At 45.3% G+C, this 135,466-nt stretch overlaps 8 protein-coding genes, 1 long non-coding RNA gene and 1 pseudogene across 21 annotated transcripts; 8 read left to right on the plus strand and 2 right to left on the minus strand.

The window, feature by feature from the left end:
* Nucleotides 1-1,123: 1,123 nt before the first annotated feature.
* On the plus strand, nucleotides 1,124-25,428 carry Gripap1 (GRIP1 associated protein 1). Of its 5 annotated transcripts, XM_027952254.2 has the most exons (26): nucleotides 1,124-1,178; nucleotides 3,588-3,654; nucleotides 3,794-3,855; nucleotides 4,882-4,908; nucleotides 5,714-5,821; nucleotides 10,136-10,286; nucleotides 11,034-11,218; nucleotides 11,419-11,466; nucleotides 12,104-12,135; nucleotides 12,224-12,271; nucleotides 12,403-12,502; nucleotides 13,878-13,955; nucleotides 14,173-14,265; nucleotides 14,969-15,103; nucleotides 16,841-16,936; nucleotides 17,204-17,416; nucleotides 17,546-17,659; nucleotides 18,551-18,628; nucleotides 18,732-18,827; nucleotides 18,932-18,988; nucleotides 19,097-19,196; nucleotides 20,929-21,059; nucleotides 22,844-22,966; nucleotides 23,109-23,202; nucleotides 24,018-24,172; nucleotides 24,856-25,428. In XM_027952254.2, exons 1-26 carry the CDS (start codon nucleotides 1,137-1,139, stop codon nucleotides 24,946-24,948), a joined length of 2,526 nt encoding a protein of 841 aa, XP_027808055.1. In that variant the 5' UTR covers nucleotides 1,124-1,136; the 3' UTR covers nucleotides 24,949-25,428. The 5 variants fall into 5 exon arrangements, with proteins under 5 accessions (XP_027808055.1, XP_027808059.1, XP_027808056.1 ...); XM_027952258.2 differs by lacking the exon at nucleotides 24,018-24,172; XM_027952255.2 differs by lacking the exon at nucleotides 14,173-14,265.
* A 2,160-nt stretch (nucleotides 25,429-27,588) lies between these two features.
* Nucleotides 27,589-37,185, plus strand: Kcnd1 (potassium voltage-gated channel subfamily D member 1). Its single transcript, XM_027952310.2, has 6 exons — nucleotides 27,589-29,876; nucleotides 32,889-33,051; nucleotides 33,154-33,237; nucleotides 33,326-33,424; nucleotides 33,668-33,918; nucleotides 35,785-37,185. The coding sequence occupies exons 1-6, from the start codon at nucleotides 28,756-28,758 to the stop codon at nucleotides 36,011-36,013; spliced, it is 1,947 nt and encodes a 648-aa protein (XP_027808111.2). The 5' UTR covers nucleotides 27,589-28,755; the 3' UTR covers nucleotides 36,014-37,185.
* LOC114105738 (uncharacterized) lies at nucleotides 29,942-36,815 on the minus strand. Its single transcript, XR_003585078.3, has 3 exons — nucleotides 36,724-36,815; nucleotides 33,124-33,207; nucleotides 29,942-30,231 (listed from the first exon to the last, which is right to left on the minus strand). It is a non-coding gene; the product is annotated as an uncharacterized lncRNA (long non-coding RNA).
* Nucleotides 37,186-40,395: 3,210 nt separating the features above from the next.
* Nucleotides 40,396-71,314, plus strand: Otud5 (OTU deubiquitinase 5). 5 transcript variants are annotated; one of them, XM_071606704.1, is made up of 9 exons: nucleotides 40,396-41,755; nucleotides 51,065-51,155; nucleotides 60,908-60,972; nucleotides 61,060-61,231; nucleotides 61,315-61,463; nucleotides 66,999-67,202; nucleotides 69,309-69,510; nucleotides 69,599-69,712; nucleotides 70,232-71,314. In XM_071606704.1, exons 1-9 carry the CDS (start codon nucleotides 41,162-41,164, stop codon nucleotides 70,354-70,356), a joined length of 1,716 nt encoding a protein of 571 aa, XP_071462805.1. In that variant the 5' UTR covers nucleotides 40,396-41,161; the 3' UTR covers nucleotides 70,357-71,314. The 5 variants fall into 5 exon arrangements, with proteins under 5 accessions (XP_071462805.1, XP_071462803.1, XP_071462804.1 ...); XM_071606702.1 differs by having other exon boundaries at nucleotides 40,397-41,755; nucleotides 51,062-51,155; XM_071606703.1 differs by having other exon boundaries at nucleotides 40,397-41,755; nucleotides 51,062-51,155; nucleotides 70,235-71,314.
* On the plus strand, nucleotides 54,172-54,606 carry LOC114105696 (transmembrane protein 126A pseudogene; annotated as a pseudogene).
* Nucleotides 71,315-74,291: 2,977 nt separating the features above from the next.
* Pim2 (Pim-2 proto-oncogene, serine/threonine kinase) lies at nucleotides 74,292-78,901 on the plus strand. 2 transcript variants are annotated; one of them, XM_027952274.2, is made up of 6 exons: nucleotides 74,292-74,555; nucleotides 74,685-74,794; nucleotides 75,586-75,636; nucleotides 76,535-76,907; nucleotides 77,516-77,692; nucleotides 77,791-78,901. In XM_027952274.2, exons 1-6 carry the CDS (start codon nucleotides 74,495-74,497, stop codon nucleotides 77,952-77,954), a joined length of 936 nt encoding a protein of 311 aa, XP_027808075.1. In that variant the 5' UTR covers nucleotides 74,292-74,494; the 3' UTR covers nucleotides 77,955-78,901. The 2 variants fall into 2 exon arrangements, with proteins under 2 accessions (XP_027808075.1, XP_071462655.1); XM_071606554.1 differs by lacking the exon at nucleotides 75,586-75,636 and having other exon boundaries at nucleotides 74,398-74,555; nucleotides 74,685-74,788; nucleotides 76,529-76,907.
* Nucleotides 78,902-80,035: 1,134 nt separating this feature from the next.
* Nucleotides 80,036-88,560, plus strand: Slc35a2 (solute carrier family 35 member A2). Of its 2 annotated transcripts, none has more exons than XM_027952241.2 (5): nucleotides 80,036-80,178; nucleotides 81,627-81,809; nucleotides 85,288-85,439; nucleotides 86,351-87,087; nucleotides 88,435-88,560. In XM_027952241.2, exons 1-5 carry the CDS (start codon nucleotides 80,088-80,090, stop codon nucleotides 88,460-88,462), a joined length of 1,191 nt encoding a protein of 396 aa, XP_027808042.1. In that variant the 5' UTR covers nucleotides 80,036-80,087; the 3' UTR covers nucleotides 88,463-88,560. The 2 variants fall into 2 exon arrangements, with proteins under 2 accessions (XP_027808042.1, XP_027808043.1); XM_027952242.3 differs by lacking the exon at nucleotides 80,036-80,178 and adding an exon at nucleotides 80,386-80,515.
* A 212-nt stretch (nucleotides 88,561-88,772) lies between these two features.
* On the minus strand, nucleotides 88,773-92,960 carry Pqbp1 (polyglutamine binding protein 1). 3 transcript variants are annotated; one of them, XM_027952244.3, is made up of 7 exons: nucleotides 92,799-92,960; nucleotides 92,308-92,391; nucleotides 90,333-90,444; nucleotides 90,014-90,126; nucleotides 89,539-89,823; nucleotides 89,256-89,319; nucleotides 88,773-89,092 (listed from the first exon to the last, which is right to left on the minus strand). In XM_027952244.3, exons 2-7 carry the CDS (start codon nucleotides 92,372-92,374, stop codon nucleotides 88,936-88,938), a joined length of 798 nt encoding a protein of 265 aa, XP_027808045.1. In that variant the 5' UTR covers nucleotides 92,375-92,391; nucleotides 92,799-92,960; the 3' UTR covers nucleotides 88,773-88,935. The 3 variants fall into 3 exon arrangements, with proteins under 3 accessions (XP_027808045.1, XP_027808048.1, XP_027808047.1); XM_027952247.3 differs by lacking the exon at nucleotides 92,799-92,960 and adding an exon at nucleotides 92,587-92,667; XM_027952246.3 differs by lacking the exon at nucleotides 92,799-92,960 and adding an exon at nucleotides 92,502-92,586.
* A 155-nt stretch (nucleotides 92,961-93,115) lies between these two features.
* Timm17b (translocase of inner mitochondrial membrane 17B) lies at nucleotides 93,116-105,324 on the plus strand. The gene is made up of 6 exons (XM_027952302.2): nucleotides 93,116-93,154; nucleotides 94,542-94,641; nucleotides 97,172-97,235; nucleotides 100,309-100,437; nucleotides 100,519-100,629; nucleotides 100,722-105,324. The coding sequence occupies exons 1-6, from the start codon at nucleotides 93,141-93,143 to the stop codon at nucleotides 100,808-100,810; spliced, it is 507 nt and encodes a 168-aa protein (XP_027808103.2). The 5' UTR covers nucleotides 93,116-93,140; the 3' UTR covers nucleotides 100,811-105,324.
* A 21,060-nt stretch (nucleotides 105,325-126,384) lies between these two features.
* LOC114105723 (NFATC2-interacting protein-like) lies at nucleotides 126,385-127,757 on the plus strand. The gene is made up of 4 exons (XM_071606063.1): nucleotides 126,385-126,409; nucleotides 126,586-126,770; nucleotides 127,165-127,313; nucleotides 127,442-127,757. Exons 1-4 carry the CDS (start codon nucleotides 126,385-126,387, stop codon nucleotides 127,755-127,757), a joined length of 675 nt encoding a protein of 224 aa, XP_071462164.1.
* The last annotated feature ends 7,709 nt before the right edge of the window (nucleotides 127,758-135,466 follow it).

Genomic DNA, 135,466 nt, shown 5'->3' on the forward strand with positions numbered 1-135,466 from the left:
GGTTTGACTCTCAGCACCACATAAAAATAAGGTCCCTTTTGTAATTCCAGCGACTGGGGTACTGAGGCAAGGTCGAGCTTCAGCAATTTAGTGCCATCCTACCTCAAAATAAAAAGGGTTGGGGTCGTAGCTCCTTAATAAAGATTCCCTTTCCCCCCCCCCCCCACTGAGTCACATCCCAAGCCCTTTTTATTTTTTATTTTGAGACAGAATAGCGAGACAGGATCTTGTTGAATTGCTTAGGACCCTCCCTAAATTGCTGAGGCTGACTTTGAACTTGCGCTCCTCCAGACTCAGCTTTCAGGGCCACTGGGTTTACTGGAGTGCACCACCATGCCTGGCAAATGGGTGCTTTAATGTAGTGAGATAAACAATGTATCTCAATAAAGTTCATTGAATCAAAGAAAAAAAAGAGCTCTGGCATTTTAGTATTAATTTGAATGTTTCATCATTCAGGTCCCCTCCTCCACCCTTCAGGTGCCAGAACACAGGATTCTACCTTTGGAATACACCCTCAGCCCTTGCTTTTGTTTTTGTTGTTTTAATAGAGCGCCCCTCCCCCCCACCTAGTTCACTGCCATTCTTTCCTCTCAGGTATTTTTAATTTTTTGGTAGCTAGGGTCCTTTACCTAAAATGATGTACAGCATCATGTTAATAAAATCATTGTCAAATCTTAGAAAAAAGGGGGTTCACCAGAGGCGGGATTCCCCTCAGGGGTCACTGGAAGGAGGGCGGGAACCAGAACAGAGGAAAGCTTCCGCTTTCATTTATACGGTTATTAAGTCAACCATTCTTATTAAAGGAGTAGCGCAGAAGGGTCATTTTCTGTCGGCAAACACTTCCCTAGCGAAGAGTTCACTCATGAGACAGGGATGCCATAATGTCTCACAACAACTGGTAACCCATAGAAGTTTAAAGGGCAGATAGGATGATTTTGAAATCTAGTAAAACATTATACTAAAATCCATCTGACCTGTCAGTTTTGTTCTCTTTTCTCCGTTTCCCAAAATCTGAACTTCTGAATTAGGTTCCTCCCCCTCTATTCCTGGCCATTGGTTCGGTCCGAACTTAATACTGACAGGAGGCACGAGCTGCGTCTGCGCATAAAGCTGAAGGGGGGGTGGGGGGGAGGAACATGGCGCAAGCTCTGTCTGAGGAGGAGTTTCAGCGGATGCAGGTGCCGCTCGCTGTGGGAAAGACCACCGGGCTAGGCGACGAGGGGGAGGGGTATAGAGCGGTTGTGCCACCGGCTCTGAGAATGAGTTGGCTGGAACCGACATTGAGCCTAAGGGATTGATCTGGAGAAGGGAAACTGAGGCTGTGATCGGCGATACTCTTTGATTCTGAGATATCTGGGCTCTGAAGATTAGATTCTGTTAGGCTTGTGGGCAGGGGAGAGTGTCCTTTACTAGGCAATACCTTACTCAGAACTGGGGGGACGAGATCTTTGTGTCTGTGTGTGGGGGATACCATTGGTGGGTGATGATAATTTGGGGCTTTGAAAGAAGGAGATCCTGAGGGCGAAACCATTTTGTCTGGAGAGGAAGGAAGCTGGCGTTGGGCCGTTTGCGTCACGGTGGGGGGAGCCCTTGAGAGGGCAATACCATTACCCTGTGGGAGGTGAGAAGTTTGTGGGAGATACTACTATGCCAGGGGATTGGGAAAAGACCCCAGGTGTGTTCCTGGGAAGTGGAGATACTGTGCCTTTGGTGGTAGGGGATCCTCAAAGGGGCGGTACCATTGGATTATTAGGGGTGATCCTTTAGGCCTGGGGTAAAGAAGGCCCTGAATGGGTAATACCATCAGTCCCTACGGGTGTGGGGGGGACCAGAGAAGGTAAAAAAGTGGTATCTTGGACTACATGGAGAAAGGATCACTGCACTTTTTGGAGGTATCCTGAATTGGTACTATGATTACTTGATTCTTTTAGGGTGGGAACTCTTGAGAATGGATGAAAGGCCATAGCATTGCTTCAGGAGTGGGCTCTTCTCTAGAGAGTTCCTTGCTGAGAGAGTGTCTGAAAGGAGAAAATCCTGAGAAGTGTCCTGTGGGTGAAGAGCAGGAACTCTGAGAGAGGACAAAAAATTATTTTGGTCCTTGAATGAGGGAAAACAGTTGTTCCTCACTGGGACTCTGGGGGATGAAAGGGCGAGATCTTTGAACCATTAATTGGAAAGACTTCCCTAACCTTCGCAAGGGATCTGAGTAATCCAACTGTCCCACCCAAGGCTTTGTACTTGAGAGAACTCGAAGTGTGTAGAGTCATCCCATTCTACCCCAACTGGGGAGATCTTGTTGGGAGGTGGGAATCCTTGGGTGAGGAAGGTTGATCCCACTGTGCAGTGAGTGAGAGAAAACCATTTCACTCTGTTGAGGAGGAAATCTAAGGGAGTGAAAAGAAGTGTTCCAGTTGGACCAGGACGTGGAGAGGGATCACTGAGTCCTGGTGAAGACAGGGGCAGGAAAAGTTTTATAGAGACCAAACCCTCTGACTTTGAGCAGGGGAAGAGAGGTAGATGTTAATGTGTTTTGAGGGAGGAAAAAGGTCCTGGTGGGGTAGGGGATAGTGAATGAGTCTGGGACGAACCAGCTTCAGAGCCCTACAGGGTTTGTAGAAAGGACTGTGCTGTTTAGAATGGCCCAAACTTCACTTTTTCTTAATTCTTTTATTTCTTTTTCTCTCCTTTTCGGTAATAAGGATTAAACCCAGTGAGCTGCATTCCCATTCCTTATTAATTTTTATTTTGAAACAGCGTTCTCACTAAATTGCTGCTGGTTTTACTAAGTTGCTGAGAATGGCCTCAAACTTGTGATCTCCTGAGTCACTGGGATAACAGGCTTGTGCCACTGCACCTGGCCCTTTCCCCCTTTTTTTTTTGGTCCTGGGAATTGAACCCAGATAGCCTAAACACTGAGCTACATCCCCGTCCCTTTTTATTTTTATTTTTTAGACAGGGTCTTGCTAAGTTGCTTAGTGCCTCCCTAACTTGCTGAGACTGGCTCTGAACTTGTGATCCTCCTGCCTCAGCCTCCTGAGTCACTGGGAGTACAGGCATGGATCATTGGCATGCCCAGCCCTTTCCTTAAATTTTGAAGGGGGCCTGGAGATGTTTTGAGAACCTTTGTAGTTACAGGATCCTGGGAATGCTCTTGACTCAATGAAGGTTGGGAAGGAAAATACCAGACCCTCTTCCCTTGGGAAAGAGGTGGGAAGGCAAGCCCTTGTTCCTTGCCCTCAGGGACCTCCCGGTTTGGTAAGATAGTGTTCAGTGTGTGAAGGAGTTGGCCAAGATGAGAAAGAGAAATTTTATCGCATGTGTATGGGCCAGCACTCACTGATGGCTGGAGTGCAGAGTGGATTGGAGGGGTGAGATTGGTTGGAGTTATAAGTGGACCTGGAGGAGGTGGGACAAGGGCTCAGAGCCTGGCAGCTCATTTTAGGATGCAGTATGTTTAAGTAATAAGGAGTGGCTGAGGAAGCACTTGGAGGGTACTAGTCCAATCCATAGGGTTTAGGAGCTCGGTTCCCTTGTGGTGGGGGTGAGAGCACTTTTCCTAAGTTTTTTCCCTTCTTTTTTCCCCAAAGGCTCAGCTCCTAGAACTCCGGACAAACAACTACCAGCTTTCAGATGAACTACGCAAGAATGGCGTTGGTGAGCCAAGAGGGTCTCATTAGGTGGGGGTGAATTTGGGAGCCAGAGGCTGAGATTTTTACCTCAGAGGTCTGGCAGGAGGAGCCTTCAGCTCCTTGCCACTGCCTGAGGTTGCAATTACCTGCTTTCCTCACACCAGAGCTTGCCAGTCTTCGACAGAAGGTTGCCTATCTGGATAAGGAGTTCAGTAAAGCTCAAAAGGTACCTTTCTCCACCCACCCAACCACCCACTCTCTGCTACCCTTTATTTGTCTGACTCATTCATGTAGCCAATGAACACCTACAGTGAACTAGACCTAATATTAAATGCTGTTTTCATGTAGTCATTTAAATAATTCTCATGGAGATCTCTTTATTTGGATAGTTTTACCTAATCCTGCTTAATTTATTGATTAACTTAATTTATTCTTATTTCATTCTATGTTCAGTTACTTATTCATTCTTAGTCACTAACTTTTGATTGAATAGTCTAAGTTAATCTGCCTTCAATCTGCATCCCAACTTCTACCCACATTCCCCACTTTGTCCCCCTATCTTCCATCCCTATACTGGTCCTGTTGGTAATATAAGACCCAAACCACCTCTTAGATCCCATAAAGATGAGATAGAATATAACCTATTAAAGCTTCTCAAGACATTCAAGATTCTCCTTTGTTTTCTTCACTGCTCTGTCCCCCTTATTACAATGTTATATGTAGTACATGCTGGATAAATATTTGTTGGATGAACACTAATACAGATTGCAGAAAATCTCACTGTCAGGAGGCTGGGCTTCTCTTTTTTAGGGTACTAATTCTTCAAACCTGACCATGCCCTTGGCTGCTGAGAAGCACTTTCCATGTTCTATGGGAGGGATCCATATAGACATGTTTGGATGATGTAGCAATAAAGCCACAATTTCTGAGCTTGGAGATCCAGCCTGTAAAGGGTTAAATACTAAGTCACACCTCGACCTCAAGAACATAGAGAAAAGGAAGATTCTTATGTGCTGTAGCACCAAAGCAGTATTCTCGTTTGTTCAGTCTCTTATTTACTCACTCATTCATTTTGTTATTCCTATGGGCTCCAAATTGTCAAGAAAGTTCTGAGGTTGAAGACAATCTCACCCTATGACCCATGTCATCATTGTCCTCCATTAACACTAGTCATAGTAGTCTCCATACCCTACTGAGTGTAGGATATATTCATCGCTGTTCACTTTAGCTGTCTTTCCACCCCTTACTTTAGGCACTGAGCAAGAGCAAGAAAGCTCAGGTAAGGGGGCTCATGGTGGGTGAATGTGTCTGAGAGACTCTAAGTGGGAATATATCTCTGTGTGCTGGGATCTCCTCATACTGGCCTGCCTTTCTCTGTGTGTGCCCTTGCATCTACCATTTCCTCACTGTCATGTATTTCTGTGTCTTTGTTTTCCTGTATTTGTCTTATATTCTGCCTCTCTGTGTTTTTCTTTCTTTCTCCATTTCTCTCTTTATTCTAATTCTGTCTATTTCTGGCTCTGTCTTCCTGTTTCCTTCTCTTTGACTCTTGTTTCTCTCCTCAACCCTCTCTTTGTCTTTCCCCAACCTGTTCTTATCTCTGTCATTATGTGTCTTTTATGTTTTTTTTTGTTTATTTCTCTCTGACTCCTTGTTTCTCTTGCTTTTTCTTTTTTCCCCTTTGTTCCTTTATCTCATCCTGACTCATTTCTTACCCTGACTTTCTCACTTCTCTCTCTGATCTGTTCTTTCCCTGGTGATTTCTCCCTGTTCCTGTCTTTTCTTTTTCTTTCTCTCTGATCCTTCTTTCCTTTCCTGTTATTACCTTTCCTTTTCTTTTCCTGTACTCCCCCTTCTTTGTCTGTCTCTCCCTCCCTGTTTTCCTTTCTTTCTACTTCCCCATGACTCTCTATCCATCTTTCTCTCTCTCATTTTATCCCTCCCTGTATGTTTCTCTCCTGTATCACCCCTTTCTCTGTACCTTATGCTCTTCCCCTACATCATCTTCTTCTGTCTCTTTCTTTGCCATACCTCCTCATCTTTTCTGCCTCTATTGGAGTCCTGGCCCATGTCTGCCACTGCAGGAAGTCGAGGGACTGCTGAGTGAAAATGAGATGCTGCAGGCAAAGCTGCACAGCCAGGAGGAGGACTTCCGTTTGCAGAACAGCACACTTATGGCCGAGTTCAGCAAGGTGCTGGTGCCTGGGATAAATGAGGGAACAGGAATGCTATGTGCGTGCTTGTGTGCATAACTGTGTGCAGGGGCTACCCAGGCTGAGACCTGACAACAACTGGTGGTTGGACAGGGTCTGACCTTGGATCACTGTCCATGGTGCTGAAACAAGTCCTGAAATACCGTTGAGGGGGCAATGATTTGACAGATGGTGCCTTTCACTGTGGTGCAATCAGATGGCTTCAAGCCCTGAGGTCAGCTGGTTCCTGGCCCAGGCACTCCTTTTCTTTGAACTTCAAGTCTCCATAAAATTGGGGCTGACGTATGGAGCATCAGGGTGTTGGGGAATTTTTAGCTAAAATTATTATGCTTAATATGGGTTGGAAAGGTATTTGAAGTGCTTCCCTTTTGTCTTCCTTCCCTTTGTCTGACATAAGCCTGGGGTTCCACTTCTTCCAGATAATTCATCCTGGATCAGTTAATTCTATATCCTCACTGATTTTAGTGTCCTAGCTGCTTTTGAAACTACTGGGCAGTTGGAGACTTTTTCTTTTTGTTCTCTTATGTATCTTCTGTTTCCATGGCTAATTACTTTGTAAATTTTTAGCATATTTTCAGGAAAAAAGGTCCTTGGTAGCAAAAATGGTATTTATAAGGCTCCATCTGATAAAATACTTCTTAAAACCTTAAAAAACAGGCTGGGGATGTGGCTCAAGCGGTAGCGCGCTCACCTGGCATGCGTGCGGCCCAGGTTCGATCCTCAGCACCACGTACAAAGAAAGATGTTGTGTCTGCCGATAATTAAAAAATAAACATTAAAATTCTCTCTCTTTAAAAAAAAAAAAAAACCTTAAAAAACAAAGCAAAAATAAACCTTTAAGCAAGTACAGTGCCAGGAGAGGCAGTTCAGTGAGCAGTTGTTTCAAACATGTAGTCTGGTACCGGAAGACCCAGATTAAAATCTTTTTTTCCCCCTCAGCACTGAAGATTGAACCTAGGGATACTTTACCACTAGGCTACATCCCTAGCACTTTTAAAATTTTATTATTTTTTTAAAATTTTGAGTCACGGTCTTGCTGAGTTGCTGAGGCTAACCTCAAACTTGTGAACTTCCTGCCTCAGCTTCCCTAGTTAGTGGTATTGTAAGCGTGAGCCACCACTCAAAGCTAGGCCTAGATTAAAATCTTGGCTAACTGTGACCATGGTAAAGTCAATTCTCATTTGCAAATGTTTAAATGATGGAAATGATGGTGGTCATGGTGGCTCACGCCTGTAATCCCAGCAGCTAGAGAAGCTGAGGCAGGAGGATCGCAAGTTCAAAGCCAGTCTCAGTAAAAGTGAGGCACTAAGCAACTCAGTGAGACCCTGTCTCTAAATAAAATACAAAATACAGATGGGGATGTGGCTCAGTGATCAAGTACCCCTGAGTTCAATCCCTGGAATAAAAAAAAATGGAAATGATACTGATAACAGTATTTGTCTTGCAGGGCTTTGTGAGGATTAAATGGATAAATGTATGTAAGTCACTTACAACAGAGCCTTGGATGTAATATCAGCTATGGAAATGTTAGCTGATGATATTATCCTTCTATTGATTCAGTCTTACTCTAAAATATATTTTATTTTGGCAATGTTGGGGATTGAACTCAGGGCTTTGCATATGCGAGGCAGTTGCTCTGCCACTGAGTCACATCCCTAGACCTCTAAAATATTTCTTGATATTTTGGGAAATCCTAGAGATTGAACCTAGGGACTCATGCGTACTAAACACATACTGTATACAATTGAGCTACATCACCAGCTCTTTCTTGACTTTTTAAGTTTTGATATTCTGGGGTTGGGGATATAGCTTAGTGACAGAACACTTATCTAGCCTGGGTTTGATCCTTAGTGTCACACACAAAAGCCATCAAGTAGATGACTGGGGATATGGCTCAGTAATAAAGCACCTGCTTAGCATGCATGAGGCCCTGGGTTCAATCACCATTACTGAAAAAAAAGTTTTATATCCATCCTATGGCCCTCGCCTGCCTCAGCCCTTACTACCTCTCATTTGATATATATATATATATTTGTGGGCCGGTACTGGGAATTGAACTCAAGGGCACTCAACCACTGAGCCACATCCCCGGCCCTATTTTGTATTTTATTTAGAGATAAGGTCTTACCGATTTGCTTAGCGCCTCACTGTTGCTGAGGCTGGCTTTGAACTTATGATCTTCCTATCTCATCCTTCCTAACTGCTGGGATTACAGGCATGTGCCACCATGCCCAGCTTTACTTGCTACATTTTCACAGTCCTCTCTCTGGTTTTCTCACTTCAAGTTTTTTTTGGGGGCGGGGTACCAGGGATTGAACTCGTGGGCACTTGACCACTGAGCCACATCCCCAGCCCTCTTTTGTATTTTATTTAGAGACGGGATCTCACTGAATTGCTTAGTGCCTCACTTTTGCTGAGGCTGGCTTTGAACTCATGATCCTCTTGCCTCAGCCTCCCAAGCTGCTGGGATTATAGGCCTGCACCACTGCACCTGGCTTCAAGTTTTTTTATTTATTTATTTTTATGTGGTGGTGAGGATCAAACCTAGTGACTCATTTGTGCTAGGTAAGCACTCTACCACTGAGCCACAACCCCAGCCCTTGAGTTTTTTTTTTAATTGGTCCATTCCACATAAGTTGTTTTGACCTGAAGGTCTGCCTCATCACTACTTTAAACATTAACTTCTGGTGCTCCCCACCCCCTAGTTCCATGCCCCTGGTGCTCACATAACCACTGGTCTCACAGCCTTACTTGTCTATGCTTTTTGCCTCCATGGTATCTTGGTTCTAATGGGGTGAGGTAGGTCAGGCATTTTTCCATAAATCTAGCTCATGTTTCCCTGTACTACCCAGGGCTGGGTACTGGACCAGGTATGGAGACTTCCTTCATAGTCACCTTCCTACTCCTCCCAGGCACTGGAAGTGCTCACAGGGAGGCATTGGGATCAAAGCCTGTATCCACCCCTTGTTTGCCAAGATATTTCAGCTCAATTGTTTCTTCAACAAATAGTTATTGAATGCTTGCTATGTTCTGGAAATACAATTGTGAGCAGCACAGAATGTTCTCCACTCTTGCATAACTTACATTCTGGGGATGGGATTAGGAGAAAGACATAACATAATAATCAAATAAAATTAGTAGGTAGTAATAACTGACATTTATATGGCATTTCCTATGTACCAGTTCCTATTTGAAGTGCTCTACATTATTTATTCATTTTAATCCTAGCAATAGCCTATGAGATATTTTTAGGATCCCTATTTAACAGATGTGGAAAACTGAGCCCCAGGGAGATAAAGTAATTTGTCCCAAGATCACCTGGTTAGTAAATGGCAGAGTATAAATTCATATCCAAGCAGTCTCGTTTCAGAATCTGTGCTTGTGACTGTTAAAAAATAAAATTTAATTGTGATTAAAACCAGATAAGAAAGAAGTGAATGCAGTGCTTTGATAGAGTAGAATTTCGATGTTGAGGGATAACAATTTTTTTTCTTTTTGATTCTATGGATGGAGCTCAGGGCCCTAAGGCTATGCAAGTGGTCTCTCACTGAGCTACATCTCTAGCTCATGGGATACTATGTTAAAGGTGACATCTGAGCAGAACACTAAAGGATGCACAGAAGCCAATCATGTGAAGAACTAGGTGAAAGAAATAGTGTTTGGGATAGAAAATATCCCAGTCAATAAAAATAAAAATTTTCCTGGGCCTCAATGTTATCCCCTGAAAATGGGGACAAGGTATCATCTTGGAACTTCTGTGAGAAGTGTACTTCAGTCAGGAAGTGAACAGGGGGCTGGCTTAGTTTTATTTTTATTGTTTACTCTCCAAGGCCAGGAGCTAACAAGGCAGGAACTATAAGCAGTGCTGGCCCTGGAAATACTCTTAAAGTTTTCTATGGTGCCTGAGCTGAGAAGGAACTATCCCTGGGTGTAAGACCCAGGACACAGAGCTGTTTATAGAAGTCATGGCATTGGGACTATCCATGGTGTTGACAATTTCCAGAGGAGTGTGAGGTCTTAGAGTTTAATCTGAGATGTTGGGAACAGGCAAAGGGGAAATTGTTCTCACCATTCTCAACCTTTTTGATTCTGCTAAACAGATGTGTGAATATGAAGTTGTTTAACATCTCTGTGCTTCAGTGTCCTTATTTGTAAAGTGTGAGAGCACCTATGTCATAGGTTCTTTATGGGAATTAAATGAATTATTAACTGCGTGGTCAAGTGCTATATATGTTTCGGTGAATAGTGTTCTGATTTGCTGCTTCTGTGCTTCCTTACTCTTCCCCTGCTCAGCTCTGCAGCCAGATGGAACAGTTGGAACGGGAGAACCAGCAACTAAAGGAAGGGGCTACTGGAACAGGCACTATCCAAGCTGGACCCCATGTGGATGGGGAGCTGCTAAGATTGCAGGCAGAGAACACAGCCTTGCAGAAGAATGTGGCAGGTATGTAGAGGCTCTCCTGGGTATATAGGGATCTCAAAACTTGAGTGAAACATAGAAGAATGTCTGCCTCTCAGGGGAAGGAAAAGGGCTTTAGGGCCAGGCTTGGCCTTGCTAAGAACTGCTGTGTGGCTTTGGACAGGCCAGTTTACCTTTCTGAGCCAAAGGGTCCTTATCTGCACAGTATACACAGTGATGGCTGCTACCTGAAAGATGGAAGTAGAAAGAGTTGGTATCAATCTGCATTTGGTTCAGGGCCTGGTCCCTAGCAAATGTTAGAGAGCAGCAGCATGAAGGTTGAAAGGGATCTATTTACTAAGTGAAGAAAGTGAATGAAGGAGCTCAGATCATAGGTGGGGTTTGGGATAAGAGCTGAAAGACAGTTTGGTATATTGTGGGAAGGTCCTAATGCATGGACTCTTGGTGAACAGCTGGGGCTTGTTTGGTGGTGGGTGCTAGTTCCATGATCAGGAGGGAGACTTGCTAGAATGTGGATGGGTATTCTGAGTTTATAGTAAGGATTTAGCTATAAGTAGGGGAATGGAGCATGGCAGACAGGATCTCAGAGGTTGGTAGGATTTGTAAAGGCATGAATGGTGCTTGTGGGCATTTGGAGCAGGGTTTCTGTGACCTGAAGGATTGAAGGCCAGTTTTCCCTCTATTTGAAGCATGGCAAGAAACTTCAGAGACTACCTCATCCATCATAAACATACATAGCACTTCATCATATATTCTTATTCAACCCACTAGCCCTGCAGGAGCGCTATGGGAAAGAGGCTGTGAAGTCCTCAGCTGTCAGTGAAGGCCAAGGGGATCCCCCAGTGGGCGTCACTCCCACTATCTTGGCCCCCATGCCATTGGCAGAGGTGGAGCTGAAATGGGAAATGGAGAAAGAGGAAAAGAGATTGCTCTGGGAGCAGCTGCAAGGCTTGGAGGTAAACCTGGGTCTGTTGTGGCTGGGATGTCTGGAGGCAGGCAGATGCCCTGGCTCTGCCTGTGGTCCCACGGAGATGTCTGTGACATCACCATCTTGTGGGCAGAAGGGAAGGGGTGAGGGAAGCAGGAGGACAAGGTGAAGCAGAGGCCTTCCCCTGTCCTTACTAACAACAAGCCCATCCCTCATCTTTCCTTGCAGAGCTCAAAGCAGGCTGAAACATCCAGGCTGCAGGAAGAACTCGCTAAGGTGGGGCTGCCCAGCTTATTCCTGGCATAGCATAAAGGAGCATTGTGCCTCCCTCAGAGCCTCAGTTTCATCATGGGGGAAGTGGAGAGATTCACACTTATCTTTCAGAGTTACTTGGAATGGGCTAATGTGGCCCCACTTTATTTTGTGCATGTCAGGCCCCATCCCTTTTGTCTCCTCCCAACTTTGCCCATTCATTCATTTATCCAAGCATTTACAGATTCCTTATTCTTATTTTAGAACCTATCGGTCCAGCATTAAGATAACCAGTTAGGATCCTGATTTCTAGGCCTCCCAGACTAGCCATTTTAGGATGTGGCTATTGGCCACTATTTAGAGGACATAAGTGCTGGCCTTTGGAGCCCAAGGGATCTAAATGGAGATAATGCTTTTGCTGCTGACCAGCCAGGCAACTAAATTACTTATGCCTTCTGAGACTTAGTTTCCCAGTTTGTAAGACTGGTCATAGTCACTTCTAAGGGATATTTTGAGGATTCCATAGGATAACATAAGTAAATCATGTCTTTCAGAAAGGGTGCAGTGAAAATTATGTGAAAAGATTAAGTTAATTTTTGTCTTTGTTAATGTAATTATCATTTTCATCACTTGTCTACTCCCCTTTGTCCCTCCCATCCAGCTCTCTGAGAAACTAAAAAAGAAACAAGAAAGGTATACTTCATTTTATATGGTTTTTAGGAGCCTATAGAGACATTGACTTATAAAACTGACCCATCTATGTCTGTCTTTCTGTGCCCAGCTTTTGCCGTCTACAGACAGAGAAGGAAACACTATTTAATGACAGCAGGTAACTTCCAGGGTTGGGAGCACTGGTAGACAGAGACTGTTCCATGCAGAATTACCTGAAGCTCACAGGGGCAAAACTAGGAGTCTGAATCTTGAGCCACATCCAGTGTGCCCTATCCCTGTCACCCCCAGGAACAAGATTGAGGAGTTACAACAGCGGAAGGAAGCTGATCTAAAGGCTCAGTTGGCTCGCACCCAGAAACTGCAGCAGGAACTTGAGGCTGCCAATCAAGTGAGAAGCTCAGTCCTGAGATCCCTGGGGTGGGGAACTCTTGTTTGGGGAGGTCTGTGGCTCATGGAGACTGGCTGGGCAGTCTGTAGTATTTCCTGTGTTGGGAATTCAGAGATTGGATGGGCCTAGGCCTTCCCCAGGAGGTAGAAAAATAGGACCTTAGGAGCCCCAAGAGTTCTAAGATTTGGGATAAGGGTCTGTGTGGATCAGAGGTCCTGGGGCTGAGGACTTGGGGGATTGTGTATCACAAGTTCATATCAGTCTAAAACTACCACTGGGGTTTAGGACCAGCAATAGGTGTGAGTCTGAACTTCCTGGAGACTGGGTCATGTTGAGACCTTGAAGAGTAGGGGTGTCAGTAAATTTGGGATCTCCAGAGGCCTAGGGCATGTGGGACAGTTGGTACTAGAGGTGTAGTGCATTTGAGACTCTCAGGGTCTGGAGGTTAGTTTGGGTCTAAGATGTTTAGGAAGTGGAATTGCATGGGCTAGGTGGTCCTGAGACCCCTGGGGAAAGTGAACAAAAAGCTGGTTAGTCTGAGACCTTCAGGGGCTGGTATAAAAGTCTAGGTGGTTCTGTGGCTCTTGATCGTTGGGGGCTGGCTGACTTTAAAGCCTCTAGGTTTTCCTCTAGAAGGGGTAAGTCATAAGTCCATTGGAGAAGGGAATATGGTGGCTCATGGTACTAAGGCCCCTAGAAACTGGGAATATGGGAGCTGTAACAGGAGTCTAAGTAAGGCTGAGATGCCCCAGGACCTGGTAGTGATCTGTCTCTGAAGATCCTCAGAGAGTGGGGACCAGAGTAATAGGTGGTGGGATTAAGTCTGAGACTCCTCTAGGAGCTGGAAACTAGGAGATTGTATGAACTTGAGACCTCTAGGGTCTGGAACTAGGAGTTTGTGTGGATCTAAAACCCTTGGAAACTTGAGACATGGGGGTTTTAGTGTTTCTGAAACCCCTGGTAGTCAGGGCCTGGAGTCTGAGTAAAGCTATTGTCCCTAGATATTGACCACATCTGTGATTCCTGGGGTTTGTATGCATCTTGAGAATCTGGGGCTCCCAAGCTGGAATCTGAGTTAGTGTAAGACATCTTATGGATGGGGGCTAGGGGAGTTTGAGTCCTCCAAGAGCTAGGACCAGGAGCTTAGGTGTATCTGACATTCTTGAAGGATGGGATAGAGGGTACAAGAGTATCTAAGGCCACTTCAGGTTGTGACCTGGAGTCTGGTGAACCTGACATCCTTGATGGGTAGTCCAAAACTCACAGGTGCTGGGGACACACTGTTGGTTACTCAAAAGGGAGTCTGTATGGTTATATGTACCTCAGGGGTGGCTGAGGTCTGGAATGGGCTCCTCTGACCTCCTGGTACCCACAGAGCTTGGCAGAGTTAAGAGATCAGCGGCAGGGAGAGCGCCTGGAGCATGCAGCAGCTTTGAGGGCCCTACAAGATCAGGTACGTTGTACTGGGTGGGTTTGGGGATCTGAGGTTGAGGGAGTTGGCAGCCTGAGTGAGTGGGTGCTACACAGGTAGGCAGGTCCCTGGGGGTCTTGCTTCTCCTAGTCCTGGTCTGTGGTCCGTGTGTCTGTCTGTTTCCTTTCTTTCTTGGCTGCGGGTAGGTCCTGCCTTCCTGTTCTGGACCCGCTCTCACCTGTCGTGGGGGTGGGGCCAGGTGTCCATCCAGAGTGCAGATGCGCAGGAACAAGTGGAAGGGCTATTGGCTGAGAACAATGCCTTGAGGACTAGCCTGGCTGCCCTGGAGCAGGTACAGGACACATGAGAGCCCTTGCTGATCCCTCCTCATTCTCCCATCTCTCTTCTTTCTGGTCCATACCCAGGCAGGGTGTTTGGATACCATGCTGTTTTCTGGTACCTTTTTCTGTTTTTGTTTTCTGTTGGCTCCAGCACTTTCTCTCTGGTCATCCATCCTTGCTTCTTTGACATTCTAGTTTCTCTCCAGTAAAATGCATGAAATATAATAATCTTAAGTGTATAACTCAGTGAATTCTATCTCTCTATCTCTCAGTCTTCCTATTTTTCTGTCTCCACATAGACACCTCCCAGATCAAAAAATAGTGTATTTTCAGTACCCTAGAAGGTCCCCTTTACCCTTTCCAGTCAATACTCCCTCAGAAATAACCATCATTCTGACTTTAGCAACATAGATTCACTTCATTTGCTCTTTATTTTATATAAATGGAATCAATGTTACTTTGTCTTTGGCTACTTTCTGGCACCTTTGTATACATGAGGTTTATCCAAATATAGCTTGGGTTTGTTATTTTATCACTGTGTAGTACTCCATTGCATGAATATACCACATTTATACATTATCCTCACTGTTTTTCTTTTGAAATTTTCTCTCATTCTACTTTTCTTCATGCCTTTCTGGAACTGAGAGGCCCATGCCTCATGCCTGGGTCCCTGGGGCCCCTTCACTCCATATCCCATCACCACACTTTCTGCAGATCCAAACAGCAAAGACACAAGAACTGAATATGCTCCGGGAACAGACCACTGGGCTAGCAGCTGAGTTACAGCAGCGGCAAACTGAGTATGAGGATCTCATGGGACAGAAAGATGACCTCAACTCCCAGCTCCAGGTGATACTTCTGGCTCTGGTCTGTCTTACAGTTCCCTAGTACTGGTTCAGTGGAATCCCCAAGAGGTGCAGTAGGGAGACTATATAGTCAGGAGGACCTAGATTCCAGGCTGTTTCCCTGACTTTATTAGTATCCATATGTCCTGGCACAAATCATTTTGCTTCTCCGAAGCTGGGCCTCTTCAGTTCATTAGGATATACATTCTGATTCCATAGTATAGGTTATGTGTCCTTTATCCAACCTGTTTGGGATTAGAAATGTTTCAGATTTCTGATTTTGGGGGTTTTAGAATATTTGCATATACTTACCAAGATGTATTGGGAATAGGACCCAAGTCTAACCACAAAATTCATTTGTTTTGTATATACCTTATACATATAGCCTGGAAGTAGTTTTATATCATATTTTTAGTACAACCTGTATTTTTCCCTTGGGGGAGACAGATCTTGCTATGTTATCTAGTCTGGCCGTGAAATTGTAATCCTCCTGCCTCAGTCTTCTGAGTAACTTGGATTATAGGTGTGTACTACTGTGCCTGGCTTGTACCTGTGGTTTTCTTTTTTTAATAAACATTTTTAAATTTTTTAAAATTGTAGATGGACACAATACCTTTATTTATTTGTTTGCTTGTTTATTTATTTATTTTTATCTGGTGCTGAGGATCGAACCCAGTGCTAGGCGAGTGCTCTACCACTGAGCCACAACCTCAGCCCCACACCTGTGTTTGACTGTGACCTATCACAAGAGGTCAGATGTGGAATTTTCCACTCTGGTCTCATGTTGGTACTCAAAAAGGTTTAGATTTTAGATTTTTGGATTAGGGATACACAAGTAGAAACTAGAATAATAGTAAATTAAATAAGAGAGAAGTTTAAATCTCTTTCATGTAAAACTCCAAGTAGGTTGTTTAAGGATGAGTGATGGCTCTGCAATCATCAGTGACCCTCATTCTTTTTCTATTGCTCTTCTCCCACCTTCATCACAAGACTTCTATCTTGGCATTCAGGGTGGTTGCTCAAGCTCCTCCACCATCATTTTTGCATTCCATCTTGAAAGAAGAAGGAAATAGGGCAGGGAATAGTATTCCCCTTTCCTTTAAGAGCACTACCTGCCAGGCATGGTGGCACACACCTCTAATAGCAGCTACTTGAGAGGCTGAGGCAGGAGGATCCCAAGCTTGAAGTCAGCCAGGGAAACTTAGTGAGATCCTGTCTTAAAATAAGATTAAAAGGGCTGGGGAATGTAGCTTAGTGTTTGTCTAGTATGTGCCAGGCCCTGATCTCAATCCCCAGTACCAAAAAAAAGCATAACCTAAGTTACATCAACCAATTTCATACATAAAAAGTAATCACGTGAGTTGAGGGTAGTGGCACCAGCCTGCAGTCCAGCTACTTGGGAGGCTGAGGCAGGAGGATCCCTTGAGCCCAGGAGTTTGGGGTCAGCTTGGGCAACATGGCAATACCCTGTCTCATAAAATAAAATAAGAAAAAATCACATGGATACACCTAACTTTGAAGGAAGAGGGGTAATGCTTGCTAGACCATCATGTACCCAACCACAAACTCTGTTGCTAGGAATGTATGGGAGAATGAATATTGGGGAGCAACTAGCTGTGTAGAGGTTGAGATTATAACACTCACTTGACCAATGGAAAGGGAGATGGTCTACCAGAAGCATCCCAGGTAACCAGCACCTACTAGCTCTTCATCAAACTCATCCCCTTTGTTCCTGCATTAGGAGTCATTACGGGCCAATAGTCGCCTTCTGGAACAACTTCAAGAAATAGGGCAGGAGAAGGAGCAGTTGATCCAGGAACTCCAGGAGGCTAGGAAGGTAGGGTACCATGGAGAGAGGTGGAGGGACTGGCTCAGTCCAAGGAAATTGGGGGATGTAATATGTTCAAATTCATGGGAATGAGAGGGGGAAGAAAATGACCCATTTTCTGAGGATGGGAGAGTGACTCAGCCAACTTGATTGGACTGAGAGAGAGGTGTCTGTCTAATTCCTTGGCCATGGGGACAGGGTGGTGGCCCTTTTCCAGTATTAGGGGAGGAGGTTGATTGCCATCCTCCTGGCCCATCCTTCTGACCCCCCCCCCAGAGTGCTGAGAAGCGCAAGGCAATGCTGGATGAACTAGCAATGGAGACGCTGCAGGAGAAGTCTCAGCACAAGGAAGAGCTGGGAGCAGTCCGACTAAGGCATGAAAAGGAGGTGCTGGGGGTGCGTGCCCGCTACGAGCGTGAGCTCCGAGAGTTGCATGAAGACAAAAAGCGGCAGGAGGAGGAGCTCCGTGGGCAGATTCGGGAGGAGAAGGTGGGTGGGTAAATTACAATGCCCTTCCTCCTCCAAACCTTGGGGACCACAGTGTTGTTGATGAGCCAATGAATGGCATGTGTGAGGTGCCTGGTCCTCAGCCTACCTTGCCCTGGATGCCCCTTCCAGGCCCGAACACGGGAGTTGGAGAATCTCCAGCAGACAGTGGAAGAACTTCAGGCTCAGGTACACTCCATGGATGGAGCCAAGGGCTGGTTTGAACGGCGCTTGAAGGAAGCTGAGGTGAGTTGGTGGTGCCCAGTGAGACATAGAGGCTGCTTATGGGGCACCCAGGCCAAACCAGGGGAGCAGAAGTGGTCAGGACCTAGAACTTTCTGAGACGTCCTGGACTTGTGTCTGTAGCCACAGTCCTACTGGCTCAATAGCAGCCTTCTAGAGTAGACTAAGGAATGGCCAACAGACAGGGCAAAATGTTAGGTGTGCAGTGCCACCCCGCCTTTGTGCAGATTTGAAAAGGCACCTGCTCTTCCTGGAATTTTACTTCTGTCAGGAAATTGTTGTGATATACTGATTTGATTTGAACAGAAGCTTTTATTGCCATTTTCTGGAAAACTCAGGACAATACATAAGAGGAAATGTCAAGCAGCAGTAAAGAGCACAGACCAGAGCCAGTTTGCCTGGGTTTGAATTCTGGCTGGGCTATTTGCTAGCTGTGTGTCCTTGGGCAAGTCATCTGACCTCTCTGTGACCTGTTCTCATATTTGGTAGAAAATGGATAACAATAGGGTCTGGGGGCGTAGTTCAGTGGTAGAGTATTTGCTTAGGGTGCATGAGGACTTGGTTCAACTCCCAGCATAAATAAATAAATATAATGCCTACTGTCTAGGGATTATGGGAGGATTAGGGAAGATGAATTAATATATGCAAAACCCTTTGAATATTCCTGGCATGTAGTAAGTGTTATGTGTTGTTAAATAAAAGAAAATGTAAATGCAAATCCAGAGTTATATGAATGGCACAGGCTTAAATGTAACACTTCTGCCTAAGGGCGTGTGGTGTTTTCCTGCAAGAAGTTCTTTTCTGAATGCCTGAAGGGCCCCACTGCAGTATACTCTTAAACTGGGCATAATGTCTTCTGGGGGGCTGTGGCCATACCCAGGACTTGTCTTGTAGGAATCTTTACAGCAGCAGCAGCAGGAGCAAGAGGAAGCCCTAAAGCAGTGCCAGGAGCAGCATACTGCTGAGTTGAAGGTGCTTCTCCTTTGATGATGTTCCTCTTTCCGGGTACTGAAGGGCCCTCAAGGGAGTACAGAGGCTTCCCAATCTGCAGCCTGAGCTACTCTCTGCTTTGCAGGGCAAGGAGGAGGAGCTACAGGGTCTACGCGATCAGCTTCAGCAGGCCCAGGAGGAGCGAGATGGCCACTTGAAGACCATTAGCAACCTGAAGCAGGTCAATGGTCCCTCTATGGCCCCAGACACACCCTTGGGTAAAGAGGGGGTGTGCTTCAGGCAGCTGTTCTGGGATCTGTCAGCCATGCTGCCTTTACCTGACAGGAGGTGAAGGATACAGTGGATGGGCAGCGGATCTTGGAGAAGAAGGGCAGTTCTGCGGTAAAATGGGGAGGTGTCCTCATACAGCCCTTTCCTGGCATGTATGCCCTTCCTTTCCCTATGGGCCCCCTGGCCCTCAACCCTCATCTTCCCCCTGTCCCTGCACAGCTGAAAGACCTCAAGCGGCAGTTGCACCTGGAGCGAAAACGGGCCGACAAGCTGCAGGAGCGGCTGCAGGACATCCTCACCAATAGCAAGAGCCGCTCTGGTGAGGCACCAGGACAGGAAGTGAAGGCTACGGTGCAGAGTAGCCAGGGCCTGGGCATATGGGTCCCGGGGCCTTCTTGCACCTCCATTGATCCTGCTCTCTGGCTTCTTCTGTCTCTCTTGAACTCTGTTTCTTACCTGTTCTCTTCTGTTTCTTTCTCCCCCCCACTCTTTCCCTTTTTATTTTCTCTGTTGTCTCTCCATGTTTCTGTGTTCCATTTGTTCCCTTTCCTCTTAGTTTGCCTTTATCTCCCTGCCTTCTTTCTCTACATCTCTCCTTTTCTGTTCCCCACTTCTTATTCTTTCTGTCCATTTATCTCATTCTTTCTCTATCCCCTCTCTCTGTCTCCATTCCCACTACCCCCACGTACACACTCCTATACCTCACTCGGTGTTTCTAAATCTGTTATATCCATTCTCTCCTTCTATAAATTCCCACAGTCAAGTCCAGGGTTCCTGAAACAAAGTCCCCTGATTTGCTCCCCTCTAGGAACTCCCAGTGGAGCTAGGGAGACAGACATCCATGCAAGCAGCAACATTGTACTGTTTTATTATACAACCAAATCCAATTCATGTTATTTCTGCTACTTAAGGCAAAGACAGACATTAGGTTTGTATTCACCTTTTTTAGATGGGGGTGGCCTATAAATACATTGAAATAAGTAAGATGCAGTGATGACTCTGTTGCATCTCTCAGATCACAGCCTCAGAACTCGCTCTCTTGTTCTCCTACTCAGGGTACATGTGGAACCTCACTCAGCACCCCACCCATGCTAGAGAGCCCTTGGGGTGTGCTATTAACATACCCTTCCTGACACTGAGAAACAGCCACAAGAGCAGTGGCACAAATTCAATGCCCATGTTTTAAGTGACATGGCAAAATGAATGTTATCTCATTTCAAATCAATTTCTCTGTGAGGTACTCAGTTTCCTGAAGTCACCTCTTTATAACAGGAATTTCGTTTCTGTTTCTGTTTTGTTACAAATTAAGAGGCACAGAACAGATTAGAATGGTATACCATACCTCCATCTTGTCCATTAAATGGAACTGAGATCTAGATGCATGGCTATGAGTCTGTCTCCATCATTTTCTTTTTCTTAACAGTCTGGGGGTGGGACACAGGGGTGCTTTTACCACTGAGCTACATTGCCAGCCCTTTTTATTTTTTATATTGATACAGTGTCTCACTAAATTGTTGAGGATCTTGCTGAATTGGTGATGCTGGTTTCAAACTTGTGATCCTCCTGCCTTACCCTTCTGAGTCACTGGGATTATAGATGCATGCCACCAAGCCTGGCTTCTCCATCATTTTTCTCTGCTCCATGTCTTTTGCCAGGGTCTCTGATCGTCTCCATCATCTGCTCTAGCTTCCTGTCCCTCTGGGGTTTTCTCTGTGTGTGAGTGTGCCCTATGCCCTCTCCAGGGTTCTGTTTTCCTTTCTTCATGCCCAACTCTGAGTGCTAATGCTACTTGAGGCCCAGGTATCCCCTATTTCTCCTGGCCTCTTTCACCTTGGCTCTCTTTTATTGTGTATATTTGCCAACTGAGACAGCTGTTTTTTGTTTTTTTTTCATTGTCTTTCCCTGTCCTGTCTGCTTCTGACTTTCCCATGCCCTAGTGTGTCTCTTTGCCTCCTTCCATCTCTGTCAAATCTATTTTCTGCCTCTTCCTGCCAGTTGGTGCCCTGGGACCCAGGGGGTTGGGGTCAGTTACTCTTCCCTCCACTTTCTAGGCCTTGAGGAGCTGGTTCTTTCTGAGATGAACTCACCAAGCCGGACCCAGACAGGAGACAGCAGTAGCATCTCCTCCTTCAGCTACCGGGAGATCTTGCGGGAAAAGGAGAGCTCAGCTGTTCCAGCCAGGGTAAGGGACAAGGAAGAGTGTGCAATCCCAGTTTTTCTTGCCCAAAATCTGGAATTGGGGCATCCCCCTATTTTTTCCCTCACCTGCAGCCATCTACTCTGAGTCTAGCACAAGCATTTTTGTTTTCCTTCTTGGTGCTAGGATTTGAACCCAGGGCGTCGGGCATGTCAGCACATGCTCTACCACTGGAACTATAACCCAATCCCCTGGCACATGCATTTTTTTTGACAAATTCTTCCCAATCTCATCAACTTGGATTGTTACATGGGAGACAGGCCAATCGTTTTCTCTCTTTGATCATCATGTTTCAGCATTTGTCAGCTAATTCCACCTTTCTGGGAGCCATAAAATATGTGGTGTGTAGTAAGTGTATCTACCCATGTAGGAGGTCCCTTCTTCCAAATCACACTTATTATTCATTATTATTGCTATCTGTTATGTCAGTTTCCTTGCTAGCCAGTTCTATTTGGAAATTTTTTTATCATATATATTTATATGATATATTTATATCATATACTATTTATATAGTATGTGTACATTATAAAATTTAAAAAAAAAGTCGGTATGGTGGTGCATTCCAGTAATCCCACGTACTCAGGAGGCTGAGGCAGGAGGATAAAAAGTTCAAAGCTAGACTCAGCAACTTAGTGTGGCGCTGTCTAAAAATAAAAAGGGACTGGGGATGTAATTCAATGGTAAAGTGTCCCTGAATTCAATCCCTAGTACCAAAAAACAAAGAAACAAAATAAAACAAACAAACAAAAAAAAAAACGAGTAAAGATTTTACCACCCCAAAGGTCATTATTATAAATTCTCAGTTCAAGTTGGGCACAGTGTTGCCCATCTGCAGTTCCAGCTATTCAGAAGGGCAAGGAAAGATCATTTGAATCCAGGAATTCAAGGCAAGCCTGAACAACATAGTGAAACCTTTATCTAAATAAAAACTTAGTTCATACCCTTCCAGATCCCTCATTTTAAAATCCTAAATGGCACTAAGAACATGTTTTGGTTCACCTGGTTTCTACCTTCCCAATTTTTAAAATTTTCATCTTATCTAATACTCTAGTTTACCTTAATCATATTTCTCTAGTTGGCCCCAAAATGTTCTTTGTTGCTGTTTTTCTGAAAACTGAAAATCAGCATTCCATTTCAGAGCACATGTTACATCATCTCGTTATTTTCTCCCCCTTTAATCTAGTGTGGTGGTCTTTTTAATTTTTGGTACTGGGGATTCAACGCAAGGCACTGACATGAGCACTGAGCCACATCCCTAGCCCTTCTTATTTTTGAGAAGGGGTCTTGCTACATTGCTTAGGGCCTTGTTAATTGCTCAGGTTGGCCTTGAACTTGTGATTCTCCTCAGTCTCCCAAGTCTCTGAGATTACAGGCAGCACCATCATGCCCAGCTTTCTTTTGGTCCCTTTTTTGTGACATCATCTTGGGAACAAACCAGGCCAGTTGACTTATAAGAAGTGTCCTACCTTTTGAATTTTTTTACTTGTTTACTAGTGGTGCTTTTTTAGCTCTCACCTCCATTTCCTGTTGGCTAAAAGATCTCATTTACTAATGTATCTCCCTTAATTTTCTCAGTAAAGCTCTGATGTGGTAGTTATTCTCTACCTGCCTTTAGACCAAGGGGAACACAGAGTTTCTGAGGGTGCCAAGACTGACCAACAGCTCCAGCCACAGGGCCCACACTTTCCCATCCAACTCCAGCTCCTGACTTGTGTCTGGGGTGGGCAGTGATGAATCTGGGGCTGGTCACTATCTCCTCTTCCTTGCAGTCCTTATCCAGTAGCCCTCAGGCCCAGCCCCCTCGGCCAGCTGAGCTGTCAGATGAGGAAGTGGCTGAGCTCTTTCAACGGCTGGCAGAAACACAGCAGGAGAAATGGATGCTAGAGGAGAAGGTACTGTCTGTCTCTCTGCTTATCCCCATTTGAAGTGCTCTTGGCCGGGCAGTGAGGAAGGGTTCTGGTCAGGCCCTCCTCCTCTCCTCATGGGTGATCATGTGCAGTTGAGGGGTTTGATATGGGCTGGGCTATTTTGTAGGTGAAGCACCTGGAGGTGAGCAGTGCTTCCATGGCAGAGGACCTCTGCCGGAAAAGCGCCATCATTGAGACCTACGTCATGGACAGCCGGATCGGTCAGTGCCCCCTTCCGTGTCCTCACCCCTTGCCATCCAGCCTTTACTTGGCTCTCCAAGTACTACTTTACTCATTTTCCATGTATGCTGTGGCTTTTCTCTTCTTGGAACTCAGTGCATCTATTAACAAAATTACAACCCATGGAGAGGATAGCAAGGAAACTGTCTTTTTATCTTTCTTCCTCCCCTTTTCTGTGTGCCTGTCATTCCTTTACTCCCCATTCCTCTAATGTGCTTCTAATGTCTTCTGTCTCCTTTCTTTTCACCATGTCTCAGCTTCCTCCTCTCTCTCCCTTCTTGTATCTTTTTTTTTTTTCTGACCCCTCTCCTTCACCTTCTCTTACTGGCTATATTGTTCTGCCTCCACAAATTTTAATTCTCTGTACTTTTTATTCTTTTTGAGGTTCTGATCTCTTCTCCCTCCTTCCTCACCCTCTCTTCCTCTCCCACCTGTCTCCTACCTTCTCTCCCCTTTGCTCTTCCTTTCTGTCTTTATTTCTTTTGCTCCTTCTTTCAAACCTTCTTCTCCCCCTGATTTTTCCTTAGCAGAACAATACCTACTGGCATGTGCTGAGGGTTTACTGTGTGCTCTATAATTTGCATTCTATGATTTAGATATTTATCCCCATTTTTAGGGTCACATCGCTAGTAAGTGACAAAACTTGGTTTCACATGTCAAAATCTCCACCCCCCTACATAACATGGCTTCTCTCCCTTCCCTCTCCTCTGCTCTGTTCCCCTCTTTTCACCTCTGGCTTTGCCCATCTCTCCTCCGGCTTTGCCGAGGGGGTAGTGCTCAGCTTGGGCCCTTGCAGATGTGTCTGTGGCAGCAGGCCACACAGACCGCAGCGGGCTGGGCAGCGTCCTGAGAGACCTAGTGAAGCCAGGAGACGAGAACCTTCGGGAGATGAACAAGAAGCTGCAGAACATGCTGGAGGAGCAGCTCACCAAGAATATGCACTTGCACAAGGCGAGTGTAGCCTACTAGCCTCCCCATCTATCTAACCACATGTCTCCCTAGCCACAGAGCCCCAGGTCTTCTGCCAGTCCCTGTAGTCACTTACCCAGACTTTGTCCTCCCAGCCATTCTCCTATTCTTATATATACCACCCTTTCATGCTCCCATCTTTCATCTACCTAATCATCTTTCCCAGGTCTTCCAACCATTTCCTGACCTATCCTTCTCTTTCCTCACTCACCCATTGTCTTACCTTGCCAACCTACCAGATGACTTGCCTCCCTACCTGTTGTTCTCCCTATGGCCTCTTTACAATGCATTTGTGCACCTGTTTGCCTGCCATAGATCCCTGATGTGTTTACCTACATGTCCATTGGCCCATCTCTCTCACCCAAATATTCCCCCCATCTCTGGGGGATTCATAAAGGAGTCAGACCTAGCTCCTACCTTGGAGAAGCAAGTTCACATTTAATAGAAGACAAGGTGGTGAGGGTGACAATTATATTCTCTGGCAGCACTGGGCCACAGCAGGTGACCCACTACATCTCCTTAGCTCCCATCTTCTCCATGCCCAGCCTTCTGTTGAAGGCTCTGTGAACTCCAAGAACCTTCCCAAACCAGGCCAGACACCATTGGAAATGAAGGAGCCTCCCCTACCTACTTCTCTGGCCCATTATGGCTTTTTTGTTTCTTAGGACATGGAAGTTCTGTCCCAGGAAATTGTACGACTCAGCAAGGAGTGTGTGGGGTCACCTGACCCAGACCTAGAGCCTGGAGAATCCAGCTAAAGACCTGCAGGCTGCATCCACTCCCTCCCCTTGTCACCTCCCAGGATGCTACTCCCTTGGGCTATGGAGGGAAATGGGGGCTGACACCAAAATCTAGTAGTTTGGGAGACTGGACATTAAAGGGGCTAGAGGCCTGATGGCTGGTGTTAATGACCTGGTCAAGGCAGAGCCCCCCCCCCCCCCCCCGGGGAGTGGGAATCCCCAGGGAAGGGGTAGGGATTTCTCCTTGGCCCAGGCTCCCAGGGACATCTGCCTCCATCTCTGCATGAGCTCTCCCTCCCAGAGACCAACACTTTTAAATTTTATTTTATTTTTAATTTATGTTTGAAAGCCTGACTACTCTGCACTTGGGATTGGGGGTGTTGGGTGGGGGTGCGGTCTGTGTTCAGCGTTCTAGCAACGTGTATGTGTGCGTGCGCGTGTGTGTGTGTATAAAGGCTGTGCAGCCAAAATACCATCTGGCCAGACGGGCCCACCCACTGACTGTCTGGTCTCATTTTTTTTTCAATCAAGGGGGGTGTTCTGGGGGTCAGAAGGTCACTCTGTTGCATTGGGGAGGGAGTTCTATGACTGCAACTTTATTCTTTCCTCCAACCTCAACTCACTTGTCACCTGACCAACCTCTCAAACTAAGTGGAGTATAAATATCTGCAGATATAATTATGTGGGTAGATGTGCCTGGGGTTGTGGTATAGATCAGTGGACAGATGGGAGGATGGATAAGTGGTTGGATGGACTGATGATAAATAAGTGGAAGTTTGCATGGATCAATTTTGGCTAAGTTGGGAAATGGATGGGTGGATTGGCGGATGAATAAATGGATAGATGGATCAGTAAGTGGATAGCTAGAGAATGGGTAAGTGGATATATAAATGGACAGATGATGTATAGATGGACAAATGGTTGAGTGGATGAATTGGGTATGTAGCTGGATGGTTGGATTTATGAACAGGTTGGGAATAAACTCATGGATGAATAAGGGACTGTATGGATGGATAAGCTAACGAATAGGGAGGGTAAAGAGTGGGTGCATAAGTGATGAGTGATTGGACAGATGAATGGATACTGATACATATGGATAGGTTGGTGAATAGTTGGATAGGGTGAACATACAGATGGATGAGCAAGTGGGTTGGTGGATTAATGGCTAAATAGGTGGAGGGGTGGGTAGAGTGATTGCTTATGTAGATGGGAGGGTGGACAAATCAAGAGTGTGATAAGTGAGCAAATGGAGGAATTCAATGGGTTGGTAAATTGATTGAAAGGCTACACTGAGTTACTGTGCCCTCATCACACAATTTTAGTTACCTAAGATTAGAAATCATCTGTGCCATCCCCTTTCATATCATTTCAATTAATGCTCCAAATAACACTGTCAAGTAGGGATAACTCCATTCTGACAGCCAAAGAAACAATGCAAGGCATTTCTCAAGGGCATAGCAAATGTGGCAAAGTTTTGAGTTTGAACCCACCTATGCCTGCCATAGACTTCATACTCTGTGCTCCTGCCGCCCAGGAGCAGAGCCCTCTAGAGGATGTGATGTGATTTGCAGTCACTGGATGTGCACAGATAAGGGCTCCTGCCCCCTTGGCGTGAAACCTGCCTGGACTGGGGGGTGGGGCCTGAATTGTCCCTGTCTGCACTCCCTGTACCCCACATTTCATATCGCAAGACAGTGGAAGATTCATGCTCCAGTCCCATGATGGAAGTTTAAAATTGGGGCTGTGGCACACTCCTAGGGGGTGGCTTTAAAGACCTGTCCATCTGGAGAGAGACAGCCCCCACCAATAACCCTCGCACCCCAGTTTCTCCTGCCCTTCCAGAGCCTGGGGGGCAGGGAGGGGACACAGCGCTGCATCATTCCCCATGGCACTCCGCTCTGGGGCCATTAACAGACGCCTCCCCATCGATCGGATCAGCTAAGTGCTGCTGATTCAGGCGGGTGGGGGTGGGGGCCCCTGGGGGTAGAGGGGGTAGGAACTGGGCAGGAAGAGGGGGGGAGTCCAGGAAGGAGGTGGGGAGAACTGGCAAAGCTCCCTGCCACCCCCATTTTCCAGATGACGCGACTGAGGCCCAACCAGCTTTGTAGGAGGCGGAGTCTCCCCAGGGTCCCTCTCAGTCTGCCCTAGGGGAGGGGGCTCTGGGAGCCACGAGGCCCCTCCCTGCCTTTCCATCTCCCGGCAAGCTCAGAGGGGCGGGGAGAGAGCCGGAGGAGGAGGAGGAGGAGGAGGAGGAGGAGGAGGAGGAGGAGGAGGAGGAGAACTCGGGCAGCTCTGCAGAGGGGGCCAGCAGCTCCGGCGTTTGGTACCCCCAGCCCCATCGCCGTTGCTGCTGCTGCAGCGGGGACACAGGTGAGGACGCCCTATGGGGAGTGGGAGGGGGCCGCCAAGCACTGTCCTTGTCCTTCCCTGGTCCAGCCCCCACACCCTAACCCATCTTGGGACAGTCCCCAGGGATCCCACTGGACCTTGTCCTTCCACAGCCTCCTTCCAGGGACCCAACCCCCTCCCCTGCCTGTGCCGCCTTCCCTCCTAGGCCTGGCTGTGGCTGCCTTTCTTCCTCCTCCTCCTCCTCCTCCTTCTCCTGCCGCCGCCGCCGCCGCCGCCGCCGCCGCCGCCGTTGCTGCTGCTGCTGCTGCTGCTGCTGCTGCTGCTGTCTAGCACACACCGCCAGCCCCTCGGGGTGTGGTTTCCCCAGACCTGCCCCCATCGGTGGGACCCAGCCTTCTCCAGCCTCTCCTGCCTGTCTCCTGCAAGGTTCAGCAGCCCCCACCTCCCTGGAGACACACCCAACTCCCTTTCAACACCCCCACTGTTCTCTCCAACCCATTTTTGGGGAAATCCTTGTGCCCAACTTCAGTCCGGTTGAATCCCAGCACCTTAGGGTTCCCCAGGCCCCTCTTCTCTTCTCCCAGAACTCTTCAGAGTGTGGACCAGGCTTCCTCTGCCCCTTTAGATATCCCCCTCACCCAGATATCTACAGTCCTCTTACAAAATAATCCAGTCCCATAACTACCTCTTTAGCTACCCCATTCCATTTCCAGCCCCACTAGGGGGCCCTCACTTCTTCTGCTTTCCCTAGAACTCCTGTAATATGTAGACAACACCCCCAGGCTATTCTTGGCAGCTCTAGGCACTCCCAAGACACTTTTCAGCCTCTTTACAACCTCCTGGCTCTACAGCCACCCTTGAGAAGCACCAGCCCCTTTTCAGATCCATGAGGGTGCTTCAACCCCCTTATCTTTACCCTAGAAGTCTTGAGGGTGTGGATGACCCTCCTCACCTTTCTCAGCCCCTCTAGAACCAGCCCCCAGGCACACTCAGCCTCTTTCAAGCACCTCTGATCCCATTTGTACCCCTCTGGATGCCCCAATTTCCTCTCCAAACTGGCTAATGGGTTCCAGACCTATTTTTCCTTCCCTGAGAACTCTTGAGAGTGTTGAGAGCTCCCCACTTGTTTCTCGGTCCCTCTAGACACCCCCAAACATCTCTCAGGCACATGCTGACCCCACTAGAATCATCTCTCTCTAAAGATCCTGGGGATCCTTCTTGTCCTCTCTGATCTCCTTAAGCCCTTATTAGTCCCTCAGGACACCATAAGGGCCCCTCCTAGACCCTCTAAATGCCCCCTAAGCTCCTGCCCATCTCTCTAGTTCCTCCTCCTCGTTCCTCTTGGCCTCTCTAGACACCCCCAGTTTCCTTGTCCGGGTGGCCCAGGGCCTCTCCAAGCCCCCACCATCCTGGAGACAGCCACATTCTCCTAAACGCCACCCCCCCCAAGTCTCCGTGGGCCTGTGGAGCCGCAGGATGGCTGCAGGCGTGGCCACGTGGTTGCCCTTTGCACGGGCGGCCGCTGTGGGCTGGCTGCCCCTTGCCCAGCAGCCCCTGCCCCCAGCGCCAGGGGTGAAGGCATCTCGAGGGGATGAGGTTCTGGTGGTGAACGTCAGCGGCCGGCGCTTCGAGACCTGGAAGAACACACTGGATCGCTACCCAGACACATTGCTGGGCAGTTCTGAGAAGGAGTTCTTCTATGACGCGGACTCTGGCGAGTATTTCTTTGATCGCGATCCGGATATGTTCCGGCATGTGCTGAACTTCTACCGAACTGGCCGGCTACACTGCCCACGCCAGGAATGCATCCAGGCCTTCGACGAAGAGCTGGCCTTCTATGGCCTGGTCCCCGAGCTTGTGGGCGACTGCTGCCTTGAAGAGTACCGGGACCGCAAAAAGGAGAATGCTGAGCGCCTGGCTGAGGACGAGGAGGCTGAGCAGGCCGGGGATGGGCCTGCCCTGCCAGTGGGCAGCTCCCTGCGGCAACGGCTCTGGAGGGCCTTCGAGAACCCACACACTAGCACTGCAGCGCTGGTTTTCTACTATGTGACTGGCTTTTTCATCGCAGTGTCGGTCATCGCCAATGTGGTGGAGACCATCCCGTGCCGCGGCCCTGCACGGCGGCCACCAAGGGAGCAGCCCTGTGGTGACCGATTTCCGACAGCCTTTTTCTGCATGGACACGGCCTGTGTACTCATATTCACGGGAGAATACCTCCTGAGGCTTTTTGCTGCCCCTAGCCGTTGCCGCTTCCTGCGGAGTGTCATGAGCCTCATCGATGTGGTGGCCATTCTGCCCTATTACATTGGGCTTTTTGTGCCCAAGAACGATGATGTCTCGGGTGCATTTGTCACCCTGCGTGTGTTCCGTGTTTTCCGCATTTTCAAGTTCTCCAGGCACTCCCAGGGTTTGCGGATTCTGGGCTATACACTCAAGAGCTGTGCCTCTGAGCTGGGCTTTCTCCTCTTTTCCCTCACCATGGCCATCATCATCTTTGCCACTGTCATGTTCTATGCTGAGAAGGGCACCAGCAAGACCAACTTTACCAGCATCCCTGCGGCCTTCTGGTATACCATTGTCACCATGACCACACTTGGGTGAGTGCAGATCCTGTGTTGGGAGCTGCACAATTACACTCACGTTTTCTATAAAATCGGAAAGATTAGATGAATGATCTCTTTATTTTCTTTGTGGTGTTAGAGATCCAACCCAGGGCCCTCACACATGCTAAGCACATGCTCTACCACTCTCTCTCTTTTTGAGCTTTAGTTTGCCCATCTGTAAAACTGGGGGAGTTGGATTTAATCTTCACATCCAAGCTTTGACCATCCTTGATTTTCCAGGTCAGGAGACTTGGGGTCAATGATTGTCTTAGCTGTCTTTCTGTTGACATTTTCTCAGAGCCTCAGTTTCTCCCTCTATAAAGTGGGAAACAATGATTCCTTTTATCACCTAGAGAGAATTCAATGGCATCATGTTTGCAAAAGTTATTTGAATGTTTCTGGTGCAGGATAAATAGGTATTGGCTTCCTATCAACCATTTTTTCTTTTTTTGTAGGGGTGTTGGGGATGGAACCCAGGGCCTCACATACGCTAGGCAAGCACTCTACCACTCAACTACACCCAACCTTTTTTTTTTTTTTTTTGGTACCACAGATTGAACTCAGGGGCACTTAACCACTGATCCACATCCCCAGCCCTTTTTATATTTTATTTTGAGACATGGTCTTGCTAAGTTGCTTAGGTCCTCACTAATTTGCTGAGGCTGGCTTTGAACTTGCGATTGATCCTCCTGCCTCAGCTTCCTGAGCCACTGGGATTACCGGCATGTGCCACCATGCCTAGCCACCCCAACCCTTTTAAAAATATTTTCTTTTGGGGCTGGGGATGTGGCTCAAGCAGTAGTGCTCTTGCTTGGCATGTGTGTGGCTCGGGTTCAATCCTCAGCACTACATAGAAACAATGATGTTGTGTCTGCTGAAAACCAAAAAAATAAATAAAATTTAAAAAAAAACTTAAAAAAATATTTTTGAGACAGAATCTCTAAGTTGTTGGTACTAGGAATTAAACCCAAGGGTAAACTGCTGAACTACTACATCCCTGGTCCTTCTTTAAAAAAATTTTTTTGAGCCTGGGTCTTCCTAAGTTGCTTAGGGCCTTGCTAAATTGCAAAGGCTGTCCTCAAACTTGCAATTCTCCTCCCTCAGCCTCCAGAGTTGCTAGAATTACAGAAATGCACCACCACTCCCAGACCTCATTAGGTTCTTTTAGATTTTGCTTTTGTTTTTTTCTCAGTATAGGGATTGAACACAGGTGGTGCTTAACCACTGAGCTATATCCCCAGCCATTTATATTTTTTATTTTGAGACAGGGTCTTGCTAAGTTGCTTAGTTGCTTAGGGCCTGCTGAGGCTGGCCTAGAACTAGCCATCCTCCTGCCTCATCTTCCCGAGGGCTGGAATTACAGGATGCACCACCACACCTGGCCCTCATGAGACTTTATTTTCCTCATGAGGTTCTTTTTTTGGGGGGTGGAGGGATACCATGGATTGAACTCAGGGGCACTCAACCACTGAGCCCCATCCCCAGCCCTATTTTATATTTTATTTAGAAACAGGGTCTCACCAAGTTGCCTAGTGCCTCACTTTTGCTGAGGCTGGCTTTGAACTCGTGATCCTCCTGTCTCAGACTCCTGAGCCACTGGGTCACCGCGTCCAACCCTCATGAGGTTTTTAAAGGCATTGTTTGGGGCAGATGCTGTGATCCTTCTTTAAAAAAATTATATATATATATATATATATATATATATATATATATATATATATATATATATATAAAATATGTGTGTGTGTATACACACACACACACACATATTGTGGGTGAGTCTTTATTTTTATTTATTTATATGTAGCGCTGAGAATTGAACCCAGTGCCTCCCCCATGCTAGGAAAGCACTCTGACATTGAGCCACAACTCCAACCCCTGTGATCCTTCTTTAAGTTTCCATCAGTGGGATTAGATATATTGTTGGTGTCCTGCATTGGTTGAATGAATGACTGAATGAATTGGCCTTGCTCAGTGTCTTAATAGAGGTACAGAAAAATTGATTTGGGGTTTCTAAGGAGTAGAAATTAATTCTGGTTGGAGGTTTGGGATTGGATCAACAAAAAATATTGAGCCCTGACAGTGATTTGGCACTGGGTATTTTGGTGCCTTTTATCCTATTCAGTCCTCACAACAACCCTGTGAAGGTGGATGGCTGCCCATGTCTCATAGTGAGACACAGTCTGAGATGACACATCACAAGAGACAGAAATGGCCAAGTTGGAGAGACTTTGGAGCACAATCCTGAATACTTAAAATGAGTCAAAACACAGAAATAAGGAAAAGCCTTCCTAGGGCACAGCCTAAGCAAAGGCCTAGAAACTTAAGATGCAGAGGCTGTGTTTCTATAGAAGAGATCTAGTTGGTCCTGTGGTTAGAACAAAAGTGTGCTGTGTGTGATCCTGGGCAACTATGGAAATTCCCTGAGCTTCATTTTCCCCCTCTGTAAAACAAGTCAGTAAGGTGGAGTCTGCTGCACCTCCTGGGGAGGGAGTGTGGCATGGAGGAAGGCAGGGGCAGTTTCAAGGTTCCTCTCTACTTTTTAGGAGTTCAGTTTCAAGGCTTCCCCTGGAGGGAATCAGAAGGGGTCCTACCTAGAGAACAGAGAGGCAGGCAAAACCAACAGAATATTCCCTCAATGGTGCAGAGCTCCTTAGGTGGCCTGTGGTAGTGGAACTCTGTCCCCTAGGAGCTACATTTATTGCCTGTGACTCCCCTGGTCTCCCCTCTGCTTGGTATTATTAGATTTCCAGCTAACTTGGCTGTCCAGTGCACAGCTCTGATGGGGGCAGCAGATGATAGAGTCTAAGGGCCAGCCCCATGTCTTATTTGACACCCCCTATTGGCCAGAGAGGTTATTATCCACATTTTGCAGAGCAAGAAACTGACAATGAGTCTAAGTGCCTGGACAGGGTCACAGTGAGTCAGGGTTGAATGGGATGGAGTTGGGACAGAGAGGTGGGTGAGCACATTTCTTGACTTTGGCCTACCTCCCCCTTCCCCCAGCTATGGAGATATGGTGCCCAGCACCATTGCTGGCAAGATTTTTGGGTCCATCTGCTCACTCAGTGGTGTCTTGGTCATTGCCCTGCCTGTGCCAGTAATTGTGTCCAACTTTAGCCGCATCTACCACCAGAACCAACGTGCTGACAAGCGCCGAGCGCAGCAGGTAACTGCATCTTGCATCTGAGCATCTCTTATTCTTCACACCTCAATCTGGACTACACTTGGACTCACCCACCTGGCCCTTTGTTTCCTTTTCTTTTTGTAGAAGGTGCGCTTGGCAAGGATCCGGTTGGCAAAGAGTGGAACCACCAACGCCTTCCTGCAGTACAAGCAGAACGGGGGACTTGAGGTGGGTAGGGGCCCAGATTGGATTTATGGGTAAGAAATGATGTGCAGAGGGAGGTGCTGACCTTCTCTCTCTGCTCTGCCCACCCCAGGACAGCGGCAGTGGGGAGGGACAGGCGCTGTGTATCAGGAACCGTTCTGCTTTTGAGCAGCAACATCACCATTTGCTACACTGTCTAGAGAAGACAACGGTGAGGCCTAATGAGAAGTGGTATGTAGGAAGGAGGGGGTCCCTCTGCCACCAAGTCAGTCCCCTTCCTGGGATGGGAGGTTTCTACTAATTGTAGAAATCACATGGAACTTCCTGGGAAAGGCTGAGCAAGGGAAGGGAAGAGAATGATTTCCATAAAGGAGAGAACAGCCTGAGCAATAGCCTGGGATTGGGAATAGCTCCCATGGGGTGTCCTGTGACTCTGCCTCCTTTCTCCCTACAGTGCCATGAGTTCACAGATGAACTGACATTTAGTGAGGCTCTGGGAGCAGTCTCGTTGGGTGGCCGCACCAGCCGTAGCACCTCTGTGTCCTCCCAACCAGTGGGGCCTGGCAGCCTGCTATCATCTTGTTGCCCACGCAGGGCCAAGCGCCGTGCCATCCGCCTTGCCAACTCCACCGCCTCAGTTAGTCGCGGCAGCATGCAGGAGCTGGATACGCTGGCAGGGCTGCGGAGGAGCCCTGCCTCTCAGAGGTAAGCACCCATCCCCTGGCCACAGCTGGTGAAGTGTAGAGTTTGGGCCAGTGGGTTTGAGATTTCTTTACTCAAGGTCTACCAAATCAGGCTCAAACACAAACTCTTCCATGTGGGGATCTTGGGCTTAATTTTTCTGGAACTCCTCATTCTTCATTACATCTTTCAAATATTTATTGAGCAGCCAGACATGGCAGTGGCACATGCCTGTCCTCCCAGCCACTTGAGAGGCTGAGGAAGGAGGATGGGGAGTTCAAAGCCAGCCTCAGCAATTTTGGGAGGCCCTAAGGAACTTAGTGAGACTCTGTCTTTAAATAAAAGGGGCTAGAGATGTTGCTCAGTAGTTAAGTGCCCCTGGGGTCAATCCCTGGTACTATTAAAAAAAGGACTAAGGATGTAGCTCAGTGGAGTCAGTCCCCAGCACCAAAGAAAAAGAAAAAAAGGGACTGGGTATATAGCTCAGTGGTAGAGTACTTGCTTAACATGCTCAAATCTCTGGGTTCAATCTCCAGCACTGAAAAAAAAAGTAAAAATAAATCTTTGTCTTGAGCTCAGGGTGTGGCTCAGAGGTAGAGTATTTACTTAAAATACAGGAGTCCTTGGGTTACATCCCAAGCACTGTGAAAAAATTTTGCCCTTTGGGAACTTACATTCTATTGTGAGATATTTATAAAAATACAAATCACATAGTGTGTCAAATATGTAAACATCAAGGGAAAAATAAATCATGGATGCCATCTAGAGAGTGCAGAGCAGCAGTAATGAAGTTTGTTTTTTAAAAATGTATTATTATTGTTGTTGTTGTTATTAGTATTATTACTACAGTAATCAGGATTGAACCCAGGGTCTCACACTTGTCAGACAAGTGCTCTACCACAGCCTCCCCCCCACCCGCTGTCTGATGCATTTTTTTTTTTCCCTTGGTTTCTTTAGGTGATATCAGGGATTGAACTCAGGGGCACTTAACCACTGAGCCACATCCCAAGCCTTTTTTTTTTTCACTTTTTATTTTGAGACAGGGTCTCACTAGGTTGCATATTGCCTCACTCAATTGCTAAGGCTAGCTTTGAACCAGCAATCCTCTTGTCCCAGAGCCACTGGGATTAGAGGCTTGCTTCACCACACCTGGCTGATGCAGTTTCAATAATGTGGTCAAGGAAGGCTTTACTAAGATGGCATCTGTGCCAAGGCCTGAAGGAAATGAGGGAATGAGCCATGCAGATATCTACAGGAAGAGCTTTCTAGGCAGACAAACAGCCCATGTGAACGCTGCAAGGAAGCTACTGTAGGTGGAGTGAATAAGGGACAGAATGGGAGGTTGGCAAGTCAGAAAGGAATGAAGACATGGTTATATAGATTCTAGCGTAGACTCCTGCAAGGACTTTGGCATAAGAATAAGAAAAAAATACTCATATGGGCTGGGGGTGTAACTCAATGGTAGAGTGTGTGCTTAGCATGCACAAGGCCCTAGGTTTAATTCCCAGCACCACACATCAAAAAAGTGTGTGTGTGTGTGTATGCACGCACACGTGCTCCAGCTTGTGTGTGTGCACTCATTATGATCCATGCACTACTCTGAATACTTTGTATCATTTATTCTCAATTCTCATTGAATCTCCACAACCCCTCAAAGTAGGGAATATTGTTATTTCCATGCTACAGATGGGAGTTTCAGTATGGTAAAGGGGCTCAGGACTTGAATCCAGGACCGACTCCAGAGCCCTTCCTCTCCACCACCATAATTAAGGATGCAGGGGAACACTTAGCTCAGAGACAGTCAGTGTTCAATAAATGCCACAATAGATATGGCAATTAATCAAGATGACTTTTTTAAGAGCCTTCCATCTTCCTCATCCCTGTCCACAGCCGCTCAAGCCTCAATGCCAAGCCCCATGACAGCCTTGACCTGAACTGTGACAGCCGGGACTTTGTGGCCGCCATTATCAGTATCCCCACCCCTCCTGCCAATACACCAGATGAGAGCCAACCTTCCTCCCCTGGTGGTGGTGGCGGCAGGGCCAGCAGTACCCTCAGGAACTCCAGCGTGGATACCCCCTGCCTCCTCCCTGAGACTGTCAAGATTTCTTCCCTGTGAAGTATGGGCCTGCTCATTCAGAGGGCCCTATTTTTTCTTGGGGGAGTCCTTTCCAAAGCCATATTTTGGGGAGGCAGAGAGGGACAGGCCTGGGGACCCCTTCTGCCCCCTTCTGAGAACTATGCAATTAGGTTTTATGGAATGGCCCACTTGGGAATGGGAAACTTGCCCTCTCCCAGTCTTCTTGGTGGGAGCACTGGGCTTCCACAGGCCTCCAGCCTCCTTCCTCTAACACACACTGGGACCGGCCCCTCTCCTCTAGCTGGTCTCCTGCATGCTCCTCCCCATGGGTCTTTGGAGGTAGGTAAAGTTCCTGTCTTAATATCTGAGCTCTGGCTTGACAAAGATTTGAGATTTCATCTTCTCTCTGACTGGTCTGTAGAGGTTTGGGGGTTCAGAGAAGGAAACCCTCACTCCTGATCTGACCTCTAGGAGAGGTCCTTTCTCTCTACCAGGCCCAACAGTTCCCCAATTCTGAAGCTTGGAATGTAACCATGGACTTTGTGAGCTGTGGCCTCAGCAGTGACCTGTCACCCCCTGGCCCCCGGTTGAGGGGTCAGGCTGCCTCTCCCAACATACAGATAGCACAAACACCACTGCAACTTCCCTGGCTGCTGGAAATGGGTCCCCTGCCATCCTGTCCTCTGTTGGGTCCTCAGCAAATTCTAGCAATAGCAGCTGCTGCCATGATGATATGCAAAGCCTCTTACCAGTTTGCTGCAGCATTTACATCTGTCCTGATCAGATGGGCCACCTCTAACTAGTACTCCTCTCTTCTCTGGTTTGATTCCTTCCTGGGTTGGGCTAAAGTCTGGACTGGCCGAGATAAGAACCCAGCAGCTAGCAAGAGCTGGGCTGCATTTGGTGATCATGGACCAATTCCATGTTCTTGGGGAGGAGTCCAGAAGCATCAGGGGCTGAGACCTGGGTTGTTCTGAACTCTGGGAGGTGTAGGAGGCAGGAGGAAATTCCTAACCACCTCCTCCTCCCTCGTAACTCCTTTTCATATATTCTTCTCTCTTTTCCCTCTTGGGTCATCTTCCAGAACTCTGCTCTCAGGCTGAAATCTGGCATCATCTCAGGTTCCCTGTCCCCAGTACTGTCCCCGTGGAGCTGGTGGCTGACAAAGATGTAGTTTCCATCAGTCAATAAAACCTGAGAGGAGAAACGAAGACTGAACACTTCCTAACTCTGTGGGTTTGGGGGCTGGGTTGGAATGGGGGGTTGAAACCACTCTGATCTTACTTCCTTGCAAAAGTGGAAGGGCTGGTGTGGGTAAAGGTGTGGGAGGTGAATGGCTGGTGATAAAGTCTGGAAGATGAAGATCTAGAAGAAATGAGAGAGGGTGGTTTGAAGAGTAAATCTACAGCCAGTGGGAACAGGCCAGGGAGTCCTAAGACATTGTCCTTGGCCATCTTCTGCTCCAGCTCCCTCATTCACAGATGGGGAAAACACAATTCATGTCAGCACAAAGTGGACTTAACATCCTGGCAGCAAACAACATTAAATTTAACCCTAATAAAAGCATCTCTCAGCTTGGCAAATTTCCCTTCCTTGTGGGCATTTCCTGCACTCTTTTTTTTAATATACTGATGGACCTTTATTTATTTATTTATATGTGGTGCTGAGAGTCGAACCCAGTGCCTCACACATGCTAGGAAAGTGCTCTACCACTAAGCCACAACTCCAGCCCTCCTGCACTCACTCTTCTGGGCTACTGGCTCCACTAGAGTAGTGTGACTGAGCTCCACAGAGCACCAAGAAGACAGACCTTATATTCAGGTCAATGTGTTCCAATCCCTGGATGAGAGAATCACTTACTTTCTCTTGTGCCAGGTTGCTAATCTGTGAAATAGAGATAACAATTCATTTATTCACCAAATATTGATTAACTTCTCATCATGTGCCAGCCCTAGGGTGCAAAGATGGACAAAACAGACATTGTCTCTGATGTATAGAGTTGAACGTGTAAGAGAGACAATTAGGCAATTAAAACAGTGTGATAGAACTAAGATGAATGTATTATAGAAGCATGTAGACAGCAAGGGAAAATAATCTGGCCAGCAAACAAGGAAGAAGTTGGAGTCAGCCAGGCAAAAGATGAAAGGCTGGACATGTAGGCTGAGGAACAGCATGTGCAATGACCTGGAGGTTAGAGTGCAAGCTTGGAGGCTTCAGGGAACTGAAAATAGTTGTCTGGCTGGAGAGGGGAAGAAGGAGGGAGAAAAAAAGCCAGATAGATCACTATGGGCCTTCAAAGCTAGGAGACAGATTTGAGAGGATGATGGGGACTCCTGAAAGTGTAGAAATAGGAAAGTCCTGATGAGGTTTGTGTTTTAGAAAGATCATTGTGTCTGTGGATGGTGAATTACAGAGAATTCTCTAATTGAGAAAGAACAGTGAGGAGGCTTTTGTGGTGATAGGGAAGGGTGGCTTGGATAAGAGTTATGGGAGCAGAATTGGAGCATAAGAAATTGGAAGGTAAAATGGGCAGGATTTGGGATTAATAGGCTTGTGAGTGTTAGAGAAGAGGGAGTGGTCACGGTTGACTCCTACCTCTTGGGCTTAGGCAATGGCTGGCTAAGGGTGATGTTTTCTGTCAAATGGACCATCAAAGCTGTTAATGTACAGTGCCAGGCACATGGTAACTGGCAATTGGCTGCAAATAAATATTATGAGTTCAGTTTCTTTTTTCTGCCCCCCCCCCCATTTTGGTACCAGGGATTGAACCCAAGGGCACTTAACCACTGAGCCACATCCTAAGCCCTTTTTTTGAGACAGGGTCTCATTAGTTTGTTTACAGCCTCACTAAGTTGCTTAGGTTGACTTTGAACATGTGATCCTCCTGACTCAGCCTCCAAAGCTGCTGTGATTACAGGCATGCACTACCATGCCTGATTTCAGATTCTTTTCCTTTTTCTTTCTTTCTTTCTTTTTTTCTTTTTTTGATGGATCTTGCTAAGTTGCTCAGCCTGGCCTCAAACTTGGGATTCCTCCTGCCTCAGCCTCTTGAGTAGTCAGGATTACAAGCATGTGTCACCATGCCTGGCTATGAATTCAGTTTTATTTTTAATTTTATTAGTATTATTATTTGTGGTACTGGGGATTCAACCAGAACCAGGGCCACTTTACCACAGAACTTCATCTCCAGCCCATTTAAAAAAAATTCTTTGAGACAGAGTCTCCATTGCTAAGGGTCTTGCTAAATCTTCAAACTTGTGATCCTTCACCTCATCCTCCTGAGTCTCTGGGATTTCAGGCATGTGCCACCACACCTGGCATGAATTCAGTTTTAGATGGGTAGTAGAAAGTGGGATATTGGGGTCTGGAGTGAAATGACCATGAGAAGATTCAATGTAATGTGCACAGGCATTTGGGACAAGGCCCTAAACACAACAGTCCCAGTAAATGTAAGTCCCCTCTTCCCATTAAGTCTCATGAGCAGAAAACACCACTAGGGCCCAGTTATTACTGCCACCTTTGTGGGGAGAACTTCTGTTAAAGTCAACACCTGAAGGAAGAAGGTTAGGTGGTACTCAGAAAAGGTTTAGGATGGTTTTACTTTAAATCAGGTGTGTGGCTTTGCTCTTAAGAATGGCAGGGAGCCCTCACCTCTCACAATGCCTTTCTTAGTTTATAAACTCATTTGAATAATTCCATAACTATTTCCTAAGGTAGTCTGGGAAGACATTTCCAACTTTTCAGATGGGTAATCTCAAAAGACAATGAATTTGCACGATGTCATACTGTTCATAATGGACAATCTGTGCCTGGAACTAAGGTCTTCCTGACCCCAAAGCCAGGGATCCTCGCACTGTACCACCATGCAGACTTACTGAGCACTTTCTATATGTCAGGTACAACACCAAACCATTAACAAGCGTGAGTTTCTGATCTTAAATTGGAATTACTGTCATTTTTCTATTTCTATGAAGAAGTAGAAATTCAGAATGTAGTGGGTGTTAAATGAGTTGCCAAATATCAGACTGGTTACGATGAGCCAGAAGTGCTCTAGCCGCTCAACAGAAGGGATTTTGCAGTCCCACTGCGAGACGTTGGCCGGTGACAGAGCTGGTTCATAAATATTTTCCTAAGCAAACTCAATTTTGCGGGGGGGACGGGAAGGGGGAAAGAGGGCTTTACCGCGCCTGCGCACCAGCCATAGGTGCGGAGAGGTCAACACCAGGGCGAGAGGGCGGAGGTGCCAGAGAAGGCGTCTGTTTCACAAACACCCACTGTCCCCACGGTGCACGCCTGTCCCAGGATTGGTCTGACGAGAGTGACTGCGTCTCTTAACCAATCACAGCAGGGCCCATCCTGTTGCCAGGGTGAAGTGACGCCCGCCTCTTCTGCGGAAGGAGACTTGCAGGTGGGTGGGACAGGAAGTGATGTTACAAGGGAATGCTAAGCTCTGGGAGTGTTGATATTTTCCAGTCAGTCCGGCCGACTGCGTTCAAGTTGGAAGCCTGGAGGGGAGGCGCTTTTGTGCGCAGGACAGGCTACGTTGTTCTTTCGCAGTACCCACGCCTGCGTGTCAGAGCCTCGCGGAGAGAAGTGAAGAGCAGAACCAGATCAACAAGAAGAAAGGCTGGGAGAAAGGGTGCCGACTTTGAAATTTGAGACGGAGGGCACGGGAGGGCGAGCACAAGCTTCTGATTGGCCCGCGGGCGTCATCGAGGACCCACGCAGCTCCTTCGATTGGTTGGTGTCTGCAATTGTTGTGGCGGCGGCGGCGATTTTGCCCACGTAGTTCCGAGCAAGGGGCGGGGCTGCGCTCTGGCGCGCGTGCGCAGCGCCCCGGGGCCCCACCCGGTAGTTCAAGAACCTGCGAGGGGGCGGGGCGAAGAGGTGCTTGTTTTGGTCCTGTTTCCTTTGAAGCAGAAGGCCAGAAGGAGCAGCAGTAAACTCGCTGGACTCGGAGAGAAGGCTGCGACAAACTTGCCGCCGTGCCTTCATCTTGGACTTCACATCCGGGTTCTCCGGGCGTGACTTGCGCACCGCCGACGGTTCTCGAACCGGTGCCGCGATCTCTTTATCCGGGTCTCGCTGTTCCCGTCGTGCTTCGCGCACTACAGGAGCCCCCTCATCCGGGTTCTCTCCCGGCGTGCCGCGCGCCGGGTTTGCTGGGGGGTACTCGGCGGTGCCGCCATGACTATTCTCCCCAAAAAGAAGCCGCCGCCTCCCGACGCCGACCCCGCCAACGAGCCGCCGCCGCCCGGGCCGCTGCCCCCGGCGCCGCGGCGCGGCGGGGGTGTGGGCGTGGGCGGCGGCGGCACCGGCGTGGGTGGCGGCGATCGTGACCGTGACTCGGGCGTCGTAGGGGCCCGTCCCCGGGCTTCACCACCACCTCAGGGCCCGCTACCGGGGCCTCCGGGCGCTCTTCACCGCTGGGCGCTGGCCGTGCCACCCGGCGCAGTGGCGGGCCCTCGGCCACAACAGTCCTCACCACCTCCTTGCGGGGGTCCAGGTGGTCCCGGCAGTGGCCCTGGTGACGCCCTGGGTGCATCAGCTACGGGGGTGGGCGCGGCGGGAGTGGTGGTGGGTGTGGGCGGTGCCGTGGGCGTGGGCAGCTGCTGCTCCGGGCCTGGGCACAGCAAGCGGCGGCGTCAAGCTCCTGGGGTTGGCGCGGTTGGCGGGGGCAGTCCGGAGCGTGAAGAGGTCGGCGCAGGCTACAACAGTGAGGACGAATATGAAGCAGCTGCTGCACGCATCGAAGCCATGGATCCTGCCACCGTCGAGCAGGTAAGGACTGGATGGTGAGGGTGGGCACATATGTCATATCAGACCCCTAAACTGTGAAGTGACCAAGGGACCTAGGTTCTCTTCCGGGGTCTGACGTTCTTCTCTGGTGGAAGAGGCACGAAAGGCCCTCTTCCCTTTCCCCCAAGCATTTGAGTTAGAGGCCCTAGATAAAGTGTGTGTGGGGCGGTAGTTGTCATTTTAGGTTCTGGGACTTCATCTGTAAGACCGATAGGTGGGGATTTCCCAAGCGTCACAGACAGAATGGGGGTACTTTTTGAGGGAGGTCTCAGGGGCTCAGGTCTCTCTAAGGGATTTAGGTCTATGTACAGTGGCTTGAGAACTCTTTTCCTCTGGGATAGAGTTTAAGATTTTCTTCCCAGGGAACTCAAACAAGGTCCCAACCTCAGACAGGTCTGGGCATCCCCAAGGAATGGTGAGCCTTCCAAGATTCTGTGACGTCCTACATAAAGGACAATTCTTTCTTCTCCTTTGTAAGCTAAACAATGGGACCTGAGGGTTTTTCAGCCTACTTTCAGGGGCTTTACACTCCCTTTTCTAGAATTACAGGCTTCTTGCACATCTACACACATCTTACTTATCTCAAGGAGATAAGATTTTTCTTCCTCTTGGGATCCGAAGATTGTTTCTCTCCTTGGGGATGAAGGCCAAAACCAGTAGCCAAAGATTAATTGGGTACATAAAGTTTATCTCTTTTTAGAGTGACAAGGGTCTGTGTTTCCTGTAAGTGGCCTGAGACCTCTCTCTAGGATCTTAAGCTTCTTTTAAAGGATGGGATCTTGGTTTCCTGCCTTCCATCAAGGGCCTGAGCCTTAAGAGAGTGACACTCAAAGCTTTGGATACTGGAGTTTAAGGTCCTCCTGCTTCTTGATGAGGGTTTTTAAAGAATCTGAGGCTTCTTCAGAGGCTTGACATCTCTCAGCCAAGATTCCAGGCAAGAGGAGTTGTTTTTGCTTTTAGTTGAATCCAGGGGCCCTCTACCACTGAGCTACATACCCAACCCATTTGACTTTCTATTTTTTTTTTTTTTTTTTAAATTTATTTATTTATTTTAGTTCTCGGCGGACACAACATCTTTGTTGGTATGTGGTGCTGAGGATCGAACCCGGGCCGCACGCATGCCAGGCGAGCGCGCTACCGCTTGAGCCACATCCCCAGCCCCCTTGACTTTCTATTTTGAGACAGGGTCTGGCTAAGTTTCTGATGCTGGTTTCAAACTTGTGATCCTTCTGCCACATCCTCTTGAGTACCTGGGATTACAGGTGTGCAGTACCACATCTGGCTACAAGATGAGTTCTTTATGAGACCTTCCTCCTAAGGAAATGTTGTCTCAGTGTTCTCAGGGGTCTGAGGGCCTACCCAAAGATATGAGACCCTTCTGCCTCAATTATAAGGACTGAAATACACCTTGGGGCTTTAACATCCCATTTTTTTTCTGACAACAAGGTTGTCAGGGTCCTCTGTCTTGAGAACTGCAGCCTGAGACCACTCCTGATGACATAGGCAGCGTAAGTTCCCAGAGGTGATGTCTGAGGCCACCCTGCAGATATAAACTTATCTTCAAGGGCCTGCTACCCACTCTGCCAAGGACACCTTTAGAGACAGGAGACCCATACATAACTCAGTAACTGTTTTGTCTCCATAGATAAGGTCTGAACTTCCTGAGAGAACTTGAGGCACTTCTTTTGGACAGCACAACTCCCCACCAGAACTGTGCCCTAACATTCTTCCTTTGAGGCACGGATATAGAGTCCCCGACAAACAGGGTCCTGAGTCTCTCCCCAAGGACTGTTGCCATCTTAGGATCTAAGACCTGAATCTTCCCTCAGGGTACTGACTCACTGACCTCAGAAAACATGTGTATCCTCCAGTCATAGGGGCTTTTAGAAACAAGTTTTCCTGCTTTGGGATTTTGGGCCTGGTTCCCACTACCCTCAGGGAGGTGGTTAGATTGGAATTACAAGGAGGAGTCTTGAGCTTCCCAGAGGCCTGAACTGTTCCCCTCAGGGACAAGGTATTTTTTGCCTTAGGTACTGAGGCTTGACCCTCCCCCTTTGGTCATGAGGCACTCCTACCACACCAGGTGATTCTTTCTCACCGGGGAGAGGACATGAGGTCATCTTCAGTGTGGTTGGAGACTTCCCCAATTGGACAGAAGAACCTGTGTGCTCTTCAAGTCATTAGATCCCCTTAAGCTGAGCCCCTTCAGGTCAGGGCCAAGGTGGTCCCCTTATTTTCAGGAAGGTTGTCAGGAGCAATAAAGTCTAAGACCTCCCCTCTGACATTGGGAGAGATTTTGACCATGTTCAAGTGAACTCAGTTTCTACTTCTATGGTCAGGGCAACATTCTAGCTTCTGAACTGCTTTCTGTAAGTATGTTTCTTCCCAGAGACAGGGAAGGGGCATGGGGCATCCCCACTCCTGGGAAATTCTATTCTCATATCCTTTCCCCTTTGCTCATGTAAATCTTCTCTGTACTTCACAGGGGCCATGGCCTAGCCTTGAGCCCCCTCTTGTTGCTCCCTTCCCACCCATCATTATTTCTGGCAGGATAAATCATCTGGACTCATGGGGTCAGGACCAGAAGTTTTGTTTCTTCTCTCCCTGGTTGGGGTAAAGTCTCTTTCCTTCTCACAGAAATAGGGAGCTATACTTCCCTGGTTCCAGGGACAGAGAAGAGGGTACCATACTGCCATGGTAATGCAAAAAGCCACCTTCTTACACCCCTTACACTTGTCCCCATGACAATGTGGAAGTGAAGCTCTGTGAGCTCTTCATACTTCCTTTCTATGATGGGGAGAGGCTTTTTGTCTTCCCACTGGGACAAAGGAAGGAAAAGGATGCTTTACTTTTCCTTGCCTCACCTAGTGCATCTTCACACCTTTTGGGGATTAGAAGAGGGTAAATTCTTCCTGCTACCTCAGTTTTGGTCTGAAACTGTCATCATGGGTGTTTGTAGCCTGGAGGCTAGTTGGATCCTCTGGGCAGAGGGGAATATTGAGAGGGAGTCTGGACAGTAAATCTGGTCCTAGTTCTGTGAATGTACTGTACTCCCTTTAGGACTCATTTTGGCACTCTGGGGTCCATTTCCTGGGAGGTGGTCCTTTACAAGCCATGGCTGCCTTGCTGGGGATCTACCCCTTGAAAAGGATGGTTTGTAAGCATCCTGAGCTTGGGGACACCACGGATCTCTTCTGTAAGGGGGCATGCTTATTGAGATGGTGGAAGAAGTTAATCCTGGCACTGTAGTCAGGGTGTTTGGGTTCTACCTCTGGGTCTCTCGGGTTTTGTTGGATGAACCAGAATAGATTCTGCCTGAGTTTCCTCATTGGTAAGATAAGGTGCTGGTGAGGTGTTGCTTAGCCTTGGGATTTTAGGGAACTCGTTCCAGAGCACTTACCCTGGAGGTGCCAGTGAATAGTGGTTGTCTTTTGAGGAGGAACTGGGCTATATCCCTGTCCTCCCAGCCATCCAAGCTTGGTGGGCAGAACAAATGGCCTGTCCCATGAGAGAGTCCCATTTGATGGGTGGCAAATTTTGTGGCCAGCTGTGCTGTAGTGAATAAGGTCAGTGGGTTTGCCTATTGGGGCCTGTTGAATAGTGTGGAAAGGTAGAGTTGTGTGTAGAAAGAATATGGGTTTAAAGCTGGGAAGACTTTAGTTCAAACCCCAGTATCTCCTGCTGACCTGTTTTTATTTGTTTGTTTATTTATTTTGAATACTGGTTATTGAACCCAGGGGATTTTACTACTGAGCTGTATCCCCAGCCCCACCTCTTTTTTTGAGACAGAGTCTCATTAAGTTTCTTAGGGCCTTGCTGAGTTGCTGAGGCTGGCCTCAAACTTGAGACCCTCCTTCCTCAGCCTCTGGAGTTGCTGGGATAATAAGCATGCACCACCATGCCCACCTTGACCTGCTTTATGGCTGTAGTCAAACTGCTACCCCTCTCAGCTTCCATTTTTGCAAAGGTCATCCCTGCCCAGGGTTTTTTTTTTTAAATACATTTTTTAGTTGTAGATGGACATAATACCTTTATTTTATTTATTTTTATATGGTGCTGAGGCTCAAACCTAGTGCCTTATATGTGCTAAGCAAGTGCTCTACCACTGAGCTATAATCCCAGCCCTGCCCAGGGTTTTTGAGTGTGTAAGTATCTGACTTTGCTCACCTTAGACCTTGGCTGGTTTTTCCTTTTGGCTTAGGATGGGAGGTTTGCTCCAGGAATATCTGGGTTTTTCTTGTTCATCGCTAGTATCCATCTAGGAACCTGCTGATTTCCTTGGCCTTTCTTAGAATTGGGTAGTTAGCAGATGGGGAAATAGAAAATGGTCCCTTCCTAGGCAACATGGATTTGAGTCCTGTTTCTAAACTAAATTTGTGTGGTTTGGGGGCATTTCTCTTGTCAGGCCTTGGTTTCTCTGTTCATGAAATGGCAATGGTGAGCAAGGAAATCATACTCTGAACTTTCTCTGAAGCAAGTTGCATTCTATTTTTTAATCCCATGTTCCCCACTTCTCCTGCCTTGCATGAAAGTTTTAAGTGGGACTCCTTGGTTTTGGGGAATGTGTTACCTTTGGTGGGGGTGTTATGGCATTTCAGCTGGTATTCAGCTTGCTTCTCCCTGGTCAGTGCTATAGGTCCTTGGGTATTTTTTGTGGTTGACAGCCTTTTTTTTTTTTTTTTTTTTTTTGGTACCAGGGATTGCACTCATGGGCATTCAACCACTGAGCCACATCCCCAGCCCTATTTTGTATTTTATTTAGAGTCAGGGTCTCACTGAGTTTTGCTTAGTGCCTCGCCATTACTGAGGCTAGCTTTGAACTCCAATCCTCCTGCCTTGGCCTCCCAAGCTGCTGAAATTACAGGCATGTGCCACTGTACCTGGCTTGGTTAACAGCTTTATTGAGATGTAATTCACATACAATACAATTAACTGATTTAAATTATACAATTCAGTGGCTTTTAGTATAGCCATAGAATTGTGCATCCATTACCACAGTCAATTTTAGAGCATTTTCATCACTCCAGAAAGAAACCCCTTAGCCACTATCCCCCAATCTTCTCATCCCCTTGCACCCCCTGAAAATCACTAATCTACTTCTTGTCTTTATTTGTCTATTTTGAATACAATTGGAATCATATAGTATGTAGCCCACTATGATCTGGCTTCTTTCACTTAACATAATGTGATTCAATCTCATGCATGGTATAGCATGTATAAGTACTTCATTTCTTTCTTATTTCTCCATGGTAGGATCTTTGGGTTTTTAATCCCTCCCCAGCAGTCCAGCAATAGGATTGGGACTGCTTCATTTCTCTTTCTTCTGCCCTTGGAGGCTTGTGTTAGTCCTTAGAGAGGGATGTCTGTATTTCTCATTGGATGGGTTGCCTGTTTTGCTTGTGGAGCTGAGCCAGTGTTCCTGGGTGTTTTGGGGGAGGGGTGGTCTTGGCACAAGGGTTGCTGGGACAGAGCTGTGAAGCCCAGAATACTAAACGCCTCTTGGCCATAGGCTCTGGGAAGACATCTGTCCACTGCTGCTGTCATCTTCTCCTGCCCTCTTTCCCCTTCAGTGGCCATTCATTTATCCATAGGCTGGGTCAGCAGTTTCCCAGACTGGGAGTGGGGATTCCAGGCCCTTGTCACCTTAATTCTAACCCCTTTCCTGGGCAGGTGCTTGGGAGGTGGATCATGCAAAATGGGAGCTGTGCTATGTTTTCTTGCAGCCATAAGGTTCTAGAACTAAAAACACTAAGGAGTGCTACAAGGGGGTTGTATCAATTTTCTGTGGCTTCTGTGGCAAACTATCATGAATGGGTATTAAAACAACAGATATGTATTCTCCCACAGTTCTGATGGCCAGAAGTAAAAAAATCTGTCTTACCAGGCCAAAAGTAATGTGTTGGTATGGCCATGTTTCCTCCAGAGGCTCTAGGGGGAGAATCTGGTCCTTTTTCCAGTTTCTGTTATCTGCCACCATTCCTTGGATTGTGGCTTTATCACTCCAATTTCTGTCTATCCTTATTATTGCCTTCTCTTCTGTGTATATGTGGTTTCCTTTTCTATCAGATTTCCCTGTTTCTCTTAAAAAGGACACTGTGATTGCATTTAGGTTCAACCTGGTAATCCAAGGTGACCTCCCCTTCTCAAGGTCTTTAATCATGTCTGCAAATAGTGTTTCATTATAAGGTAAACATTTACAGGTTCCAGGGATTAGTATCTACTATCTTTGAGTGGCCACTATTCAGCCTAGAATAGACCAGGGAGAGAAAGGGAATTTGTGGTGGTCTCTTTCTGACATAAATTCTCTAATATTTTGATCTGCCCAGTATCCCCATTGTTTGGAGGCTTGTTATCTCCATTTCACAGATAGGAAGACTGTGGTTCAGAGTAGTTCATCACATGGCTAATAATTGGTGGAGCTAGATTGGAACCTCTCATTTGGGTTCCATATCCTGCTCCAGCTTCACTTGGATCTTCAGACCAGTAGATTGCAGAGTGTTACCTTGCCTCTTAGGATACTCTGTTGTCAGAGAAGATCTTTGTTCAGCCCTTTATTGAGGGACTCCCCCACAGGCTCAGTGGTGAACTTGAAAAGTTCAGGGCTTGGACTTGACTTAAGGCCAGGGCATTATGTAGCTTAAACTTACCTATGGCTGGACTATCTTCCAGCCCCCACTCACATCATCATTTCCTAAACAACATTTTCATTTTAAAGGGAGAGAGAGAAGGGACAGTGGGTGGCCTGTAGTCGATCCTCTAGCTCCAGGCCTAGATGTCAGTCTGGCTGCCTTGGACCCATATCCTATTTGCACAGGGCATCTTCTCCTCAGGCCTCCTTTGCTATTAGGGACAAACCAGGAGTTTACCAGGATGGGCTGCCAGGTATGTCTTTGCTGTGGCTCATTTGGCTTCCTATGTTGGTTCTACACTAGACTTAACTGATGCCCCATCCCCAGCTCCTTTTTGCCTTTGTAAAATGAGGATAATGCTTCCTACCATTTGGGCTATGGTCCAGACAGCTAAATGAGGTCATTCTTTGCATCTGGCACCTGGCATGGGGCAGGCACTCTACTAATATGAATTCTTTCTTTCTGGCCCTTCCCTGTTTACCTGCCTAGTCCTACTCAGGCCTTTACTGAACTCATTGCTGGGCTCTGGCATCCCTGGTGTTTTGTGATAGAAGTGACTTCATTTCTCATCCAGTTAACCAGTGTTTCTGGAGGTCTTGGTGTCTTAATACTTTGCTTAAGTGCCAGCCTTAATGGCAGGGTCAGGTCCCTTCCTCTATTTCACAACACCCATTGTTTACCTCTTCTGCAGCCCTGTGCACACTGTATGGTCATTGACTGTTTCCCTGCTCTTCCCTAGCAGTTTGTGAGCTTCTGTCAGGTCTGGGGCTTTAGTTATTGTTGTAGCTTTCCTGTTGAACACTCCTGACTGTGGTAGCCTCCTGTGTATCTCAGAGATGGCTGTCCTGTGGGGTAGGAATGGATTGGGGATACATGGCTGTAGTGTGCTAGTCTACAGCCTCCAGGGCAGGAGGGGTACCTGGATGCTGGAATGTTGTATATAAAAAGGAGTCTTTTTGCTGTCCATGGAAGCTCATTAAGGACTTCGAGGTGCCTTTGTCATCTGGAAATCTAGTCATACTTTCTTGGGTTGTAGCCTTGATTGTGGGGCTGGCTAGGTATTCCCTTGTCTGTCTTCATCCCTCCTGTCCAGCTACTCACTTAGGGCTTTCTGTGGGCTTCTCAGTTGTACATCATCTGTCTATGCCAGTCTCTCTCCCCTTCTCTCATTGGTGACCATCTTACCAGTATATGGTATATAATTGACAAAGCCTCTTCAGGTACTAAAGCTCCCCTGAGCTTCTTGGTAGCTCTGTCAGGAAGACCACATATTCCCCAATTGATATGAAACTGAGGCTTGGTGATTTTGGGCAGCCTACTTGTAAATTGGGTGATAAGAGGAACAGCTGGGGTTGGAACCTAGAGCTTTTGACCTTCAAATCTTGTGCTTACTACTTTGCCAGAGATTCTTCTCCCCTGGTTTTTCCTGGGGAATGCGTTCCACTCCGTGCATAAGCTGGGGATGAATGGCCTTGCAGAGAGGTGGAATCCTCTGTCTGATCACCATTAGCCTGGATCTGGTTAGGACAGTGTCCCCAAGGGGCAGGCTTGGGATCCTATCCTTTGCCACCCTGTTTGTGGGTCCAAAGGCCAGCAGAGGGCGCAGTGGGCCTGGGAAAGGTCTGTTTCTGCTTTGTTTTGTTTTGAAGTGGAAATGTGTTTTAAGTGATACACGGTCATTTTTTTTTTAATCCAGAAATACACATTTGTACAGGCTCGCTTAATCTGAACCTTTGGGGCCAGATGTGCTCTGAAACTTGGAAAAAATTTCAGAATTTAGGAAAGTTGCCTCATAATACTTTGTATTATGTAACACTCCAGCAAGGTTTGGTATAACATCTTATGATCAAATACCTGAATGTTTTTGCATTGAAATATTGGAATATTCACTCCCAAGTGGAATACCTGGGTGTATGTCAGTTTTGGTCAGGTTATGATGCAAAATGAGTTTGATAAAGACTTCGGGTATTTTTTCCCCCCTAAGACTTTTGATGTTCAAGCCTTCTTGGGTTTTGGGATTTTGGACAAGGGATTTTATACCTTTGTAAAGAAGGAAGGTGAAGGAAAATCACCTGTAATACTACCACTTAGAGATAATATTTTGTTGTCTGGCCTTCCCAGTTTTGTGTGCATATATGTCTGTATACGTACATACGTATAGATGTGTGTAAACATATGTGTGTATGTATATTTTCTAAATGTGTTCAATCACAAATGAGGTCATACATTGCACATATTTTGCCTTACACACCTTAGAATTACCCAGCTATATGTGGGGCTCAGGATCTAGACTCTTTACAGTCACTCCCTCTTCAACATCTCCCCTGGGTGAAAGTCCTTGAAGTTGAGCCAGATTCTCCACCCAGGCACTTACTGGGTCTGGGCTTCTGGCTGCCTACAAGGTCAGCAAGGGTCAGAAGGCAGATGGGGTTTCTGCTGTCAGGGCACCTGGGACCTCTCTGGGAGCGAGTCCAGCAACTGATTCCCTGAAAGAAAGGGTTTCTTGCTCCAAGTATATGGAGTATACAAGAAGGGCCAAGAACTTTACCTTGCCCAGTGTCCCTCTGCCAGTCATCTGGGCCCCTCTGGAGCTTGAGGAAGGGCCCTGGGGAGGTGGTGCAGGAATTCCCTGTTGCTGACCCCCACCTCTTCCCTCCAGCAGGAGCACTGGTTTGAAAAGGCCCTACGGGACAAGAAAGGCTTCATCATCAAGCAGATGAAGGAGGACGGCGCCTGTCTATTTCGGGCTGTAGGTGAGTCTGTGCCTCAGCCCTTAAAGGGCCTAGGGCTGCCCCTGAGTTGTGTCCCAGTTGTCAGGAGTAGACACCGAGAGAGGTTTGAGGTGGAGTAGGCTAATTTTATTATGGTCTCTAGGCCCCAGCCTCAAATTAGTGTCCTGCCTCTATCCCTGGGTCATGAAAGAGTCTGGTGGTGCAAGAGTAATAATAACAGGAGTGATAGTAATAAAGAACAATAACATCAATTAGGGACAGAATGCTCTGCTGACACTATAAGAAACTGTTTTGTTTTAATACTCTACCAAGCTAGGTGAGCATAGGAACTATCATTGCTTCCATATTTCAGATGGGAAAAGTAGCTCAGGGATCCAAGTAACTTGCTCAGGGTCACACATATATTATGTGGTAGATTAAACATTTGGATCCTGGAATAGATCGGTCTGAGGCCCATGCTCTTAACCACAGCACATTGCTGTCACTCTGAGATATAGAATACCTGGGTTTGCACCCAGACCCCCTATTTCTGGTGTATTTGGGGTTTCCATTCCTCATGTGTATGTGTGTGTGTGTATGTGTATGTGTGTATCAAGCTAGATATTTAGGTTTATTTTTTAACGTAAACAAAAGTAAAATAGTGAACCCTTATGTACGCATCATCCTGCTTCAAAGCAGTCATCAACACATGGCTAGCCTTGTTTCATCCTCACCCACTCTTTCTCACTCCCTTGAAACAAGAGTATTTTTAAACAAACCCTGACATTGGATCATTTCATCTGTAAATATTACTGTATGCTTCTCTGACAGATATAGGCTTGCTTTCTTTTTCTTTTTTTTTTTTTTTAGAGAGAGAATTTTTTAATATTTATTTTTCAGTTTTTGGTAGATACAACATCTTTATTTTATTTTTTATGTGGTGCTAAGGATCGAACCCAGCGCCCCGTGCATGCCAGGCGAGCGCGTTAGCATTTGAGCCACATCCCCAGCCCCCAGGCTTGCTTTCTTAACATAATCAAAATGCCATTATTGTACCTAACACAATTAATAATTTAATATCATCTGCCAGCTAGCCTGCACTGGATCTTTGTGGTCTTTCTAGCTCTGAATGTGAACCCAACAAGAAGTCATGAGGTCCCATGCCATTAAGGGAAACTGGGAATATTGTAACCTTTTCCTCTCCCAAGGAGTGCCCTCTGATAGGAATCAGAAGACCTGGGTTCTAGTTCTAGCCCTCATAAGAGCTCTCTGGCCCTCAGCCTCTGTTTCCCAATCTTTGAAGTGGTGGTGTTTTCAAAGGCTCCTCAAGTTCCTTCTGTATAAGCTATTTTCTCTGTTTCTGGGGACCATCCATATCTACTGGTGGGTTGGACTGGTTCAGGCAACACTCTTGGCTGTGCCACTGATTCTTGGTGTGATTTTTGGCAGGCAGCTCTTTCCTGAGCCTCATTCTTAGCTGGAAAATGGGGCTAAAAGACCCCACAGTTGTAATGGTTTAATGATGTTACTTTTGGTAAATCCCTCTAGTACCTGACACATAGTAGATCTTCATGGAACAATAGCATTGATAAAGCCCAGATACTGTTTTCAGTGGTGCCTCAGAGTCAAAAATTTTGAAAGGGTTGGGGGAGGACTGGTTACCTCTCCCTAATAACCAAGCAGAAGCAGTCCAGGCAATAAAATGTTCTATTGGGCTGGGAGAAAACCCAGTCTTTTTATCCCTCTGGCTAAAGTTCTCCCTAGGATGTTTCCTAGAGAAAGATCCGTGGGTTTGGGAGCATCTTGGGGGAAAAAAAGATAAAGAATAGGTGGTGGGTTGTTAGAGGCCAGGCCCTGTGTCAAGAACTTGGGCTGGCTAAGGGCAGTGTTGCACACCTGTAATCCCAGCAACACAGAAGGCCAAGAAAGAAGAATCACAAGTTCAAAGCCTCAGCAACTTAGGCCCTAAGCAACTTAGTGAGACCCTGTCTCAAAGTAGAAAAACAAAAAAGTCTGGGGATATGGTTCAGAGTGGTTAAATACCTCTGGGTTCAATCCCCAGTACCAAAAAAAGAAAAAAAAAAGAACTCAGGATAGATGTAGGAGAAGCAGGGTGGTGGCTGGTAGGGTTAAGCATCTGAGTCTTGGGTAATCAATGAAGTAGTCCTTGGAGCTAGTGAGAATCTAGTGTGTGCAGTAACCCATATCAAGATCAGTGTTTGCCCAGGTGTGGTGGTGTATGCCTATGATCTCAAGCTATTTGGGAGGCTGAGGCAGGAGGATAACAAGTTCAAGGCCAGCCTTAGCAACTAAGTTAAACCCTGTCTCAAAAAGTAAAAAAGGGCTGGAGGTGTAGAGGACTCTTGGATTCACTCCCCAATAACCCCCACCATGCACGCACAAAACAGTGTACATGCATATGTATCTATCTGGCTATTCTCCCCAAACACAACCCCCCCCCACACACACACACACTGGTGCCTTCCAGTAAGGGGCCCGAGCTTACAGGAAGAGCTGACCACAGCAGGTTGAAGGCCTTTCCTTATCAGCACTATGGCTACACATTTCCCCTGACTGGGCTGCCCTCAGCTTTTCTCTGTAAAACCTCAGAAGTCCCAGGGCCTCTCCCAGAAGTACGTAGGCCCTGGTCTCTAGGCCTCATTTAGAGGTTTCCCTGGTGCAGAGTACACAATACGTGTGCCTGGGAAGGGGACTTTGTCCCCAGGCCTTCTGTACCCCCTAGGTTTCTAGTCTAGCCTCTGCAAGGACAGATGGTAGTCATCTTAGGCTCTGGTGTGAAGGTCTGCAGGCTCTGACTTCCTGCCATGCATTGAATAGTTGGAAGGAATATATAACTGAGGGTTGGAGTTGGGTATGTTGCAAACTTAGAGGTCACTATGTTTTTTCCTTGACCACTTTTGTGTATCAGGCATTCATCTTCATTCTTTATGCTTACTGAACAACTATCAGGAGCAGAAAGGAATCTACTTGAACATGGATCCATGTATATTGGATTTAATGATGCTCTCTGTGGCCTAATAAAATAGCAAGCAGTCTTTCTCGGTGTGTCTTTCATGTAACATGGGCCAGAATAGCTGCTGGCTTACCAATGGCAGTGCTCCCATTGTTGGCAGTGACTGCATCTTTCAAAGGTTTTGTAAGTTTACCTTTAAGTACAGGTGATTTGAATTGTGAAACCTGTACCGTGGCATGGGGTGGACTTGTTGGTTTTGTTTTAGGAGGTCTGTACCCTGTTTTCCTGGCTATACCTGTAAATGGTGGCCTAGCAACCAGGTATCAGTCAGCCCTGTTACCAGAGAAAGGAAACACATCAACTTACTGGATTAAAGTTTCTGAGCCTATCTTCAGAAAGATGTTATTTCCCATTTTACTTCAGACTATGTTTGCAGCATACCTTGGGTCTAGACAATATAAAATACTTACAAAGGCCCTTCAGTTCCCTGAATCTGGCCTAGAAATTCACCAATTTTGAGCAAATGTGTATACAAAATAAAATTGTAAAGATTAAAAAACAATCTGGATTATTACCCCATGATACAGGTGAGAAGATGGAGAGTCGGGAGGGTTGGGGGTGCAGCTTAGTGGTAGAACACTTGCCTAGTATGTATGGTGTACTAGGTTTGATCCCTACCATGGCCAAAAAAATGGAAATGGCAAGCTTAGTTATTAGTGGAAGAGCTGGTATGGGAATCCAGAGGTGTCCAAAGGACACATTCTTTCTTTTTCTTTTCTTTTTTTGAGAATTTTTAAAATATTTATTTCTTAGTTTTTTCGGCGGACACAACATCTTTGTTTGTATGTGGTGCTGAGGATCGAACCTGGGCCCACACACATGCCAGGCAAGCGCGCTACCGCTTGAGCCACATCCCCAGCCCCAGGACACATTCTTTCTATGATCTTAGGAATGAACCATAGCTTCTTAGCTTGGTTGTCATCTGACTGAGTGACTTTGTGTTCTCTTTTTTTAAATATTTTTTAGTTGTCAATAGATCTTTATTTTATTTATTTATATGTGGAGCTGAGAATCAAACTCAGGGCCTCACTAGTGCTAGGCAAGTGCTCTTCCACTGAGCCACAACCCCAGCCCATGACTTGTGTTCTTTGGGAGATGGTGTCTCACTATGCTTTCCAGGTGATCTTGAACTCCTTGGCTCAAGCAATCCTCCTTCCTCAGTCCCCTGAGTAGCTGGGACTACAGGCATATACCACCATGCCTGACTTGGCTGTGTTCCTTGACTTTTGGACTTTATCTCTTCCAACTAGGAGCATGTAGCTCTCTACTGTTGGGAATCCCAAGGCAGGTGGCCTTCTGCCTTCTGTTTTGCCTCTGAGTTCTGGGTATACCCTGTGTGAACCAATATCATCACTGCACTCAGTTCTCTTCCACCTCCACTATATTCGTGAGCATCATCAAAGGCTTGGGTGGAGTAGAAATGGTAGTCTGAGTCTCAGATGTATCCTGTGGCCCACCTTGCCCCTGCTATGCTCAGATAACCTCCTCCTAGAAACGTGAGTCTGAATCTCTCTCCCTCCCTCCCTTTCTCCATGTGGCTTTGACTCAGCAGAAACCTCTGTCTCTGGCCATGGCTCTGGTGCTGGCCTCCAATCGATTAAAGTAGAGACCACATAGATGTGTCTGTGTGGGCTGTGTTATGGCAGTGAGTCCCCAAAACACTCCTGGGTCGTTTTGGTCTTGGAACATGGACCATCGGTACTAGAAGGGGTGGATCTTAGATCACTTTTGATTGTATTATAAATGGGGAGGTTGAGGCCTCAAGAGAAAGCCAGAACCCTGTTCTATCTAGTTCATATAGCCAGTGTTAGAACATCAGTGTTTCAGTTTGAATCAAGCCACAGAAGATTCCCATGGACCACTTCCTGTAACCAGCTTCCTTTGACCTTTTTCTACCCTGTATCCTTTCATATTTTCATCTTTGCCACTGGAATCTTTGAGCAAAGGAGCAGATATCTCAGAGACCAGGCTATTGAGGTGGCTGAGTTCCTCTGTTTTTCCCTGCCAGGGTGTGTTGATTGGGGTAGAGGGGCTACAGCCTAGATTATATCACAGCTGCTTGACAGGCTGTTGGGAACTTTTTCCTGGCTTCTTTTTGCTGCCGTGCAGCCAGGGTTCCCACTGGAGCAAGACAGCAGTGGAGAACAGACAGGGTAGCTGTCTCCCATTGCTGCTGTGTGTACTCACGTTTGTGTGGTTTGTTTTTAGGTTCCTTGCAGACACCAAGCTTCCTTTTCTGTCCTTAGTGGAACTTGCTGAGCTCTTCTGGCAGGCAGGCTGCAACCTGGGGAATAGGCGGTTCCCAGACACCTCTAAAGCAAATGGGAGGGCCATGTACTTAAAGCCCTTTAGAAAGATAATCCGGGTTCTCTTGTCTTGCATCTCCACATAAGTCTAGGCAAATATTGGTTACATTTTAAGGAACCTGAGGAAGAAGGGCTTCCCCCAGGCAGCAAGAGTGAGAGGTTGAAGCAAATCTGTTAGAGGTATTAGTCATTCCCTCTCCCACTTACCCCTGGCAAAGACTGAGAAGGAAGTGGGGGTGGTGGTTCCTGAGTGTTTGCACAGCCTCATATTGTGTCCACCTTTCAGTCTTCCCTGGTTGGTGGCAAGGTCATCTACTTGCTACATGTGATAGTTTTCTGTTGTTGTGGGGTTTGTTGTGTTTGTATTTAGTCTCAGAGATTACCTTTGGTAGGCCCTGCTGGCTGTATTTGGCTACTCACATGCATTTGGATACTGCTGTGTGCCCAGAGAAGGGAAAGAAGAGTGAGTGTGTGTGTGTAGGATAAGATTCATGCAGACCTCTGGCCCTAGGGAAGGATACAGCCCCTGATACTTGTAATCTGCCCATTCCCAGGCCTTTCCTGGGTTCCAGCTGAGTTTTGCTTGTGCCATGGGGGAATTGAGGTAGTATCAGGCCTGGCCCTTGAAAGTAAGGTGGCTAAGGAGACAGCTGGCTGGCTTGGGAAGGGGGTTGGTAGTATCACTTGAAGCCAGCAGTTATCCCTTAACAGCCTGGCCTCATCTTCATCGTCCCCCCCTTTTCAAATGTGTAATCTTGGCCCAGCTGTGCCATGTTTCTGTGTCATTGTCCCTCCTGGGTAAAGGAGGATTTTTTTGGCGAGGATCAAATGAGTTGGGATTGTGAAAAGTCTTTGGCGGAACCAATTGTATTGTGCTGAGGATTTCTGAGCCCTGTTTTTTGGAAGGGAACAGAGGTGGGGTGGTGGGGGACCCCTTCCAGCTGGACCCTGGGAGGGGAGAGCAGGTGCAGATGGCCAAGTGCAGCGTCAGCAAGAGGAGGAGTTTCAGTTTCTATCAAAACAAGCTCTCTGAATTCCCCTACCCCTACAGGTCCATTGGGCCACTCTTCCCCCCACCTTGGATCCCCTGCAGGGAAGTCCAGCCTGGCCCCCAGCCCCATGTGCCAACCTGCTGGGAGGAGGAGGGCTTTCCATAGGAAGGAGGCGGGGCTAGGAAAGTTAGAAAAGCTAATCCATGTCAAGTGCTTGCAATGTTCTCTCCTGTGACAGATGGATGCTTTTCCTGCTTTTATCATTGAAGAAATCCTGCTCTCCTTTGTTGGGCAGGCACTGTTGCCTTTTCCTTGGTTCAGAGATGCACATTTTTCCACATTAATGATTCCAAAATTAGGATATTAGCTTGTAATCAGTGTGGAGGGGTTTGTCCCAAAAGCTGTGATAAGTGTGGAAGTATTGTAACTTGCCCATACTTTAGGACTGTATTTGGGAAGCCTGTCTTATTAGTTTGATATGAATTTGGTTACTAAATTTTTTCTTCCTTTTTTTTGGGGGGGTGGGGGTGCTGGAGATTGAGTTCAGGGCTTCACACATGCTAGGCAAAGTGTTCTACCACTGAGCTAATTTTTCTAGAGCACGTTTCTAAAGTTTTTTGTTTTTTCTTTTTCTTTTTAGTACCAGGGATTGAAGCCAGGGGTGCTTAACCACTGAGCCACATCCCCAGCCTTTATTTAGAGCCAGGATCTCACTGAGTTGCTTAGGGCCTCCCTAAATTGCTGAGGCTGGCTTTGAACTTGTGATCCTCCTGCCTCAGCCTCCTGAGCCACTGGGATTAAAAGTGCGTGCCACCATGCCTGGCTTGGTTTCTAAACTTTTGAATGAAGTGTTCAGAAGGTAGGCCTGTAGAACTTTGGATTCAGTAAAGGAAGAAAATCAGTCTTGCTTGCAAGAGGGGGGTCAGCCTGGGCTCTGCATTTGGGGCTTTCCTCTGGTGGAGGAAGTGCAACAGAAATGAGGAAGGGCTTAATAAGCATTTCCGGCAGCATTCTGGCTGACTCGTGGGTGGCTAGCAATATTATGAAGTCATTGTCATCATGACAAATGGTGCTCCTGTTTGTTGACCATCTCCTGTGCTTCAGGTACTTGGCAAATCTTTCCATGTCATCTTACAACACCTGGTGGGTAGAAAAAGAGTTACAGTCTCTACTTTATGAGTGATGGCATTTTAGCCCAGAGAGACTAAAAGGCCTTGTGCAGTGCCACACACCTAGGAGGTATCAGGGCCTTTCTCCCAGGCAAAGGGATCAATGGCAAGGAAAGCGGGGAGACCCTCATGGGGTTCTACCCTAGCTCCCTTCCCTGTCCCACCATCTCCCCTCTTTTCCCACATCTGGCATCCAACTATTGCAGATAGATCTCCCAGGCCTGCCAGTGAACATTGACCCTTCTGTAGGAGATATGTGTTCTCCAATACCTCTGCCTGTCTCCCTGAGCCTGGTGTTAGACCCCTGTGTAACTCTTTCACTCCCATCTCAGTTCCTGTTTACTGCAGCTGCAGATAGCACTGCCTCCAGACACCCCAAGCTCAGCCTACAGAAATAGCTCCTCCAGCAGCCTAGGGCAGCCACAGCGGTCTCTGTGGTCCTGGCTTCTAAGAAAGGCAGCAGCAGGGGGCCCCCAGCCTGTGTGCAGGACATGTGACTTGCTGGAAGTGCTGCTGGGGGGGGGGAAGTGTGGCCACAGAAGCCACATCCTTGTTTACATCAGTGAAGGGGCTACCCCTTCCCGCCTTTATAGTCCCCACCCCCAACTCCTCAGTTCTCTTTACTTTTAGGAGGACTTGAGAGACATGGGCCTGGGTTCTATCTCAGAGTAGCTTTTGTCTCTTTATCACTCAGAATCCTCCTGTGAGGGCAACAAAGGATTTCTTATGGCAGGTCTTGAGAGAGGTAGACTGCTGGGCATGGAAGAGCTCTGCAGTGTTCCCTTTGTGCCCTGACCCTGTGCCCCAGGGAGATCCCATCACAGCAGTGGGCCCCTCTGGGGAAACAAAGGGAAATTCCCTCTTTGTGGCAGCCAGTGAATATGAGGCTTACCTAATCTTCAAGCCCACTTTAATTTCCTAGGGAGAAGCACTCCCTGCCTGCCGCCCCAAACTATCTGTTCAGCAAACTGTCCCTGATTTCCTTTTTTTTTTATTGGCACAGGGCTGGGGGTGGGCTTAAGTGGGAACTGCCTCCTGCCTTCAGTAGGACTGTGCTTAGGCTGAAGTCTTGTTCACACTTTTTATGAATGTGGTGATAGAGGTGCCCTGAGTGTGTATGTGGGGACTATGCTGAAGAACATAGTTGGGGGGGGGGGTGGGCAGGTATGTAGCTCCATGTTAAAGGGCTTACCTAGCAGGTGCATAAGGCCCTGCCCCACAAAAAAAAGGAAAAAGAAGAAAAATATAAGAACATATTGATGTTTGAGAAGTGGGCACTGAAGAGGATGGGAAGAATGTTCTAAAGAGAGGGAATAGCATGTATGAAGATCATCAATAGGGGAGAAGGAACCTGGTTTCTTCTCCCCTTAGTTGGACCAAGTCCTGTGGCACCTGGATCATTTGGGCCACAGGCTGCTTCTCCTGAATTAGTCTGAATTTAGGTGCATGTGTGTGTCTTAAATTTCTTAATAGACTGTGTGTTCCTGCAAGGATTTTACTAAGTCCAGTCACCTTTGCATTATCCCACATTTACGCCTCACCATGAGGAGTCCCTGATTCACTGAGCCACTTCTCTGTCCCAAACCCATTGCTAGTCACTTTATACCTATTGTCTCATTTAATCCCCATGAGAGGCCTGCCAGGTCATCATCCATCTTGTTTACATTTTACAGGTGAGACATACAGAATCTCAGAACACCTAGGTCACTTGACTTTGTCTTTCTAGTTAGCTCACTAGTATCTGAAAGAGATGGGCCAGAGCTATTTCCTTTTTCATTACCTTTTTTTTTTTTTTTTTGAGGTGCTGGGTGGTGAACCTGGAGCATTATGCTTAGCATACTCTATCTCTAAGCTGAACCGCCCAGCTATACTTTGTTTTTAACCTATAGTGGCCATGCTCACTCCTAGGAGTGGGAAAAACTGAATTCCTGAGTTGAGTGTCATGGACTGACCCTTTGTGACCTAGAGCAAGTTACAGACTGACCCTGAGCCTCAGTGTCCTTATCTAGGTGGGAGTGTGGAATGGATGGTGCCTGAGGCCAATGGTTAGACTTAGATTGTTGTTGATTTGTTTCAGCAGTCAGGCATGCCTTAAAACAATCATCTGCCTGAGAGACCTGTGGTTGTATCCCTCATGATCCCATTCCAGCCAAGGGCAAGAACTCTACAGGCCTTGGGGTAGGAAAGGGAGTTTTCCTCATCCTCCAGCCTGCCCTCCCCCAAAGATGTTCTTTGACTTGGAACTCTTAACCAGTGGCAGATCTGATCCCAGCTTTTCTTTTGTCCCCCCTAGCTGACCAGGTATATGGAGACCAGGACATGCATGAAGTTGTACGAAAGCACTGCATGGACTATCTGGTGAGACCGTGGGCAGGCCTTGGGGTAGAGGCAGGGCAATAGGATCTCCTCTGCATGCAGACCTTCATCTTGCAATCTGTTGTGCAGATGAAGAATGCCGACTACTTCTCCAACTACGTCACAGAAGACTTTACCACCTACATCAACCGGAAACGGAAAAATAACTGCCATGGCAACCATATTGAGATGCAGGCCATGGCAGAGATGTACAACCGTCCCGTGGAGGTGTACCAGTACAGCACAGGTACTTCTGTAGTGGGTAGGTGAGGGACTAATGGTGCCTCATCTGAACCTGCCATACCTGGCCCCCTGTGGATGCTCCCTCTTTGTCTTTCTCTGCAGAACCTATCAACACATTCCATGGGATACACCAAAATGAGGATGAACCCATCCGTGTCAGCTACCATCGGAACATCCACTATAATTCAGTAGTGAATCCTAACAAGGCCACCATTGGTGTGGGGCTGGGTCTGCCATCATTCAAACCAGGGGTAAGTTGTTCCCTGTGCCCAGTATGGCTGTGGATATGGAGTCTTGGTTCTGCCCCTAGCCCACAAAAATGTCCTGTCTTCTCTGTCATTCTCCTGTGAGGTCTCACCTCTGTATGAAATTAGAGAATTATAGTAGATATCTCTCAGGGTTCATTTGTGGTCTTTATTTGCCTGTCCATGAGCTGTCTTACCCATCTTGTATGCCTGTTGATGGCTGGCATTTTAGGATGTAGAATCCTGTTTGGGAACAGTAAGCCAGGACATGTTTGATGTCCCCATGGATTTTTCTCCTTGACTCAGAAGTTACAGATAGCAGGGGTCACAGAAACTTGGAATGTTGCCCTGGCCCACCACTTACTAACTGTGTCTCCTAGGGCAGATTGTATAAGCACTCTGGGCAGAAGCCTGACTGATACACAGAAAGCACTTCCCACTGGGCCTGGGACCTAGTAGGTGTCAGAAGGTAGCTTTATATTTTTTTTAGCACATGCTGATGCTCATGTTCATTCATATTCTCTCCCTCTCTCTCATCAATAGTCATCAACTGAGGATTTTGAGGTCTTTTATTCAGGTTTCACTTCCTACAAACAAAGTGCTTCTGCCTCATTTTAGGAAATACCTTAACACGAACAAACCCTCCAGCACAGGGGATTTTTTAATTTTTGTTTAATTTTAAATAAACAATTTTAGAAAAGTCTTAGGTTTACATAATCATTGGAGGATATTACAGAGAGTTTCCATATGCCCCACTGTCATTATCATGTTATAGTACATTTGTCATAATTAATGACCCATATTGATGTGTTGTTAAAGATCAGACAATTCAGATTACTTTGGTTTTCCCCTGATGATCTTTTTTCTCTTCTAGGGTCCTATCCATCATACCACCTTACTTATTTAGTTGTCATATCCCTTTAGTTCCTTGTGGTTATGACAGTTTCTCAGAATTTCCTTGTTTTTGATCTGTTTATCAACCCTGTAAGTTTTTCCTTTTATTTAATGTCATAAAATTGGAATCATGCAGTAGATATGTAACTGTTTTAAAAAAATACTTAGTTTTAGGTGGACACAATATCTTTATTTTTTATTTTTATGTGGTGCTGAGGATCGAACCCAGTGCCTCATGCATGCTAGGCAAGCACTCTACCACTGAGCTACAACCCCAGCCCAGTATGTAGCTTTTTCAGGTTGTCTTTTGCACTTCACACTATGCATTTAAAATTCATCTATGATTTCCCCTGGTTTCACTGCTCATTTTCTTTTTCTTTCTTTAAAAATTTAAATGTTTTGGGGCTGGGGATATATAGCTCAGTTGGTAGCATGCTTGCCTAGCTTGCACAAGACTCTGGGTTCAATCCCCAGCACCACCAATACAAAATTTGAATGTTTTGGCCTGAGGATGTAGTGCAGAGGTAGAACACTTGCCTAGCAAGCAAGAGGAGGTCCTGAGTTTAGTCCCAAATACTGCAAAGTGTTTTTAAAAGTATTTTAATTGTTTGGAACAGTTTAAATTTACAGAACAATTGAAGAGGACATTTAACCCCACCCCCTACAGTTTTACTATTATGAACATCTCTGGTGACTCTGGCACATTTGTTACAATGTGTGAACCAATACAGTATTATTAACTGAAGTCACTATGTCTCCTTCAGTTCCTTTGTCTGTGACAGTTTCTCACACTTTCCTTGTTTTGATGACCTTGACAGTTTTAAGGAGTACAGGTCCAGTGTATTGTAGGAAGCTTCACTTATGGAATTCCTCTGATGATGTGGGGTTTTTTTAAGAATTTTTTTAGGGCTGGGGATGTGGCTCAAGCGGTAGCGCGCTCGCCTGGCATGCGCGCGGCCCGGGTTCGATCCTCAGCACCACATACAAACAAAGATGTTGTGTCCGCCGAAAACTAAAAAATAAATATTGAATCTCTCTCTCTCTCTCTCTCTCTCTCTTAAAAAAAAAAAAAAAAGAATTTTTTTAGTTGTAGTTAGACATAATACCATTTATTTATTTATTTTTATGTGGTGATGAGGATCTAACCCAGCGCCTCACACGTGCTAGGCAAGTGCTCTACCATTGAGTCCCAATCCCAGCCCCTCTGATGATATTATGATTAGACTGGGGTTGTGTCTTTGGGGAGGAAGCTCACAGAGGTAAAGTGTCATTCTTGTTACATTATATCAAGGACATATACTGACTATGGCTATGGATGTTGTCCTTGATCACCTGACAGAAGTAGTGTTTGTCAGGTTCCTACACTATAAAGTTGCTCTTTCCCACCATTTTCATACTGTATTGTGTGGAAGGAAGTCACATTTAAGGAATGAGGACTACCTTCTATCTTCCTTGGGGCTATTTGGAATTCTTTTGATTGAGAGATCTCTTATTCCCATTTATAAATTTATTCAATAACCCGTTTATATAAGTATGCACTTAAGGGTTATAATACAACTTGATTTTAATTATCTTGTTGCTCAAATTGTTCCATATTTTTTTTTGTGTGTGGTGCTGGGGGTGGAACCAAGGTCTTCTAAGCAAGAGCTCTACCACAGAGCCACACACAAACCCCACCCCCACCCCTATTGCAAAGTTTTTTTTACAAAACACTTCCTTACTTTTTGGTGCTATGAGGTGTTCCAGGTTCATCTTTTATATTTCCTGTCCTAGTCCTAGAAACAGCCATTTTTCCAAGAAGCCCTGGAAATATATGTGTGTGTATACTAATCTGTATATGTATATACACATATAATCTATAAGTGTTTCTGTATGTAACCATCTGAATGGACAGTAATCTTAAACATGAGGGTTTTAAAAAAAATTTGTCATATGGACACAATACTTTTTAAAAATTTATTTTTATGTGGTGCTGAGGATCAAACCCAGTGCCTCACACTACCAATGAGCTACAACTCCAGCCCTAAACTTGAGTTTTTATTGATATCTCCCACTTATATGTTTGCCTTGTGCATTATTTTAGCCTTCTACCATTGTTCATCAGTAAATTCTTACTCCACTGGTGAGAAAGGCTGGCTTCACTCTTCAACCATTCGCTAATCTGCTACTTGAATAGAGCACAATGATATGCACAGTTCCTTTTGTCTTTGGTTTTACAGATTCCATTCATTTCCAAAGTGATTTGGGCCTCCAACCTCTTCCCCAGGTCCTTGCATACATTTGTAATTCATTTGTGAATTCTTTTGTCACATTCTGCATTCCTTGGTAGAATTTCCCCACCTCCTAATTGATTGTTTTTTTTAAATCCGCATACATTAAGCTTTAGCCTTTGTTTTGTAAATTTCGAGGGGTTTTGACAAATGCTTAACAACTTCATGTATACATGCATTACAAGATCATTTAGAGTAGTTTCATCACTCTTAAAATTTCCTATGCTCCTTATGTTTGCTTCTCCCTTCCTCCCCTTCCTGCAACCATTGATCTGTTTATTGGCCGGTATTGCCCATTTCAGAATGTCATGTAACTGGAATCATACATATGTAGCCTTTTTTTTTCTCTAAGAATTAGGGTTGTAGAATTAGGGCCTCGCAAGTGCTAGGCAAGCGCTCTACCGCTAAGCCACAACCCCAGACCAGCTTTTCTTTTCTTTTTTAATATTTTTTTGGTTGACAGTGAACCTTTAATTAATTAATTGATTGATTAATTTATACGTGGTGCTGAGAATTGAACCCACTGGCTCATATATGCTAGGCGAGTGCTGTATCACTGAGCCACAACCCCAGCCCCCATATGTAGCCTTTTCAAACTGCTTCTTTGGGGCTAGGGTTGTAGCACAGTGGTGGAAAGCTTTCCTAGCACTTGTGAGGCACTGGATTTGATCCTCAGCATCACATAAAAACAAATAAATAAAGATATTGTGTCCATGTACAACAAAAAAATATTTTTAAAAACTTCTTTCAGTTATCAGCAAGCATTAAGATTCCTCTATGTTCTTTCATTATTTGTTAGGTCGGTTCTTTCTTATCACTTACTATTCCATTTATGGAGGCATGACAGTTTGTTTTAATCATCTATTGAAAGACAGTCTTGGTTGTTTCCAGCTTTTGATGATTATGAATAAGCTGCTGTAAAATGCTGTACAAAGGTTTTTGTGTGGACATAAGTTTTTAGATCAGTTGTGTAAATAAATATCTTGGAGCGAGATTGCTAGACTATAAGAGCATGTTTTGATTTGCAAGAAACTGCCAAAACTATCTTCCAAAATGGCTGCACAGTTTTGCATCTCCACAATAATGAATGAAAATTCCTGTTGTTTCACGTTCTTCCTAGAAATTTATCTTATATTTTGGAATTTAGCCATTCTGGTAGGTGTGTAGCAGCATTGTTGTTGATGAACCTTTATTTTATTTATTTGTATGTGATGCTGAGAATCAAACCCAGTGCCTCACACATGCTAGGCAAGCTCTCTTCCACTGAGCTACAACCCCAGCCTTTGTGTGTGGTAAGTATACATGCATTAAAATAATGTTAACTAGGGGCTGAGGTTGTGGCTCAATGGTAGAGTGCTTGCCTAGCATGTGTGAGGCACTGGGTTCGATTCTCAGCACTGCATATAAATAAATAAATAAAGGTCTATTGACAACTAAAAAAAATATTTTAAAAAATGTTAACTTGGGCTGGGGATGTGGCTCAAGTGGTAGTATACTCGCCTAGCATGCGTGAGGCACTGGGTTCGATTCTCAGCACCACATAAAAATAAAATAAAGATATTGTGACCACCTAAAACTAAAAACAACAAATGTTAACTGAAGTTTCATGAAGCAATATTTAAATTGCTCCTGGAATATACTCTGTTATTTTATATTCAATTTAAAATAAAGTTTTTAGTTGTAGATGGACACTGGACACAATATCTTTATTTTATTTTTATGTGGTGCTGAGGCTCGAACCCAGTGCCTCACACATGCAAGATGAGCACTCTACCACTGAGCCACAATCCCAGCCCCTATTATTTCAATTTTTATGATGCTATCATCTCTCTTAGCTTGACATGTAGCACGCTTCATACATTACCCTATCACTCATAGTGTCCACCCCATGTCAGTTCTGTCCCCACCTCTCTAACACAGCCACAAGGCTTCCCCAGCCCCTTACATGCTTGACTACTCCCTCCACCCTGTGTCTGCACAGCTCATTTTTCAGGTCATTTTATCTCTTTGACCCATCTAGGCCTATATGAGGAAGGACTTGCTTTGTGAAAAAGGGCCCTTATTGGATGGGACTTCTCTAAGTTAAGGCTTAGGCTCGAGGGCACCTACAGCCCCAGACTTATTAGTGCCTCAATTGAGATATCTCACTGTGGGGCCAAAACTTTTGAGCATAGGAGTTTGGCATAACAGGTCTCAAAACAAGTCTGCTTTCTCCCAGTCTCTGATAAGCAAGCAGTCTGCTGAGGAGTGCTTTGTGGGAGTACCTCCCTTCCTCTCTCCTGTTTTCGGGGCCTGTGGGCCTACCTCCCTAAACCTGTTCTGGTTCTTGGCCAGGTTCAGCGTATCACCCCATATCCTTACTTCTTTCCCCTTGCAGTTTGCAGAGCAGTCCCTGATGAAGAATGCCATAAAAACATCAGAAGAATCATGGATTGAACAGCAAATGTTGGAAGACAAGAAACGGGCCACAGACTGGGAGGCAACAAATGAGGCCATAGAGGAACAGGTGGCTCGGGAATCTTACCTGCAGTGGCTGAGGGATCAGGAGAAACAGGCCCGCCAGGTTCGCGGCCCCAGTCAGGTGGGTCATGTCATTGGCCTGGCTACCAACCCATTACTTCACATGCTTTGCCCCCAAATAAGCAGGAAAAAAATTAAGCAGTTTTGACATCTGGGAGGAAGAGCAACTCCCAGGCTTGTCTGTAACTTGTCTTGGACCCTAGTTTTGGCATTGTGCCTTAACTCTCAACACTTGTGCAGAACAAGCTCTTAAGGAGTGAGGGAAAGCAGCCATTGCTCCTCATAAAATGAAGGAGCAATGAATAACTGCGGAGAGACAAGTTTTATTGAATGCCTTTGTGTGCCAGACTCTGTGCTGAGGAATGCAAAATTAGATCCTGCCTGCTATGCTTTCAAGTGATTCTGTGTGTTAAGGAAGACCCCATTAGTGAGGTCTATGATCCTTGCTGTGACACCAGTGGAGGTAGGGGATCTGGTCACCTCTTCAGAGGAAGGTTGAATTGTTAGGGCAGGGAAAAGGCAGGGCAGACAGGCATCTGAGGAATCACAAGGAGTTCAGAGTTATGGTAGATGTTGACAAGACCTGAATAATTTGTTCAACAAACATTTATTGCAGGCCTGTGCCAGGAGGTTTTATTGTCAGTGAATGAGGATATGTTGGTGAACCCAGCAGGCCAAGATCTCTGTTGGTGTGAGGCTTACATTTAAAAAAAAATTTTTTTTTAGTTTTTAGTTGTAGATGGACATAATACCTTTACTTATGAATTTTTATTTATTTTTAAATTTTGTATTCTTATTTATTTTTTAGTTGTTGGTGGACCTTTATTTATTTGTATGTGGTGCTGAGAATTGAACCCAGTGCCTCACGCGTGCTAGGCAAGCGTGTTACCACTGAGCCACAACCGCAGCCCATGCCTTCATTTTTTAAAATATTTTTTTAGTTGTAGATGGACAAATACCTTTATTTTATTTTATGTATGTATGTATGTATGTGGTGCTGGGATTGAACCCAGTGCCCTCACACATGCTCAGCAAGTGCTCTACCACTGAGCCACAACCCTGGCCCCATAATACCTTTATTTTCTTATTTTATGTAGTGCTGAGGATTGAACCCAGTGCCTCACACACACTAGGCAAGCACTCTACCACTGAGCCACAATGCCCAATCCCTGATGCTCACATTTTTGTAGTGAAACAAAATAATTTTAATGAATAAATTAGCTGAGAGTTAAATAAATAAACATAAATTAGTTGATGAAAAATGTAGAGCTAGGGTAAAGGGGATGAGTAGGTTTGAGTGGGGATAGGTGGGAGTTCACAGTATTAAAACACTGTGGTCAGGAAGGGCTGAGAGCTGGTGAAATTTGAGCAAGAGCTTGCAGAAGGTGAGCTACTCAGCTGAGCACTCAATCAGGAAAAGGGAGTGGGCTAGCACACCTGTTGTGATTCAGACAGCCCAGAGGCGGGCCAGACTAGCTGAATGGAATGTAGTGAAAGGATAAAGTTGGAGGTGGTGGGGCCAAGTTGGTTAGGGGCTTATGTATTCTGTGAGGCAGGAACAATGGGAGGGTTGTGAACAGATCTAAGTTAGGACATAACAGGATCCCCCTGACTGCTGAGTACAGAACTGGAATCTGGAGAGCGGGAAACAGGGTACCAGTAAGGAGGAAGCTACTGTAGAAGTCCAGGTGATGGGTGAAAATGCTGGCAGTGGATGGGCTGGGGATGTGGCTCAAGCGGTAACCTGCTCGCCTGGCATGCGCCGGGCGCTGGGTTCGATCCTCAGCACCACATAAAAATAAAGATGTTGTGTCCACCGAAAACTAAAAAATAAATATTAAAAAATTGTCTCTCTCTCCCCTCTCTCTCTTTAAAAAAAGAAAATGCTGGCAGTGGAAGTGGTCAGAAGGGATTAGATTCAGGTTCTGTTTTGAAAGAGAGTGAATAGAATTTCCTGTTGTCTGGAAGGGTGTGAGAGAGTGGGGTTAAGGATTTTAGCCTGTGTCCTGTAAGGTACCCTGTGGTCCACTATGGGGGGAATGATGGTGCCACACACTGAAACTGTATCATAGTCAAGATCTGGGGAAGAGAGTGAGTACTTGATGCTGGGGCACAGAATGGACTTGGAAAGTGTTGGTCCTCACTGTTTTTTCCCTCTCCACTGCAGCCCCGGAAGGCCAGTGCCACATGCAGTTCGGCTACAGCGGCGGCCTCCAGTGGCCTAGAGGAATGGACCAGTCGGTCCCCACGGCAGCGGAGTTCAGCCTCATCGCCAGAGCACCCTGAGCTGCATGCTGAGCTGGGCATCAAGCCCCCTTCCCCAGGCACTGTCTTAGCTCTTGCCAAACCTCCTTCACCCTGTGCACCAGGTCAGTGACTTGCTTACAGGATGCATGCTAGGCTCAGGAAGCCTTGTCTGGGTCTTGGGCCCTACCTCAGACTGTCCATCTGCCCCAGGTACAAGCAGTCAGTTCTCGGCAGGGGCTGACCGGGCCACCTCCCCCCTTGTGTCCCTCTACCCTGCTTTGGAGTGCCGGGCCCTCATTCAGCAGATGTCCCCTTCTGCCTTTGGTAAGCCTCCTCTGGGAACAGGGGCCAGCTGGAAGTTGGGGAGAGAATGGAAACAGCAGCAAGTCCTAAGAAAGGGTTTCTGGAACCTCTGGCTCATCCAAGAAAAGAAGTCAGAAGCTGGGCATGGTGGCTCAGACCTATAATCCCAGGGGCTTGGGAGGTTGAGGCAGGAGGATTGCTAGTTCAAAGCTAGCCTTAGCAACTTGGTGAGGCCCTAAGCAACCCTTTTTCAAAATAAAAAGGGCTGGGAATGTAGCTCAGTGGTTGAGTGCCCCTGAGTTCAATCTCTGGTACAAAAAAAAAAAAAATAAGACAGTAGGGGAGATTTTCAGGCCCAGGAGGGTTTCCTTAGAAGGGATCTAGCAGAGTTTCACAGGCTTAGGGAAGCCTTCTGTATCATAGCCAAGGCCTGGGAGTGACAGGGGCCTGAATGGGATTTCTCAGAGCCAAGAATCAATAAAGGGTGAGGGAAGGCAGGCTGGGGTGCCCCATCATCCTTTTCCTTTTCCTCTTGCCCAGCAGGTCTGAATGACTGGGATGACGATGAGATCCTAGCATCGGTGCTGGCAGTGTCCCAACAGGAATACCTAGACAGTATGAAGAAAAACAAAGTGCACAGAGACCCACCCCCAGACAAGAGTTGATGGAGAACCAGGGACTGGATACCATCTCCCAATCCCCCACTCCTGCCCTCTGGTGCCACGCCACCTCTTTGGCTTTCTTCCCTCTTGCCTCCTTCTGTTCTTTCCTCTCTCCCCTCTTCCCTACTCCTTACTTCCCTCTGGCTGGCCCATCCCTGCGCTCCTTCTCATTGCTGCCACCACCACTTGTCTCCGCCAGCTGAAGTGCCCTGTTGCCCCCTGCACAGCACCATCCCTGCATTCCAAAGGGGACTTGGGCAAGGGTGCCGAAGGTAGGCGAGAGGCACACAGAGAACAGACCTGGCAGCCAGGCAACCCCAGAAGAGAGAGACACTCAAGAGAATTCTCCTGCCTGCCCACCCTTCTTTCCTTCTGAGATCAGATAAACTTGTTACCCTTCCCCCAACAGTGATGCCAGGGAGGTGGGAGGAAGAAGTGGGAAAATTCCCAGTACCCCAAGAATGTCTGAGCCTTCCATGTCGAATTTTTTCTTTGTTAAAATGTACTTTTATCTTATAAAATCAACCAATCAAAAATGATATATAGACAACAGCATTGGCTCTGTGAGGACGCATCTCTCTGGTTTCGGGGCAGGCAGGCTGGCCATGGGGCATGGAGGGGGCACAAAGATGTGGGTTATCACTGTCTTCTGGTCTCCAGCTCCATGGAGGTCAACAGAGAATCTAGAGTGAGCTGGGGGTGGGGGTGGGGGGTGGCAGGTGGCAGACTGGCTTTGGACAATGAGACCCTGACCTTGCTGCATTCCTTTTGCTTCCACCACCACCACCACTAGTCTCTTTGGAATCTTGGGGTGGGGGGCATCTGTGGCCACCACCCAGGATTTGAGTGTAGGGAGTGGGAGCAGCCTCAGCAGATGGGGCACCCGTGCCCTGCAGGTGTTGACAAGATCTGCCATCTGTAATGTCCTTGGCACAATAAAACCAAATGTCAGTTTCCCTGAGCGGCTCTGTTATGTGTGGGGCAGGGGGTGGGGGGGGCCTCTGGGGAAAAGTGGCTATGGCACAGGGCTTGAGTTGGCCTCTGAGGTCCCCATGCTCTCCAGTAGGGTCAGTGTGAGAGCCCGGGGTTCACATTTGATTTTCTTATTAAATTTCCTTCTGGCCAGGCATGGGCCCTTAGTCCCAACTATCTGGGAAGCTAAAGCAGGACGATCCCTTGAGGCCAGTCTGGCCAATTTAGGGAGACCCTATCTTAAAAACAAGCCTCCTCCTGGGCTTGTTACCATAAGAAAAAAACTCCTCCTTTGTCTGCTGATGGAGTCCCTGCTTGCCTTATTTCCTGGGGGTTTGGGGGGATGGGAGCAGGGGACTGTGAGCTAAAGACCAGGGATTGAATTTCCTGTCCGAATTCCAACTACCCTGCCCCCATCTCTCACCATCAATGTTTGCTCTTTCTTGTAATAATCTGATGAGGAAATTCTTTGGAAATGCACAACTGACACTTCATTAACAACATGAGTTTGGGTAGAAGTGACCAGAGGAGCCTTTCCCACTGGGTTTTAGAAGTTGGGAGATAAATGAGCTAAATCCATTTTTGTTCTTATTCTGCAATCTTCTTGACACCTCTGTCCCTGCCCCTACTAGAGGTAAAGCCAAGGTGGAAAAGGCTGACTGGTCCCCAGTCCCCCAGGTTTTCTCAAAACGGCATCTTTTCTGCTGTGCCTGAATAATGGGGTCCCTGTTTGTGTCTGGCCCTGCAGGTGAGGGCATAGCTGGCTGAGTGGCTGTGGGGGGTGTCTGGAATACAATGGTCAAGCATGAGTATGTTAAGAGGGTTGATTGGAAACCTACCTCAGTTTTCTAGCTGTATCGCTTTGGGCTCTCTAGAGTTTCACCTGTCCCATCTGCTCCATAAGGGCTACTAACATCTACTACCTCATGCTGATTGTGAGCATCAACAGAGAATGTGTATGGTCAACATGATTCACTACTGCACACAGTTCCTGGCACATTCTGAGAGCACCAATGTTAGTGCATATTAATTATCCCATTGTGGAAGTTCCAGCACCATTTGACCTCTGTCTACTTCTTGCCACTCTGTCCAGTTTCCTTGACTTCTGCCTGCAGGTATCAACTTGTCTTTAAAGACAAAGGGTCACCTTCTGAGGTGCCCTGAATGACCCCCATTCACATTCTCACTTCTCTCTACAAATATCCCCAATAGCTGTACTAGAAATAAACTTCCTGGGCAGGCACTGTGATGCTTGACTTGTCTGTGTTTATTAAGATACACATCCCCATCAAAGCCTGGTAGGCTTATAGTGGACCCCTAGAACCTAGTATTGTTGGATCAACAAGGGAGCGCACATGCATTTGCTTTTTTTTTTTTTTGAACTGGGGATCAAGCTTAAGGTTTTGCAAATGTGAAGCAAGCGATTTACCACTGAACTACATCCCAGCCCTGATGTGTTTGCTTTTTGAGTGTTGTCTGTGTGACTGTGGTGAGTCCCAAGTCTTCACATGTATCTCAGTATTTCCAGTCGTGCGTTGTGATGAGGGCTTGTTTCCAGGTGTGTCAGATGGTGACTGTGTAGGACTCTTGACAGTTTGTGTCTGTATCAGAGACGAGTGCATGTCTGCGTGGGTCTGTGACAGTGCATCTGTGCTTTCTGTCTGGGGTGGATGTCCGTTTATATTCCTGTGACAGATTCTAGGTAGCTATTTCTGGACAATTTGTTTCAGTGACAAGGCTGTGTGTCTGATGCCATGTGTCTGTGACCAAGTCTATGTCCACTTTTGTGACACTGCTTATATGGCTCTCAGATCACATGCCTCCCTTTGAACAATATGTGTGTGTCTAGAGCATGTGTGTATCTTCTTGTGACAGACTCTGAGTCCCTCATTTCTGGGACTGTACAAGTCTTTGGTATCTGATGGTGCCAGGTACCAATATATGACAAATTTTGTCAGTGTCTGGCAGGACATTTGTGTCATTACATAGCATTGGAGGTCTCCTGGAGTGCCTCTTTTGGTAACTCATTTCTGGACATCATTTATTGACATGTGTCTGTATGTGTGCCTATGACAAATTTACATGAATGTGTTGATGTCTCATGATGATTCTTTGTGTCTTTGGAGTGCATGTCTGTCTTCCCGGGGCATGTGAGGCCTTCTCTAACCATTTTCACAAATTTGTGCCAAAAGCTGTCTAACTGCTTCTCTACACCAGCATTTTTCCGGGTCTTTAGCCCCTCCCTCTCTCACTGGGAAGCACAATCCCCCCAACAATCACCCCCTGCTGTTCTAGATTGCAGGCTTCCTGACTGGGCCCAGGGCTGTTTCAGGTCTGATTAGGTTCTAGGCTGCAAAAACCTTGTAGTCTGGGCACCTGAACTCTGGCCTTTGAGGGGTGTGCGGTCCATAACAGTAGTCAAGTGTTATCCCTCTCTGGAAACTGGACAGGTTATTCTAGGGGCCTGATTTCAGTTTTGAGGCCAGGGCCAATGGTCGCCTGGAGGAATGGTCCTGGGTGAGAAGCACCCTTCTAGACAGGATCCTGGTTAGCCCCAGGCTCGGATTCTTAAAAGACTGTCTGGCGTTATCTCTGCGCTAATCTCGACGCTGCGGCGGCGGCAAAGCAGCTTCCTGGGAAAGGAGGCTGCGCAGTTTTTTAAGTGTACACACATACACACACCCCCACCAACAACAACCTCGCGCAACAACCAAAACAAACGCGGTTGCTGCAAAGGGATTCCCAGAACCGGTTTCCTCTTCGTGTGCGCCCCCATCATTTGCATGCAAGCCCCGCCTCCACGGAAGAACCAGGCTTGTATTTGCATAAGGGGGCACTTGAAACATTGAGGGTGGTATGCAAATAAGGGTTGGCTCCGATTGGCTGGGATACAGCAGGTGCCGCGTCCGGATTGATCAAAGCCAGGTGGGCGGAGCTGTCGCGCAGGGCGACTCTCCCGGGAGGCGCGTGCCCCAGCTCAGTAGCGTTGGGGCTGGCGCGCGCGGCGAATCTTAACGCTGCGCTGTCTGCGGACGCTTCCGGGCCACCAGTTTCCCTGCCTTCCACCCTGGCGCCCCCCAGTCCTGGCTCCCCGGCCCCGCTGCCCCGGGCTTCTACGCCCTGCGGGCTTAGCGGATTCAGCGGGCTCAATCTGCGCAGCACCTCCTCCATGTTGAACAAACCTCTGCAGGGGCTTCCTGCGCCCCCTGTGACCCCCACGCAGCCACCAGGTGAGCGCAACCTCCCCTACTGCGTCCATGTGGGGTGGGCTGGAATGGTGGGTGGCAATGCGTGGGGGAGGGAATCACGGGTGAGCTTAGCACGCAGCCACCCTGACTCCCTCGCCTCCGCCTGCGTAGGAGGCAAGGATCGGGAAGCGTTCGAGGCCGAGTATCGACTCGGCCCCCTTCTGGGGAAGGGGGGATTTGGCACCGTCTTCGCGGGACACCGCATCACAGATCGACTCCAGGTATCTACCTTGAGGGTCTTGGGAGGGTCAGGTGTATTTGGCGGGGGCGGGGATCCTGGGACTATAGGATGTTAGATGACCCAGAGAGAGCCTGCAATGTGTCTAGTAGGGTCATGAAGACCAGGATTCAGGTTGCTGGGGGTGTGAGCGCGCGTGCGCGTCTGTCGCGGTCCAGGTGGGTATGGGGGGCCAGATTTCAGGGGGGAAAATCAGGAGGTCCAAGGAGTTTGACTGGAGAGTGTGCACTTGAGGACACTAGACCCCAGGACCTAGAGAATGTGTTCATGTACGGGAAGGTGGGGGCCTAGACACGAGATCTGGGGGATCTTGGAGATAGACGTGAAGTCCTGAGGACCAGAATCCTGGTGCAGAGTTGGTGTCCTGGAGATAGGAAGGAAATTTGAGGGCTTGAGGCATCACGAAATTTCCACCTCAGGGCTTGGGCTATACCTTATTGGTAGAGTGTTTGCCCAGCATGATTAGGTTCAATCTTCAATGCGGAAAAACAAATATAAAATATGAAGAAAATGTACAACCAAATCCCTGGAAGCTGAGGGGTCCCGATGCCTAAGAGATCCCTAGGCTAGGGATGGTGGGAGAGGTGAACTTGGTTGGGGGGGGGGGGAGTCTTGTGGGGCAGGGTATTAGTCCTGGCTCATTGTGGCCTGTGGTGTGGCCGGGGACCAGAAATACTGGGGTGCTGGGAGAGTTATTGGAGGTTTTCAAGTCTCTGGACCGGGAGGGATTTGGGGGTCACCTGCTGGCCCCCTTACCTCAGCCCACTTCTCCAGGTGGCCATCAAAGTGATTCCTCGGAATCGTGTGTTGGGCTGGTCTTCCTTGGTAAGTATCCTTGGTGTGCTTCACTTATTGACTCCTTCACTAACGATGAAATCCCCCCCACTTTTTCTAAAGGATGTATAGTCCCTGGGCCCTGCTCCACCAGACCATGTTTACTACCTTGGAGTGACATACAATTCTGATTCACCTCAATTTCCCCAGAGCTCTAGATTCTCCCCTCCAACTCTTTTCTCATCCTCCTTTTAAAAGCTGCTGTGGGGGCTGCCCACAGGGCATGCTGGAGGGGAAAGAAGGGCAGAGGTCACTGGTTGCCATGGTGATGCTGGCTGCTTCTCTCCTGCCGCCTTTAGCGCTCTAACGGACATAAGGGCGGGTCTGTGCAAGCTGTAGAAGCGAAAGCGCCCTCTGGCGGGCTTTTAGGAGACTGCGCCTGCGCATGCCGTGAGACTCACAAGGAGAGGATGCACCTGCGCAGTAGCAGGAATGTGCATCTCCGTGAGAAAACGTCTGCAGCTATGCAAGTCATTGGCATGGCCGGTAGAGGGCCCCACTCAGGCAGGAAGGCTCTTTCTGACAGTCACTGCCTGACAGGGCTTAGGAGGGTTATTGAGCAGTTGTAGGTACTTGGTTACAGTTAAGTTATCGCAATAACATTGAGTATTTATTCTTTGGCAGGTCCCTTGCAGTTAATCATCATAAACTATCTGAAGGGGCTGGGGATGTGGCTCAAGCGGTAGCGCGCTCACCTGGCATGCGTGCGGCCCGGGTTCGAAAATAAATAAACTATCTGAAATAAATATTGGACACCCATATGTCAGTTCGAATTTTAGATATTTAGGCAAAATACTTCATATTTATGGAAGCCCATTTTCTGCTACATTCCCTTCTACCAACTGCTTTCCCCTGTTCAACACATATTTTCTCTCCTTTTCACCTCCAGTCAGACTCGGTCACATGCCCCCTGGAAGTGGCACTGCTATGGAAGGTGGGTGAAGGCAGTGGGCACCCTGGTGTGATCCGCCTGCTTGACTGGTTTGAGACACCAGAGGGCTTCATGCTGGTCCTTGAGAGGCCTCTGCCTGCCCAGGATCTCTTTGACTACATCACAGAGAAGGGCCCACTTGGTGAAAGCCGAAGTCGCTGCTTTTTTGGCCAGGTAGTGGCAGCTGTCCAACACTGCCATACCCGTGGAGTTGTCCATCGTGACATTAAGGATGAGAACATCCTGATAGACCTCCGCCGGGGCTGTGCCAAACTCATTGATTTTGGCTCTGGTGCCCTGCTTCATGATGAACCCTACACTGATTTTGATGGTAAGACTTCCCTAAATCTCATGGATTTTTTTTCCCTAAACCTTTGTGCTTCTGACTTTCTCACCTTGAGCTCCAGTGGTGGGTTTTCTTGTAATACTTGACCTATATTGTACCTTTATAAGGTTCTTGATTTCTAATACTGAGGAGTCTCATCCTTGGCCATCTCATAAAAAGTCTATCTTATATTGATCCAAAATCATCCTGGGCTTTTAATCTAATGAGGGGATCTTGTTATTATGAGTTATTTTATTTTTGGTAAGGGGATTCTACTGTTACTTTTGCAGTGGTGCTCTTCACTTGAGCTACATCCCCAGCCCTTTCTGTTTATATATTGAGCCAATATCTCACTAAGTTGCTGAGGTTGGCCTTGCTATCCTCCTGCCTCAGTCTCCTTAAGTATCTGGGATTACAGACTTATACTAATATGCCATGCTCTATTGTTACTTTTTAAGTGATTTTATTCTGTCAAGGAGGCTCTCCTATTTAACTGCTCTTTTTTTTGGTGATGGGACTATGATGTTATATTTACAGAGATAATGTTCTATTAAAGAGATACTGGACTAGAAGAGGGCAGCATTAGAATGACTTGACTCTTGCTTTTTGTGCAGGGACAAGGGTGTATAGCCCTCCAGAGTGGATCTCTCGACATCAGTACCATGCCCTCCCAGCCACTGTCTGGTCATTGGGTATCCTTCTCTATGACATGGTGTGTGGGGACATACCCTTTGAGAGAGACCAGGAGATTCTGGAGGCTGAGCTCCATTTTCCTGCCCACGTCTCGCCAGGTGAGGCCCTCACAGATTCCAGCCCAGCAGATTTCATCCTTCCAAGGTACTGTTACTCCTACTAATTGCAAATCTCCCCTGTGCTTCTTGGCCCACAGACTGCTGTGCCCTAATCCGCCGGTGCCTGGACCCAAAACCCTCTTCCCGACCCTCACTGGAGGAGATCCTGCTGGACCCTTGGATGCAAATACCAGCAGAGGAAGCACCCCTCAGCCCCCCCAAAGGAAGCCCTGCCCCCTCGGCCTGGTCTGCGCTTCCCTAGGCTTAGCCAGGCTCCCACTGGTTGGAATCCCATGGCTATGCCACAGGGATAGATGGACATCTGTTGACCTGGTTTTACAGGTTGTTAAAATCCAGTATTACTAAGGTCTGTGATTGGGGATTAGGGCGTAGAAGACAAGCCAAGTCTGCCCACTCCCCATTCCAATTTTGTGAAGGAGCCTTCCTCCTAGAGCCTGTGGTCCCTTATTCCGGAGGAGGGAATTCCTTGTATCTTGTTTTGCTAAGGATGGTTATTTGGTTGAAGTTATTTCCCCTTTGAGCCCCAGGACTCTTTGTTCTGACGAGTTGTAATCCCTACACTGGCACCTCCTACTACCACCACACAAACTTAGTTAAAATGCTCTCACTTGAGGCAAGGGTGCTTTCCTTAAAATACCCCAGCAGCTCTTATTTTAGTAAAAGGACCCTTTCCCTTTCCCCTAGCCTAGGGTTCCAGATTCATCAAGCTGCTTGCCAACCTTAACCCAGAATGGCTTATTCTGGGAAAGGTAATGCCCTATTGTTATCCCAGGGCTCTTTTTTTTTTCCTTCATTTTTTTTTTCTTTTTCGGTGAGGGGACCCTACTCTGTTATCCCAAGTGCTCTTATTCTGGTGAGAAGAACCTTACTTCCACAGCTTGGGGAAGGAATGGGAGATGGACACCACCGGACACCACCAGAGATTAGGATGGGATGGATGGTTTCTGGGGGATGGGCTGGGGGAAATAAGTCTTGCTGTTTGTTCTCCTGGGGACTCCCCTCTCCAACTTTTGCGATTCTTGCTGCCTCCGCCTGAGCCAGGATTGTCCAATTGCTACAATGTAAATACTTGTGTATTGGAGGGAGTGGAGCTACAAAGTGTGCCCTCCTGTCCCTTCTCCCCTGCCTGGATTATTTAAAAAGCCATGTGTGGAAACCCACTATTTAATAAAAGTAATAGAATCAGAATTGACTGGCCATGCATCTACTGTAGGCTAAGCTGAGAAGGAGATGACCTCCGTGAACCTCGGTCTTCTGTGTCATAGAGCCCTTTTATGGGTTTATTTCAGCTGAACCACAAAAATGTTTCCCCTCATTTTTAAAATATTTTTTATTAGCTATTGATGGACCTTTATTTGTTTGTTTATATGTGGTGCTCACACATGCTAGGCAAGCGCTCTACCACTGAGCCACAACTCCAGCCCTCCTCCTCAGTTTTTGTGTTTCCCAGTGTGTACAAAAGGATTCTTAGAAATGCAGTAAACATTGAGGACACTTAGGACACATCACCAAAGATGCCAGCTCAAAAGCAAGAAGACCTGTACCCTTTCCTTGAAAAAAATCCTTTTCAGAGTACTTGTAGTGTGATCAGGTTTGAGTGCTAACTGGAATATTAACTACTTCGTCCTTGGCATTTTAATATCCAGGGTGTGATGACATTTTCAACTGGTCTTAATTTCTTTCCTTGTTCTATCCTGGTTTCCTTTTGACCTCAGCTGTACCTTGGCCTACTTCCCATCAAAAGCAACTAACCTGTGAACCTCACCAATTCCCTCATTTCCTAAGGTGGCACGTTGGCCCTTAATTCCATCAACTCTCTTGTGTCTTGGCTTGCTAACCCTATACAAGTCACTGGACGCTCTCGGCGCCGCCCTCAAAACCTCCCTCCCAGAAGTTTGGGGGCGGGGCCTCGGTGGGAAGGTTCGGGGGGAGGAACTTCGGCCCAACCAGAAAGGACCTCAAGAATTTCTGATGCGGAAAGGGCCGTACCATCAGAAGAATGTCCCAATAAAGAGCCGAGGTCGAGATGTGGTTGAACCAATGAGATGAAGAGAAAGGATGGGCGGGTAGTATGGAAAGCGGCATTAGGATCTGATTGAGGGGACACTGGGGCGGATCTAGTAAGAGGTGTGGGCCAGCGCGGATCTGTAACGATGGGCTTAGAATCGCCCATGTCCTGGTTCTCCCTTTCTCAAAGAACTTTGAAACTTCCCGGGTCAGTACTTCAGCCAGCCTTTACGAAGGGCGGAGGAAAACCACCCCTTTGGCCAGGCAGGCACTCGGCTCCGCCCTCGCCTCAGAGGCCCGGAAGCGGAAGTGATTGACACGGAAGTGGCCTGCTGTTGCCGAGGGGACGGGCCGGGCAGATGCCAACATGGCAGCGGTTGGTGTTGGTGGTTCCACCGCGGCGGCCGGGCCAGGGGCGGTCTCCGCGGGGACTTTGGAGCCTGGGACCACGAGTGCGGGTGAGACGCACAGTGGCCGAGCAGTCGGCGGCGGGGCAGAGGTCGGGATCGCTAAGGGTCGGAAAGATTCCTCACTAAAGTGATAGGGAGCATCACTTTTGCAGCGGGAGTGTGTGTGTGTGTGTGTGTGTGTGTGTGCGTGCGTGTGTGCGTGCGTGTAAAAGGGAAGGGAGAACGGAACCGAGCATTGCGAGTGTGTTGGGGTGGGGAAGATACCATTCTGAGGGTGGTTGTGGGGAGAGTCCTTCCGCATTTGGAGGGTGAAGACCACTCTGAATATGGAAGAAATTTCCTTTTGGAGAGGATAAGACCATGGAGACCTTTCATTCTGAGTGCAGTAGGTCTTTTCCAATGGAAGGGAGAGATCATTCTGACGGTGTGGGAGTTCTTCCTTGAAGAAGGAAGAAACTGTTCTGAGGGTGGTTGTTCCTTCCTTATAAAGGGACCTTATAAATTGTCAGCTAGGGTGGGGCAGGCCCTTCCTTATGACTATAGGGTCCATTTTGAGGACGATGTTTGTCCTTCATTATACGTGGAAAAGACCTTTCTGTGGCGATCCCTTCCTAATGGAGGTAGAATTTATTGTATGTTGAAGTGGGAGGGTCCTTCCTTATAGGTCACAGAAAGAACATTGAGAGTGCCAGGTCCTTCCTTATAGCAGAGTGAGTTCATTGTGAGTGTGGGTAGAACAAGGAATTATTCTTTGGCTGGGGAAGGAGGGCGTGCAACGTTAGGAGGACAGAACGTGTAATATAGGGAAGTATTTCCTTATATGGTTGAGGGAACCAGACCATTCTTAGTGGGGTTACTGTTCATTATATGAGGTTCAGTCCTTGGGACAATGGGGGAGATGAGAGAAATACCATTTCTTTGGGGTTGGACATACCTTAAACAATAGTCCCATTCCTTGTATTTGGGGTATTTTTCTTTACATGACCCTCATTAAACAAGACCATCATTTCATATAAATTCCCAATTTGTTCATCCATAAAATGGGAATCTTCATAGTTTCTTAAGAATCAGGGTGATGTAAGAGTCTATTGAGGAAATCTGTAAGATTCCTTTACCTGGCGATAGGCACCCAGTGAGCACTATCAATAAATGTTGAGAATGTAGTTGTTGGTATTCTGTTAGAGAGATAGGGAGGGGAGATGGGGTGGATGTCTAGGGCCTGCCCTAGCCATTTCCTGACATCTCAGCAAGGATTCAAGATATGAGCTGGACAGAATGGACCTACTTGTCCGTTTTTAGCTCTCCTGCCTGTGGTTGAAGGAATGGAAGCAGGTAGGGGTCAATCCCTCATTGGGTCAGGGTGGACAGGCAGATGGAGGAAGTTGCAGTGGCTCAGATAATCCTGGTTGAAAAGGGAGAGGGGTTGGGTGGTGGTTTGGCTATGCCCCAGTAGCTTCTGACCCCCTCCTATCCCCCGTCCCTTCCATTCCCCACAGCTCACCGGCGCCTCAAGTACATATCCCTAGCTGTGCTGGTGGTCCAGAATGCCTCCCTCATCCTCAGCATCCGCTACGCCCGCACGCTGCCTGGGGATCGCTTCTTTGCCACAACTGCTGTGGTCATGGCCGAAGTGCTCAAAGGTCTCACCTGCCTCCTGCTGCTCTTCGCACAGAAGAGGGGTACGAGCCAGGGAGGGGTTGTTGGGAAGGACTCCCCACATACCTGTATGTGTTCACATGGAGGGTTTGCTGTGTGAGTATCCCCATGTCTGTGAACCTGCCTGGGGATTATGTAAGTGCACCTAAGCTTCTTTGCCTTCCACAGCATCTACACTTTTATACCCCTAATAAGTCGGGGATGTAGGAATGAGATCGTACACCCATGAGGTAGCAGGGAACTCACATAGTGATTGATTGATTTACCTTTAACTTTGTGTAATGGAGAATTCCAAACTTAGACAAAATTAGAGAATGATAAAATAGTAAAATATCCATGTATCCATCCCCCAGATTTACAATTATCAACTCATGGCCACTTTGCTCTGAAACAGCATCAATGGTTATCCAGTCAGTGCTAGCCAATATGTCTGTCTATGTAGTTCTCCTCATATCTCAAAGTAAATCCTTCCTTAATTTATTTTTTTATTTGTTTTAATTTGTCCTTATTATCTTTATGCTGTTGTTGTTTTTGCGGTACTCTGGATTGAACCCTGGGCTTTTCACATTCTAGGCAAGTGCTATACCACTGAGCTATGTTCTAAATCCCCCTTATTGTCATGGATAAGTTATTTGATACATATTTTTTAAGGATAATACCAGTGAGGTGTGGTGGCACACACCTATAGTACCAGCTACTCAGAAGGTTGAGGCAGGAGTATTTTTTGAGTTCAGGAATTCAGAGTCAGGTGCAGTGACACACACCCATAATTCCAGCAACTTGGGAGGCTGAAGTAGGAGGATTGCAAGTTCAAAACCAGTCTCAGAAATTTAGCGAGGCCCTAACCAACTTAGTGAGAACCTGTCTTAAAATAAAAAGGGCTAGTGATGTGGTTTAGTGGTTAAGCACCCTTGGGTTCAATTCCTTGTACCAAAAAAAAAAAAAAATCAGAAATTAATATTCAAATATTCAATCTGAATTCAAATTTATGATGATTTCTTAAGTGTCATAAAAGTTTTTAAAATGCCAGGCATGGTGGTACATGACTGTAATCCCAGCAGCTTGGGAAACTGAGGCAGGTGAATGTTAGTTCAAAGGCTTGTCCTCATAGGATAACATTTGAGATGGGAAATGAGAGATAGCTAAAGACTGCATCACAGGCCTTCAGCTTTTTCCCACCAGTGCTGGGCATTTAACCCAGGGGTAGGGGTATGTTTCTCCCAGCCCTTTTAAAAAAAATTATGTTGAGGCAGGGTCCTGATAAGTTGCCCAGGCAACTCAAACTTTGGATCTTCCTGCTTCAGCCTCTTGAGTGGCTGGGATTACAGGCATGCATGACTATGCCCAGCCAGGCCTTTTTTTTTTTTTTTTTTGTGGTGCTGGGGATGGAATCTAGGGCCTTGTGCATGGGAGGCAAGCACTCTACCAACTGAGCTATATCCCCAGCATCCCCAGCCAGGCTTTTAGCTCTTATCTACAATTTTAATTTGTTTTTCTTTTATTTGAAACAGAGTCTCCATGGTATGTTTCAAAGCCTGATCTACTCAAACTTGTAGGTTCAAGCCATCCTCTTGCCTTAGCCTCCTGAGTAGGTGAGGCTTGGGTTCCATTCCAGCACTGCACAAAAAAAAGAAAGAAAGAAAGAAAAGGAAAAAGTAGCCTGACCTAATGTGGACCTCTTGGTAGACTGTTTTTTATTTTCCCATTTGGTGTGAATATTCACAGTTCACCACAGTAATATGAATATGCACATTTATGCTTGTTTATGGCATACAATCTTGTTACCTTATTTATTTGGAGTACTGGGGATTGTATGCCTGGAATCCCAGCTGCTTGGGAGGTTTGGGCAGAAGAATCACAAATCCTAGGCCAGCCTGGACAACTTAGTGAGACTTTGTTTAAAAATAAAGCAAAAAAGAAAGGTCTGGGGGCTGGGTACAGTGATGCACACCTGTAATCCAGTGACTTGGGAAGCTGAGGCAGGAGGATAGCAAGTTGGAGACCAACCTTGACAATTTAACAATACCCTCTCTCAAAGATTTTTTTAAGGGACTGACACCATCATGATAGTGTCCATCTATAATCCCAGCAACTCAGGAGGCTTAGGCAGGAGGTTTGCAATTTTGAGGCCAGCCTCGACAACTTAGCAAGGCCCCAAGTAACTTAGTGAGACCCTGTCTCAAAAAATAAAAAGGACTGGTTAAGTGCCCCTGGGTTCAATCCCCAGTACCAAAAAGTTTAAAAAAGGGGCTGTGGATGTAGGTTTTCCCCAGTACACAAAAAAGCGGGGCTGGTGTATAGATCAGTGGTCAAATACTTCTCTAGCACGTGTGAGGCCTTGGGTTTAATCTCCAGCACCAAAAGAAAAAGGAAAGAAAGAAAAAAATTGAGGTGAGCTTTGCAAAGGCTGTGTTGATGATTCTCAGTAGGTCACTGGAACAGGTTCTGGCCAGACTTCTGCTTAATAATCAAGACTGCATTAATCCATGGGTCAGGGGAAACTGATTGGTGTGTCTAGGGCTGGCTCCTGCTCACATGTGGCTTTGGGCCACTAAGGAGCTAAAATAGTATAAGTCTAAAAATCTAGCCTTGAGATGGAGTTTATCTCAGTAGTAGCATGCATGAGATCCTAGGTTCCATCTCTAGTACCAAAACATAAAACAACTAGTCTGAAACTTCCCCTGTTTGGAATATGACTTTCCACCCGAACTCCAGGGCTTCTACTTCATAAGTTCCTGGATAGTGATGATTTTTTCATTGTACAAACATGTATTAAGTGCTTACTTTGAATGGGGTTCTATGCCAGGGTGGTGGGCTCTCAGGTGAATGAAGTGTGCTCTATGATTATCAGACACAGTGTGATGGATAATTTGTGTGTGTGTGTGTGGTGCTGGGGATTGGACCCAGAGTCTTGTACATACTAGGCAAGCACCCTACCTACATCCTCAGCCCTTTTTCCTATTTTATTTTGAGACAGGGTCTCGCCAAGTTGTCAGGGCTATCCTTGAACTTGGGATCCTCCTGCCAAAGCCTTTTAAGTAGCTGGGAATAGAAGCATGTGACAGCACACCCTGTTTGAATGATTCTTCTGGGGACATTTTATTTTCTTTTTCTTTTTTGGCAGTGCTGGGTATAGAAACTTGGGACTCTGCCTGCTAGACAGGTGCCTTGCTACTGAACTACCCCCAACTCCTTTTGCAGTGAATAAACTTAGTATCAGAAAGGCTTCCTAGAGATATATTTGTACCATAGGGAGAAACTGAACACAAATGCTGGAGATGTAGCTCAGTAGTAGAATACATAGTTAACATGCACAAGGTCCTGGATTCAATCTCTAGCACTGAAAAAAAAAAAAACAAAAAACTTGAGCCCCAGACCTCATTCTAACCCCTAGGGTATTGGGTAGGTGGGGGAGGGCAGGAGCCAGGCCTGGTCTCAAACTTTAGGGGATCCCTATCTTTGACAGTCTTTGTTAAAAGGGACTCTCCTTCTCCCACCTAGGTAACGTGAAGCACCTGGTTCTTTTCCTCCACGAGGCTGTCTTGGTGCAGTATGTGGACACACTAAAGCTTGCAGTGCCCTCTCTCATCTACACCTTGCAAAATAACCTTCAGTATGTTGCCATCTCCAATTTACCAGCTGCCACTTTCCAGGTGAGCCCTGAGCCCAGTATGGCCCCAAGGGAACTGGCTGGGTTGGGGGATAGAGGGTAGGATGGGGAATGAGCTGCAGAAAGCAGGGGCTGTGTCATTTGGGACTCCCTGTCATCTGGAACTCCCTCAATCACAGTGTCCTCATCTGTGAGAACTGGGAATAGGGGATGCTCATGGGGATGCTGGGATGACTGAAAGAAATACCTGGAAAGAATCCTAGGTTAGATATTCATGGGCAACCTTGTTAAATAGAGAGCCAGGATTCTAGGGCTGAATTGCCTGGGTTCAAATCTCAATTCTGCTACTTTACAGCTGTGTGATTTGGGGGCAAGTCACCTAATGTCTTTATGCCTGAGTTTCTTAGTTTATGTATCTTTGAATTGGAGGTTACAATGATGCCCACCTTCCTATGGTGGTTTCATGAGAATTAAGTGAACTTATTTACATAGTGTTTAGATCCACACCAGCACCTACAATGCACTATGTAAATATTTGCTGGTTTTATTGTTGTTGTGGTTGACTCATTTGTATCCAGATTTCCCTCATCACAAAACCTACCTGCTGTAAGATGGTTTATATACTTTAGCCTTATTTTACAGATGAGATTGCCAGGGCTCAGACAGGGCAAATGCTTTGTCCCTGATCACACAGCCAGAAAATGCGATAGGGATGTGAACTTGGGTGTAGCTTGGGACTTCCTGGCACCACCACCCTTTGTGTACTCTCTGGGAGGGTCCTTGGACCCTTGAACCACAACTCAACCAATGGCTAGTGACTGGCTCTTTTTGCTATTTTTATTTTCACCCATTGACATCCAGTGTCCCTCCATTGTGCCACAGTGGGTGCTGTCCCCCTACACGCACCTACTGGGACTCAGGATGAGCCCTCAATATCTTCCACGTCACTCACAGGTGACGTACCAACTGAAGATCCTGACCACAGCACTGTTCTCCGTGCTCATGCTCAATCGCAGCCTCTCCCGGCTACAGTGGGCCTCCCTGCTGCTCCTCTTCACTGGTGTCGCCATTGTCCAGGCACAGCAAGCAGGTGGGGGTGGCCCACGGCCACTGGATCAGAACCCAGGGGCTGGCCTAGCAGCTGTTGTGGCCTCCTGCCTCTCCTCCGGCTTTGCAGGTGTCTACTTTGAGAAGATCCTCAAAGGCAGCTCAGGGTCCGTATGGCTTCGCAACCTGCAACTGGGCCTCTTTGGCACAGCATTGGGCCTAGTAGGGCTCTGGTGGGCTGAGGGTACTGCTGTGGCCCGCCGTGGCTTCTTCTTTGGGTACACGCCTGCCGTCTGGGGCGTAGTACTTAACCAAGCCTTTGGCGGGTTGCTGGTGGCTGTTGTTGTCAAGTACGCTGACAACATCCTCAAGGGCTTTGCCACCTCCCTGTCCATTGTGCTGTCCACTGTTGCCTCCATCCGCCTCTTTGGCTTCCACTTGGACCCATTGTTTGCCCTTGGCGCTGGCCTCGTCATTGGTGCAGTCTACCTCTACAGCCTTCCCCGAGGTGCAGTCAAAGCCATAGCTTCTACTTCTGCCTCTGCCTCTGGGCCCTGCATTCACCAGCAGCCTCCAGGGCAACCACCACCACCGCAGCTGTCCTCCCACCGAGGAGACCTCATCACGGAGCCCTTTCTGCCAAAGTCAGTGCTGGTGAAGTGAGGGCTGGTGGCGGGGGGTGGGGGGGACAGGGAGGGGGGACGGGGTGAAGGATGTCAGGCATCTGTAGGAACCAAGTCATCGCCAGGGCCTGGCTCCTCTGGGGTTGGAAGATGGTCTTTTCTCCCAGGACACTGAGACTTCTGGGGGGCGGGGGGCGGGGCTAGGGCTGGGTGTCAACATGAACCCCTCCTGGTAGATTGACATTCCCCATGAGGGGGTTTTTAGAGCTGCTTCCTCTGCCCCAGTCTAACCTCTTTAGGCATAGGGTTGGGAAAATGGTCATTCAAGGCATTTTGTCTTGTCTACCCACCCCTGTTAGCTGGAGGTGTCTTGTCTCTCATGTCTGGGACAGTCCCTTCCAGTCATCCCTCCAATTTTGTAAAGACAGACTGGACAAAAGCTCTTTAGTAATGACTAATGCCTACCTGTGGGGTTCTGTTTCCCATCCTTTGAGGCCTTCTCTCCTCCCTTACCATCACCCTGGGTCCTGTTGGCTTGGTCTCTTTTGTGGCCTTGGGGCAGCTTCCCTGGCACTGAGACCCTTAAAGATGGGCCTGCTGCAAACACCCAGGGCAAGAAAGAGGCCCAAGCTGAGAGTTTGCATCTGGGGGAGGGTGCAGTAGGGGCCATTTGTTTTTTAGTCATTTGGGGATTTGTGGTATAATCAGATCATTAATGATCCAGAGTGTGGGAAGTGGGGAAGGGAGGTCCTTGAAGTGGCTAAATCTCATTGAACTTAAGACACTGACAATTGCCAGATGCAGGGTTATTTTCTGAGAAGAAAATTAAAGCTGCCAATCTCACTTTTGCTACCCCGTTGGCTGTATTATGAGGTACCCTTACTTCAAGGTGGGGTGTCTCAGAATTGATGAGCCGTGAAACCTGCTCCCTGCACTCCCCAAAGCTTATTAACCCCTTAACTGTATCCCAGGGGATGTGTGTGGATGTGTGTGTGTATGTATGTGTGTGTGTGTGTGTGTGTATACATGTGTGCACGCACACATGTGCTCATGGGAGATGCCTGGGCTGTCTTTGCTATATGTAAATAGGGCCACTGGATCTTTATTTTATTAATTTGTCTGATTTTTTGGTTTGTTTTCTAAAGAACTGTAATGAACAAATGTCAGGATACCCAATGCCAAATAAAGATGTTGTATTTATTTAGTCCATGTGTAGCTTTCTGACCCAGTGGGCCCTCTCCGCATAAGCACTGTTACTAACCCCAGGACTACCAGCCTTACTGCCACCACCCTCGCTTGCCTAGGAAACCCGACTGCTAGCCCACCCCAGCTTTCTGTGTTTCTCTTTCCTCCCCATTCCCACCACAGGTTGCTCACCAAGGTGAAAGGTTCGTAGCCGCCGGGATTGAAGACGTTGGCCTGGCGTCGTTCTCCCTTCTTGCCCTGGCCCAGCTGGGACCAAACTCTGATCAGTATTAGGGGTAGGGTGAGGCAGACATCGAACTCCCTATCCACACTGCCCCTGCTCCCATGCGGGGCAGACGTGACTAAGCTTTCTTTGTTAATGTCCCACCTCAGCCCTCAGCCCTTGCCACCCCAGTATTATTTCTTAGGTGAGTTTTGCAAATAAAATGTGTTTTGGATCTTGCCAGCTTGGGTTGGGGAGCCTGAAAAGAGTGAGAGGGAGGAAGCACTTAAGCCTCATGAACATGATCCACAGTAAAGCTTTTATTAAAAACACCAGGGGGGCTGGGGGAATAGCTCAGTGGTAGAATGCTTGCCTAGCATGTACAAGGCCCTGGGTTCGATATCCAGTATCACAAAAAGAAAAGAAAAAAGAAAACTGCCAGGGCTCCAGAGAACAAAGGTTCAGTCCTGCTGCTTGGTTCGGGAAGCCTCAGCATTGGCCCGGAGCACAGCCCCTGGGGATGGGTATGGACGCTGCTGGAAGAGGGGCCCCGCTGCTGTCGTGTCAGCACCCGTTTTAGCCTCATTCCGCTTGGGGAGTCCTGTTGACCATGTGCCCCTGGAGGTGATAGAGGGTCAAGGGGGTGGGAAAGGGGTATAGTGATCATCCCCCAACCAGTCAAGACTGAGGAAGGAGAAAGGAGATGGTGAGGAGGATGGTATTCACAGGTGCAGTGAGAGTCATGAAGAAAGAGAAGGGCTCACAAGGGGTTGTCACTTACCGGGGTGCATCAGAGTATGAGCTGGGGTCCATGGGGTCTAACTCGTCATCCTTTCGGCTTGCCACTAGGGAAGTAAATGGCAGGGGAAGTTCTTCAACTGAGGCAAAAGGAGTCCCTCATCACATAGCCCCCCATCCCAGGAAAAAAATGGAGCCTGTAGCTGCAATGGACCACAGCACCCTTCTCCAGGATACCAGGTTCAGGCGCCTGAAAGAGGGCTTCTTCATATTGTATGTCCTGGCAAGCTGAGTACCTCACCCAAGTCCCAGCCTGCTTTGCTTACCCTTCTTGCTCTTGGGGTAGGGAGCCAGTTCCTCCCTGCGATGGTGGCGCCGTTCTTTGCCCTCTTCCCGGTCTGCCTTGTCATACCCACGGTCCCGATCCCGTTCCCTGTCCCGTTCTCTCTCTCTGTCTACTTTGTCATAGCTACGTTCTCGATCTCTGTCAGACTTGTCATGGTTCCGATCCGACTTGTCATGGCCCCGGTCCAGCTTTTCATGGCCCCTGTCCGACTTCTCATGGCCCCTGTCTGACTTCTCATGGCTCCGGTCCGACTTCTCCTCAGCATCTAGGGAAAACATGAAAGTCCTGAAGTGACTTTCTCCCATTCCAGGAGCCAGCAGTCTCCACCTTTAACATCCTCACTAGCCTGGGGCTGGGCCTGCTTGGTCTCATCTGCCCCTCCTTGATCCACTAAAATTTACTTGGCCCCTCTCAGAACTGCAAGTCTCGAGGCACCACTGGATCTGCCAACTCACCTGCATTACTGCTCCTGAGCTTCTTGGCAGATTTGGTAACCACGGAGTTGGGGTCATGTGGGGAGAGCCAGGACACGAGGTCTGTGTCCACATTCCAGTAGTAAGGGAGCCCGCTGTGGGGCAGTGGGAGGGAAGGAGTGTCAGCACAGATGTCTTCTACTTGTAAGAACTCTTTGTCTCCCCAATCTCTGCCTATATCTGCCCCATGTCAGGACCCCAGATCTCTTCCCGTGTACCCTATATGCCCCACAGTCAGGGACAACAAGGAAGGGCAAACTCAAAAGTCAGTTGCCCTTACCCCCCAGGTCCCCAGGCTCACCAGGAAGGGTCGAACACCTTGTACCAGCTGGGTGGCAGGCCCTCCAACCGGGTGGCCTCATAGTCCACAGGATCATCATCATAGTCCTCAGCAATGATCTCTTCCTCCGGTTCTAGCAGAACAAGGAGGAGGAGGAGGAGGAGGAGGAGGGAAGAGGAGGAGGGGGGAGGAGGAGGAGGAGGAGGAGGAGAGCAGTTAAGGAACAGGGGAGTTCTCATCCTACAGTCAGGGCCTGGAGAGGCACACTCATATCCACACAAATCACATGTGGAAGACACTTGGGTGTATGTGTGTGCCAGGAAGCAAATGAAGTACTTCTTACATTTCAAGCACATCTGTTTTGGAGAATTTGCCAGAAAATTTACCTAAATCTTTTGGTTCTGGGTCCAGACGATGAGTTTATAGTGTTATCCAAACCTATCTGGTTTCAGAGTTGATAGGAATTCATAAAAAAAAAAATTATCCATGTCATGCTGGGGGTATGGCTCAGTGGTAGAGCACTTGTCCAGCATGCACAAGGCCCAGTATTCCCAAGAAAAAATTTATCCATATCCATTCAGTTCCTGAGTTCACGTTATCCCAACCTATGTAGATGAAGTGAGTTTGATCAGCAAGGGGGTTATCTAAAAATAATGTCCAATCTATTCAGCTTCCAAGTTTGGTGAGTACAGGGTTCCTGATTCCTCTATATTGAGTAGCAAGAGTTTGGGTAGCAAAAGGGACTTATCCAAACATTGCTCTGAATCCATTAAGTTTCTGAGGTCTTAGTAAGCCTGCAACAGATGTCAGTTAATATCAATAGAATAAAAAGTGTCTACTATCAGCTCAGTGCTGGCTATCAGTAGATCCTATAGCAGACTTTAGCTGTGCTTATAATTAACAATGAAATGTAGATGCCAGTAATGGTATAATGACTGTCACACAGTAGGCCTGAAATAGATATTAGATATAATCATCAATATTGCTAATAAGATGTATTTCTACATCAGCAGTGCACCTAGTACTTAACAGGCTTAAAAAAATGTCAATGATATGGAATTGGGGGTGTAGCTCAGTGGTAGAGCACTTGCCTAGCATACTCAGAAACCTGGGTTCAATCCTTAGCACCACCAAAAACCAATACTCTTAATACTATTAACCACAAGTTCTATGCCTGGCACACAGTGGTCTTGTAATAATATCAACAAGGAAATAGTATGATACCTTTTTTAGTGCCTGGCACACCATAGCCTAAAATATATACCATGTTTTAATATTATTGACCATAAGATATAATTAGCAGCTAGAAACACAGTAGGCCTAAGTGATAGATCCTAACCATCATTTTAGACTGTTAGGCATAATAAGTATGCCATGTTCTTAGGTCCCAAATACATGTCAGCTGTTGATATGGTGAACAATAAAGTATACGTCACCACTGTTGTGTCAATCACCAGAGGACCTGTGAGACACATGCTATCTATAGTAGACAACAAAACATCACCCCACCACTATACTTGACAACAAGAGACTGCAGGATTTGTCAACTATCCTTCCTATTAGATACCATGTAGTTAAACCCTACAGATTGATTCACAGATTTATTTTAATTATTTTTGAAATTGTGTCTCATGATTGTTGTCCAGACTGGCCTAGAACTCCTGAGCTCAAGAAATTCCCCCCACCTTGCCTCAGGCTCCTGAATATCTTGGTCTGTAGGTGCACGTCATTGCACCACCTTGATTCATGGATTGAACATGGCATCTGATATGGGTATTGATAAGGATGAAATATCTAACCTCCAACCCTTCCTACATACAGTGTTTAGCACACAGTAGGAATGGATGTCAGTAAATAATATTGTTAGCAATGAGATGCCTGCCATGTCACTGGTTGGGACACACTAGGCCCTTGCTGGTTACCAAGTGCCGACATAAAAACAAAGTGCCTGTCAAGACTGGCAAATCGTAGGCCCATCTACTCTTAGCTTTCTCACCAGGCTCCAGATGTTTCAGGATCCCTCTCTTGGCCAAGCGGGTCTGCAGTGCAACCGGCAGCGGCATAGCGGTAGGTGACAGACCTAGGGACGGAAAGACAAGACTGAAAATCAGTTCAAATGAAGAATCTAATCTAGATCTAATAAACAAGAATCTCCCTGAAGCCTGTACTACTCTTACGACCTCCACCTACCTAACTGCACCAATAGCTAGACTAACAATCTACGTGCTAAGAGATGGAAGAGATAGGTGGCAGTATCACCAAAATTCTCACCAACCCTGCTCTCGAGACCGGATGCTGCAGGACCCAGTTCCTCTTCCAGGCACAGGCTCCACCCACTGCTGAGTGTGCCATGTGCTGCACCCCAGAAGTGGGCTCACCCACTGTCCCTCAAAGACTGCTGGGTGGGAGGAACTAAGGCGTTGGGATGGGGGAGCTGGATGCAACACCTCCTCCAGATCTAAACATATGTGCCCACTCCAGGATTACCAAAACAATCGTGCGGGTAGTGGAAAAGCTGTTAGACCGGCCGACACACCCTCTTCGCCACTATTATCACCAGTACCACACGAATCTATATTTTTCCCCCTCGAAGCACAGAATGAGGTCCTCTTCCCCAAGCCTTGAGGTAACTGGGCGACGCAAGGGCTGCAGTGGACTGATGACGCAAACATAGCTGACCAATAAGAGTGCTCCTTTGGCTTGACGAGTAGCGAAGCGACCCAATCGTTTCCCTGGACGAGGTGAAAAGCTCGCGCGCCTATATGCGTTGACACTGGGGGCGTGGCCTGGTTAGGGTCCCGCCAGACTGCGCCGCCAGACGCGGGCGCCATGGAGGAGCCTTGGTACGACAACAGTCACAGGCACTGGGACTGCGGTTGTGGCGCCCAGGCCAGCCATGGGAGGTGGACGGGAGACACACAGGCCACACAGTGTCACGTACCGAACTCGGGAGACTCTCAGAAACTTAATTCCTTCCGCCCCCTCACCTGGCTCCTCCCACTCAGGCTCTGTTAAGAGAATCCACAGTTGTGTGCTTGAGTAGGTGCGGTGCAGTACGGACTACCAAACATTTCCCCTGACTTCGTATCTCATAGTCCCTCTTTGTTATCAAAATGATACCGCTGGTCAAATCCACTTCAGCGGAGGGGGGCTACGGTGTTGAGTGGAAACCCCCAGGGTTATAAAACATGTTTTTTCCCACGTCGCTTTTGTAAATAGGGGCGGGGCGTGGATGAGCCTATTTGTGGGCAAGGCGGGGGCGCTGGGATCCTCCTTGTGGTCTTTTTGGATTTTCCCTGGTGTTAGGTGTAAAAGGAGTGGGGCTTGGATGTACAGGGCTGATCGTCTGAGAAGGGCGTGTCACCAGGCCCTGCTTTAGTAACAGTACTAACTAATTAAATATCTCTCTCTCTCTCTCTCTCTCTCTCTCTCTCTCTCTCTCTCTTTGTGGTAATGTAGATTGCACTCAGGGGCGTTCTTGCCCTGAGCCATTTCTCCAGTCCTTATTTTTTTGAAACAGGGTCACCCTAAATTGTCCTGGCTGACCTCGATTTTGCAACCCTTCTGCCCCAGCCTCCTCCAGAATGTCTGGAATTACAGGCATGCACCACCGTGCCCAGCTAGTTAACACTTCTATATCCCTAATTGAAATGTGCCAACTCAAATTTTAATAGGGGTTAAACAGTTGGCTGATTCCTTTGTTGGAATAGAGTAATAATTTCGCCCTTTTGACCCGTTTCTCTTGTGTGTGTGGGGGAAGGTGATAAGACAATCTTGTTGCTTTTGGGGGGAGGGTGTTGGGATTGAATCCAGGGGTATTTTACTATTGAGCTACATCTTCAGCCCTTTTTTTTTTTTTTTTGAGACTGGGTCTCACTGATTTGTTGAGGCTGGCCTTGAACTTGTGATCCTCCTGCTTCAGACTTTGAGTTGCTGGGATTATAGGCATGCACCCACCATACCAGACTCACTTTTTAAAATTTTGAGTAGGGTCTTACTAAATTGCCCAGACTGGCCTTGAATTTGGGGTCCTCCTTAGCCTCCCAAGTGACTTGGATTATAGGCATGTGCCATCAAACCTGGCTATCTTGTTACTATCTGAAGTGTTTTTTTCTGCTGCATGAACTTCCCATTCTGGTGACATGGTTTCTCCCAGTTGGAAAGAGTCCAGGTGCTGGGGCCTGGGGTGACCAGCTTGCATTAACTCCATCTTTCCCTTCCTGCTTGCAGCCCATGGCGAATTGTGGATGACTGTGGTGGAGCCTTCACTATGGGTGTCATTGGAGGTGGAGTCTTCCAGGCTATCAAGGGCTTCCACAATGCCCCTGTTGTGAGTCCTGGCTTTCACTGGTGTTGGGGGTCAGAAGACATTCTTATACAGAATGCTGCTCTGAAAACTGCTGGGAGCAGCCATTCCATGTGCACTTATTCATTCTGGTACCTGCTCACCTACTGTATGCTAGGCCTGGCTTCTGGACCTGGGATTTTGGAGGAACTACACACAGACCCCTGTCTTCCTTCCACCCATCTAGAGCTGCTCTGTGAAAATAGTATACTTTCAAAACAGTAGTTAGGGTTTGGGGTATGGCTCAGTAGTAAAGCACCTACTAGCATGCCTGAGTCCAGGTTTGATCCCCAGCACTGCAAAGAAAAAAAAAAAAGTCTCCAAATCCTAAATGTGTATGCAAAGCCAGACAGATTTTACCTAAAGACAGATTCTGGGTTAGAAACCTAGATATAGGGAAGTGACAGGAGTTTAGTTGGCAGAGAGAATAAAGTCTTACAATTGAGAAAATCCTTTTTTTCCCCCACTACTAGAGATTGAACCCAGGGACATTGTACCACTGAGCTGCATCCCCAGCCTTTGTTATTTTTTTTTCTTTTGAGACAGCATCTTGCTAAACTGCCAGAGCTAGCCTCCAACTTTGAATCCTCCTGCCTCAGTCCTCTAAAGACTCTGCGAAAAGAAAACCCTTTTGATTTATAAAAACATTTATGTATTTATTTTTGGTACTGGGAATTGAATTTAGGGGCACTTGACCACTGAGCCACACCCCCAGCCCTATTTTGTATTTTATTTAGAGACAGGGTCTCACTGAGTTGCTTAGCACCTCACCATTGCTAAGGCTGACTTTGAACTCACGATCCTCCTGAGCCACTGGGATTACTGGCATGCACCTGGTTTTGAAAGACCCACCGATTCCCTGTCCAAGAAAGACGCACGAGGCACTGGCTGCAAACGCAAGAGGTGATTTATTGATACACAGGCGCCTGCGGGTGCCCAGCGAAACCTCAGCCGGAGCTTCGGTGAACTGGCACACCGGGCTTTGGGGTACAGGATTTTTTATAGGGTCAAGGAGCAGGTTTCGCGCGCGCGGTAAGCAACAGGTTTCTTATTGGTTATTTTGAACCCAACATACAGGTTACCTAAAGGGTAAAGTTATTTTTCATTTTATGTTCCTGGAATTACACCATATGACAGTTACATATGAACACTCTGTTTTTTTTTCTATTCCTGCTTATTAGCCCCTGTTTAGTCAGGCATGCCCTGGAATCTATTCTTCTGCTCTTTCCCAACCATCCTGTTTTTCCCTTTTAATCGGTTTCACTTAACTGATTTTCTGAAAAATACATCTGACGTCTGTGCAGGTGCGGAAGCAAGCCCTGGTGATTTATTACTGGGCCTAAAGTTATTGGGCTGGGGTCTTTCAGTTTAACATAAACATTTTTGTCTCTTGCTCTCTTACCTGCTCAGAATATCTCATCAAATGTCATTCAAAGATCTCTACAATTTTTACCTCTAGTTCTGTCCCTCCCCTCAACTCTGGGAACGCTCTTTCCTGGATCTTTGCTCACATTTCTCATTCTGAGGATCTTAGCACATACTGCTCCCTTCCTTATTTATTTATTTATTTATTTTGGGGGGGTGCTGGGCATGGAACCCAGGACCTCCTGAAGGCATGCTAAGCATGTGCTCTACCACTGAGCTACATTCCCAGTGCCCCACATGTGCTCCCACTTTAATGAGGCCTTTCCTGACTCGTCAGTCACTATCAGATTTCTTCATCCTATTTTTTCTAGAGTTTGTGTTACTGTCTGAAACTGTCTCATTTATTTGCTCAGGATCTGTTGTCCCACTACAATATGAGCTCTGAGAGGAGAGGGACCAAATCTACCTTGTTCACTGCTGTATCCCTGCAGTGTAGTGCCTGGTACCTAGTAGGTGCTCATTAGCCATTTATTGAGTGAATGAGTGTACAAAGGAATTAATTAGAACTTATCAACCCAACTTTGGCAACACCTATGCTAGAGTGCCCTCAAGACCCCTAGTTCTTGGCTGCTTTTCCACATCTATTAGGTCACCTGTGTCCTTCCCTATTTTTCTTTTTTTTTGTATGTGTGGTGCTCAGGATTGAACCCAGGGGCTCAGAAATGCTAGGTAATGCTCTGCCACTGAGCTACATCCCAAGCCCACCTCTTTCCTCTCTCTTTTTTTTAAATATTTTTATTTATTTATTTTTTTTAGTATTCGGCAGACACAACAACTTTGTATGTGGTGCTGAGGATCGAACCTGGGCCGCACGCATACCAGGCGAGCTCGCTACCGCTTGAGCCATATCCCCAGCCCTCCTCTCTGTTTTTTTTAATATTTGTTTTTTTTTTTTTTTAGTTTTTGGTGGACACAACATCTTTATTTTATTTTTATGTGGTGCTGAGGATCGAACCCAGCACCCTGCACATGCCAGGCGAGTGTGCTACCGCTTGAGCCACATCCCCAGCTCCCTCTTTCCTCTCTTAAAGGCTAGAAATCCTGCCAGTGGCCTCAACTCTGCCCTTACTCATTTTGTTACTTTTCCCAGGGAATTCAACATCGGTTAAGGAGTAGTATCAACACTGTGAGGATCCATGCACCCCAGATTGGAGGTGAGAGTCTTGTAATGCCATAGGAAATATGATGGTAGTGTTGAGGGAAGTCGATCCTTTAAGGACAGATGCAAGTGGGAGGTCCAGATTTTAGCTCAGACTCTGCCTGAGTTCTTCCAATGGAGGTGACATTTCCAAACAATTAAACATGGAAGAGCAAGAATGTAGATTCCAGAGTTTAAATATAGCCCCCATGTCTTCCCTGTTTTGTGGCCTTGGGCTAGTAGCATGCCTTTCTGAACCTCATCTATAAGAGGGTGATGATGATTACATTAACCACCTTATCAGTAGTTTTGTAATTTACTGATTTACTTGGTACTAAGTGCTGGTTGCTATGCTAAACAAACCCTTAAATAATATTAACTAATTTAAAATTAACAATGTCAACTAACAGTATCTCATATAGGTCCTGAAACACAATAATCCCTCAAACATATTAACTACAAGTATCCAAAATGCTTGAGACTAGAAGTATTTTGGATTTCAGAGTTTTTTCAGATTTTAGAATATTTGCATATGCCTAATGAGATATCTTAAGAATGGACCCAAATATAAATAGGAATTTAATTTGTGCTTTATATATTACCTTATATAGATAGGCCAAAAGTAACTTTACACATATAACTATATATATATATATGTATGTATATATATATATATATATATATTTTTTTTTTTTTTTTCTTTTTTGTGCAGTGCTAAGGATCAAACCAAGGCCTAGGTCATTCTAGGCAAGTACTCTACCACTGAGCTACATCCCCAGTCCTATAGACTTACTTTTTAAGAGATGAGGTCTTGGAACTGGGGAATCTACTTCAGTGGTACAGTGCTTGCCAAGCACGTACAGGGCCCTGGGTTTGATTCTCAGCAACACACACACCCACACCCTAAAAGGTGGAGTCTCACTGTGTTGTCCAGGCTGGTCTCAAACTTATTTATTTTTTTAGTTGTTGATGGACCTTTACTTCATTAATTTTTTTGTGGTGCTGAGAATCGAACCCAGTGCCTCACATATGCTAGGCAATCAGTCCACCACCAAGCCACAACCCTAGCCCTGGTCTCAAATTCTTTTTTTTTAATATTTATTTTTTAGTTGACACAACACCTTTATTTCACTTGTTTATTTTTGTATGTGGTGCTGAGGATCAAACCCAGGGTCTCGACCGTTCGAGGCAAGCGCTCTACCACTAAGCCACAACCCCAGCTCCCCTGGTCTCAAATTCTTGAGCTCAAGTAATACACCTGCCCTATCCTCCTGAGTACCTAGGACTACAGGTGCTTACCACCACACCCTGCTAATTTTTGTAGTAGTTTTAGTTCATCTGCATTTTGATTGTGACCCATCATGTGATGGCAAATGTGGAATTTTCCACTCGTGGTGTTATGTCCATACTCAAAAAGCTTTGGATTGGGAGCATTTTATATTTCTGGATTAGAGATGTTTAACCTATATATACTTTTCTTCCCTGGTGATAGTGCTGGAAATTGAATCCAGGGCCTCATGCACGCTGTTTAAGCTCTCCACCACTGAAATCTAATGAGTTCTAGCTAGTTTTTAAAAATTTTATTTTCAGGGGCTGGGGATGTGACTCAAGCGGTAACGCGCTCGCCTGGCATGCGCGGGGCGCTGGGTTCAATCCTCAGCATCACATAAAAATAAAATAAAGATGTTGTGTCCACCGAAAACTGAAAAATAAATAAATAAATATATATATATATATATATATATATATATATATATATATATATATATATATATTTTTTTTTTTTTTTTATTTTCAGATAAAGTCTTGCTAAATTGCCCAAGCTGACCTTTTAACTGGTGATCCTCCTGTCTCCACCTCCCAAGTTGCTGAGATTACAGGTGTGCACCACCATACCCAGGTGTATATTATGTTATTAACTGACTTTCCTGACCTGTTTCTTTCTCCCTGAAATCCAGCTGTCTGTAGTGATTAAACGATCAAAGTTGTGCTGGGCATGGTGATGTATGCCAGTGGTGCAGTAGTGGTGCAGTAATTCCAATAATTTGGGAGGCTGAGGCAGGAGGATCACACATTCAAGGCTAGCCTCAGCAATTTAGCAAGGCCCTAAGCATCTTAGCAAGACCCTGTCTTAAAAAATAAAAAGGGCTGGGGATGTGGCTCCCTGGTGCCAAAATAAAATTGAAGTTGCCTATTAAAAGCCATATAAAAGATGAATATGCTTGTAACGTTTGTCACCTCCTTATAAAGGTGAAGGGAATATCAATTGTTAGCATAATTGCAGCCATCTTCCTTTTCCCCACCCCCACTTTATGAATACTGTTCTTATTCCCAAGAATACAAAGTAGCCCAATATAAAACCTGTTAGCCTGGAGACCTGCTGGTCTCTCCCTCTTCTCTCACTGAGAGATAGGAGACAACTTACCGGCCCCTGAGATGGGGACGTACTGGTTTCCCTGTTCTCTCCTTGAGAAGATAAAGGGACATGCCGGTTTCCCTGTTTGCCCTCTGAGAGATAGGAAAACTGCCTGTCTCTGTTCCCAAGAAACAAACTCGCCTTCCACAAGATGAGGGGATACTTACTATGTCAGTCCAGACTAAACCTGCCCCTAGCACGAGGCCATGATTCTAGCCTATAAAAGGTAACATTCAAGGGGTTGTTGTGCTGCTCTCCCTAGCTTGCTGCTGCTGTCCCTGTCTTTGTGCAGAGCAGCCTTGTCAGGCTCCTGACAATAAACTAGCGTCTTATCCCAGGTGTGTGTGATCAATCCTGTGCCACTTTTCTTTCATCAATGACAATTAAAGATGGCTTGAAGTGGAAGTTACAAAGGATGTGAACAGACATAATATTTCAGGGGAGTTTGCTCTCCTTCCTTTATATCAGATTTTCTCCCATTCTTTTTTTGTAGTGCAGAAGTTAGAACCCAGGCCTCACTCATGCTAAGCAAGCACTATACAACTGAGCTACACCCCTAGACTCCTTTTTCCCAATTTTGACCAGAGAATTCAAGCCTTAGAACTCCCCAAACCTCAGGATATGGTTTTTGGGATTTCCCAGATACACTAATTAAGCTTCTGTCCCCATACAGGTAGCTTTGCAGTGTGGGGGTTCCTGTTCTCAACCGTGGACTGTGGCCTGGTGCAGCTGCGAGGCAGGGAGGATCCCTGGAACTCCATCACTAGTGGTGCAGTGACTGGGGCTGTGCTGGCTGCCCGCAGTGAGTGCCCCCTCATCCCTGACCCTTGAGCCTCCCACACTGTTCTGCCTGCCCTCACTTTTTTCTTTCTTCACCCCTCAGGTGGACCATTGGCAATGGTGGGCTCAGTGATGATGGGGGGCATTCTATTAGCCCTCGTTGAGGGTGTTAGCATCCTCCTCACTCGATTTACCTCCCGACAGTTCCGCAATGGTGAGTACCTAATGACGATTGTCAGGGAGAGAGGCAGAAAATGCTCTACCTGTACTCCTCCAATCATCCTAACATCATTCTCCCTTCTCTAGTACCCCCATTGCTAGAGGACCCCAGCCAGCTCTCCCCTAAGGAGGATACCCCAGACACAGACTTTCCCAGCTGTCAGCAATATCATTGAGGAAGCCGCCACCTGACACCACCACTATGGGAGCTGCTCCTCGGTTCTCTCACCTCTAAGGGAGGGCTGACTTTCAGTTAGCCCTGGACTCTCCAGAGAGGGCCTTTATTCTGCTCCCTTGTCCCAGGTTGGGGGTGGGGCATCCCAGTGGCCTTGACAGACGGATTCCCTTTTTCTCTCTCAGGGCACCCTAGTCCCACATTCACATGTAATAAGTTCTCATCCCAGATTCTTCGTGTTGCACCATGATGAGTTTTTTAAAGCCAGTTTTGAAATGCCTGTTTATGCACTCCCAGGACCTCCCTCTCAGGACAAGGGCAGAGCCCTTTTCATGACTCAGAAGCCCTAGGACTTAGAGTCCCACCATGAATGGGCTATAATAAACATTTATGGGATGAATGAGCAGGAAGGGAGAAGTGCATGAAGATAAGAATTGGGTACATGCATAAGGGTGTGCAGGAGCCAAACAATGAATGAGCAGACAGGAACATGTTTGAAAAGAAGTGCACGAACACAGGGATTGTTGGGGGTGCACATGTTTGTGCATGTTGTACCCCTGACACTGTACACATACACATACTGCTATCCTGACCCCTCCTCCATAAGCTCCCATGGCCAAGGCTGGGAAATTGACCTTACAAGAAGCCCTTTTTTTCTAGATACCAGTCACCCCATTTTCAAAAATTATCCCCATCCAATGTGGTCTCACTGTGGCCCTAGAATGGAAGTTGGTGTCAGGGAGATATGGTTTCTTCAAAAAAAGGTCTCCTGTGTCAGTCTCCCTTTCTATCACAGGGATACTTTTCTACAGAGTAGATCATGCAGTGTTGTCAGTTGTTTGGATCACTGTCTTAGCCCACCTTAGCCTCCAGAGTAGCTAGGATTACAGGTGTGCCTCACCATGATTGGCTTAGTTGTTTGTTTGTTCAGGCCAACCATAAAAGAACTAGAAATTAATTTTCATTTCAGGATAGGACATGAATGGGGAAGATATTTTTTTGGATGGACATCACACCCACGTGATGTCACTTATATGTAAATCCTATGTGGCTGAGGCAGACACTCTCCATTGGGGTGCAAATGCCACAGGGAGGCACAAAAGCTTCCTGAGAAATCAAGGGTTTCCTTTACACAAACAGCTCCAGTACACATGACCTCATGGGAGACAAAACCTGTTCCTATCTGCAAGCCATTGCAACTTGATGGAAATGCCCTTTCCCTGGTACAATATTGGTTCATAGGGATGCAAAGGTGACAGAGCCACTATGCCTCCTGCTTGAATGATAGTGCCAGGTAGTGCATGACCACCCCACCAAGGGCCTGAGAAAAGCAGGGCAAGGTGGGGTTAGTGTGCACCAGGAACATGGCTGGAGCCTTGGGGTATGACCCCTAACCATTGGTGCCACAGGCACTTAGAGCAGCAGTGCCTTCTGGACCCCTTCTGCACTCCTAGGCCTCATCCCACTCAGGATTATTCCAGTGGCCTTTTTGGTCTAGTCTGCTGGTTACTTCCAGCCCTCACCTTGCTTACTACCTCTGCCAGGCCTTTCTTTTCCATGAGTCCACCGGCCTTACTCCTTGCCCATCTTTCCATGCTGCCCTCTAAGGCAAATGCAGAACCTACCGCCTCTACACAATCCTACACTATCTCCCTGGTCCCCTTTAAATGGGCCCTGGCCCTACAAACCCCTTACTATCTGCAGGTTCCCCATCCTCTGTAGCCTCTAAATTCTACCTCATCCAACTTTAAGGTCCCATCCCTTAAGGCACTTCCAAATGCTATGGCACTCAGCCCTCCTCTCGTGCCTGGGAATCCATTCAAGTTCACCACTGGGGGGCAACTGGACCAATGCAGTCTGGGCCCCTGTAGGTGGCTCGCCTGCTCACCAAGTAACATTCAGGGCCCCTTCCTACAGTAGTTCCTCCAGCCTCTAGTTGGGATAGGGTAGGCTGATGCCAGATTTAAAATATGAAGGAGAGGGGTTAGAAAGTGAGGCTTAGAAAATAAAGAATCTGCACCCTGGGTAATTTGTACTGCTAAAGTTTTAATAAACTTGAAATGAGAAGGAGGGAAAGAAAGAGTTGTAGGGCAGCTTCAGATTATGGTGCATGTGTCAGCTTCCTAAGAGAAATATAGGGTCAGATTCAGGGAGGGACTGAGATGGAGAGAAGGTAAAAGAGACAACAGAGTTGAGAGATGAGAAGTAGAAACAAAGAGATGCACATAGGGAGATACAGAGGTGGAGGCAGAAAGAGACATGCAAGAGATAAATGAAAAAAAGAGGGAGAGAGCAGGGCATGATGACACATGCCTTTAATCCTAGCAGCTTGGGAGACTGAGGTAGGAGGATCATGAGTTCAAAACCAGCCTCCACAACTTAGCAAGGCCCTAAGCAACTCAGTGAGACCCTGTCTCTAAATAAAATACAAAATAGGGCTGGGGGGTGGCTGGGGTCATGGCTCAGTGGTAGTGTGCATATCTAGCATGTGTGAGACACTGGGTTCGATTTTCAGCACCACATAAATAAATAAATAAAATAAAGGTCCATCAACAACTAAAAAATATTAAAAAAAAAACATAGGGCTGGGGATGTGGCTCAGTGGTTGAATGTCCCTGAGTTCAATATCTGGCACAAAAAAAAAAGGAGAAAGAATAAAGACAGAGGAGTAGAGGAGTAACAGGAATCTCTGTAAGGGTCAGAAATGCAGCAGGGAGGAGACAGTATATGCAGCGCCAAATGCAGGAGAGCAAGCAAGGTGTGAGTGGTTCCCAAGGTGGCAGCATGGAGGTACCTCCTGTACTGAGAGTCTGGACCCACAGCAAATGGTCAGGCCAGCCTGCCTCAGGCCTCTGGCCCTTTACCTTCTAACTGGGGTCCTTAAGGAAACACACAAGTGCTTCACCTGCATTCTCTTTCTCAAATACACCCCTACTGTGCTGGGAATGGAACCCATAGGCCCTCTCAGGCTAATTGCTGGCTCTACCACTAGGCTACACCCCCAGCCCTTCATCTCTGATTTATTCCTATTTACTAACATCTACATCCACCAAGGATTTCAGTGGCCCTCCTTCAGGTTTTTCCAGTCTCTTCCACACTTCCTCCCTGCCTCACTCCCATCTTTGTCTCCATCTATCTTGATTTGTCATTCAGCTCTTCTACCCCATTCTTCTGCTTTGATCTCCCTGGCTGATGGTTCTCACACTCCCTATAGCCCCTGGAATTGCCATCCACATATGTGCATGGGGAAAAGGGAAAATACTGGGTGGGCAAGGTGTTCTAAAGAGATGGGCTTAATCAAGGAAGAGGAAGAGGGTCTAAACCCTGACAGTAGGGTCACCCTATCCACTTGATCAAGAAGAGATCCTGAGTCATGTACAACTAATTAGAATAAATTTAAAAAATAAAATAAAAAGGAAGTGATCCTGAGAGGCTAGGGAGAAAGACAGACATGGGAAATTAAAGACAGGTAATAGAGAGACACACAGGAAGAATCAGAAGAATAGGGAGAAAGATACCAACAGAAAAAAAGGTGGGTGCAATGGTGAACACCATGGTATGTGCCTGTAATCCTAGATACTGGGAAGGTAAGGGAGGAGGATCTCTTGAACCCAGGAGTTCAAGGCCAGCCTGGGGAACATAGGGGCACCAGAGGTTACAGAGAAATCAAAGGAGAGACAGATGCAGAGTGATACCTGGAGACATAAGAAGTGGTACAACAAGCAAAAAAAGGAAAAAGATTAATAGAAAGGAGATGGAGATAGTTGAGACAAAAGTTGAAAACAAAAATGAAAACAGATGGGCAGAGAAAGTGTGACAAGATGGAGATGGTAAGAAAGAGTGCCATGGGTTCAATCTCCAATAAAAAAAAAAAAATGGGCTGAGGTCGTTGCTCAGTGGTAGAGCATTTGCCTAGCACATGTGAGGCATTGGGTTGATCCTCAGCACCACATAAAAATAAATGAATAAATAAATGTATTGCTTCTTTCTACCACCAAAAAAAAATTTTAAGAAAAAGAACATGTACCAATGTTAACCAAAGATAGAACAGAATGCTTATATTATAAACAGCTTTATTCATAATCACCCCAAGCTGGAAACCAATCAAAAGCACATCCACCCCCAAGAGTGGATGATAAAGTGTGGCATATTCATATTGTTGGGGGAGGGTCTTCATGGATTGCTCAGGTTTATGTGTAGTCCTGGCCTGAGCCAAGGGCATGTTTGAACAGTAAATTAAAGAATATATAACTCCAGAAAGATTGAGACAGTTCAGGGTAACCTAGAAATGCTACCCTCACCTCCAACTAAGAGATTGCTGACATTCCATGATAATGAGGAATCTGATGGAGAGGAGCTCAGGCAAGTATGTCAATAGCTTCTGAACATCTTCAAGTCTCCTCATTTTAGGTTCTTCTCCCATGCTGCTATCAGGCACCCACAGGAAACATCCAGCCCTGTACAAATTGGGGCATGAAATATCAACGCACAATGTTAGTTCCTCTGGTTGCTGGTTTGGGGTATAATAAGTAATAAATGGTCTGTTTTTCTGATTCACGGGTTTTGTGTTTTTATTTTTGTTTTTATACTGGAGATTGAACCCAGAGCCACTTTATCACTGAACCACATCACCAGGAGTTTTTATTTTTTGAGACAGGGCCAACATAAGTTGCTTCGGGCCTTACTAAGCTGCTGAGGCTGGCCTCGAACTTGTGATCCTCCTTCCTCAGCTTCCTGAATTGTTGGAATGACAGGTGCACACCACCATATCCAGTGGTCTTGTGATTTTATGTATGTGTGTGCATGCACACATGTGCCTAAATGTATCATGGATTATGGATATATAGTTCAGTGGTAGAGTGCTTGTCTAGCATGTGTGAGGACCTGGGTTCAATCCTGAGCAATGCAAAAATAATTAGTTTAGAAAAAAAAACTGGCAGGATAACTTGTCAGTTTCCAATTAGGGTAGAATCTCAGATCTTTCACGGTTTTGACTTACAATGAAAATAAACTTGCAACCCCTATCCGGGTCCCCTTTTGCACCAACAAGAGTTCAGTTTCTATTCTTCACACTTGAATAAATCCTACTCTTTTCACTCTTGAAAAAAAAAAAAGAAAATGAACAAACTCTAATTTCTTGTGCATAAGATGGATGAATCTCATCAACAGTGTTGGGCAAAAGAAACTGCAAGATACAAAAGAATACATAACATTATGATTCTTTTTAAAAAATATTTTATAGTAGATGGACACAATACTTTCACTTTATGTGGTGGTGAGGATCAAACCCAATGCCTCACATGTGCTAGGCAAGCCCTCTACCAACTGAGCCACAACCCTAGCCCAACATTATTATTATTATACAAATTTTAAAAAGTGGGCTTGGGCTGGGGGTATAACTCAATAGTAAAGAGCTTGTGTTGTGGCTGGGGTTGTGGCTCTGCGGTAATGTGCTCACCCAGCACGTGTGAGGCCCTGGGTTTGATCCTCAGCTCCACATAAAAATAAATAAAATAAAAGTATTGTGTCCAACTACAACTAAAAAATAAATATTTTTTTAAAAAGGAGCTTGTGTAGCAAGGCTTGGGCCTGGGTTAGATCCCCGGCACTGCAGATAAGTAAATAAAATAAAAACCAGGCTAAATTAAGCCATGACTGTTACAAATCAAGAAGTGGGTTACACTTAGTTACATTGGAAGTTGGTGGGGGAATGATGAAAGAGGCACAAGAAGCCAGGCACCAATGCATTACACACCTGTAATACTGGCTACCAAGGGGAGGGAGCTAAGGCAGGAGAATGGCAAGTTCAAGGTCATCCTGAAAACTTAGGAAAACCCTGTTTCAAAAAAATAAAGTGTTGGGGGTGTAACTCAGTGGTAAAGCGGTCTTGTGTTCAATTCCAGGAAAGAAAGGGAGGGAGAGAAGAAAGAACTAAAAGAAAAAAGTATAGGAGAGCCAGTTGGCTTGTTACGTGTATGTTCATTTTGTGTTCATAGATTGTACATATTATGTATATTAAACCTCACTGAAAAGTTAAATGTAAACTAGAAATATATATAACAACATGGATAATTATCAAACCTGCCAACTTGAAAGAGAAGGAAAGTTTAAGACTGTTATATAGTATATGATTCCTTTACATTAAAAAAAAAAATGGGGCACAGTGGTGCACACCTGTAATCCCACTGGTTCAGGAGGCTGAGGCAGGAGGATCTTGAGTTCAAAGCCAGCCTCAGCAAAAGGAAGGTGCTAAAGCAACTCAGTGAGACCCTGTCTCTAAATGAAATACAAAATAGGGCTGGCTCCGTGGTCCAGTACCCTGGGTTTAATCCCCAGTACCCCATAAATAAATAAGCTAAAAATAATACGAACAATATATACAGTTTATAGATCCCTAATTACATAGAAAAAGAATAAAAACATGGAAAGGAATGATCAACAAAACCCCAAGATTACACTTACCTCAGAAAAGAGAGGGAGGAGGATGGAATTGGATAAGGGAGGTAGGTTTCAGCTAGGAGTCTATTTTGTTTCTTAAATACTTTGTTTCTTAAATAACGATAACAACTACAAAAAACTTGAGGCAAGTGAAAAATGTTAAGATGTAATGGGAAGAGGGTCCACAGGTGTTCCTTATTATTCTCTACTACAAATTTACCACTGGTATTAAATTGAATTTATAGATTAATTAGGAGACACATTGATCCAATATTGATTCTTCATGCCTGGAACATACTATGTCTCCCCATTGATCTAGGTCAGCTTTTCTTCTATAAAAATTTTTAGAGCCCATACTTATTTTTTTGTTTGTTCAGTTTCACAATAAATTGATGGATATGGTTACCATGAATGACAGTATCCTTTTAAATTACATCTTCTAAATTTAGATTCTCCAAAGGAAAGCATTCATATTTGTATTTTGTATTCAGTCTTATTTTTGGTCACCTCACTTTTCTTGTAACCTATATGCATCCTATACACTTCAAATCATATGTAGATTACTTGGAAAATCTAATATATTGGAAATGCTGTGTAAATAATTGTTATGCTATATTGTATAAGGAATAATAGGGAATGATAGCAAGAAAAGATGTACATATGTTTGATATAGACACAGATTTTTTTTTTTTTTTGGTACCAGGATTGAACTCAGGGGCACTCAACCACTGAGCCACACCCCCAGCCCTATTTTATATTTTTACTAGAGACAGGATCTCGCTGAGTTGTTTAGCACCGTGCTTTTTGCTGAGGCTGGCTTTGAACTTGTGATGCTCCTGCCTCAGCCTCCTGAGCCACTGGGATTACAGGCATGCGCCACAGGACTCGGCTTAGACACAGATTTTTCCCAATATTTTCAAGCCATGTTTGATTGAATCCACAGATGAGGAACCTACAGATTTGGAAGGCAGACTGAACAAGGGTTCCAATTTCTCCTCTTTGCTCATTAACACTTGTCATCTCAGTATTTTGATACTAGCCATCCTAACAGGTGTGAGATGATACCTTATTGTGGTTTTTTGAGTTACATTTCCTTGGCAATTATGGATATTGATCACCTTTTCATATACCTGTTGGGCATTTGTATGTCCTCTTTGGAGAGATATCTACTTAAGTTTCTGTTTTTTTTTTTTTTTTTTTTTGAACTGGGGATTGAATCCAGGGATGCCACTGAGCCACATCCCCAGCCCTTTTTTATATATTTTTTTAGAGACAGGGTTTTGCTAAGTTGCTTAGGGCCTTACTAAGTTGTTGAAGCTGGCTTTGAACTTGTGATCCCTGCCTCAGCCTCTTGAGCCATTTGCTCTTCATTTTTTTATGGTGCTGGGTATGGAACCCAGAGCCTCACACATTTTAGGCAAGCACTCCAACACTGAGCTACATTTCCATCCCTGTCCATTTTTTAATCAGATTGTTAATTTTTTTTTTGGATGGGGATCCATTTTGTTTTGTTAATTGCTATTGAGTTGGAGTTACTTATGTAATTTGGTGGGGTTTTATTTTTGGAGATAGGTTCTCACCATGTTGTCAAGGGTGGTCTCAAATCATCTTCTGCCTCAGTCTCCCAAGTAGCTGGGACTATAGGTGTAAACCACCAGACCTGGTTGTATTTTGGATTTTTTTAATATTTATTTTTTAGTTGTAGTTGGACACAATATCTTTATTTTATTTATTTATTTTTATGTGGTGCTGAGGATCGAACCCAGGGCCTCACACATGCTAGGCGAGCACTCTACAGCTAAGCCACAATCCCTGCCCTGTAGTTTGGATTTTAACCACTTATCAAACAAATGGTTTTCAACATTTTTCTCCCGATTTGTAAGTTGCTGTTGATTTCCTTTGCTGCATAGAAGAAGCTTTTTGGTTTAATTTTGTCCTGTTTGTTTATTATTATTATTATTATTATTATTATTATTAGGTTTTTGGTACCAGGGATTGAACTCCAGGGCACTTGGCCACTGAGCCACATCCCCAGCCCTATTTTGTATTTTATTTAGAAACAGGGTCTCACTGAGTTGCTTAGTGCCTCGCTGTTGCTGAGGCTGGCTTTGAACTCGTGATTCTCCTGTCTCAGCATCCCAAGCTGCTGGGATTAAAGGCATGTGCCACTGCACTCAACCCACTTGTAAATTATTGCTTTTGGTGTCATATCCAAGAAACCATTGCCAAGACCACTGTTGAGAAGTTTTTCCCCTATGTTTTCTTCTAGGAGTTTTATAGTTTTAGGTCTTAAATTTAAGTCTTTTATCCATTTTGAGTTGCTATTGGTTAGTGTAAAATGGAGGTCCAATTTTATCCTTTTGCATGAAAATACCCAATTTTCCCAGCACCATTTGTTGAAGACCATCTTTTTCTTATTATCTTATTCTTGGTGCCCTCATTGGTCAATTGACTGTATGATTTAGTCTGTTTTGTGCTGCTGTAACAAAATACCACAAAGTGGGTAATTTATCTGATGAAGGCCTTCTTGTTGCATCATATCATAGTGGGAAGACAGTAAAAATGGTGCCAAAGTTCATTTTCTCTCTCCCCTGCCCCTTTCTGGTAGTGGAGATTGAACCCAGAGGCACTTTTACCACTGAGCTACATTCCAAGTCCTGCTATTGTTTTTCTATTTTTAGACAGAGACAGACCCTCAGAGTTGCTTAGGGCCTCACTAAGTTGCTGAGGTTGGCCTCAAAATTGCTACCTTCCTGCCTCAGCCTCCCCAGCTGCTGAGATCACAGGTGTGTACCACTGAACCTGGCTCAAAATTCTCCTCTTATGGGTCTGGGGTTGTAGCTCCGTGGTTGAGCGCTTGCCTGGCATGCGTGAGGCACTGGGTTCGATCCTCAGCATGAATATATATATATATAATTTTTTAATAAAATAAAAAAAATTCTCCTTTTAGCTCATTGTGGTGGTGTGCACCTATAATCCCAGTAGCTTGGAAGGCTGAGGCAGGAGTATCACAAGCTCAAAGCCAGCCTCAGCAATTTAGTGAGACTCTAAGCAACTTAGTAAGACCTTGTCTCAAATTATTTAAAAAAAATTTAAAGGGCTAGGGATGTGGTTTAGTGGTTAAGCATCCCTGGGTTCAATCCCCAGTACCCTCCCACAAAGGTCTCCTTTTATAATAAACTCACTCCCGTGATAATAGCACCACTCTGATGACCTTTCTGGGCCCAGTAGTATGTTTTGGTTGGGAATCTTCATTTTTTGTTTATTATCCACAGGCTTGGGTTGGAGTCTTGAACCTTCTACTCTCCAAGGCCAGCATTGCACACTGATGACTTCAGTTTTGGGGTCTCAGGGTAATACCACTGTCAACAACTTCACTAGGCCTAGTGGGGACTCTCAGCATTAGCTCTGACCCCACAACTTTGTTGTCAAGATTGCTATGGCTAGGGCTGGGGTTGTGGCTCAGTGATAGAGCATTTGCCTAGCACATGTGAGGCACTGGGTTCGATCCTCAGCACCACATTAAAAAATAAATAAAATAAAAGTATTGTGTCCATTTACAACTAAAAAATATTTTTTTTAAAGAAAAGATTGCTTTGGCTATTCTGTGTCTATTGTGGCTTCACATAAATTCTAGGACTGTTTTCTCTACTTCTATAAAAATAACATTGGGGGGCACCAGTGATGCAGCTTAGTGGTAAAGCACTTGTCAGTATATGAGGTCCTGGGTTTGATTCCCAGCTCAGGATTTTGATGGCTATAGCATTGAAGCATTGACGCTACAGATCCCTTTGAATGGTATGGACATTTTAACATTAAAGTTTATGTCTTTCAGGCTGGGATTGTGACTCAGCGGTAGAGCGCTTGCCTAGCATGTGTGAGATGCTGGGTTCGATCCTCAGCACCACATAAAAATAAATAAAATAAAGGTATTGTGTCCAATTACAACTAAAAAAATATTTTAAAAAAGGATTAAGTCTTTCAATCCATAAACTCAGGATAACTCTATTTACTTGTCTTCTTTCTTTCTTCCTTTTTTTTTTTTTTGTGGTACTGAGATTGAACAGAAGGACACTTTACTCCTGAGCTATATCCCCAGCCCTTTTTAATTTTATTTTGAGATAGAATCTCAATAAGTTGCCCAGGCTGGCCTTGAACTTGTGATTCCCCCACCCTCAGGCTCCTGAGTTGCTAGGATTATAGGTGTGAGCCATCGTGCCTGGCTCTTTAATTTCTTTCACTATTGTTTTCTCCCCCCACATTTTTTTATTGGTGCATTATAGTTATAGATAATATTGGGTCATTAATGTTTTGTAGATTTTGGCATACAGATTTTTCATTTCCTTAGTTCAGTTTATTCCTAAGTATTTTATCCTTTCTGATGCTATTATAGATATCATTAATTTCTTAATTTTGTTTTAAATTTCTTAAATTTGTTCTTAAGCATAGAAATGCAAGTGATTTTTTAATGTTGATTTTGTAGGACTTTTTTTTTGGTACCAGGTATTGACTTCAGGGACACTGGACCACTGAGCCACATCCCCAGCCCTATTTTGTATTTTATTTAGAGACAGGGTCTCACTGAGTTGCTAAGCACCTCACCATTGCTGAGGCTGGTTTTGAACTTGTGCTCCTCCTGCCTCAGCCTCCCAAGCTGCTGGAATTACAGGTGTGTGCCACCACGCCCAGCTCATAGGACTTTTTTAAAAAATACTTCTTAGTTGTAAATGGATCTTTTATTTTGTTTATATGTGGTGCTGAGGATTGAACCCAGGGCCTCGCACATGCCAGGCAAATGCTTTACTACCGAGCCACAACTCCAGCCCTCATAGGACTTTTAAATGGACTTTTGTTTTTTGTGATATGGGAAATTGAACCCAGGGTCTCATACATCCTAGTCAAGTCTTCTACACTGAGCTACAGCCTCAGCCCTATTTTGTAGGATCTTAAAGTGTTCCCTGCATTTTCATGTTCATTGCATCATTATTTATAATAATCTATATATGGGGGGGAGAAACTCTGATGGCCATCAAAAGATGCATGAATAAAGAAAATGTGGACACACATAAGGATTCCAACCTTTCCATACCATTCAACCTTTAAAAGGAATGAAATCCGGCACTGTGATGGGTCACTTTCCTGACATTTACAAGGCCCTGGGTTCTGTCACCAACACTGCAGAAAAAAAGGAAGAAAAAGAAGGAAACCTTACAATTTGTGACAACATGGGTGATCCCTAACACTGCAAAAATAAAATAAAGGCAAGAGGGTTTATTTTGTCTTGTGATTTTTTTTTTTTTTAGTTTCATTTTTTTTTCAGTACTGAGGATTGATCCTAGGGGTCTTCTATTACTGAGCTACACTCCATGTTCTTTTTATTTTTAATTTTGAGACAGGGTCTTGCTAAGCTTCCCAAACTGGCCTCAAACTTGCAATCCTCCTGCCTCAGCCTCCTGAGTTGCTGGGATTGTAATCTGTAGATGTGTACCACTACACCTGGGTTGTCTCATGGTTTTGGAGAGCTCAATTCATGGTCACTTGGTCCTGCTGTTTTGGACCTATGGCAAAACAATGCATCATGGTGGGAACACAGGGAAGAGGAAACTGATCATTGGTGACCAGGAAACAGAGACAGGAAGGTGCTAGGGTCCCAGTGTCCACTTCAAGGGCATGCCCCAATGACTTAACTTTCACTAGGCCCCCAGCCAGAGGGTCCTAGTTTTGTTTCTAATGAGTACCCTGAATAGACAGGATAAATTAGGAGTATAAGCCCAATGTCTAAGTAAGTAGCAACAATTATCCTAGTGTGGCATAGTCTGGGTTAACAGTATATGTCTTGGGGCTGGGATGTAGCTTGATGTAGAGCACCTGCCTAGTATGTGTGAGGCCCTGGGTTCCATCTCCAGCACCACCAACAACAACACTCCCCCCCCAAAAAAAACATGTGTATCATTTATTACATCATGAAAAAGCGAATCTGTATCCCTCATGGAGGGCAGATATCTTAAGTGGAAATAAACAATTGTCAGGGACTAGAAGGAAATTCTCCTTCAAAGATTAGCCTGACAGCCCCCTGGGAGACATCCTGCCTGGGAGGCATCCTGCAGCCACCTATCTCCCTGGAACATCCCGCGGTTATCAGGATCATCAGACATCTTGCACCTGGCAGTTTTACCACCCACATCCAGCAATTGTTGATTAGAGAGCTTCCCCATCCCCAGCATATAAATACCCCTGTGTGAACAATAAAAGTTTGCAGCTTGATCAGACACCTGTCTTGCTGTCATTCTTTCGTGTCTCTTGTCCCTTCATTCCTCCCCATCTAGGTTCGCTGCCCACGTTGATGTGTCCTGCCGGACGGGACATTTGGCGCCCAGCGTGGGGCACGAGCCTTTGACTGAGAAGGAACGCCGTCCTCCGGGAAGACTTGGCCAAGCGGAGCTCGAGATCGCCTCCGCAGACACGACCGAGAGACAGATCCAGGAGGAGAGTGAGGACACGCAAGGTGAGTGACCCACCATGGGACAAGCAGTTTCGTCACATGAGTTGTTTTTGTCAGGCCTCAAGACACTGGGGGCGCATGTTAAGAAAAAGGACTTAAGATTATTCTTTTCATACATAGGAGAATTGTGTCCGTGGTTTCCCCTTGAAGGGACCATTGATGGTAAAAGATGGCTTAGAGTAGGAGCCTGTTCCCACCTTTTCTTACTGGAACCTAATTAATTAAAAAAAAAAAAGCTTAAAAAAAAGAGATATTTTTTGGCCTTTATGTTCTAGAAGTTTGTGCTAGGAGAGTGAGAAAAGGGAGAGAAAATGTGATGTTTACCTGGAGAGAAATAAGTTTAAATTTTCTACTGTTTTTGTCAATACTCAGAAAGTATGTACGGACCTTTTTACTACTTGATTGTCCTATGAATCAGAATGGCTGTAACTCAGCCGCTGGGGACAAGAGACTTTAGCCGCTGCTGCTCGCTATGGGGTCCTAGCCCCTGCGGCCAACAGTGCTTTTAATCCTTGAATTACTTGACCTAAATGCCAAACACAGACTAACTTAAGATCTGATGGTAATGCTAGCGTTTGCTGCTAAAAAACCTTTGGAGCACCCACGTGCCACAGAAAAAAGTGCAGGATGTACAGAGACAGAACAAGCTGCTACCGCAGTAAGATCTTGGCCAGGCGGGGGGAAATGCAGACAAAATCAAACAAAATGCAATCGGCTAGGAAAACTTGGGGAACTTTTGCCCCGAAAATGGGCAGCGGACTCCATGTTGTTTGCATCACCATGGTAACCATGGGGTGCCTGGCTGGAAGAGCAGGCTTCCTGGTCCCACCGCCCACACTTTCGTGTGCTTCCGATTGGTTCTTCCACAGTCACTCAGACAGGACTTCTAGTCCTGCCTTCCAGCCACTAATCTGTACTACTGTGTTTCAGATTTCTACCGGAGCTGTTCAGAGCCTGTATTTTTAAGAATGCCTACCTGTAAATGCTAACGAAAGATATCTTTTTCAGACAAAATTTAATTCCACAGCTTTCTATGTTGCAGCCCTAAATTTAAGTTAGTTCTGAGTTAAATAACCTGACTTTTCTCTATAGTTGTGTTACTAAATAATGTTCTATTGATGAGAGATATCAAACATGCTTCTTTATATTTTACTTTTAATTTTGGAGGTTATGAGGATGCATTTGCTCACCACAGGAACAAAGCCGGCAATGTTCCTGTGATGACCAAAAAATCCTTATTCTCATTCCTAACTATAAAAAATAAATATGTATACTCAACAAGGATTTTATTTCAGTTACATCAAGTGACCTCACATAGAAGAGTGCACTCCTAGTTAAAAATAAATTAAAATGGATCCAAATATTTTAAGACCACGTGGTTACATAAAATTAATACAATTATAAGTTATGTTCTTATTCTTAATATATATATTTTTAAGATATTTAGATAACCTATATTTGTTAATCTATAAAATAATTTAGCACATGCCTAATTAATTAGTTAATATATATTTGCCTAATTGTTCTTCTTCAACAGAAAACCCATAATTTGTTTTATATTTACATTTATCAGATACTCTGCCTTTTCAGTTACAGATATTTGAGATAAATGTGCTTTTAAGTGAAAATACAATCTTCAAGTAGTTTCTAATTCTCAAAGTTACTGTTCAAACTCATAAGATGATAAATAATTATAATTATGTCTACAAAATATCTAAGGATTTTAACTATATTTTCATTGATATTTCTTATCAAAGTACAATAATTTGTTTATAGATTCTAAGGTTTTCAGAAATTGTTCCAAGTATAACAAAAAAAAATTTCTAAAAGAAAAGGATGCTTCAACAAAGAAAAAGCACACATGGATCCTAAAAAGAAGAAAGAAATCATCTTTGGGTAAAACAAGATGCAGCCAACAATCTGTGTGAGGATCCTGCTTAAGGCACTTCTGCTGAACAGGTTTGTACACGGAGGCCTTGGCCCTCCACCTTCCAACATCATGGAGTACCTTTTTGGCCCCCCCTGCGAATGCAGGGGAGGATCTTGGACTCAGGCTCCCACTAGTTGGACCCAGACTGCTGACTGCTTGACTAAGGTGGCTTACCTCCATGCTGAGGTTGACCATAAACTCGGAGGAGTTCATCAGCCTGAATGGGTATGTGTTAACAAGCCAAAGATTATTCCCCCCAGTACAAGTAAAGCTCTCCAAAATTGTTCTGCAACTTGTACGCATACCCAGGCCATGCATGTCTCTTGTTATGCATCAGCCTCAATTTGTGTTAACAAGCAAGGAAAACAATTTTTTGAAGCCACCCTAACTAAAACTCATGCAGCAGAGGGGACCACTATTCATTATACCCCCCTTCAGATAATCAAACTTTTGAAACCCCAGATCCCTGAGCTCACATATCATCCCTTAATGCTGCCTAAATCCCAGCTCCCAGATTTAGATACCAATACATTAGATATTTTGGAAACTACCTTCTCCTTGTTTAATAATTCCAACCCCACCCTTGCTAGTGATTGCTGGCTTTGCATGACAACAGGGGCAATCATGCCTATGGCAGTTCCTATTAATTCTATCATAGACAATGATAATACATGCCAACCTGGATTTCCTTTTAAAGTACAGCCTATAGGCACTTTTACATCATGTCTTTTAGGCGCGATGCAGAATAATACCTATGATATTGATGTTGGAGTTACTTCCTTTGGAAATTGCTCAACAGTAAAAAATTATTCCTCACCCATCCCATCTCTTTGTCCCCCCAATGGCACAGTTTTTATGTGTGGAGGAAACTCAGCCTTCCCCAGGTTTCCAGCGAATTGGACCGGTGGCTGTGTTCTTGCCTTATTACTCCCTGATATAACTATTGTCCCAGGAGATGAACCTCTACCCATTCCTAGCCTAGACACCTTAGTCAAAAGACACAGGCGGGCAATACAGGCCTTACCACTCCTTGCCAGCCTTGGAATAACAGCTGCTGTGGGCACAGGTACAGCTGGCTTAGGCACGGCTATACACTCTTACCGTCGCCTATCTCAACAACTTATAGATGATGTACAAACTCTATCAGGAACTATTAAAGATTTACAGGACCAAATAGACTCCCTGGCAGAAGTGGTCCTTCAAAACAGACAAGGCTTAGATTTGCTGACAGCTAACCAGGGAGGTATTTGCTTGGCCTTAGGGGAAAGATGCTGCTTTTATGCCAATAAATCAGGCATAGTACGCACTAAAATTAAGCAGCTTCAAGAAGATCTAGAAAAGAGAAGAAGGGAACTATTTGAAAATCCCCTCTGGACTGGGCTTAATGGATTTCTACCCTACCTTCTTCCCTTATTAGGCCCTTTGTTGGGTTTACTTTTAATGGTGTCCATAGGACCCTGCATTATAAACAGGCTGGTACAATTTATTAAAGAACAGATTAATATTTTGGCCTCTAAGCCCATACAGGTCCACTATCATCTTCTGGAGATGGAAGACCCGCGCTGCCAACATTTAAAAGGATGTTCTACCCTTCTCTCAGGCTTATTTCTTAAGTTTACATACCCACAGATCTCTCTTTCTTATATAAAAGTATAAGTAACAGCTCTGACCAACCATCTTCTGCCCTTGCCATAAGGGTTCCCTCCTCCATGGGCCCCTCCGCTTGGGGGAGGACTCACCCATGGAGTGAGGACGTTAGGCCATAATAACGGAGGGTGCAGGAAGGACTGCAGGAGGATGGATCCACGGATCCCAAAACCCAAGACCTCTGAGTGACACGCTCTGGTGCATGGCGGTTGGCATGCTCCCCCCTCAAAGCCGTCTCCTCCAAAAACATGCCAAGGCCACCACGAAGACGCTCGCTCGGATCAGGAGATATTCTAAGGCCTTCTAGAGGAACAGAGCCTCTATCACCCCCTAAAAACATGGCCGGTAAGGTATGGTCAAATATTTTATATAAGAAAGGGGGAAATGTCAGGGACTAGAAGGAAATTCTCCTTCAAAGATTAGCCTGACAGCCCCCTGGGAGACATCCTGCCTGGGAGGCATCCTGCAGCCACCTATCTCCCTGGAACATCCTGCGGTTATCAGGATCATCAGACATCTTGCACCTGGCAGTTTTACCACCCACATCCAGCAATTGTTGATTAGAGAGCTTCCCCATCCCCAGCATATAAATACCCCTGTGTGAACAATAAAAGTTTGCAGCTTGATCAGACACCTGTCTTGCTGTCATCCTTTCGTGGTGTCTCTTGTCCCTTCATTCCTCCCCATCTAGGTTCGCTGCCCACAAACAAACAATAGTAGCAAAACAGGCTGGAAGGTCTCTGAAAATAACAAAGCACCACAACATTGCAGCCTATTCCTAATAGGTAAGGTACTGTTGATGGGGTTGCAAAGATCTAAAAGAAGCAGTTTTCGAGGCCAAGTCCAGTTTTCAGAAGATCAAGGTTTGGTAGCAATAAGTTTTTGAGGGAAATGGAAGTGGCAGAAAGGATTTATGGGAAAAAGGTTACTAAGGAATTTATTTTATTTCTATATTAAATTTAAAAACAAATTTAGTTGTAGATGGACACAATACTTTTATTTCATTTATGTATTTTTATATGGTACTGATGATCAAACCCAGTGCCTCACACATGCTAGGCAAGCACTCCACCACTAAGCCAAAACCCCAGCCCCTCTATATTAAGTTTTGAGATAAAGCCTCACTATGTTGCCCAGGGTGGCCTAGAACTGCTGACCTCAAGTGGTCCTTCTGCCCCAGCCTCTGGAGTAGCTGGTACTACAGGCACAGATCATTATGCCCAACATCTGAGGTATTTAAAAGAACAGCTATTATATTTTTGTCACTTTCAGGTGTGTGTGTGTGTGTGTGTGAGAGAGAGAGAGAGAGAAAGAAAGAGAGAGAGAGATTCACTAATCAAATTCAGAGCAGCCATAGTATGCAGTCATGGTAAGAGAAAACACTCAAGAAAGTTTTTCCCCCTTAAGTGACACATAGTAATAGGGTGCCTGCAACTCAGGAGCCTGAGGCAGGAGGATCGCTAGATCCAGGCCAGCCTCAGCAATTTATTGAGAGACCCTGTCTCAAAAAAAATTAAAAAAAAAAAAAATTAGGGCTGGGGATATAGCTCAGTTGGTGGAGTGCTTGCCTTGCATGCATAAGGCCCTGGGTTCGATCCCCAGCACCACAAAAGAAAAAAATTAAAAAGGCTGAGGATGAAAACAGACAGAACTAAAACCAAAGTAGATAAATTCACAAATATAAAGACTTTTAACACACTTCTCTCATTCTTAGAATTAATAGAAATCAGCTCTAAAAAATAAATCTAATAAATAACTAATAACCCCCATGCAAATACATCAACAGATATTAATTGTAAATAGTGTAAATATACTTATTAAAAGACAAAAAAGCATCAGGATAGGTTTATTGATTGATATTTTTAGATAGAGAAGAACTGAACATTTACAGAACAGTCACCCCAAAAGAGAAGCAGAGCACACATTCTTTTTCAGTGCATGTGAAATATTCACCAAAATAAAATCATATCTGGGAACATAAAATTCACTTTAACAATTATAAAAGCATCAAACGCATACAAATATTTTCTGACAATAATGCACTTTGATTAAAAATCAAATATAGAACAATAACAGAAAAATCTGCACACATTTACTTGTAAACATTCCTAAGTTTATAGGTAAGAGAGAGAAATTTGAAAATATTTTTAAATGAAAATGCAGCATTTCAAAATTTGTAGGAAATACCTAAAACAGTACCTAAAAAGGCTAAATTCTTACATTAGAAAGGAAGAAAGTTCCCTAATCAGTAATTGAAATTGTTACTTTAAGAAGCTAGAAAAACAAAAAACAAAAAAACAAGACAGACCCAAAGCAAGCCAAATAAAGGAAACAATGAAGATCAGTATAGAAATTAATGACCCTTGGGCTGGGGTTGTAGCTCCGCGGTAGAGCGCTTGCCTCACACGTGCAAAACCCTGGGTTGGATCCTCAGCACTACACAAATAAATAAATAAATAAATGAAATAAAGATAGTGTTTCCAACTACAATAAATAAAAAAGAAAGAAAGAAAAAGAAATTAATGACCCTGAAATCAGGTCCTCTGCCTTCAGAATTGCTAACCCATCTGATCAGTATTTGCCTCCCAAAAGATACACTGGGCAAGGCAGAGGGAGAACCCTCTCCCACCTACTGCCAATCCCTATTTTTCAGGGCCTCCCTGCAACTTTCTCTCCCCCAAGCCTAGGAAGCATTTTTCTAATCTGGGGGCTATAAAGGAATTTTGTCTTTTTTCTTTTTAGTTGTACATATTTAAGGTATATAACATTAGTGTTGATAGACATAAATATAAGTGTATTGATTATTATAGCCAAACAAATTTATATATTCATCCTCTCACATAGTTCATTGTTGTTGTTTTAATGGTTAAGAACACCTTAAATATCCTGTCTTAGTCAATTTCCAGTATACAAAAAATCCTGTTAACTTTACTGGAGGATCTTTGCCTTTATCCTTAATAGTTTTCCCACACTTATAAAACTTGAAATCCCAAAAAAAAAAAAAAAGGCTGAGGATGTAGCTCAGTGGTAGAGTGCCCCTGAGTTCAATCCCCAGTACCCCCCCCCCCAAAAAAAAAAAGTAATAGGGTGAAAACCGAGATAGTTCAGTTGGTTACTAGGGGGTTCAGTTGGTTACTAGAGGGTGTCAGGGTATACTAATTCATAATGGATTAAAAAGGGGCTGAAGAACCAGAACATCAATCTTTTTCTGTTGTTTTGGGCAGAATCTGCCCATCTCTGCAGTTATCAGCTTCTGGAGAATTTCTAAGTATCCTCAGTTTAAGACTTGTTCATAAAGTCTTTTCTATTTTGATTCAAGAGCAGATTCTTTTCCCTTTGATTATGCAGGGTGTGTTTATGTGGGGTATTTTAGAAATGCAACTTGAAACCTGGGAGGATTTTGGAAACATCATATGAATCTCCAGGTAAGTGTTAAGTCGAATTGGGTTGTAATACTGTAGAAGCTAGAATTCAAAGGGAAATTCCAAAACCCATGGTGGGGGGTCAGTTTTAACAGAGTAGCAAGGGGAGGTCTCTGGAAGGGTTAAATCTTATTGTCATCCAGGCTAAGAGCAACACTCTTTGTCTCTGGAAGTTTGCAGCTAGCTTGCTTTTTCTTTCTTCTTTTCTTTCCCTTTCTTTCCAAGGGATTGAAGCCAGGGGCACTCATCAACTGAGCCACATCCCCAGCCCTTTTTTTTGTATTTCATTTAGAGACAGGGTCTCACTGAATTGCTTAGGCCCTTGCTAAATTGCTGAGGCTGGCTTTAAACTCCCGATCCTCCTGGATCCTCCTGAGCCACTGGGATTACAAGCTTATACCACTGCACCTGGCTGGAAATTTGCAGGTTTCTGAGAAATTTATTTTATTTTATTTATTTTTTATTGGTTGACTGATTGGTGCTAAGGATTAAACCCAGGAGTGCTCTACCACTGAGCTCCATCGCTAGCCCTTAAAAAAAAAAAAAAAAAAAAAAAAAAAAAATATATATATATATATATATATATAATTTAAAAAATTTAGTTGTAAATGGACACAGTATCTTTATTTATTTATTTTTATGTGGTGCTGAGGATCGAACCCAGTGCCTCATGCATGCAAGGGAAGTGCTTTACCACTGAGCTATAACCCCAATTCCCCCTTTCTACTTTTTTTGAGACAGGGTGGTACTACGTTGCTTAGGCTGGCCTGGAACTTGTGATCCTCCTTCCTCAGCCTACCAAATGGCTGAGATTACAAGAGTGAACCACCATGCCCAGCAATTTTTAGTTTTACTTTATCATTATTTTTTTTTTAATTGTTTGGGCTGGGAATATAGCTCAGTTAGTAGAGTTCTTGCCTTGCATGTACAAGACCCTGGGTTCAATCTCCAGCACCACAAAAAATTGTTTATTTAAAAATATTGTAAAATATACATACCATAAAAGTTACTATTGAAAACATTCTGAGGACACGGAATAAAAAACAAACTTAGTTTCTCCTATACTCTCATGGAAGACTTGTGAACAAATATATGTGAGATTTTCCATACACACCGAACAAGCAGGCAGTTCTGCCAAGAGTCCAGGTGGGTGTTCTCTAAATTCAATTCCATTCTCACACAGTCTCCCTGGAGATAGGATCAGGATCCTGCTGGTTGTGAGCTCAGCTCCCCAAGACTGCTTCCCACTTCCTATGCCAAAATCACAAGGTCTGGGTTGTTTTACCTGAGCTTCCTGTTTTTGTTTTTGTTTGGACCTGGGAGAGTGGAACCTAGGACCTTGTACATGCCTGGCAAGCATTTTACCATTGACCTAGGGCTACTGGCCCTATAAATCAGGGTTCCTAGGTCCTCCTCCTTTGGTTCAATTAATAGGCTAGAGCAACTCACAGAACTCAAAGAAATACTTTACTTAGGCTTACCCTTTTATTATAAAAAAATATTACAAAGGACACTGATTAAGAACAGATGAAGAGGGCTGGAGTGTGGCTCAGTGGTAGAGCACTTGCCTAGCTAGCCCCTGTGAGGCCCTGGGTTCAATCCTCAGTACCACATAAAAATAAATAAATAAAATAAAGGTATTATGTTCATACAACTAAAAAAGAATTTTCAAAAAAGAACAGGTGAGGGCTGAGGTTGTAGCTCAGTGGCAGAACACTTGCCTCGCATGTGTGAGGCACTGGGTTTGATTCTCAGCACCACATATAAATAAAAAACAAAATAAAGGTCCATCAGCAACTTTTTTTAAAAAGAACAACAGGGACTGGGGCTATAGCTAAGTGGTAGAGCGCTTGCCTCACACATGTGGGCACTGGGTTCGATCCTCAGCACCACATAAAAATAAATAAAGATATTGTGTCCATCTACAACTAAAAAATAAATTTAAAAAGAACAACAACAATAAAAAGAACATGGGGCCCACCATAGAGCATCTCAGTTTCCATGCCCTCTCCAGAAGCGTTTCTCTCTAGAAACCTCCTCTGTTTGCTATCCAGAGATTTCTGCATCCAGTTATTTTAGGTTTTTATGGAGGTTTCATTATAAGACATTGATTTATTAAATTGTTAGCCACTGATGACTAAGTTAACCTTCATCCCCCACCCCCTTCCTGGAGGTTGGGGATAGGGCTAAAACTCCCAATCCTCTAATCCTGCCTTGGTGTTTCCTGTCACCAGCCCCCATTTGAAGCTACTTAGGGGTGGCAGGCCAGCAGTCCGTCATTAACATATAAAAGGATAACTATCATTTTGAATATTCCAGGGATTTTAGGAGTTGTATGTCAAGCAATGGGACAAAGACCAAATACAAATTTTGGAAAAAAATCACAATTTTAAGTATAGCGGTTCAGCAGCATTAAGAACATTTATATTGTTAGGCAATCTACACCACCATCCATCTCCAGAACTCTTTGTTAATTTGTTTGTTGTAGTGTTGGGGGTGGAGCCCAGGGCCTAGTGCATGCTATGCAGGAGCTTTGCCACTGAGCTGCACCCACAGCTTCTCAGAACTCTTTTATTTTGCAAAACAAAATCCTCCATACCCATTAAACAACTCCCCATACCTTCCTCCCCCAACCCCAGGAAGCACCACTCTACTTTGTCTCTGTGAATTTAACTACACTAAAGACCTCATTTTAAGTGGAATCACCCAGGATTTGTGTTTTTGTCACTGTCTTATTTTCATTTAGCTTAATGTCTTCAAGGCTTGTCGTGTTGTAGCATATGTGAGATTTTCCTTCCTTTTAAGGCCAAGTAATATCCCGTTGTGTGAATATAACACATTTTGCTTATTTGCTCATACTTCACTGGACAAAGATTCCTCTACCTTTTGGCTTCTGTGAATCATGATGCTATAAAAGGGGCATACAAATATCTCTTTATGGAGGCTGGGGATGTAGCTCAGTGGTAGAGGGCTTGCTTAATGTGCACTAGGTCCTGCCTGGGTTCTATCCCTGGCCATTAAATAAGTAAATAGTATGTATTTATATATTTATATAACTTATATAAATATATATATACATATATAATTTCTCTGCTTTTGATTATTTGGGGTATTTACTCTTGGAACTCAGAAAAATACCCCCCAAACTGGTGCTTGAACTGCTGGGGCCTTTAGAACCCAACTTCCTATCAGGGTCCCTCTGATCTTTCCAGGTTTTTATTGGGAAATTCTGCTCCCAGGGAACAAATGGGCTTCCTGCAAATTTCCCTTGTCTGTTTAAAGTCTGGACCCCCAAGGAAGAAAACAATTAGCTCTGGTCCCTTGCCTGAGTTTTCATTCACTGAACTCATTTCACAGGAAAAGAGACTAAAATCTGTCAATACACCAGTATAGTCTTTTGTCACACGCCATTGTCCTTGATTTGGATCCTATAAAGAATCATTTTGATCTTATAGAGAATCATTTACAAACTATTGTCCCTTCTGTGGGCCAAACAGACTTTGTCCCTGGCCATTGTATGTTCTGAAAACCCATTGAAGTACCCTAAAAATCATTTACAGTTCCCCTGACATTCCCTATTCCTCCCTCCCCTATAGAAAAAGAGCTATATAGGTCTGAATAATTTTGACTCATCATGTAATTACTCTTGTGATTTTCCCCACGCTGTGATTTTTCTCTTTTTGCACATTAATAAATCTGCATGCCCTTTTCTCCTATTTGATTTTTGTCTATTTATTTCAGTGAAACTTTAAAGGGCAGAGGGGACATTTCCTATCACTGATAGACCCAACCTGATTTTCTCTCAAAATTGGGAGCCATCTTGCCACAAAGCCATGAAAAGCTAATTTCGGCTTTACTATAAATTACTGCAAATTCTGAATCTGCTTGGAATGCCTGCCCGTGCCTTGAACTCACCCATGCCTGGCTCTCTGACCAGATAGCAGCCCTCTCTGAAACTTTAGTGACGCCTCACAAATCTTGGCCTTCCCTGGCCAGACAACGACCCTCTCTGAGGCTCTAATGGTCCTCATAAATTCTGATGTTGGGGCCAGCAAAAAAAAAAAAAAATGTAAACTACCATTAGTGTGATGCTTGTCAGAGTTCTGTTATCTGTAACCCCCCCTTTGTGTAACTTTCTGGGCTATAAAGCTGGGCTGCTGGAAAGCTGCTGCTGCTGTCTTGTTCCCGTGGTTTTGGGGGGAAGAGGCAGCCCGGCCGGTCGAAATAAAAAGCTTGCTTTAATTTGATTTTAATTGTAGTCAGTGGTCTTTTCTTGCATCCTGGTCTAACATCACCTTGACAACACTCAGTGGTGGAACTGATGGATCATATTAGTTTTTTTTTTTTTTTTTTTTAATAGGCACTACCTATCACACAATTCAAATAGGGATAGCTGAAGGAGCCTCTGGCAGTTCTGTTAAGCAGTGGAAATCTTCCTAACACAGGTAAGCAATCACAGTGCTCTCTTTGTTCAGGTAATTCTGATGGGGGAGGGGGTGGTCAGAGCATTGGTGCAATGTGGAATGATGTGTGAAGGGAATCCAACAATAATTCATATGCTATGCCTTGGATATAGGGTATAATGAAAAACTAAGCAATAAATCTCAAATGATGCCCATGTGATTTAGTCCATTGTCCTAATACTTATTTAAACTTAAAACAAACAGGTTTCTGGAATGCTGGAAACAAATATTTTTGCAGACAGTCCTTCTAGCAATGTTTGTGGTATTGTACTATGATTATGCTTCTTTATTTTATTTTTTGGTTCTGGGGATTGAACTCAGGGGCACTTAACCACTGAGCCACATCCTTAGGCTTTTTATTTTTTATTTAGAGACAGGGTCTCACTAAGTTGCTTAAAGCCTCACCAAATTGTTGAGACTGTGTTTAACTTGTGAACATCCTGCCTCAGCCTCTGAGCTGCTGAGCTTACAGGCCTGAGCCACCACACCCAGCTATGCTTGTTTTAAACACAAAAAGATCATAATCAGGCTGGGTGGGTTAGTGGCACATGCCTGTAATCCTAGGGCTCTGGAGGCTGAGGCAGGAAGATCATGAATTCAAAGCCAGCCTCAGCAAAAGTGAGGTGCTAAGCAACTCAGTGAGACCCTGTATATAAATGAAATACAAAATAGGGCTGGGTATATGGCTCAGTGATTTCAATCCTTGGTACCCAAAAATAAATAAATTAATTAAATTAAATTTAAAAGTTCATGCTCTGGGGGCTGAGGATATAGTTCAGTTGGTTGAGTGCTTGCCTCGCATGCACAAAGTCCTGGGTTCAATACCCAGCACCGCACACACACACACAAAAAAAATGTCTATACATGTATGAAGACACGAATTGGTGTGAACATACTTTATATACAACTAGAGATATGAAAATTTGTGCTCTATATGTGTAATAAGAAATGTATTACATTCTGCTGTCATTTATTTAAAAAGTCAATTAAAAAAATTTAAAAAGGTTCATAATCTGGCTGGGCTCAGCGGAGGAGCACTCGCCTGGCATGTGCAAGGCCCTGGGTTTGATCTTCAACACCACATAAAAATAAATAAATATAGGTATTATGCCCCACTATAACTAAAAAAAAAGATACTCTTTTTAAAAAGTTCATAATCTTTAAGATATAGTTATGAAGCTGATTTTGCCTCTCAGTGGTAAAGTGCTTAGCACTTGCCTAATATATGAAAGACCCTGGGTTCCATCCTCAGCACCAAAAAAACAAAGAAGAAGGGGGAAAAAAGTGGGGAAGGGGGAATGATACTCATCCGGGAAGATAACAATTTATTTTGTAGTAAAAATATCCAGGACTAGTAAGTTTGCCCAGTAAAAGGCTTGCAAAGCAGCCTCCACCTCATCCCAGATCATGTGTCCCTCCTGAAACTTTGCCCTTCAGGGGCTGAGGAAGAGGCAGATGTAGCAGATGCTAGCAGTCCCCACCCTGAGGATCCCCCACATCCAGGCTCTGCCTGGAAGAAGAAGCTGAGGAGTAAGGATGAGAAAGAAGAGAAGAAAAATGCTGAGAGCCATAGCCAAGTTGGAATGACGCATGGCATTTTGCCAGAAGTAATGGTTGAGAGGCGAGCCATTAAGATGATGCTGGATTGATTCAATTGTATATTAGATCTTTACTGTCCGGTATTAGGATGGCTCTTGCTGCTTCGGTTGCCCTCTACTTTGGAGTTCCCCTTGAGTTCTCCCCGGGGTTCCGAGAGTGAGTGCGCTCGCAGCCCGGGAGGGGGGGGGGAGGGATTTCCGGTGTGTGTGGTGTCCCCCCCCCCCCCCCAGAAGGCCAAGGCCGCGTGCCTGGGGTTCGCGGGAGTGCGGAGAATAAAGGAGTTCCTGTTTTGAACCTACAAGGCTATGTGGCAGCTCAGTTATTTTGTGCCCAGCCAGACTGCGGCAGAAAAAGGTGTTTGAGGAAGTGAACAAGCGCCTCCAAGATCTCTCATCCTCTCTGAGCCCCAAGCAGCACCAGGGCCAAGGCCACCAGAGCCAAGATGATGAGGTGGTCATAGTGGAGGGGCCTGTGCTTCCAGAGAGCCCCTGGCTCTTCCCATTCAAAATCTGGTCGGGGGTGGGGGGCTGGGGTTGTGGATCAGTGGCAGAGTGCTTGCCTCACACCAAGGCACTGTGTTCAATCCTCAGCACCACATAAAGATAGATAAACAAAATAAAAAATATTTTTAAAAAATCTGGTGCCGGGCTGACCTGATCAGATTTGCATATCAGAATGGCTGTGTGGTGCTAGCAAGTTCTTCAGAGGCCACAGAGACATCCCAACAGCTCTGTCTCAGGGTGCAGAGGAAAGAGAAACACCAGATGCTGGGGATCTCCTTGTCTCAAGATTCTCCTCTCAAGACCCTCATGTTACACTATGAGGAGGCCATGGGACTCTCTGGACACAAGCTGTCTTTCTTCTTTGATGGGACAAAGCTTTCAGGCAAGGAGCTGCCAGCTGATTTGGGCATGGAATCTGGGGACCTCATTGAGGTCTGGGGTTGAAACCCTGTTTGGATGCCTAGCCAAGACTTGGGGACAACATTTCCTGCTTTTTTGCCCATCAGGGTTAGCAGAAGCTGAGGTAAAACTTATTTTTAAGCTGAGGAAAAACCAAATGAGGCAAAACCAAAGAGTTTTGACTCCATCTCCTGTTGACCCTGGTCTCCAGCTATTAGCTGCTTGGTTAATTGTGTAGAGGTTGTTGCTACCCTGGGTGGCCTGTGGCTCAATGATAGGTCCTGCTGAATTTTGCAGCCCCCCAGGACATGGAGAAGGTGTCTCCCCATTCTCACCCTCTCACTTTCATCGCCTGTCTCTTACTCAAAATGTCCTGTGAACTCTTGCTCATATTCAAAAGTGAGTTGAAATAAATGAGGGTTGGCTTACAGGTTTCCAGGCCTGGGACATGAGGCTTTACATCACATCAAGGACCAACAGTGGCCTTATCCTCATTTGGGTGCTGGGAATGCAGTTTGCTGGAGGCACATTCTCTGGAATGGCTCTGTGGTGGGAAGGGAACTAAATGAGCAAGTGCATCTGGGCTGCAGCTTAAGCCTTGGCACACAAGGGGAACACTCTCGAAGAATGAAGGTACTAGAGTCCCATCCATGGCATCACCTCTCCCCAGGACCCTTTAGAGCCACCTTTCTGGTACATACTTCCTGGTGCACACATTGCAGGCATAACTGAACACAGCCATTTTGTTTGGGATGTTGGGATTATGGTCCCATGCAAGATTCTCTGGTTTTGTGGCGTTTTTGTCTTTCTTCACACCATCCTGTCCCATTGGCACCCTGTTTGTTTATTGTATATCTTTGAATATTAGTGTGTCCTTATAAGATACAGTGTTTTAGGAGTGAATATGCTTTTACTTTATGTGTGAGATTGTTGTGCAATAGATTTCACTCAATATATGTGAAGCTGTAGCCCTCTGCTCATTCTAGATCTGTCGTTGCTCTAAGCTGCCACATGGTACCCCATAGTGGCATAGACTGCATTTTCTCACACGTTGCCATAAGTGGTGGACACCTGGGTGTCCCCAACTCCTCGGCACCACATTCCAGGCCACAATATACATCCTTTTCAGTGTCCCTTCTGTGCTTGTGTGAACAGTTCTCTAGCATACATACCCAGGATGGGATTGTGGGTCACACAGGTTAATTTCTCTGGCTTTCCAGATTTTTCTTTAGAATGGAGAGTGACTCTCCCACTTGAGGCTTCCTTCCTCTTCATCCTTACCAGCACTTGGTACTGCCCAACTTTCTGATTTTTGCCAGTCTGTCCAAGGGGCATTTGTGTTTAATGTATTCCCATTTGATCACCAATAATTTGGGGGATTTTGTCGTATGTCTGTCGGCCTTGCTGGTTGCTCTATGAATTGCTCCTTTTCCCACAGGGCTTTCTTTTTGTGTGTTGTGTTTGTTTGTTTTGAGGAGTCCCTTATATATTTCTGGGCAATTGTAAATATCTCGGAATGGCACTTTTTGAATCTAGAAGATCCTTCACCAAACAGACATTCTTAATTTAAGGTTTAAATAAATTATTATGTTATGAAGTTTGCTGCTTTTTGGTTTATTTAAAATACTTAAGGGGCTGGGGTTATGGCTCAGAGGTAGAGCACTCGCCTACCATGCGTGAGGCTCTGGGTTCAATCCTCAGCAGCACATAAAAATAAAATAAAGATATTGTGTTCACCTATAACTAAAAAATAAACATTAAAAAAAATAAAATACTTAAGGGGCTGGAGTAGTAGCTCAGTTGGTAGAGTGCTTGTCTTGCAGGCACAAGACCCTGGGTTCAATCCCCAGTACCACAAAAATAAATAAATAAATGAATAAAATTAGTTAAGATATTTTCATTTTCTTTTAGCTCATTTCTTTTCCTTTCACATTGAGGCCGCTGAGTTCAGCTTGGTTCAGCTAGGACACTCTGGTATACTGGCTGGCCACTGTTCTGAGTGGTCAAGTGCTGGTTCTCACTGGTTAATGCCAGGCTCTACTAGTTGGTAAAGATTGAACATCACCTTTAAACTATTCGATATGTACCTTTGTATGTGAGACCAAGTTTTATTTTTTATCATATAATGAGCCATTTTTCTCAGCTTTGTCTACTAAAAAAGCCATTACTAGGACTTGGGATATAGCTCAGTTGGTAGAATGCTTGCCTTGTATGCACAAGGCTCTGGGTTTGATCCCCAGCCCCTGCCCCCCACCCCCCCACACAAAGCTATTAACCTTTCACTGATATGTGGTGTATTTTTTTCAAAAGTATATCAGCTCCTTAAAAATGTTTTAGTTGGAATGAATTTTATAACATGTAAATAATCCATGATATGTTATAGCTCTCCATTTTTTTGCAGAAATTTTGTATCCATTAATGTTTTAACATATTAAAATTATGTATTTCTGGGCTGGGGTTGTGGCTCAATGGTAGGTAGAGTGCTTACCTAGCATGTGTCTAGCACTGGGTTCAATTCTCAGCAGTACATATAAATAAATTTTTAAAAATCCATTGACAACTAAAAAAATATATATTTTTTAAAAATCCAAATTCTAACTTTACTCCATTGTACAATTATTTACATTATTTATCATAATAACTTTTAATAGAGATTATTTTTTTCAGTGCTGGGAATTGAACCAGAGATTTGTACATCCCAAGCAAGAGCTCTGCCCCAGTAGAGAATTTATTAACATAATTGCAAATGTAGTTAGTGATACATATAAATATAAACATACACATAGGTAACAAATCTAAAAGTTCTGACTACACTTTCAAAACATGAGCCCAGTGGGGTGGCCCACATCTGTAATTCCAGTGACTCTGGAGGCTGAAGTGGGAGGATTACAAAATTGCCAGCCCTGGGCACATTAGTGAGGCTTTGTCTCAAAAGAAAAAAATAAAAAGGACTGGTAGAGTACCCTGGGTTCCATCCCCAGTACCACAAACAACAAGAAAATACTTAATGGTAAAGAGTCTAGTTTCATGCGAAAAGATCTTCTTTGACCTTAGAATTAAGGACTTCCCTTTTTATTTCATCATGCTTCTAATGAAGGATATCTTTTTTCTTTTCTTTCTTTCTTTCTTTTTTTTTTTTTTTTTTTTGGTACCAAGGATTGCACTCAGGGACACTTAAAAAAAGGGGATGGGGATATGGTTTAGTGGTTAAGTGCCCCTGGGTTCAATCTCCTGTACAAAAGAAAGAAAGGTGGTTATGTTCCCTCTGAAAGGAAATGGGAGAAATTTTGGTTGCAGGAAAATAAAATTTAACTAAACATATACAAAAGCGTTCCCATATTTTTCTTATTGATTTCTGAAAGTACAAAGCTTTTATAATCTGTTTTTTTAACCTCTTGTCATTTCAGACATAAGCACATGTCATTTTCCAGCTTGGTATGTCTGTGAACTTACTGTATGAGATCTTTTCGTTAAACAGAAGTCATAATTTTTTGTTTGTTTTTAGGTGCATAATAGGAACAAAAAACAGAAATCATAAATTTTTTGCAATATTGGCAATTAATTGAACAGAGGATCCTCCTGTATGCTAGGTAAGTAAGCACTCTATCAATGTTCCCAGCCCAGAAATCATAAATTTTGATGCATTGTCACCCACATTCTTTTTTTTTTTTTTTTTGGTACCAGGAATTGAATTCAGGGGCACTCAACCACTGAGCCACATCCCCATCCCTATTTTGTATTTTATTTATAGACAGGGCCTCACTGCTTAGCACGTCACCATTGCTGAGGCTGGCTTTGAACTCAGGATCCTCCTGCCTCAGCCTCCTGAACCACTGGGATTACAGGCGTGTGCCACCATACCTGGCTTGTCACGGACATTCTTTTTGTGATTGCTGCTTTTAAAGTTTTGTTTGAGCCAGGCATGGTGACACATGCCTGTAATCCCAGAGGCCCCAGAGGCTAAGGCAGGAGAATTCTAAGTTCAAAGCCAGTCTTAGCAATTTACTGAGACCCTATCTCAAAAAAAAAAAAAAAAAAAAAAAACCATTGTGGGGATGTGTCTCAGTGGTTAACTACCAAGAAAAAAAAGTTTTGTCTGAGAACTTCTTCCCCATTCTTAGATTACATAGTATATTTTAGTCTATTGATTTGTATTTTTGTCCTTTTATATGAAGGGTATTTTTTTGGGGAGAGGGAGGATACCTGAGATTGAACTCATGGATGGTTAACCACTGAGCCACATCCCATGTCCCTGTTTTTGTATTTTATTTAGATACAGGGTCTCACTGAGTTGCTTTGCCCCTTGCTTTGCTGAAGCTGGCTTTGAACTCTTGATCTTCTTATCTCAATCTCCTGAGCCACTGGGACTACAGGCATGTGCCACCATCCCTGGCTTACATTAAGGTCTTTAACTGACCTGGAGTTGTTTGTATATTATGTGAGGTAGGAATCAGCTTATTTCCCTCTACTTTTCCTAACATCTGCCTTTTTTAAAAAATATTTTTTTTAGTTGTAGATGGTCACAATATCTTTATTTATTTATTTTTATGTGGTGCCGAGTTTCGGAGCAAGGCAAGTGATCTACCACTGAGCTATAACCCAAGTCCCAACATCTGCCTTTTTGATCCTGAAACATAAAGTAAAAAATCTACCTTTTTTCAGAATTGAGTTAGCTATTCACATACCTTCATTCTTTTATGTACATGTATTTTTTTGTTCTTCACTTTAAACAAACTACACTTTAATAAGTGACATTTCAAAGATTTGTGTATAAAATATTAATATAGTTGTATAAAATATTAATATATGTACTCTTCCTATAATAGTCATAAAATATACACATCCACAGGAAATAAGAATTTAGTATAGATTTCTTATATCTGATTAATCATTACAGATAGTAAACAACAATCCATGTGTATGTTCATTCATTCAAAAATATTTATCTCTTAGTCTGATTTGGGAATACAGCAATAATTACAACAGGCAAAAATCTCTTCCCTTCCTAGCCATCCCTGTAAGAATTGTCATTGATGGGCTGGGGCTGGGGCTCAGCAATAGAGCATTTGCCTGGCATGTGTGAGGCACTGGGTTTGATTCTCAGCACCATGTATAAATAAATAAAGGTCTATCAACAACTAAAAAAAATTAAAAAAAAAAAGAATTGTCACTGAGGAAAATGATCTCTTTTAATTATTAGTGATATTTCCATTATAGCTTCCTGAGAAAAGTATTGTCATGAATATATACACAGAACATTTCATTAGTCATAACAAGAAGTTGGAGACTTTATCCCTAAATATCCAGATAATAAACATTTAAAATTTTTTTTGGTTGTTGATGAACCTTTATTTATTTAATAATTTATATGTAGTGTTGAGAGTCAAACCCAGTGCTTTGCACATGCTAGGCAAGCGCTCTGCCACTGAGCTACTGCCCCAGACCCCTAGTAAACATTTTCTTAAGCTTTATAGGCCCTCTCCTTTTTTAAAATAGGCACAATATCTTTATTTTATTTATTTTTATGTGGTGCTGAGGATCGAACCCAGGGTCTCACAAGTGTGAGGGAGTACTCTACCACTGAGCCATAACCCCAGCCCCTAGGCCCTCTCTTTTCTGTTGAAACTACTCAACTTTGCTTTGTAGGATGAAAATAGCTATATACTGTCTTTGGATGGATGAACATGACTGTTTTCCAATATAACTTTATTTATGTATTTATTTATTTTCCCTTTTTTATTTTTTTAATTTCAAATTAAGTAATTAATTAATTTTAATTAGATATATATGACAGTAGAATGCATTTTGATTCATCATATACAATTGCAGCACAACTTTTCATTTCTCTGGTTGTACACGATGTACCATTACATACATGTACCTAGGGTAATGATATTCATCTCATTCCATCTTTTCTGCCCGCATGTCCTCTCCTGTCCCCTCCCTCCCCTTTGCCCAATCAAAGTTCCTCCATTTTTCCCATGCCCCCCATTATGGATCATAATCCACTTATCAGAGAGAACATTTGGCCTTTGGTTTCTTGGGATTGGCTTATTTCACTTAGCATGATATTCTCCAACTGGATGTATTTACCTGCAAATGCCATAATTTTATTCTTTTTTTTATTGCTGAGTAATATTTAACTGTGTGTGTATATACCACAGTTTCTTTATCCATTCATCTATTGAAGGGCATTTAGGTCGGTTCCACAATTTAGCTATTGTGAATTGAGCTGCTATAAACAATGATGTGGCTGCATTACTATAGTATGCTAATTTTAAGTCCTTTGGGTATAGACTAAGGAGTGTGATAGCTGGGTTAAATGGTAGTTTTATGTATATATTTATGTAATTATTGAGATCTAAATAATCTACATAAAGTGCAACTTTTTTTGTGTGTGTGTACCAGAGATTTAACCCAGGGATGCTTAACCACTGGGTAGCATTCCCAATGCTTTTTAAATTTTTGTTTGATACAGGGTCTATTTTTTGGGGGGAGTGAAGTTACCAGGGATTGAACTCAGGGGCACTCAATCACTGAGCCACATCCCCAGCCCTATTTTGTATTTTATTTAGAGACAGGCTCTCACTGAGTTGCTTAGGGTCTTGCTGACTTGCTGAGGCTGGATTTGAACCTGTGGACCTCCTGCCTTAGCCTCCCAAGTCACTGGGATTACAGGTATATGCTACTGTGTGCAGCTAAAGTTCAACATTTTAAAGTATGCAATATTATGGTTTTTAGCATATTTATGAAGTTGTACAGCTATCACCAGTATCTAACCAGAACATTTTAATCATCTCAAAACAACCCTGCGCTCATCAGCAGTCATTCTTCATTGTATTTCCCTCCCCTACCAAATCCTGGCAACCACTAATCAAATTTCTATCTCTATGGATTTGCTTATTCTGGACATTTCACATCAATAGAATCATGCCATGTGTGGCTTTTTGTGTTCTCCTCCTCCTCTTCCTCCTCCTCCTCCTCCTCCTCCCCTCCTCCTCCTCCCCTCCTCCTCCTCCTCCTCCTTCTTCTTTTTTGTACCAGGGATTGAACTCAGGGGCACTTGACCACTGAGCCACATCCCCAGCCCTATTTTGTATTTTATTTAGAGATACAGACTCACTGAGTTGCTTAGCACCTCGCTTTTTGCTGAGGCTGGCTTTGAACGCTCTATCCTCCTGCCTCAGCCTCCTGAACTGCTGGGATTACAGGCATATGCCACGGCATCTGGCTGTGTTTGTCTTCTTTAAGTATGTTTCCAAGGATCATCCATGTTGTAGCATATATTAGTACTTTATTCCTTTTTATGACCAAGTGATATTCCATTGTATGGCTATACCTCACTTTGCTTTGTTTCTGTTTTTGTAATACTTGGAATTGAATTCAGGGTCTTAAGCGTGCTAGGCATGAACTCTACTACTGAGCTACATCCCCAGTCCTTTTTGTTATTTTGTTTTAAGACAGTGTCTAAGTTGCTAAGACTCCCCTAGAACTTGTGATTCTCTTGCCTCAGGCTCCCAAGTTGCTGAAATTACAGACATGTGCCATTGTGCCCAGCCTCATTTTTTTTCCATTTATTAATTCATGGATATTTGGGTTGCTTCCACTTTTTGGCTATTATTTATAGTGGTGTTTTGAACAACATTCATGTAAAACTTTTGGGTGGACTCTTACATAGATTTTAAAATAAATTTTATTGACCTTAAAATATTCAGCAAACATTTAAATTGAGCATGTATTGAAGTTATATATTA

Source organism: Marmota flaviventris, chromosome X (genome assembly GCF_047511675.1).
Source record: "Marmota flaviventris isolate mMarFla1 chromosome X, mMarFla1.hap1, whole genome shotgun sequence".
In the NCBI taxonomy this organism is placed as follows: domain Eukaryota; kingdom Metazoa; phylum Chordata; class Mammalia; order Rodentia; family Sciuridae; genus Marmota; species Marmota flaviventris.

Bases quoted from the DNA above. Each gene is read 5' to 3' on its own strand.
- Gripap1 (XM_027952254.2), top strand. From the start codon at position 1,137: ATGGCGCAAGCTCTGTCTGAGGAGGAGTTTCAGCGGATGCAG. The intron at 11,219-11,418 runs GTAAACCTGGGT...CTTTCCTTGCAG, and splicing joins AGCAGCTGCAAGGCTTGGAG to AGCTCAAAGCAGGCTGAAAC. The intron at 18,828-18,931 runs GTCAATGGTCCC...TTTACCTGACAG, and splicing joins CCATTAGCAACCTGAAGCAG to GAGGTGAAGGATACAGTGGA.
- Kcnd1 (XM_027952310.2), top strand. From the start codon at position 28,756: ATGGCTGCAGGCGTGGCCACGTGGTTGCCCTTTGCACGGGCGGCCGCT. The intron at 33,052-33,153 runs GTAACTGCATCT...TTCTTTTTGTAG, and splicing joins ACAAGCGCCGAGCGCAGCAG to AAGGTGCGCTTGGCAAGGAT. The intron at 33,238-33,325 runs GTGGGTAGGGGC...TGCCCACCCCAG, and splicing joins AGCAGAACGGGGGACTTGAG to GACAGCGGCAGTGGGGAGGG.
- Otud5 (XM_071606702.1), top strand. From the start codon at position 41,162: ATGACTATTCTCCCCAAAAAGAAGCCGCCGCCTCCCGACGCCGACCCC. The intron at 60,973-61,059 runs GTGAGACCGTGG...TCTGTTGTGCAG, and splicing joins AGCACTGCATGGACTATCTG to ATGAAGAATGCCGACTACTT. The intron at 69,713-70,231 runs GTAAGCCTCCTC...CCTCTTGCCCAG, and splicing joins GATGTCCCCTTCTGCCTTTG to CAGGTCTGAATGACTGGGAT.
- Pim2 (XM_027952274.2), top strand. From the start codon at position 74,495: ATGTTGAACAAACCTCTGCAGGGGCTTCCTGCGCCCCCTGTGACCCCC. The intron at 74,556-74,684 runs GTGAGCGCAACC...CCGCCTGCGTAG, and splicing joins GACCCCCACGCAGCCACCAG to GAGGCAAGGATCGGGAAGCG. The intron at 75,637-76,534 runs GTAAGTATCCTT...TTTCACCTCCAG, and splicing joins TGTTGGGCTGGTCTTCCTTG to TCAGACTCGGTCACATGCCC.
- Slc35a2 (XM_027952241.2), top strand. From the start codon at position 80,088: ATGGCAGCGGTTGGTGTTGGTGGTTCCACCGCGGCGGCCGGGCCAGGG. The intron at 81,810-85,287 runs GTACGAGCCAGG...TCTCCCACCTAG, and splicing joins GCTCTTCGCACAGAAGAGGG to GTAACGTGAAGCACCTGGTT. The intron at 85,440-86,350 runs GTGAGCCCTGAG...CGTCACTCACAG, and splicing joins TACCAGCTGCCACTTTCCAG to GTGACGTACCAACTGAAGAT.
- Pqbp1 (XM_027952244.3), bottom strand. From the start codon at position 92,374: ATGCCGCTGCCGGTTGCACTGCAGACCCGCTTGGCCAAGAGAGGGATC. The intron at 89,320-89,538 runs GTAAGCAAAGCA...TTACTTCCCTAG, and splicing joins CTACCCCAAGAGCAAGAAGG to TGGCAAGCCGAAAGGATGAC. The intron at 89,093-89,255 runs GTAAGTGACAAC...TATCACCTCCAG, and splicing joins TCATACTCTGATGCACCCCG to GGGCACATGGTCAACAGGAC.
- Timm17b (XM_027952302.2), top strand. The intron at 97,236-100,308 runs GTGAGAGTCTTG...GTCCCCATACAG, and splicing joins CCATGCACCCCAGATTGGAG to GTAGCTTTGCAGTGTGGGGG. The intron at 100,630-100,721 runs GTGAGTACCTAA...TCCCTTCTCTAG, and splicing joins CTCCCGACAGTTCCGCAATG to TACCCCCATTGCTAGAGGAC.
- LOC114105723 (XM_071606063.1), top strand. From the start codon at position 126,385: ATGAAGCTGATTTTGCCTCTCAGTG. The intron at 126,771-127,164 runs GCTGAGAGCCAT...CGGCAGAAAAAG, and splicing joins AGAAAGAAGAGAAGAAAAAT to GTGTTTGAGGAAGTGAACAA. The intron at 127,314-127,441 runs CAAAATCTGGTC...AAAATATTTTTA, and splicing joins AGCCCCTGGCTCTTCCCATT to AAAAATCTGGTGCCGGGCTG.